This window comes from Carassius auratus, chromosome 9 (assembly GCF_003368295.1).
Source record: "Carassius auratus strain Wakin chromosome 9, ASM336829v1, whole genome shotgun sequence".
Classification (NCBI taxonomy): Eukaryota; Metazoa; Chordata; class Actinopteri; order Cypriniformes; family Cyprinidae; genus Carassius; species Carassius auratus.
Window position 1 is genome coordinate 17,801,488 of NC_039251.1, and position 132,348 is coordinate 17,933,835.

General features: G+C 36.4%; 3 protein-coding genes across 4 annotated transcripts in view; 1 reads left to right on the plus strand and 2 right to left on the minus strand.

Moving 5' to 3' along the window:
- Window positions 1-2,792: 2,792 nt before the first annotated feature.
- Window positions 2,793-3,713, minus strand: LOC113108050 (taste receptor type 2 member 60-like). Its single transcript, XM_026270876.1, has one exon. The coding sequence runs from the start codon at window positions 3,711-3,713 to the stop codon at window positions 2,793-2,795; it is 921 nt and encodes a 306-aa protein (XP_026126661.1).
- Window positions 3,714-6,946: 3,233 nt separating this feature from the next.
- On the minus strand, window positions 6,947-70,137 carry LOC113108567 (contactin-associated protein-like 5). Its single transcript, XM_026271770.1, has 24 exons — window positions 69,870-70,137; window positions 52,225-52,335; window positions 50,781-50,974; window positions 42,499-42,646; window positions 38,918-39,121; window positions 38,510-38,694; window positions 36,568-36,711; window positions 34,833-35,106; window positions 32,486-32,629; window positions 30,436-30,607; window positions 26,025-26,131; window positions 25,520-25,639; window positions 24,272-24,472; window positions 21,204-21,360; window positions 20,267-20,394; window positions 15,908-16,078; window positions 14,919-15,137; window positions 14,544-14,783; window positions 12,055-12,279; window positions 10,358-10,491; window positions 10,052-10,136; window positions 9,328-9,531; window positions 8,513-8,587; window positions 6,947-7,909 (listed from the first exon to the last, which is right to left on the minus strand). The coding sequence occupies exons 1-24, from the start codon at window positions 69,949-69,951 to the stop codon at window positions 7,713-7,715; spliced, it is 3,921 nt and encodes a 1,306-aa protein (XP_026127555.1). The 5' UTR covers window positions 69,952-70,137; the 3' UTR covers window positions 6,947-7,712.
- Window positions 70,138-116,260: 46,123 nt separating this feature from the next.
- LOC113108568 (SH3 domain-binding protein 4-like) overlaps window positions 116,261-132,348 on the plus strand; it is a 17,337-nt gene continuing 1,249 nt past the window's right edge. The window contains exons 1-4 of one of the 2 annotated variants that reach the window (XM_026271771.1): window positions 116,261-116,348; window positions 121,508-121,719; window positions 121,802-124,155; window positions 131,776-131,964. In XM_026271771.1, coding sequence (XP_026127556.1) covers window positions 121,599-121,719; window positions 121,802-124,155; window positions 131,776-131,964 — 2,664 coding nt within the window. In that variant the 5' untranslated portion in view covers window positions 116,261-116,348; window positions 121,508-121,598. Of the gene's footprint in view, window positions 116,349-119,434; window positions 120,363-121,507; window positions 121,720-121,801; window positions 124,156-131,775; window positions 131,965-132,348 lie in introns of those variants that run through there. The other variant, XM_026271772.1, reaches the window with a different exon arrangement.

Genomic DNA, 132,348 nt, shown 5'->3' on the forward strand with positions numbered 1-132,348 from the left:
TCTGTGCTTTTTTAAACATCTGTATGAAATTAAAACTCATCCCTTCTATTTTCTGAATGCATATCTTGTTGTGAACAAGCCATCGGTGCATACATGAAAAAATCCAAACACTGCTGATCTAGCATGGATTGAGCTAAACTATCCACGTCTCCCCTTGATCTCATTCAGAGTTAATTATCTGATGTGGTTGTTCATTGCTTAGTAGCCACTGACTCATGTTAAATTAGATAAAGATATTCTTCAGGAGAGAGAACAGTAATCATTGGGATCACTGACAGTTTTACTGTGGAGTGCTTGGCTGCACTACATTATTGGTCTCAAAGGACAGATCGTGATAAAGCCAAATGTGCTCTTCAGCTGTTTCATATCAGGTATGCACATCCTTATTTTTTTCATAAAATATTATCCATTTCAACAAGTTCACTGTTCAGCAACATTTTATGTAAATATAGATTTATTTTATTTTATATGTACCAGTAACCAACAGTGAAAAGCAGCTAAGAGCCTTTCATATTCCTTTAAAACTTCAAGCAATATAGAGCATGCAGACTGAATGAGAGACTGCAGTGTTTCCTGTTCATGAAGTTATATTTGACATTTAAATGATTTACTGAGTGTTAGCACCCAGAGGGAATAATTACAGAGTTTTATTGGATTGTCAATGGGAAGGGATAAGGCAGATAATGAGATAAAAAGCCAAAATTGTCCTTCAAGCTACAGTATTTATTAAATAACCAGAGGTTTATAAGATGGAGACATCTTTCATCAGCCATCACTGCATAATTAACTTCAAATATAGAGAGAAATGTTGGTCACCCTGGCACTAATTTAACTGAGAAGTTCAAATGTTAGACAATTTTTAGAGAAGGTACAGTTCCTGAATTTGAAAAAATGGGGTCACTCACTGTGTGTGTTCCTTTGAAATATAAAACAAAAACGAAAGCACAAGGATTTATGAATAGGCTATCCTAAAATGCTTTTGGATTTTTAATTGCTTTTTTTGTGATGAAAGAATATTAGCTTATGGGAAATTATTCAATAATCTGAAGCCATCAACCTTAAAAACACAAAACAACGTGCCCAGTCAAGTGGCAAAGAATACATTTCAAATAAGAACACGAAAAGTTCAAGTTTATTTTTCTTCATTCAATGGCACGTTCAAATCTGCAGCAGCCTAGTCTGTGGTAAAACAATCAAATATTGTGTGTTATATAATGTCAGTCACAACTGCCTATCACACACGGAATAGACCTAAAACCAAATTAATAGACTCAGCATGAGTGCACAGATAAAGTTGTGGCTGCACACTATTGTGACAAACTCCTGGGGAAATTGGTGAAGCATACTTAACAAGGTACAGTACAGAAGAATGAATAATGTTCCACTGCACAATAATTTGAATATAAATCTTCACACATGACGATTTGTTTGAAATAGCTTGGAAAAGAGACTTGAACATTTCATCATGCTATAGTACACCACGAATCTATACACACATGCAGTATTATGGAGCATTATAATGGTTAATTTAACCCTAAATTGTCTGCATCAGTTTAAAGAAAGATATTCAGCTGACTGTATTTTATTCACTGACTGAAATATCATGTGCTGCTCGGCAAAACGTGCTATACACACCCCCATCCCAGTTAATGAGGCATACAGCAGGTGTAGTGAAGGCAAATTCTCCCCACTCTGAAGGGAAAGGCATGGATTTGACTATACATTTCAATAAAATCATATGGTTCGATTAAATCCAGAGGTTGTCATGTGCAGGATTTGCTACACAGTTAATGTACCATAAAGGAGATTTTTTCAGATGCAAATAAAGCGACGTCAGCCCTTTATTGACAGTCCTGGCCAATCAGAGCAATGCACAGTATTATTTGCCAAAATAGGACAATGTAAACATAAGCCATGATTTTGACACACCGCATACTGTACATTGCCTGGATTTGTGTACTATTTTGTTCACAGTTTGGCTTGCTGTTCAATAAAAATGTTTCAAATTTCATTAAATTGAAATCAAATGAGGTTACTTACATTTACAAAATTGGATTTATTGGTAGCACTTTAGTATAGGGACCAATTCTCACTTTTAACTAGTTGCTCATTAGCATGCATACTAACAACAATTGTCTGTTTCTTACTACATATATAGCATATATTCATCATGGCCATATTCTACATCACTAATCCTAATACCTAACTTAACATCCACCTTAATAACTATTAATTAACAGCCAATTAAGAGTTTCCTGAGGCAAAAGTCATAATTAATGGTTTGTTAATAGTGAGAACTGGACCTTAAAATAAAATGTGACCAATTTTTCTAAACTGTGTAAATATGTGTTTTACAAGAAAACACTATATCAGTCTTTCTAACTTAAAATTTCCTGCTTAATTCGATGGAGTATCTGAGTGAAAATTGTTTCAGTGTAATATTACAATTATTAAGGCTCATGGTTATAGCTGTTGGTTGCAGTTACTCTTGACATTAATTTACACAGCTTATTGATAAATTGTAGATTTGTAATTCAAAGCAGAGGAATATATGGGAATATTATAGCAAAACTTCACATGTAGCACAAAACTCAGTTACAGACGTTTAAACAAAACATGTTTCAGCATTCCCCGGTCTTCCCTTAAAAATATTTTTGTTAATTTCCATACATTTCCCATTTCAATTTTACTAACATGTGAAAATATAGGTTAGAGCCTACAAGTTCTAAACATACGTTTGCTTAAATCAGATATAATGAAACTGCATAATAAATGGTGAGATTCCTAAGATCTTATTTGTGTCTCTTTAGTTTGTTAATGACACTTACAATTCCATGGCGAAACACAGACTGGGAGAATCCAAAACACAGTAAATTTCCCAAACTGGACATTGAGCAGAATGTCATTGTGACAAATCTATTGGGATCAACCATTTCGAAGAGGTCCGTTATGTAGAGGAAAGCAACTGCAATAGTCCACAGGCTGCTGGGCAGAAACAGGGCTGCCTGTACCATGCCTGTTACTGTGACCCGCATCTGGCTCTTCTGCTGGGGTTGGGAAAAAGATTCACTGCTCTGGCCCATCTTTTTCATATGTTTGCGCAGATAAACAAAGGTTTTGCCCCAAGAGAATAATAACGTGAACAGCGGACAGGTGCAATATAGCAAATATGTAAAATTAGCCACATGAAATAAATACAAGTCTGTCTCTAAGCTTTCAACTAGTGTTTTGTTTAGTTCAGGTGAAGTGAAATTGCTTGGGACAGGCCCAAGCAAAGAATATGTTACTGCTCCCATAGACAAAGAAATTAGAAGCACTATTTGATTCAGACCGAAGCTGATGTATAGTATGGCATTCATATTCCTCTTAATCCAGATAAAGATGGGATGTTGCTGAGGAACAATTGAAATGTAGTAGAAAATGCTGATCCAGGCATTGCATGAGAAGTTGGCGCAGAAAAACTGATAAATCAAAGCTCTGGTTAGCGTTTGAAGCCAGAAAGGTGCATCAAAAAGCAACATAACAATGGTCAGCACAGTCACCAGTTGTTGAAACGTTGAATTGAATAACACAACAATTAACAAGAAGCGCAGTGGATTGCGAGGCATTACTCCAGCGACTGGTCTCATTAGACAAAAAGAGAAGACGATGTTGAAAAAGGTTGCTGTGAGGCAAAGGGGACTGGAGAGCAAAGCATATAGCCATGGCTCCATCTTCACTGCCTCAAATCAGTTCCTGCAAATGTCCTGCTGTTCCTGATACACCCTGGCTTTTATTACAACAAATAAATTATATAAGGTCAAAGTAAAATAGGTTGGTAAATTAAATGTTGCTTGACGGCCAACCATAAACAAATGACACACATTCTTACATGGATTAAAACAGAACTATCCACATGCTCATCTTCAAGTGTTACGTAATCAGTACAACTGCAATCATTATTTGAATAATATTCTGAAACAATACTTTATTTATAAACAGCTTTACCTTATTGACTGTAAACCTATAGATTCTAGAGTTTTATGCTTCTACTTTCTTAAGACTCAATTCTTAAAGGAATAGTTCACCCTAAAATGGAAATTTGATGAAAACGTACTCACGCTCAGGCCATCCAGGATGAGTTGTTTCTTCATCAGAACATATTTGTAAAACTTTGGCAGTACATCACTTGCTCGGCAGCGGATGCTGAATGGGTGCCGCCAGTCCAAACAACTGATAAAAGCATGACAATAATCCACACAACGAACACCTTGTGATGTGAAAAGCTGCGTGTTTGTAATAATAATAATAATAATAATAATAATAATAATGATAATAATAATAATAATAATAATAATAATAATAATAATAATAATAATAATAATAATAATAATAAATACACTAGACAAAGGGGAATTGAACAAGTCTCTAAGTATGAAATACTAGCTCAGTATACTTATGATCTCTGCTTGGTGGACAACAACAAAAACATAGACTTTATTGAAAAAAGGAACCCAAGCAATATACTGTATACTGAAAGCCAAGCCACCCACAATATTGCAGCATAGTGGTGAGCTTTACACAAGTAAGCACTTCATTATTAATATTATTGTCATTTTATTTTATTTTTTATTTTTTTCATAGACTGTAATACCTTGGGAATGACCATGCTCATCACTAAAACCTTAAGACAATTTTCATCATTACTCATTGTTCAGTTTTGCATATGGATGATGCAGCTGGGCTCTTTTATCAAAATGCTTAATTAGCCATTAACCAAGATTATGCAAACCTTTTTGTGATATTTGCATTGGTAATGATGCTGTATATTGTTTTTGAGTGTCATCTTCATACAGTATGTAAAAGACAATTGCATTTGGTTGAATAAAAGGTCTATGCACGCACAACAATTCAAATTACTCCTGGAAAAAAAATGGCAAATCTTTTTCATAAACTATTTAATTTATTCTGTGAAAAAAGGAGAAACACATATTATCGTTCCTTATGTGAATGAAGGAAATTAATAAATCAGTTAAAGCAATTATATTGTGACAGCAACTGTAATGTGAAATGAGAGTAAATTACTTTACAGGCTAGAGGTTTTAAAGACATGTTACTGTGCTATAAAGATAAAGTGCACACAGTCATTGTCACATTAACTGTCCCATGTAATGCTATTAACCTTGCTTCTATACTGTAAATGTACAGTACAGAAAGCTTTTGAAAAAAAATCGACTTACTCAAAAATGTCGCACAATAATGAAAAAAATCTCTTTTTTTTATTAAACATGTATTTACAATATAGCTGTACATTTACATTCATACAAAACAGCCCCTAAAATAATTAATATCAATAGAGGTACAAAATAGTTTGAGAGAGAAATATATCAAAGGACACTTCCGTTTCCAAAGAGAAAGAGAAAGATCTGTCAGTCCAGTCCTACATAAAACAACTACTGTATCTCTGTGTTCGCTGGGGAAAAGAATGAGAGATCATCTCGGAAAATAATAAATAATACAATGCCACTTACTGTACGAAGATTATCTTGTGTATTGGAGTAAAGAACAGTTAACAGTTTTTGTGTTCATTTGATAGACTTTCAAGGAAGTGTTTTTTTTTTTTTTTTAAACCACAGGTATTAATGTATATGCATGACAAAATCCTTGGTAGCTCTTTATTTTAGAGTCCTGTTCCACATGTAGATGCTATGTAGTTTTTTATAGTAATTACAATAACTGGGTAAGAACTACAGTAGCTACTAACCCTGGACCTACCCCTAAACATAACCTTAATTCATGTAGTTACATTTTATTACCCAGTACTACCTTAGGTAAGTACATTGCAAGTACACATACTGTAAAATAAAGTGCAACCAAATCTTTTGTTCAGAGTCAATACTGATTTTGTATTACAGGCAAATATTAAATGACTACCTGCTACAGTTATGACCTACAGTACTCAGAACTGTCTGTGAAGATTTTCGGTTATCCAGCTCATTGAAGGATGTCTAGTGTTATTCTTGCCATTAAGATGCTGTGAACTGATGGTGGAGATTCAGTGGCATTCACCATTTTAGACAGAGACGACGAAGACACCTGATATTATCATCCGTCTCGGGGGATCTGATCTCTGATCTTGATGATGATTGGATTTCAAAGGAACGGCCTCTGATTTCTAGTGGAATGTGCAATGTATTTTAGTCAAACTTTACATGCAATTCTGTGTCACTGCATGTTATTTTTGAGCCTCCAGAAACAGAAGATAATAGCAGATGTTAACGGATTGTCAAACTGTCTCAGGGAGGGGGGGACAGCCTATGACACCAGCGTAACTGTTTCTGTGATCGGGATTCACACCGTTAGTGTAACACGGCAAGGTTAAACAGCGGGAAATTTCCATCATCCGTTTACAACTCGTGTCAAAATAGACACATATCCAGGTAACTAGAACAACACAGTCAATCTACACCCACACTACTGTTCAAAAGATTGGGGTCGGTAAGAATTTTTTTTCTAATATATATATATATATAGATTTTTTTCTTCTATGCTCACAAAGGCTGCATTTATTTGATCAGAAATACAGCAAAAAACTGTATTGTAATAAAATGTTACTTTTTATTATTTTAATATATTTTATATTTATTTTTTTATTTTTTTATTTTTTTCTTTGATGGCAAAGCTGAATTTTCAGATGCCATTACTTCACAGCCAGTCTTCAGTGTCTCATGATATTTCATAAAAAATGCTGATTTGCTGCTCAGGAAACAATTATATTACAATCAATGTTAAAAAAAGTCATGCTTCTTAATATGTTTGTGGAAACTGTTATTCTTTGATAAATAAAAGATAATAAACAGCATTTATTTAAAAAAAAAAAAAAAAAAAAACTAATATCTTTACTGTTACTTTTGATCAATTTAATGCACCCTTCAGGAATAAAAGCATTCATTAAAAAAAAAAAAAATTCTTACTGACCTCTTAAAATGTGTTCATTATCAATATGGCAGATATTTCACATAACACAGACAGGTAATGTTACATTAGGAAGCATCATGTTCAACTCTACAATATTTCTGCTAATGTTTTTAATCAAGTCACTTTACTGAATGAGTTTGGTCTCTGTTAGCAGCTTCTTTGTGAAACTAAAATCATTTAAACTTGTCCTGCATGTTTACACATCGACAAATTGTATTCTTAACTATGAGGCAGAGTAACGTAAAATTATAAATCAAGTTGGGACAGACTACTGTCCTCGACCTGAAGCATTATATTATTTAAATAATGTACCAGGTACTTCCTCTCACAATGTTGCCACTTTGAAGATGTTTCTGGTAACCTAGAAAAATTCACAGGCTTAAAATATGTGGGTTTAGTTTCCTTTGTTAACAGAATAATTAACACTTCAGAGTCTGCATCTGCATTCATGCAATAAAGATGACACTCTCCATTTCAGTTACTATCCAGAGGGCATATTACTGAATTAATACAAATACCTCCTAACACACCACTCACATCCCATAAATAACCTAATGTTGATTAATCCAACACTTGGGGCAAGCACTGTGAAAACTACAAGCTACTACTTACACAGATCAGAAGATCCCACTGTTCCCAAAGCGAGGAAATATCCAACTAACTGTCCTTACCGGATAGTAAGGGCCTCATGACATGTTTGCTGAAGGAGACACGGGAGGAACTGATAGCTGAACCGAAAGCTACAAGACTGTCCATCAGATGTAGTACTCTTGCATGCTGTCTCTCATGGAGTTGTGAAGGTGAAACTCTGCCCTGTAAGCAGCTTCAAGGCTACGTTGGTGTTCCTTTTCTTGGAGTCTTGCAGTTCTTTGAGCTTGACGATGTTGGTAAAGGAAACGAGTCATCACTGCTAGCACACAGAGGGTACTGAAGACCGCAGCTGTCACCACACCTGCGAATCAGAACGGACACTCAACTTAAAAGGTGTTTTGAATTGGAAATGGGGCCGTTCACAGAGAGCGTTCTTGCATTTATAAAAAGCACAAAAGCGCAAACCAAAATCTGACAAGGCAATTTTTTAAAAGGTTGAAGTCTTATTTAGCTAAAAAAAACTAAAACCTGATTCAGGTTTGCATCGATTACAATTCAGAAAGTGATCAAAATGGTTGCATCTTGTGTGAAAGACATATATTCAAAACAGGTTCAGCTTGACAGGATTTGAAAATAAAATGAAATAAAAAATTAAATGCCAATGAATGCAACACTCCCACAGTCTCACATCTCACAACTATATTTCTCATTTAATGGAAAATTTATGCTGCCAACAAATAACTAACAGTGAACAATCCCTTGTGACAGTTTCAATGGAGATTTTATTACCATGAGTTACTGCGCACAACAAATTACCAATACAAAGTCATTACCCATTTCTGAAATAAAGAGAGCAAAAAGGAAAGATGAACATAAACAATATGTGTGATAGTGAAAGCTCATTTCATACTTCACTGACTGTTACAAATGAAACAATGAAGCAGACTGAGGTGGTAAAACAAACCTCCGATTACAGCTGAATCAGGCTGGCTGTCGTCTTCGTGATGCTCGTTATCTTTTCCCACCTCCTCTCCATGATCTACAGAGAGGTGACACATGCATCACACAGATCTAACACGGGTTAAACTGTAAAGAGATGTATGGGCAAGATGCACATTTTAAGAGTCCAACCCTTTTGTTTTTCACAATGCTGATTATACTTCCCTTTCACTGCATTATGTTTTCTGTTTTATGTTCATCATTCAAAAGTGAAAAGTAAATTTTGTTTCTAAATCTATTAATTTCAGTTACAAGGTAGATTAGTGCTATGGTTGATTGGCAACTCTAGGTAAAATGTTTAGAAAATTCAACATAGATCTCCTCATTCCCATAAAAACTTGGACCATGCTCACAGTAACTATTACTTAAGTGTATGTTTTATAAATTGCATCTATTTTTCTCATAACTAATCCAGCCACAGGGCGTCTTTATTATGCCTACAATAACTATAAAGCCACAAGAGCCATTCAAAACAGAAAAAAAGCACACCAGGTGATTTGTCATTTCATTAAAGCAGACCTGTGACCCACTGTTTTCACAATTACTGTGGAGAATTATAAGGCAACTGGGATATGTTTCCGACCAAACACATATTGTGATGTCCCTTCTTTTAAAATCAATATTTAAATGTTGGATACGATATGTCTGACAACATTCAATCCTAACAATATTCCTTAAATTGTACAACTGTGAATTGCTATGCAAATAATGCACTCAAAGGCTAAAGCTTTGTATTCTTAAACGGCTTAATTATTTTTGCATTAATTTAAAAGAACTCACCAAGACGAGATACAGAGGTTGAAAGGTCAGCTAATGCTCCACAGTTTGATTCCAGTAAATGTCCTCGTATGCTGACTAGAGAGCTACCTCGGTTCAATAACGCCGCTTTCAGTGGAGCAACGTGGTTGTACTGGACAGATGAGAAGCAGCCAATGAAGCCTTTAGACCCAGCATGAGCTACCTCATCATCCATGACATCACTTCCTGTTTGGAAAAAGAAAAGCACGTATGTCAAAGATTGTTTTTGTCATACATATTAATAGTAAATACTCATCAAAAGCACTGTGTACAGCTATTGTGAGCATTCATATCAAAAGTTACAATTACAGACAGGCAGGAACCCAAAAAGTTTCACTAGTTTCAAACCCCTGAATATATTTCAGACACAAGCACAATCCTGCTCTTGCACCGTTAATACATGTGCTTCGTGACTGCTAGACACTTTGAGAGACTGAAAAAAAGATAAAAGGTTTCAAACAGTCAGCCTTCATTGGTGAATCACCCTTGTCTAATGTCAGGAAAGGGGAAATTTCAGACCCATCAAGCATCATGACAGGTTCTGAAAAGTCATGGCTCTATGTAGCTGGGAAAACTTCAGGAGCAAAACAACATAAAGGTGAGTATGAGTGTAGATATTTTGAATCCATATTACAGATAATGCTTCCTTTGCCACTTTTCTCCCCTTAAAGGAGGCTTTTTAAACAAGAACAATTATATTCATTACCTGTTACTTTTCCCAAGGTCAGTGACTTCATAGAGTTAAATGCTGCATCATATGAAAGGGTGTACTTCTTATTTTCATGGTCAACCTAAGAAAATCAAGAGCAATTGAATGAATACATGAGAAACTGCATAGAATGCGATGCAATTCTAATAAGCTATTATGCGAATTGTATAAGGCTATACAGTAATCGATGTACTAAAAAGGCTGTTTCTCAGAACTATCTGTACTGCTGTGATTATCTATCTCGTGTTTCAAACAAATCCAGTGTAAGCACGCATGTTTCATGTATGTATTGAAATATAACACCTGAACAAACACGTCCTTTCCCTCCCGCTGGATGTGAACTCTATGCAGCCGTCCATCTGCCAGGCTGCTCAAGATGGGGACGAACACATCCGGTCTCTTCTCCTTATGCAGTTTGTACCAGATTTGTAAACTCCCTGAGAGGAACAGATCAATGCATTAACATATTTGGCAAAAGTTCCTTATAGCTGTAGTCAGGGATGAATGATTTTTTGGGGAGCATGTTGTAAATCATTGTAAAAATCAATTATATTATCCATGTGGTACTTGGATGAGTCATGCAAAAATTAAAACCATGTAACTCCAGTCATGGTGAATTATGTATGTTCCAATATAATTTGGGAGTCATTCTGTAGCATTATTACGGAGCACAGCAGATGGACTTCACAGCTCCAGCTCCCAAGAAGAGTCTTGGATAAGTCTATGAGACAACATATTTATATATAGACTATGTAGGACCTTAGCAGCTGCTCTAAAAAAATTATAAATATTAATTCCCTGGCAGCCTCTAGCCTTAACTCTGTATTGAATCTGTCAATACACATTTATTTGTCCCTCCTACACACATATAGTGCCGATAAAGGGTCAGCGTGTAGGTCGTGCTGAAATTCCCCCACAAAGTTGTTAGAGTTATATTTGAGACATCTCTTAACACGTCTTGTCAGTATTTCTAAAAAGCATTGTGTGATTAGATTTAGCTCAACAAGAATGTGGGTGGTGCTATTATGTAGGAATGAGTGTTGCATAATAAAAATCCATATTTTGGTAAGCTGGGTGAAGGCATGATTGATCTTTAAAGCACAGCTCTTTACTCAGTCTTGTGTTTCAAACATGTAAGATTTTCTTGGAACACAAACCTTACAGTGCAAGGTGCATGCTGCTCGTTTTGATGCGATAAAAATAAATGGTAACCAAAAATGACAAAAATTATCAGCAGTCAACATGTTTTATGTACTATATTCTGATGTAAATATATATATATATATATATATATATATATATATATATATATATATATATATATATATATATATATATATATATAAAATATATATTTTATTGATTTAATTTGCTAATATATAGCATTATATATATATATATATATATATATTCTAATTTATATTTATTTCACTTTTAGTATTTTGTCATTATGGATCTTGACACATTTTGGTTGCCATTCACTTTTAAAAGCATAGAAAACATAAGAATATTGCCCTTACAACTCCACAATATCATATGGGTTTAGAATGACATGAGTATGATTACATTTCATTTTTGAGTAAACTGTTCTTTTAAGAGTTTTAACGCAAGCCCGCAGAACAGCATGAAATTAACAGCTTTGGTTATATAACAACGCCTCATCTAGTTTGGACTGTTAATGTTTTGCTAGTTAATTGTGATTTATTACGATTCTAGCACATCTAGTGATCTACAAGGCTGTAAAACTGACAGTTTAAGAACCAAATGAGCAGGATTAATCAGTGGCCGTGTGGCCTAAATCTCATTAGAGAAGAGCACAATCAGAGAACTATAACTTTTTATGTTTCTTTAAATTTAATCTCGCAGTACAGTATTCCAGATAATAGGGGATGTAGGTAATTCATTTAGTGCTGCAATATCCCTATTATAGACATATAAACCTTTCATAAACTACTGTCATCCAGCATTGAAAATGATAAACGTTTGCACAGCCGTCTCACCGTTCCGAGCTAAGATGATGGCCACATACTGCTGGCTGAGGGTGTTGACTGTGAGCAGCATGGCAGGACTCTGTGTGGTCTGGAAACTCAGTGCCAGGTTGTCTCTGGTCTTGCTGTACTGAGAAGGGACAGACAGCAGTGCGGCCGACCGGTTCTGTATGACAGAGAACGGCTCCTGAAAAATGTAGGTGACTGAAGCCCCTCTTTCAAAGGACATGGACACCTCTGTGGACATAAAAAGACCAGATGGACATTCATCAGGTTTACCTGATTTCCAAGAGTTTTGTTTAAACACTTTGAATTTTGTGACTCTTGACCATGCATACAGTACATTTATATCAATTGATTCTACAAGCAACGGCCATACATAATTTAGTAAACAACATTCTAAATACAATTCTACATACATTTCTAAATCTTAAAAAATGATATAGCTGAACAGCTGCACAAGTGTTAGTCTATACATTTTATGCCCATCTGTACAAAAGGGGACAAATCTTTAGAACAATTTGTACTGTAATGTAAACAGTAACAATGTAAAATATACTAAATGAATTCTGAATAGTAGAGAGATTTCACTCTTGTTTTGTAAAGATATTTTACAAAATAATTGATTTTTATAATTCTACCTGGGTGACACTTAAGTATAGGGACCAAATCACACTATCAACTACTTGCTTATTAGCATGCCTTTTAATAAAATATTGGCTGTTTTTAGTACTTATGAAGAACATATTCTGCATCCCTAATCCTACCCAATGCCTAAACTAAATAACAACCTTTCTAACTATTAATAAGCAGCAAATTAGTAGTTACTGAGACAAAACTCATTGTTAATGGTTTGTTAATAGTGAGAATTAGACCTTATAATAAAGTGTGACTGCTACCTGTTGTTAGTGTTAAGTGTTTTTGTTGGGTGCCAATCTTTGGTGGTGTTATGAAAGAATGACTTGATTGCAGACATGTAAGTAAGTGTTTTGGTAGTTTTAGTGCATTTTGAATGTGAGATGTACTGATGTGCCAAGTGGATTAGATGAACTGTGAAAGAGTTTTGAGAAGTATTGAGAAATGTGTCCTGGTGCTCAGTTCAATCCTTTTTTTTATGTTAAACGTTTTGAGTTAGAAGTTTTATCCTATAAGTTTGCCGGCTGGTCAACAAGTCAACAAGAAAAATAACTTGTAAGACATTTTCCGCAAATGTGAAACATTTTGAAGTGAAACAGGAAAAAGACAGACAGACAGACAGACAGAGAGATAGACAGAGAACATACGGCGATGACAGACAGAAAGAACACACAGAGAAGATTAAAAATCGAGATATTAAACATTCCCAGTATCATAATGCGTCTATGACTATTGCAGCAAAAATCAGAACAAGTACTTTGGCATTAATTACATTTTCTTCTGTCTGTATTTGAATAATGTGCATCATCAATGGCAGGTTCTATTAGATACAGACTATCAGACAGACAGACAGACAGACCCAGGCAAGAGAACAGAACAGTCAGACTTTCTCATCTCATCCCCAGTGCCTTTGATCAGCACAGCTCATCAGATCAAACTAAAGAAAGGCAGCTTAATGCACATCTGACTTTCTGATGTCTTCATGAATACAAATGTGTAGATTTTCCCTTCTTGTTTACGGACAGATTATATAACACTATATTTCTGAAAAAAAAAAAAAAAAAAAAGTCTGCCAGTATGGCATAACTTTCATTAACAAGATGCTAGAAAAAACACCCACACAAGGAAAGTGCAAATTCAAACATAGCAAGGTTAAGATAAGTCATTAATACTTGGTTGTTCTGTCATAATGGAAGGGCAGCTTTTGTAAACTAAAGAAACTTATGCAAAAAAAGATTCCGTACATCAAGATGTTCAAAAATCCCACTCAACACATACGCCTCCGAGACTTCTGCGCCTCCAGTGCTCATACAGGCAACATCAAAGCTCTCCAATCCAGCACCAGAGAGCCTTTGATAGAGCAGAGTTATTCAAAGACTGGCAGCGCTTGCCCACTGACATATGGCTAACTTATTTTTAAGGTACATTATGCAAATATATAGACGTCACTTAGTCATCCATGAATTCATGTCACATATTACATGGCAGTTTCATCAGGTCCAAGACAAAGATGATGCTGTTGGAAGCATTCATTATTGCTTAATAACTGTCTGCAAAATAATTATATTTTACATTTAGGATTTTTATTGTTATACTGAATCTGTTATTAAAAAGATAATGCATTTTACATTCAAATTATTTATTCATTATATTTTGTTTATTTTGTATTCATCTATAAAGTAAAACATGGATTCTTTCATGGATTCTCTCAAATTAAACATCGTACTAGTTATTATGAATAGTCTTTTTAAGTGCTTTCTTTTATTGCTTTTTTTTTCTTTTATTATTTGTTTTTGTGTGTGTGTATTACTTGGATTAAACAGTTATAAAAGGTTTAATTTATTTATACAAATTTGGAATATTACCTTCTGTGCAAGAGGGTCCCCCGTAAGCAGAATTAGTGCAGTCGCACATGTAACCGCTGCTTTTCTCAATGCATTTCCCCCGATTGTGGCAGAGCCCAGCTGAGCTGCTGCAGTGACCAGCGCACCCTGAACTCACTCCTGGTGTCACTTTGGCTCGTTCCTCCAAGTCAAAATTCACTCCATTGGTGTTAAATGCTCGAATGCATCCAAGAAAGCCTCTTTGTCTTGTGGTTGTGCCTCCTGAGAGATAAGAGAGGAAATTATGGGGGGGGGGGGGTTAATTAGAAATACTATTCAAAAGCAGATGCATACTATTCAACTGAATAAACAACTCCTCTCTCTCTCTGCGGTGCCCTTTCAAAAGGTTTATTTTACCAACAAACAGCTGGCTTCCAAGCTGAAGGCGAAGGTGTCCATCAGGTGGGGTTTCTATGATCCGCAGGGGCAGCTGGTCGACCTGCAGGCATGCTTCTTTCACATTGCGCTCGGCTCGAACCCAATGCCACTGCCTGTCGTTCAGTGGCACAGGAGATTTGACGGTCAGGACAACTGGCCCGTCGCCCACATTAAAGGAGAAAGTCACAGCTGAGGGAGCTGGGTAAACAGGAACAAAGAGGAGAGAAGTCTAAATAAGTGAAAACTAACACTTCTAAATGTGCTAGATAGATAAACAATAGTGTTCATTCATTAGTTTTTTTTTCAAGGAAAATATTTATTTTATTCAACAAGGATGTATTGAGTTGACAGTAAAGACTTTTATTATATACAGAATGATACTGTTTCAAATAAATGCTTTTTTTTTTTTTTAATTCAAATAATCCTGGAAAAAGTTGTTTCATGGTTTCCACAGAGAAATTAAGCAGCTCAACTATTTTTAATAATAAATGTTTCTGGAGCAGAAAATTTGCATATTAGAAAGATTTCTAAAGAATAATGTGACACTGAAGATTGGAGTAATGACTGCAGAAAATTCAGATTTGCCTATACAGAATTATATAATATTTAAAGTATATAAATATAGAAAACAGTTATTTCCAAATGTATCTTACCAATCTCACACCTTTGAAGAGTAGTGAATATATCAATGTTTAACAATCTAAGTTGAATAAAATAACAATTATTTTATATGTTTAGAATAAACATGAACAATGAACAATAGTACAGTGAAAAATCAAAATGATAAATTACACTAAATGCATACATTTTTTCATTGTTAATTCATTATATTGCATAAACTAATTGTTAAGAAAAATATATTTTTTGTAAGTTTAATCTATTTCTTCTATAAACATTATTTGTTATACTGCTCAATTAGAAATCTAACATAGGCCCTTTACAGATGTTACAGATGTGCTGGGACTCACAGCTCAGCTCAACCCGGATAAAGTCTCGAATGCCCATGTTTTCCACAAAGACCCCAGAGGGGGAAGCAGTCTTGAAGTAGAAGGAGACATCAAGGGAAAGCTCTACCTGGAGAGCTGGGAACTGCAGATATGAAGCCGCTTGGTAAAAAGATACAGCATTCCACAGGAACTCTAACAGAGAAGAAGAAAGACAAATGTCATTTATTTGACAGTTTACATATTCCTTTTATAGACTGAATTATCTGCTTCTGTCTGCTTGTTTTCTTCTCTCTAGGCTCTACCAAAATGTTTTTTGCCAGCTGAAAACTCCTGGTGCTCAGCTGAAAACTCCCAGCTGTGAGAGCGCAGCGTTTTTTTTTTTTTTTTGTTGAGATGCTGTGATATGGTATATCCACTGAAATAATGGCAAATACAAAGATAATTAAATGTTTCTCCAAACATTATTTTCTATAGCAATATTATGGTAATCCAGCAATTCAATCTGTTAAAGACATAAATACTCAGAGACAAGCAATATTAACTTCAATAGTAACTCAATAGCTGTTCTGTTTCATCCCTCTTGACCACCAGAGGAGGTGTTTAAGCACTAGTTTAAGCCAGCTCGAAAGGTCGAAATAATATATCAAAAAAAGTCACGTGGTGACGTAGACTGAGCCTCGAGTATAATAGATACACTAGCTCATCCTTTGGTCTCTTTCTCTTTCTCGTTTGTCTGTGATAGGTCATTTTTCAATCGATTTTCGCGCTGTTAAGTGAAGCTTATCACACAGGCAGATGAAGAGGGTTCTAAGAGAATGGATGACGAACCTTACAGTTTCTCTTCTCCATCTCGCACCGACTTTGACGTGCATCTGACTCACTTTTTTAGGATCACTTCAATATGGTGAATGTTGCTGCGCAATCTTCCCCACAGGAGAATAGAGTTTTACCAGCCACAGGTTGATCTAGTGGTGATTTGATTCATTCTGGACTAATTCCATCCTCCGTGGATAATACCTTAACTCTGCTCCAGATGGCGGTTGCTCGTTTAGGACTGGATAACTCATCAGTGCAGCCAGCCCAGTCCAATGTCTTTTTTAGGCAACCTTCAGCTGGGTCTAACTTTGCTATGCCACCATGGAAGGATTTCGTTGCAGAATTTCAACCAATTTTCTCCCAAAAAAGAGCAACCTGTCGCTGCCCTTGTGGCCCTGTGAGACAATGTGCATTGCCCCAGTACTCGCTACTCAAAAATGCATATGAGTCTATCGCATATATAACTCATGCGGAAAACACAATATGTCAATTACTCTTCGCCACAACTTGTACACTTGAATCTGCAAATGGGGACCCCTTGGTTTCACAACTCCATCAAACTGCACTCCTGGCTATGGGCCACATACCTCGTGAACTGGGGTAGTCTTACAACAACGCTTCTGACAGCTCGCCGACATGTGTGGCTTGCCCAGGTGAAACTAACAGATGGTTGTAAAAAAACACTATGAGACCTCCCAATTGTTCCTGGTCATCTGTTTTGACCCAATATTCTGGAAAAGAGGTTAAAATTCTCTGAGGTCACTCATCAGTTGAATCAGGTTCAGTGCGCTCTTGTTTTCAAGGTGCCGGACATTCAGGCTCGACATAGTTTTGCACCAGTGGGGCCAAGTCAGTTACTTCATCATTTCAAAGAGGGATGGTGGTTTTTTCCAATTCTAGACTGGAGACATCTAAAAATGTTCTTGAAAACTCTTCCCTTTCATTTGTTATGTGCAGCAGATGTTCTTCGTTCAGTAAGCAATGAAGATTGTTCCACAAGCATCGATGTGAAAGATGCATACATTCATGGTCTGACTGCTCATCACCACAGTCTTTTTTTTTTTTAATTCAGTTTCAAGAACCAGACCTACCGTTCAGCCTGTCTTTGGCCCCTTGAGTTTTCACTAGGTGCATGACTGCAGTTCTACATACGCTGTGGTCCAGAGGAATGTGAATCCTGCCTTACCTGCTGTGTTCATCCACAAAACAAGCTGCCCGCAACACCAATCTACTTTTGTTTGTGGCCGGTGGTCTCCAGTTTGGTCAAGGGGCCACATCTATCTCCTGGAATTGCATGCAGTTTTCCTAGCCCTGCAGCATTTCTTGCCAGTTATTTCAGGCTGTGATGTCCTTATTTGGTCCGACAACACCTTGACAAATTTTCACCTAAACAGTCAAGGTCTCTGCAACCTACCCACAAGATACTTACTTGGTCTCTTCCTAGACTAGCATCATTGGTGGTGGTTCACCTCCCGGGATCGAGAAATCAGATCTTCTGCACCCAGGGCAATGGAGGCTTCCAACAATTTGTCAAAGCAGAAGTGGATGTTTTCGCAACAGAGGTGAGTTCGCTTGTGGTTTGCAAGAACAGAGCTTTGTCTCACGAGTGGCCAAACTGTCTGCTTTATGTCTTTCCTCCTCTTCCACTTTTGTGGGACACTTTACACAGGATATCTATGTGCAACCAAAGAGTGTTACTGCTAGCACCTTGTGAGCCTGCCATTTTTCGTACCATAATTAGGACAAGAACTGCATCCACACATCAGCTCTATGCAGCTCTTTGGATGATTTTCTTGTTGTGGTGCGAGGAGCATGGTTTAGAACCTGTACACTGTGAAGTTCCTGGAGTTCTCAGCTTTTTACAACATCTTTTGGATTCAGTCAAAGCAGCCTCCAAGCTGAAATGTTTAGGTTGTGGCCATTCCTGCACATTATGTTCAGGTTAATGGTTCTTCTCTTGGTTCTCATAATCTCTTGTGCAGTTTTTATAGGGGCCAGGATGGCTGAGACCAGATTTTCCTGCATGGGATTTGCAACTTGATTTTGTCTGTCTGACACAATTTGCCTTTGCAGAAAGCTGACCTAAAATGGATATCTTTAAACACTGTTTTTTGTTGTTGTTGCTGTCAGTTGCATCTGCTAAGCATGTTAGTGAGTTATGTATGCATTGGTTGCCAGATGATTCTGGTGTTGTGCTCAGAACAAATTCTTCTTTTCTACATAAAGTTCTGCTTCCGCTGTTTATAAATCAATTTAGCAGCTTTTCAGTCAGCACCACAGTCAGATTATTTAGGGGATCACCCTTAGTGTCCTGTGCTAGCCCGGAAGGGACATGTGACTGCTACAGTACCATCCATTTAGGAGCAAAGATCAGCTTTTTGTTTGTTATGGGGGTTCAAGGAAAGGGACCACTGTTTCAAAGCAGAGATTGTCAAATTTGATTGTTGAGGTTCTCTTTGTGGCATACAAGAAGCCCTGAAAACCTTTGCCAGAGGCTATCTCTTGTCATTCCACTAGGGTTGTGTCTACAACTTGAGCTGCTTTCAGAGAAGTCTCTATGGCAGATATTTACGCTGCTGCTACTTTGGCTTCCCCATGTACTTTTGCCTGCTTCTACAAGCTCAACGTTCCTGCACCTCATGCTGTCAGTTCAGCAGTTCTTCAGGAGCAACCTTGAACTTTTTTTCAGGCGAGTGGCATTCCTCATGACTGTATTGGTAGGAGTCATCCACTAGTGCTTAAGCACCACCTCTGGTGGTCAGGAGGAACGAAACAGAATACTAGTTACATATGCAACTGTAGTTCTGTGAATTCCGGATGACCGCCAGAGTTAGCTGTCACTCGGAATGCGCAAGAAAGGCATATTGAGACCGAAGGCTGAGCTAGTGTGCCTACGGAACCACTAAACTTTATTGGTATATTATCTCTACCTATTGAGCTGGTGCTGCGATAATCTACTAGTGCTTAAGCACCGCTCTCTGGCAGTCATCCGGAATTCACGGAACAACAGTTACATATGTTACTAGCGTTCAGTCGTTGTACAAACACGGTGGTCCGTATTAGTTCTGCCCCTCATCCACTGTGATTGGTTAGCTGACTAGAAAGTGTTAGTGATGAACGCAGCGTATTCCTGAAAGTTGAACTTTCTTCAACTCTCTGTGCAGAGAAAAGGACGTTCAGCATGCTCTTGGTGTTTTAAGAAATGCAGCGCTCCCATGTAGAACTAGGGCTGCAACAGCTAATCAATAAAATCGATTATTATCGATAATGAAAATAATCAACAACGATTCTCATTATCAATTGTTTTAAGGACATTGGGCAGAATGTGGAATGGTTTGTTTTTTTCAGTATAATTTAAATATAGAAAATAGGGGTTTTCATCTGATTAATGGATTAATCGACAAAAATTATCAGCCAACTAATCGATTATCAAAATAATCCTTAGTTGCATCCCTATTTAGAACAACTGAAAAAATACACTAGCCGCAGGGGAAAACATGGCCTTAGTTTCTTTTGAATCCATCCGTCATGTATGACAACAGCAGAAAAGATCAGTTCACGTACTGTCACCAGAGCACTGCAGGGGTCCCACGACATACATAGCTTCAGAGCCCAGTCTGTAAGTATCACCGACCACAATCTCCCGCACTGGCAAGTGCTCCTTATATGAGAGGACACCAGTGTCATTCTCCCTGTAAACAACAGATGAATAAGGAAACAAAACATAGCTTTATTTTAAACAAAAATGTATATATTAGATATATTTTATATAGCAAGGATGCATGAAATTGATCAAACATGTCAGTAAAGGTTTACATTTTCAAAATAAATAAATAAATAATAGAAAAAAAAAATATTTCAAATAATGGTGCTCTTTTAAAAATACCATTCAAAGCTAATAATAAGAAATGTTTCTTGATCACCAAATCAGCATATGATTAACAAAGGATTATGTGACACTGAAGACTAGTAATAACTGAAGATTCAGCTTTAAAATTATATTTTAAAAGATATTTAAACTTAAAATAGTTATCTCAATAAAATGAATGCAGCTTAGGAAAGCTTAAAAGGCTTCTCTTTTAAAAAAAAGAAAAACTTTCTTCAAACACATACTATACACACACACACACACACACACACACACAATAGATACAATTTTATATACAATACAGATACAATTTTAAATACATATCATATATTGTAGATTATTAACATACTTTACTGACTGTAGTGACCCTACAATAAGTCTTAATAAAAAATATGTAGTGTATGAAAAATGATGTGCTTTAACAGCTGTTATGGATCAGGTATAAATTATGCATAAAACTAGTCTAGGCTTATATAAAAGGTGTTTACTGTGTTTCATCTGGTTTTGAGCCTTGTCTGTGCACATAATTGCACAACTTGTGTGCAATTATCAGTGAATTAGGCCCAGTGTTAGTAAAAGTAAGGTCCATCTCAGTAATCTAATAGACGTCATGAAGTGCATTTGCCTTGTTACCATGACACTCTGTCTGCATCACAGTTGCAGAAGTAGTTCATGTCAGCACAGTTCTCTTCCAGACCGCATGAACACTGCTGCACCCCTGGCTGAATTCCTCCCCAGTAGGTCCTCTTCTCTCCTCTGCGGTCCACCCACCAGGACAAAGGGGAGCTGTCTGTAACGCCAGACTTATTAATGTTAATGCAAATGAAACACACAGATTCCATTTAAGACCTTTACAAATCAATTATTTACAGTAGATATCATAATAGATTTTCTTGCCTATTGTTGTTAATAGACACAATTTTACAATTAAATTACAGTTAAGAAACACTAAAAAGTTACATATTGAATTGAACATGAAATTTTGAAGTTGAAAAACTGAAATAGTATTTTCTTGAAAAAACATACAATTATCAAATATTATAAAAAAAAATATTATATATCATCAAGACTTATGTTAAACATTTTACTTACATGGGAAATGTGTAAAAATTTCAGTAATTTCAAATGGACACACATTCGTTAAGTGTAAGGAAACACACTGACTAATATACAGTAGATGGAGATATATATATATATATATATATATATATATATATATATATATATATATATATATATATACATCAGATTAAATATCTATTTCACTTCTCCATGACTGTAATTACTTGATCAGTGATGACAGCAACTACCTGGGAAATATGATACTTTTGATTTGTGTGAAAGAGAAGAATTTGCATGAGTATAGACCTTGACAGATCTTTAAACTGACAGCTTAATTAAGCACACTAAATCAAAACACTTGTGATAAGGTGTGTTAATAATTACTTCCAATAAATCTGCAATGCATATTAATGCCAAGTGGAATTTAATCTGGGCAGTAATTATGGATTTAGACTGGGATGACTGCCAGACTGTTTTTATTTTTTTATTCTCTGCTAGCTGATGAACTACAAGAAGTTTACAACTTAAATTAAAACTACATTTGGCATTCCTCTTGTAAATTTGATTTACATCTGATTAAATCATTTATATTGTTTATAAAAACCTGCCTCCTGACTTTGAGCGAGTGAGAGACATTACACTTTGTGATGCCATAATATTTGTTCACTCTCACCTCTAAATTGAAAGGAAAGCACTTTGACAAACTAGACAACAGCCTCAAAATAATTTAACACAAACTGATCTGTGTAAATGATGTGATGTAAATGTAAATTTGTTGTGTTAAACAACAATTTATTTTTTACTATTATTGTAAGAAGAAGAAGAAGAAGAAGAAGAAGAAAACTGATAAAAATCTTGAAAATCAATATTGTTTGGATTTGGTGAGAAATATGTTTACATGGCATGCTCAATTCATATAATTATAATATTAATAATAATAATTGATAACTCCTTGTTTTAAAAGGGTCACATGATTTTGCTAAAAAAATAACATGATTTTGTGTATTTGGTGTTATGAAATGTGTTTATGTGGATTAAGTTTAAAAAAACATAATTTTCCACATACTGTATTGTATCTATTGTTTCTCCTCTATGCCCTAAATTTTTACAAATCTCAACATTCTGAAAAAGCAAGTTATGCTCTGATTGGCCAGCTATCCATTGCATTGTAATTGGCTGAATACCTCAAGCGTGTGACGGAAATGTTACGCCCCTTACTATACTGTGATGCTGTGTCCCGGTGTTACGAGACAAAACCAATAAAACCCATAATAAATTAGGCATTTGATGCATCTAGTAGGGACATAATTACAGTTTACAATGACTTATACTATGTCTTTTTACGTGTTGTGTTGCATCGTGCCCCGTAAACATAAAACCATGTCTGAATTTGTGATCTGAGAAATGACAAACAACAAGCGCTACTCGACACTGCTCAAAACTCATGTTTTAATCATCAGTGGCAAATTACTGACAGACTGTGAGTCAAACCAGCTGGCATTGTAAACAGTTCTCAGTAAAATGCGCTGCAAACATCTGAACATTTCGATTGAACTGTTCTGAAACAATGTTGCAAATACAACTTAATCACTGATTTCTAGTTGTGTCCTCTTGTGGAAGACCAAACAAAGTAGTTTTGCTTTCACAACAAAACACATAATACTACATCGAGAATCAAAGTTACGCCTTCTTTCTTTGCATAAACATTTGGGTGGGGTTATGCAAATATTTCCACATAGTGACATAGATATGTAGCAGCGTATTTACATGAGGCGTTTTAGGAGGGGCATGGACGAGTCTTAACTTTAATAAAGAATATCTCTTTGAGTTTAAGACTATAGTCTTGGCAACTTCAGGGATCTTATCTATACACAAACAGTTTGTAACACTCCAAAGAGAAAGGAAAACTTGAAATCGCAACATGTGACCCCTTTAACTAAAGTGATCAAGACATTTGCCTATATTACCTGACTTATAACTAAGGTAACACATTTTAATAGCAAGAGGGACAGAGAGAAACCAGTGTTTCAAAAAGCAATACAAATAATTATGCTATTCTTTGAAGCCAGCTGGACCAGAAGAGAGAGACAGAGAGAGAACCCCATACCCCCCCACCCCACACACACATTTTTTATGATACAATAGGTAGGGGATAATAATCTTGTTTATAGTCTGCAGTGACATGATATCTGCCTCAGGAGAACAGAGCTACATCAATTTTTCATAAACTGAGGAAAACTGCACATGACTCCCCCCAAGAGCTGCCAAAACTGAAATAACAGCTTTTGAAAACCTCTCTCTCTTCCTTCCTGCAGACACTGGGTGACCATTATGACCTTTCTCACATACGTTATGGTAAGATGCTAATGAACCGAATATTTTTGCATGGTAAAATTGTCTAGTAACGCACTTCAGAAAAGTGTTTGTCTACATTTACTGTCATGATGCTTGACAGACCGAAATGTCTGCATGTAAAATTTTCAGATTTATGCTGATTTCATATATTTCATTGTTCATCATAATTCAGAAGTACTAATATTATTTAGTACTTAATAAACAGTAACATGTTAATCTAGCATGGACTGATCTTTCAGCATTGATCCATCCCTAAGCTCTGAGAGACTAAGGCCAGTACTTACCCCAGGGGTTAAACAGCCGTGACCTTCTGCAGTGGTAGGCGATTCTCTGCTCACAGTGTTCTGACAGAGACACCAGGGCCTTCAGCTGTTCAGATGAGGCACTATAATTAAACCATCCCACATATGGCTTCTGCAGTGTAGAGCCTCGTACTCTGACTGCATTTGAGCTGTTGTGACGAACCACTGTCCACACTTTGCTTCCTGAAACATTTGATGCTCTGTATTATTTCAACATTCCAGGACACGTAAAAGGTACAAAACAAATGTGTGTCTTTTTTACCATTTAATAAGAATAAGAATAAGAAAAATTCTAGTGAAACATATGGACAGACAGATGAAGTAAATAAATCACGGAGTTGCAGACCAAGACAACATTCTCAGTGAGCAAGACAAAGAGATGACAGTGCTGTGCCCTGGGCTGCCCCAGAGAAAACTGCCACCCAAAGTAACTGTCTATAATGTCTATTCAAGCATTTACCAAAGCTCAAAGCTTATGGTTTCACAATTATTATTATTATTATTTTTTTTTTATTCCCTAATAAATTAAGTTACTGGCTATTCAGAACTTCTACAACCCAAAACAAAAATAGCAGAAGTTAACTATTTTTTGCTGCTTATTCAAAATCACTCATTAGCTTTAAATATATGAATTGTTTTAATCTGATTCTGAATTATTAAATTGCTTTTAGTCAATCATTATTTGTGGAAACAATAAAAATAAAATAAAATAGAAACAAAAACAATTATTGGTGACTTCTCTTATAAAAACCATGTTTGTTGTAATTCCCAACCATTGCTCACTCCAAAATGAATGTTTAATGGCAAACACAAGGTTAGCAGATATACTGTTAGTTCATAATGGGTTTCGCTTTTTCTCCACAAAAGTCACCGTACTGAATTCAGCATTTTTAAAGTCTATTCCTACACTGACACGCATTCAATTCGAACACAGGACACGTCATTTTATACTTGCGGCAGGATTTTGAACAACCTCTGAAGTCATAGTCATTGAATACAACTCATTTGTATTTTAAAGTCATACCACTTCTTGTCCAGTGTGTGATCCTCTTTACAGTTAGTTTTGTTAATGTTGGAGGCTCACGGTTGGAGGGCATAAGCTATAAATATATAACGCTAATTCCAGACCCTGTAAATAAATGACTTTTGAACTGAGTAAAACACATATGAAAGATATAACAGTTTGATCCAATCTAACATTTGAGCTAGGGGAAGAAAGAAATAACCGACCTGTAATATTACAGTAGACCTGAATAGGATCAAGAGGGCCACTTCCATCAGGATCTATCGAGAAATATCCAGAAGTGCTTCCAGCAAGCCTGTAGTGTTCACATGAAGCTTCATATATGGCTAAGAATTCAAAAAGAGAATACAACATTTCATTAAGTTACCTGAATATTTCACAAACAACATCAAGGACACTGTTTGGAGTTTCTGGATAAAACAGTGCTGTCTAGATGTCTATATTGTAGCAAACATTATGAAAAGATGATTCCTTTGAGCAAAAAACACAGATCTGCAAATCAAGGATTAAAGCTTCCTTAAAATCTGATTGAGTATTTCATAATGCAGGCACTGTACAGTATGTCATGTTAGTTTTGCGCCGTGTGCATGTTTTTAAAGCTTTTCAAACTCAAATTCAAATAACCCTAAGGGAATTTTGACAGTGAACAATACATAATAAAAATGAACAGTAAGTGTGTCTAAAATGTAGGAATCCATTGCGCAGACCTACAGTTATGGCACGTAGCTCCACTGTATCCTGTACCAGTGCAATCACAAGAGAAAGACGACCACGTCTGGGAACACCGGCTGCCATGCTCACAGAAATTATACAGACACCTGTCATATAAAAAGAGATAGGTAAACATTTAGTTCAATTACACAGTAAAAAATGAGAACAAACCAAGTGTGACAAAGGATTAGAAATGTGCTTTGAAACAAAATATAAGCAGTCAGCATTTATTTTTAACAGGCTCATTTTGAATGAAAGTCCTAAGACGACAGAGAACTGACTACATGTCCATCTCAAGTCAAAATCAATTTTCTGCGACTGAATGAGTATGTCAGCATACAATTAAGTTGTCTGTTGCTGGCATTGAAATAGACCTTAATGTGGCCTCACTGCTCAGACAGCACCAAACAGTCTGTTAAATCAAGAGAATCGTTGTGCTTTTGACAGAATATTTTATACCAAGTGGAGCTGGATCTAATTTAGAAAGGGTAAATGAATATGTGAATTTGTGCGAGGGGAGTATCAGAGACGGTGGATGTGACTGTCGCTTGCCTGCAGAAAATTAATTTCCTTTTCAATAATTTATTTGCTTTTCTATGAAAAGCACAAAGTCATGATGGTCCATAACCTCTAACAAAGGGAATCTTTTACAAATGAAAGAACAAAATCAACTAAAGCTAAAAGCTTACACAAAAGAGGTATTCAGTATAGTCCTGGATGTCATGAAATGCAATTTTAACACTGTGTAAAGAATACACGAATGTACTGTACATGATCAAAATTTCAAATTTAGAACATGATTCAGCAAATTTCAGCTCATTTCATCCATCTGTTTTCCTCAGTAACAGAGTTAGATGAGCCTTTGTTTTCTTCAGAGTAGGGAAGTCTTGCCTGTCGATAATACAGACATACAAAAATTGATATGCTTGCTGGAGACGTGTTGATTAATAGCGCATTAATTTGTCTGCTTAACTTTCACAATTACCAGCCTTTTAGGCCTGCATATATTATTTCACAGAGCTCAGTTTGCACGCCTAGTCCCTGAAGAGCCCACTTTATGAGGCCTCCACGTACTGTCCAATAAAGCCATTCAAACAGCCATTAACCACTACAGGCAGAGTCAACTGCAGGCCGGATACTGTTTCAGGTGATGATTTCATTACCTCTCTGCTATTTCTAGTCATGCTTGGAAAAAAGTTTTGCTGGACCATAAAATTATGGCGACCAATGTGCAGAACTGCTCTGCTGCAATAAACTGCCCTGTGAAATTTTACTGAGAGATTTCCGGTAAGGGGACATTGTCAAAAGTAAAAGTCAATGACCTGAAAATTTGTTGTAAGGTTGGTGACGTGGAAAAAAGCAGGACACACCGTGTGTGTTTTTAGTGAGTGATGGACAGCTGATCTCCATTCGTGATTTTAACTGGTCACATAAGTCCCATTAAATCACAAAACAGTCACTCTAATACTTCAGTAACATTAAACATTTATAACAGCATTAATATTATTAGCAATATAAATCCAGAATGGTGATATAGAGACATCAATTAAAGGAGAACTTACACATACATCAGAATTTAAGGGAATTATAACTTAATTATGATATGAAAACGAATAACCTTATCATCAAGGAGACACGCAGCAATATTGAAGAAGTTACTTTGGGGTTTTCAAACAGATGCTTAGACATGATGATACTCTTGTATTTAGGCAAGTATATAGTACCATTCAATAACCCTTACCATTAAAAGTTTATGGAATTATTATAAATATTATATTATTTGGCTATTCTTTTAAATTTCTAAAGAATAGTGATTAAAAAAAGTTTTAGGGTTTTATAAATGACATTTAAAATATATTCATATAGAAAACTGTTACTTTAACTTGTAATCATTCACAAATAAATGCAGACTTGGTGAACATAAGAATAAATAAAAATAAACATTTAAAAATAAAATCATAATAATAATAATTCTTACCAACCCCAAATTTTGAGCGGTAAAGTAGTTTCACACATGAAAATATTACTTACTATATCAGTAAAATTATAGAATACTATTTATACAGTGTAAAAAATTAAGTGATATTATAAAATCACTTAATTTTTCATGGGAACTATTTTACTCTACTGACAACAGTTTTAAACCTCAGATACACTGTCAAAATTAATGAGGTTAATGGGTTAATATATTTATGTGTGTATGTGTGTGTGTACATATTCATTAAACTCTCAATTTGACAGCATATCTGAGATTAAAAATTGCTGTCAGTAGAATAAAATAATTCCCATGATATCAGGTGAAAATCCCTGAAATAAACCACATTACTAAGACAATACACCGAGGTGTTATGTGGGGGATATTATTAACAACTGAAATAGAATTATAAGTTTTAACATTAATACTTTAATTAATAATTCATCTACACTGTTTTTATATGAAAGCCAAACTAGTTCTGATAAGCTCATGTACTGTAGCTCATTTAGAGATACCTCACCTGAAACTGTTTTTCTCATGTCACCACCTTCAGACAAAATAAGGACTACATCATTAAAATAAATAAATGGATGTCTTTCACTGAGGCTTCATTAAGTTTGAAAATGTAAGTGCCAGACCAAAAAAATAAAAAATATTCTCCATGGAGAAGCTCTCTTTGACAATATCCAAAACCCAAAAGAGGGCAAAGCACTGCAGGGGTCAGCTATTTTGGCACTTGATTATCAGAGACGCAGTCTGAGGCTGCATACAGAGGGGACAGAGACGGAGGAAAGGTTCAGTCTAGCAGCCGGGAGCATTCACCCTCTGGCAGGCTCACAAAAACTGTCACATAGCTCACAGCGGAGGCCCTCAGACTATGACAGCTGCTCATGAATGATTTAGACTTGCCACTGATGGAGGGGTCTTGTCATGTTCATACAAGTTCACTATTAATAAAACCCCGCTGTACAGACAAGCCAGTGGGACATGTCCCTGCCGCCAAATAAAAACACATTGAGAGACTGAATAGAAGCCAGTACGGTGAGCCGGTTAAAGTGGAGCAATTACGGTACTCCTGAATAATGCAGAAATATGCTTAAGGTGAGAATATTGTTCCCAGGTTAGAACTGAATAATGTCTGAATTAAAGAATAGTTTCAGGCTTGTTTTTTCCAGAGTATGAAGAACTGCAATTTGAATGTAAGGAAGTAGAATTAAAATGAACTGAAATTCAAAGACATGCATATACAGTATGACATTTAAATACCAACTGCAGAAATGTGTATTTAATTGATATATTTTATCATATTTAATAAATTCATTTTTGTGCCCACGGTGGAAGAACTTTTAATTTCCAAGAATGCATTACCTGTGTGGAAATTCTATAGAATTCAATTCATTAAATTCCTTATCCTTTCAGACCAATTCAAGTTCAGTTGTGTGTTGTGAGCATTTAGATATTTAGGTGAACTATTCTTTTAATCTGATTTTAATAATGACTTAGGTTTTAAGGCTTTAGGAGTTAATATATAAAGTTTTCTGTAAAATCTTTTAGGATAATTATGTGGAATATTATAATATAGATAATACTATCTGACACTACATTTCAGAAGTTGGGGTATATGATTTTTTTTTTTTTTTTTTTTATACCTTTATTCAGGAAGGACACATACTGTAAACTGATTAAAAAAATGACAAAAATGTAAATACATACTTTCCATTCTTTAAAGAATTCCACCAAAACTAACTGATAATTAACACTGATAATTTATTATAAATACATTTAAAAAATACAGTACGCTATAATGGAAATGTATTTAAAACTATTTTAAATTGTAACAGTATTACTGTTTTTTTTTTTCTGTTTTTTTTTTTTTGTTTTGTTTTTTTTTATGAAATAAATGCAGACTTGGTGAGCATAAGAGATCTCTTTCAAAAACCCAAACTTTTGAACTATAGTGTACATCCTCTTAGTCTCAAACAGATCTCCAACTGAGGATATCATTACCCATTGTTGCTGCCATTTATCTTGTTTACTCCAAAGAAAGTAAATAAGGAGACAAGAGTAGAAATCTCTCTTCCTTAAAGCAGGACCACTGTAGACCTGGGGGACAGCAGGGGTCATGCAGCTCTGGGTCGATGAGGCTTCTGATTCCAGTACGCAGTAATGAGAAGAAGTGCAAAACACAGCACTGAGCTTGTTAGCTGGACACAAACCTAAATGAAAGTACAAATGAACTTCCCCCAGTTCTAATTAGGGCTCTGCCACTAGTCCAACTCAACCAGCATGACCTGGGCCTTAATGACAAAGAACAGCTCTGACATGTTCAAGTTTCATGAATAAAATGAAAACCAGTGTATATTTTGTGGTAGACAAATATAAAACAGCAACAGATATATTTAGCAGGCATATGTTCGACTCTGAGGAAAACCTCACCTGTCACGAATGCCACATAAGTCAAACTGTAGCTGATTGTAGCTTCCTAGATGACCTTGCTGGACTGACAGAAGATCAACAGGTTGGTTGTTGACAAGGATGAGCCGGACGCAGCCTTGAAAGGCCATTGTGGGATTCAAGCAGCTGGAGTCGTTCTGGGATATAGGACATCCTGAAAGAATTGATGAAAATATACCTGACTGTAGGCATGGATGTTAGAAGCAGTAAATAAATTTTAAAAAAGTGCTTCAAAAATGAAACTAACACACACACACACACACACACACACACCAAAAAGTAATTTATATTTTTCCAATTTTACTTTGAAGGCATCCACACATCATCATGTTCTATGGCTTGACTGACATTGACCTGTCAGTCAAAATCAACAAAATACTAGTTTTAAAAAAACATAGAAATATTGCTATTTGATTTATGTTGCATTTAATATTTTCTACATAACATAAATGGGTAACACTTTATAATAACTGCATGCTATTAATCATTGGTTAAGCATTAGGAAACAGTTAATTCATAATTTATAAAGCATTAATAGACATTTATAAGCAGTTTATAAATACAGATATAAATGCTTTATACCTGATTTAAAAGCATATCTATAATGTATTTAATAATTGTTTTTTCATACTTTATTAATGATCAACTTATCATTTCTAAATTAAGTATAGCATTATTTACACACCAGTTATTAAGGAGTTGTCAGTGGTTCATAAGATCACTTAGAAATTGTAAGTAAATGATTAATAAACTATTTAAATGTGCATTCATCTTTTTATTCAGACATATAGTAATAGTTAATTATAGTTTTAATAAATGGTTTATTAACATGTATTTCTACTGTAATTCAGGGTTAATTCAGGTAGTTATAAAACATAAGTAGTTGTTAGTTAACTATTTTTGTGAGCTCATCTAAAGTGAGGACTATTTATGCCTTGTAAAGCTTTTACAAATGAGATCTAAAGGCTGTTAATATTTCTATGTTCTGTATCACTGTGTGGTGTTTGTTTCCATTTTTTGTTTAGAAGATAACTGAGCCTTTAAATATCCTTTATAAATGCTTTACAAGGCATAACTAGACTCACTTTAGATGAGCTCACATAAATAGTTAACTGACCACTACTAAATGCTTTATAACTACCTGAATTTACTACATTTCTTGTGATCTTATGAATCACTAGCAACTCCTAAATAACTGGTTTGTAAATAATGCTATACTTCATTGAGAAATGATAAATTGATCATGAATAAAGTATGAAAATACAATTATTAAACACATTCTAGATATGCTTTTAAATCAAGAATAAAGCATTTATATCTGTATTTATAAACTGCTTATTACTGTCTATTAATGCTTTATAAATTATGAATTATCTGTTTACTAATGCTTAATTAATGATTAATAGTGTGCAGTTATTATAAAGTGTTACCCATAAAGGTTATATATAATAACTTATTTGTTACTGTTAACCAAAAGTAAAAGTATGTAAAAAGTAAAAAAAAAAAAAAAAATACAAGTAATACCACATAAATATCACATAATAAAAAAAAAATTAACTTAAAATTAACTAGTTTAAATAAAAATATAAAAAAAGAAAATGAAAAGAAATTAATTAATTAATAAAATGATGTAATAGAAATATTAAAAAAACGGCAAAAACCAATATACAGTAAGGGGCAAAAGCTCATAACAAGATTACTAAAACCTAAAACCAAAATTAAAACCAAAACTGAAAGTATAAAAATAAAAGCCAATTCAAAATATTGATAAACACTATGATTGTATATAAGTACTTTATATTCTTATATGCTGCTTTATATGTTTTGTTTTTAGTTTAATTTAAATGTCACCTTTGTGATCATTCACACACACGCACATGCACACGCACGCACGCACACACACACACACACACACACATATTTTTAGTAGCAACTGAACAATAGAATGGCATACTCAAAGTTTTGAATGCAAATAGCTAATCTATTACCCCAACTGTAACTGTAATGATCAAAATATTTGTTCACAGTATACCTCCAAAGTAGTGTTTGTTTTTGGGTTCCAGGTAGCTCTTCAACTGGATGGTGGATGCGGGCTCACTGTCCAGGGTCATGATGATCTGCAGACCTCTAGCATTGAGACTGACTGAATGCCACAAACCATCATTCACCCTCTGACCTGTCAATCGAAAATGACATATATTGTTTAATAAAAACTGAGACCATATGAACATCAAATGCCTTTTAATGCAACATGCAACATTATATGGTCATATGTAACCATATTACAATGTCAAACAAACCACACACATACTGTAAAGTCATCCAAGACAACAATCAATATGTGAACCAACAACTCTCGCACAAAACAAAGCCATAATGAAACAGAAAATTCAATATTTATTTTCAAAATTAAGTGCCAAAAACAAATCTCTTGGCAAAAAACTGCCCCCCTTCCAACCCTGTCCCCAATGTGAAAATTCTGTTTGAGGTTTGATTTAATTAATTCTGGCCATTACATGTGAAGGGCACCCAAGCTGTGTGTGGCCGCCGTGTGTCTACAGTCTCCCATGTGCTAGCCATCTGTTTGTCATTTGAGCTCAAGCGCTTTACTTCTTCTATTCCGGTAATTACAACACTCTCTATTTCAGCCAACACTTCTATGGCGTGAGTTAGACCAAAAACAATTGGTTTCAGGTAGGATAAAACAGCCGCTCTAACACAGACTGGACCTGCACAACAGATGGAGAGCACCCTCTTCCACGTGTCGATTGTTGTCGAACATCAGGTTTCCTCACTAGACTGAAACACACAACTGTCGGTCTCAGACACTAATCTTGTTTAGACCAGCATGTTTCCTTTCATCTATTGTCCAGAATGCTGAACAAAAAATAAAAATGACGTTATTGCCTTTGTGGGTAAGGAGATAAGTTGTAAGTAGTGACTTTTATACAAATCCCTTTGTTTTGCTCAGACATCTCATCGGTGAGAAGAGGACCAGAGAAAAAGCATGCAATCCTGTGCTGTGTAAGTAATAGGAAGTCTTTGCAATGCCAGGCTGGCTGAATTGAAAAAGAGAGACATTTAGACTCCTGATCGCTACGTGCACGTAATTGCTGAAACTGAGCAGCATTTCCAATTAGACTCCTTCAAAGCAGTAATTTCAGTGGCTAGAGTGTGTCATGCCTGGATAAAAGTGACAGCTCTACCATTTGATCACAATTGCATTTCTGTGTCACTTGCTGAAGCTTTATACCTTTTACAATTTGCCTGGTGCATGTTAAATTGTTGAGCTAAAGAATGAATGTTAAAAGACTATGCTATATCAATTACATGATTTACCAAACAAAAGTGACTGGGTTTGTTGACTACTACTACTGGTTTTTACATACGCTGGCATTTAAAGAACAAAGTCTAGTTGTGCAATTATACTCTCCTTACTTGAAAAAATGGGCTGCCTGGGCTTAGCTAGTTTAAACTGGTCTCCAAGTCTGGCCAAGCAGGAGTTTTTTTATTTTTCTGAAGTAAAAACACTTCTAAAACCAACCAACAGACCAGCCATCTCATTGCAAAACTAATATAGTAACAGCGTTGGAGAAATTATACAGCAGTGGCCAATTAATTTTTTATTTTTTTTACAGTTTCAGTTGTTTTTGTTGAGTTTGCCATTACGATACCCATAAAATGAATTATTGCCGGAACTGAATTATTAATTATTAAATGGAATCATGTTTTGGAGACTAAACAGGATCAGTATTTTCAGATCTGTCAGGTGCTCTAATAATTTTGGCCGCCACTTTACATGGAATGAATGGAATAACAAATATAGATATTGCACTGCATGCTAGCTTGCTTAGCTATACTTCTGACCACTGGTTGTGAAATGTAGTTCTCATCTCATCAGTAAACCCGTTTCTGTGATTAGTTGTAAATCTCCATCACGTGCGTTCAGATGGCGCAGTATTTAATACACAAGCTACACAATATCACATTCATAATCGAATACGCTAATGGACGCGATATTGCGTAACTTGTAAGTGAACTACAGCTCTGTGTATTAAATGCCACTCTGTCTGTAGACACGTGATGGAGATTTATTACTTATCACAGAACCTGCTTCACTGAAGAAATGTGCATGAAAATCACATGCAATTTATCGTGCAGCCCTGCACTGAAACTTGCTGCTAATGAAGCACTAGTGACCATGGCTAACTATGTCTTGGACACTGACCAAAAACCAGCAAACTAACTTAAGTGCCTTTAAAATACCTTTTCAGCAGAGTTAGTCCACCAAGAACCCCCAATGCACGTACTTAAACAACATATTTGAGATAAGCTGCATTTAAAGTCAAGCTGTAGAAGAGCAGAAAGGGTCTCCTCACCAGCTGACACTTCTGACATCTTCAGCGCTGATGTCTGGTGTGTGAGATGGAGACGCCCACTGCTGATCTGCAAAATCAGATAACGGGGCTCCTGACCAGAGATCAGTGGACTGGACAGCAGCAGGCCATCAGGGTTCCAGGTGCGAAACTGCAGGCGCACCGAAAAGCCCTCCAGGATCTGTGCAGGTGCTGGCAGTGACAGAAAGCTGCTGCTGGAGCTCTGAAATGTGGCGGCCACCAGCTGTGGTTCCGAGCAGGAAAAGGTCACGTTGCCCTGTGAGAGAAGGAAGAACACCAAAGCATCGGTTTACATGGAAGAAGGGAATAACCAAATGGCAATGCAGAATCATTACAATATCTACTGTTGCTGATCAGACACAAGGTAATCAGTAAATTTATGCCAATGTCAGATGTCATTGCTGAGGCCAAAACCATGGTTTTAAAGACAGTAAAATATATATTCACAATATATATTCACTGCTCACAATATAGAAATTAAAAAATCATTTAAAAATCTTGTTTAAAACATATACTACATTCCTAGAACATCACTACTTCTAATGAAATGTATTCCATTTTTTTTTACCCTAAAAGTGTATTTTTCTGTAATTATCAAGTAAAAATAAATAAAATGTTGCTTTTCATCTTGAATACATCTTAGTGTACACATCTTAACTAATCATTTGCATTTTTCATGAAATAACGTGAATTATTCATTCACAAATAACAATGCGTATCATGATATGTATTTCCCTATCTTCCACTGCTCATTCAACTGCGTTTTTTACTATTCATATATTCAGCAAAATAAAGTTTTTAAATGTTTTCGTTTTTGTAACTATGCACTTTAAAAATAATTTTAATACAGATATTAGAACATGCTCATCATAGAAAAGGTGCACTTAAGTCATTGTAAATATACAGTTGAAAACCTTCCTAAAAATAAGTGCCAGGTCATTGCTGAAATGTGAAAAATGAAATGCAACTGAGAAACCTGGTAACACCAGAGATTATGTCAAAGAAAAAAAGAGGAAAAGAGAAAACAAGCTGAAGGGTTACAAGAGAATTGGAGAGGTTGAGAGGCAGACAGGCTAAACCCACAAAGGCAGCAGGCGGTCTGGATAAATGTCACCAGCGCAGCTCCATGGAGAGCAACAGAAGCGCAGAGAGCACATCCGCAGGACAGAAGCTCACGTAGGCGTGAAAAGGTTACTGCAGTGTGAGGTGAACACCTCATTGATCCCTGTGCCACAGGGCTGTTCAGACACCAGACTTCTGAACTGAGGCCTCAGCAGACCTTCTCCAACCTGACAGCCCTAAGCTGTGTAACGTGCACATGTGCTTGTATTTTACACAGCTAGATGAATACCAGTCATCCCTTCTTGGAAGTGATGGAGTCGTGGTTGTCTTGTCATTTTGATTTAGGGAAATAGACATAGATATAGGGAAATAGTGTGATGTTATCATTTCTAACAAGCAGCTTTTTAGCGGGAAGAGGAAACTGAGATGTCACAGAAAATCATGATTTGTAAAATTGCTGAGAAAAGAAGCTGGAAATAAGCTAATGTGTGAAACCTTTAAAGATTCCTGCTGATACTGAAGTGGCAGAAGTAATATGTCTGGACTCTAGACATATCAGAATACATACAGCACTACTGAAGCAATACATTTTGATTAAGAGGATCACAACATCACTCTTTTAGAACCCATGTCTCATTATAAACCAAACGCTTACCACACTGTATATCTGAGGTTTTCTCCGTTTGGCCAAGTCGATGACGTTCACTCCATTGTAGTAGAGGTTCTCCATGCAACCATGAAAGTTGCGTCGAATGAAGGTTCCTGGTTTACCTGGCAGTGGGATCCCACCAAAGCTTAGCTGTTTTAGAGAATGAATAAAACACATATCTAATTTCAAAACATATAATCATGGATAAATATCAAATGTGCTTGCTTTCCATTTCTACCTTTATTCTAAAATGAACAGATGGATTAACGCCATTACATTTATTGTACGTATATCCAAAATTTGATATATAAAGAGAAATGTTATATATTTCTCAAAGGCTGCCAAAGAATAAACCATTGTCTTTAGACTAGTTTAGAACTCTGCTGTGGTAAACAAAATGCCTGAAGTCTTTGGTATTTTGAGCTGTCTTACATGATTTCCTTCAGGTCATGCCACAACATTTCAGTGGGTTTAAGGTCAGGGCATGACTTGGCTTTTCCAAATATGAAACTCAGTTGTAGATTCTGTGAAGGATCATTGTTATGCTGTTTGAGCCTCTTTCTGTTAAGCGCCATTAATCTCATGTATGGGTAATCTGACATGGTTGTAAAAAATGTATGGATACCGTCCAGAATTAATTTTTCCATCAGTTTCACTGCTGTGCTGCTCAGCTGCGGGGTAGTGTTTTGAATGTTTAGGATGAGGTTTTCTTTGTTGGAACATTTATTGATCTTTTTTTTGTTTGTTATTTTTGGCAAAACTGTTCCATTGTTTACTACAAAGCATATCAGTCCACAATACTCTCTCTAAAAAGACACTGGGAACATCCATTCCAGTGATGTGCCTTTACAGAAGGCACTAGTAAGTTCCTATTCAAAACCAGTAGGATCATAGGGGCTTACGTTTAAAAATAAATATATAACAGAACAAGACGATCAAGTAATTAGGAAGCATGACAAGGCAACTGCAGTGTCCTTGCTGCTGTGGGAAATAAAGGTCAGTCTGTGGCCAGGCGGTCATCGTCTCAGTGGCAGCCAAGCTATGTCATGCCATTCCCGGATCTGGAGGACACCTTGTACTACTCATACTTAGAACAGTGGTGTCTCACATAGGTGAGGTGAATTGCTGCCTTTATAGTGCTATTAACTTCAGGTGCACCTCATCAGCTGTGCTCCAGTTAGCCTTTGACTTCTATTGTAAGTCTGGCTCTGGGAAAGCCACTGGAGAGCTGGAGAATCTGTGATAAAGGGGAGGCAGATACTCCATCACAGTGGATTTATGAACTCGCAATGTTCCCCTTGATGATCAATAATGTATTTTCTTATGGTTTTGAAATCTAGCGCCTCATGGGTATTTAAAAATCAGTTTCCTAGGCCCCCTGAAAACCAAAACTGTGTGATGAAAAGAATACTGTAATACATAAAATCTTTTTTCCTGTGCTAGTTACATTATTACCTCAAACACCTGATTTTTTTTTTTTCCTGTTGGTTGGAGCATCTTACCTTTTTTGCTCTCTTCAAAAAGCTTAGCAAATTAGTTCAATTACTCATTCAGTTACTTGTTCAAATAATTAATTTTGATTGGACAGTGGGAATTGATTATATTCAATTTCAAATCAAATATTCGGGGTAAGTAAGATAAAAAAAATTATAATAATACTATTATTTAGCAAGGATGTATAACATTTATCGAAAGAGACAGAATTCTTTCATAACATTATAAATGTATATTCTATATCAAATAAATACTGTTCTTTTAAATGTTTCATTCATCAAATATAAAAAATAATAAATAGTGTATGTAACTGTTTTAAATGCTGGCAGAAAAAAAAGTTTTTTATGAGCATTAAATCAGCATATCACAATTTCTGAAGGATCATGTGACACTTTTTTTTATATTTTTTTTTTTTTACAGACTATTTAAAAGCAGTTAACAATTAGAGACTGACCTCATAGTCGACCTCTAGCGAGTCTCCATCACCCTTGGTCCTGAAGTGTTGAGTGTGTCTGTCCAAGGTGAAGTTGACCTGCTTGTTAAAGCGTTCGATCAGAACAGAGTGCCAGTGCAGATCATCCAGGAGACTTCCTAGAGTGACCACCATGCGAGCACTGCTAGATCTCACCCTGCTGTCATCTGCCAATTACAAAAAGTTTCTCATGAGTCATGTGCTACTAACACGGTATATTTTCTTTAGAATATTCATGAACATATTATTTACTAATGCACTCCTATGCATTCCATCAATAGTCTGTAGTCAGTCAATGGTCTCTACTCCAAAGTAACTATGGTTAAATATTGAATACTTGAATACTTCAACCCTTTGAAGTCGCTAGCTTTGCCCAGTACTGTAACTCACCCAGGTTTAGATGCAAGGCCAGCCTGCCACGATGAAGCTCCAGAGTGATATAATCTCCTCGCTGGCCTTCTCCATGCAGTAAAACACCTTCTGCCTGTCGACTCTTAAATCGCAGCGATATAACATCTTTCACCGTGCTCATAGACTTCTGGTTGAATCGGTAGAGCAAAGAGCTTCTGCCATCAAAATCAGCCACATACGATCCTATTGACACATGAGATTTTGTATGAGACACCCACTGAAAATATTTACATTTCACTCAAAATTTAAATAACATAACAGTATGTAAAACAATGGATTAATTAGAGAGTCATTTCACATTAAATGTTATTGTAACAAAAATCAAGATGAAAATGAGATTGTCTAAAATTTTAAAGCTGTGGTTATATATAATAGTCATCATATATCAGGCGATTTTGAAGTTAAAAAGATAAACTGGACATTATACACAAAATGAATGAGGATACCACACTATTAGATTTTTACAACAACAAAAATACAATACAACAAACTTGAATACAGCAAACTCACGCAGGAGTTGCTAGGAGATGCATGACATTTAAGAACAATATGTATTCTAAAATTGGCTCAAAATACCATACATGTTTGATACATATAATAGACAGAATCATAGTCTAAAGCAAAAATCTGTGCCCATCACACACTTCACAGTTTCCTGAGAAATCTGTCAACTCTGATAAAAAAAAAAAAAACACAGACTCTCAGCGACTAGTCTCGACTTGTCCAGACTGCAAATTGGTGCAAAAATCCATCTAGAAGTTGTGTAGCATATTTCAGCTTTCAACTGGAGTGCTAATTGAGCTACTTAGATAATGTGAGGCTATCATAAAATGAAGATAATCTCTGAAGATATTAGTACAGTTCTTAAAGGAGAACCTTTTTCTATTGAGGGTTTAATCGAACAAGTTAATGGGGCTCAACGGCTCGCAGCACAGATGATGAACTCAGCGAATCAAGCGTTTCACTAATGTTTAAATCTAGTGTCTGAATGACATTACAGCATGAAATCAGCTGCTGCCCAAAATCTTCTGTTCTGTATTAGATACTGGAAAACAGAAGTGTTGGTAATTTTCACATGACTTATTCAGTCAAATAAAAAAAATAAAGGGTCCAATTCTCACTATTATAAAACCATTAACTACAACTTCTGCCTCAGTTAACTCCTAATTTGTTTCTTATAATAGTTAGTAGGGTTGTTAAATTTAGGTAATGGGTAGAATTAAGGATGTAGAATATAATCATGCAGAATATGTGCTTTATGAGTACTAATAAACAGCCTACATGTTAATGATAGGCATGCTAATAAGCAGCTAGCTAATAGCGAGAATCTGTCCCTATATTAGAGTATTACCATACGAAGTATAAAGGTCACCAGCTCTTTTCTGGAGGTTCAGCTTCCTAAAGTAAAAGAGAAGAATTCACATTTTCTCCTTTTACAAGACTCAAAAAGTTAATGAGGTTTGTCTTTAGGGGTCAAAATTTGGCTTTTGACCTGAAAGCGTCTACTTTATCCCAATTACCCACTTGAGCAATGCAGCCAATGCGAACCAGTGTCCCAAGGCTTAGTTTAATCATTTTTCTTTGTCCATGAAAACAGTCTAAATATTCTTAGGATCAGAACACAAAATCTCATGCAGGTAAGAACAGATGTTTTGCAGAAATCTCTTTATCAGTGCTCCGGTTCATTACTGTATAATGGCACTCAAAATGATGTAAAACCCTACAGCCTACAGAAAAATGAACGGAAGAATGAATAAAAAAAATAGATAGAAAATGAATGCCTCCTTTTTTGGATTAGTGAAGCAAAGCAGAAGAGCCTGCATATACTCCAGCATTGAATATAATGACCTATTTCTGATAATAATAAGCAACTGCTCCATTTGGTCAAATAAGGATACTGTGAGCTATGAGGGACGTGGTCTGGGCACAGCAATCCTGCCGCCGTGATAATGACACTTATCTAGTATTGCACCATTCTCAGGTTCAGCTTGAGTTCACAACTGTCACAGCAGTTGGCTGATTAGCATTAGTATTTTGCCTATTATGTGATATGCAGCTCATGTTAATCTGAGCGGTTAGGTGCAATCACTGCACTACCAGTGAGCACTAGCCGTCAAATCATGTATAATTAAAAGATCATTTATGCTCTTCTTTCAAGGTTATACTCAGCACTCAAGATCTAGTGTATATTGGCCTCTATGGTTCAGATTTGTCATGGGATTTGCATGTGAATTCTTTAAGTGTCTGTGGTTGATTAGCACAGACAGCTGAACTGAGACTCTTCATGCAGCATTTCTCAGCAAAGCACACATTAATTTGAGTTTAATACATGGATCATGCCACAGAATAATGAAGGCGTTGACTGTAGGACCTTTTTATAAATGCCTGGGTAATTCAATAATTGATCCATTTTAAGGATCTCGGTATCATTAAAGGGACATCTTTTTATTTATCTAGCTAAAACAGACTGATAAGTGTCTGATATTTGGACGTCTTTGTTCAGTTTTCTAAAAGTATCATCAAAGAAAGAGAAATAATGACCTTCATTTAAAGGAAAACGTTGTGAAACTGCCGCTGTCATGCAATGAATTATCTGTGTCACCTTAATTCAGCACCTGGAAAAAATACTGTGTGACTAGAAAAGGACAAAGGACAGAGGGCATGTGAAGATCTGCAGCAAGAATTATGGGTAATGTTATCACCTTATAGAATGTGTCACACCTGTTTTATTGTCCCGTTACCAAGAAATGTGCTGTGTGAACTGCTATCGGATCTAGGATGCTTCAGTAATCCTTCTTATGCAACTCTTTTCTTTTCTTTTTACAGCTCTCATGGAATGATAGAATATATTAACTGGCTCATATGGAAATCTGCACTGTAAATAGGATTTTTCAAACGTAAAAATAAAACATAGATGATCAAACTTTATTTTAAGGTCTCACTATTAACTAACTATTACCTTTTCCCTCAATAAACTCTTAGTTACTGCTTATTAACAGTTAATAAGGTAGTTGTTGAGTTTAGGTATTGGGTAGCTTAAGGTAAAGTATGGTCATGCAGATTAAGGTTTTAATATTTTCAGTTTTTTTTATTTAAATTATTATAAAAATGTATTCATCTGAAAGCTGAATCTTTACTTAATATCCTAATGATTTTTTGCATGAAAGAAAAATCGATAATTTCGACCCATACAATGTTTTTTTTTGGCTATTTGCTTAAAATATTCCCCAGCGACTGACTGGTTTTGTGGTCCAGGGTCACATTATGTGCTTTATAAGTGTCAATACACAACCAATATGCTAGTAATACGCATGCTAATAAGCAACTAGTTAATAGTGAGAATAAGTCTCTATACTAAAGTGTTACCAAATTTACTAGCAATTTCAAAAATCCACACCCCCTTTTTTGTGTACATCTGAACTACAAATGTAAGGCTAAATCACAGAAATACTGCTTATCACAAAAAAATAATGCAAGACATGTAACTGTTATGTCTCAGAAAGTAAAAAGCCTGCTAGTAATTTGTATTATTGCTTTAAACATGAAATACTCTGACTTACGGTAAGCACAGCCGTATACAGCCACCCTGAGTCCCACCCGACCACTGGGGCTCCACTCCAGAGGAACGAAGCGGAGGAACCGGGTTCTGATAGACTGGCTGAGTTTGTGGTGGACCACACTGTCTGGATTCACATTACCCACGATCCTCTGTCAACAGACAAAAGTTTTTCATTTTCATCAGTATGGTACAGTATACTTTGTTGTCCCAGTAGTTTTCTGAAGCATTAGAGGCAGAAATATGTTTGTGTGTGTGTGTGTGTGTGTGTGTCTGTGTGTGTGAGTATTAGATTCAGTATTTCAGGTCATATGTGATTAATAAAGGTAATAGTGCTAATTAGTATAAAAATAATGCTTTTTAAAACAAAAATTTTGTTTTTTAATTATCAGTCCTTTTATTTTTCATTTTGATTCTTACTAGAGAAAAAAAAACACAAAACAGGGGTTTAAAACAAACAAACAACAACAATAAAATTTCCTGTTTTAACCCATATTATTGGAAATGGCCTTATAATATTTTATGACATGCTGGTTTATCAGAAATGTTTCACAGACTAAATGCTATTTATAAATACGCCAACCTAGTTGAATGCAAAGAACAGTATTTGTTTTGAAGGTCGCAACAGTTTATGTAAATGTCAACTCTTTTTCATCTGCTAGAACTCATAATTTGACAGTAATTTGCATCTGAGTCACTTCACAGTTGAGACTTGCATGGAACATGAGAAGCGATGACCGAAACACCACATGGATATGGATGAATCACAAAAAGAAAACGTCAACTTTTTCAAAGACAGACTATTCCATGTCCCTTTGAGATAAATAACATTAACATTATCATCACCTCCCCTGGTGAGCCACTCGCAGCCAACAAATGCTGTTATGATGCAAGCAAAAACAACATGACATTAGTGACTTTCAAGGCCTGTTTTGTTTTGCTTGCAGACACACTTGGAAGAAGAAATACTGTGCTAGCCAAAAGTATTAAGGATAGCACATTTGTAGATAAGCAAGCTCAGTGCATTGGAGTTAGTGGAAGATCTGCTTTAAAGATTCCATTCTTAAAGGAACAGTCCAGCCAAAAATGAAAAGTCTGTCTTTATGACTTTCTTCTGTGCACACAAATATATTTTGAAGAACATTTCATATATTTTGTATTTGCTTCCATTGTAAAATGCATTTTTGTAAAATGCAATGCTTTTCAAAAATGATCAAAATGTTCATTTTGTGGGGATGAATTGTGATTTATACAAAAAAAAAGTTGTTTTAATCCCAATTATGCATTTTAAATCTTTTTTTTTTTTTTTGCCACTGATTTGTTGCCAAACATTTCTATACTTCATTATATTTTCTCTCCTTTTCCAAAGAGGTTTAGGTGTTTTTTTTTCCATTGTTAAACACATCAATATCAACATGAGCACATTTGTCATTACATCACCAACACTCTCTTTTGAGCACTCAGTGACGACTACATCCTGTCCCTGACTGCTTCTTCCTCTCTCTTTTTCCTCCTCTGAGAGTGAAAAAAAGAAAACAACAAAACATACATCCAATTACCTATCCGCTCACCTCAGCCTAAGGGCACAGCGGAGCTCCCATCGGATCCGGGGAGATGCCCCGGTTACAGGCTGCCCACGTAAACAGCTCCTCTCTACACTTCATTAACTCTATTTCTGTATCGACTCCTGCTAGACCTCCTCCTCCTTCATTAAAGCCCCCATGCACTGCTGGCGTTATCATGGACTCTCCATGGACCGTTTCATCAGCCCTGTTACGTCTGCAACTCTTACATCCTCCTGTGATTCACCAATCCTCGCTTCCCTGAAACCAGTGTGATTTCACATCAGAAAGAAGAACCAACACAAGATGAGCTCAACTGGGGTGGGTTTTGTATTTGTTATCTGACAGGAAAATGCTTGTCGGTGCTTGCTATTTCTCTAATAAAAGACCGGAGACAGTTCATTCAAATAGCAAACCAGGGTTATTACAGTATTGTTAAAATAAAATAAATAAAAAAATGTAGATGAAAAACTTAAAGTAAATGAAAATTAAAATTTTTACTTTGCTATTTTAGCAATTTATATATATATATACTATATATATAATATACTATTATATATATAATAGTTCTAAAATCAATGTTTTACAACTTTTTATCAACTGAAAGCAGTTTCTGAGCTGCCCAAGTGTTGAATAGAGCTTCCACTGACCTACACTAAGCACAGATAACATTCTGTCCCCAGAGAAGCAAGGGCCTGTGAGTGTCAGAAATAGACAGCACCTCAGGGCCTCTGTGACCATGTTTAAACGAGAGCTAAGACAGCAAAACTGTCCCCAGACAATAGACAAGGAGTCTCTTCCTTCCTTCCCTCTCTCTCTCTGTCTCCAATGTGCATTGCCTGCACAAGGAAACATCATAAATGATTAATTTACAGTCGTTCGGTGAAGCAGAAAAAGGATAAAATATATAAAGCATCCGAAGGCATGGCAAGTTACAATTTCATCACTGTCTGAGAGCTGTAGGGCTGTTGCTAGCATGTGTACTGTGAGCCAAGTGAGAACACATGGACAATCTGATTTTTAGCACACTTCTTCAGCGATTCTGATTTTGGCCCGCTATGGCTGAACGAGTCGCAGACGTTAACATCAATTATACTTTATGGGACCCAAATGGGCTGCCAGGTTCATGCTTTAAGCGAGCTAATCTAACGAAACCTTGGGCCCTCCTATCGATTGCCTACGGGGCTGCTCAAGCCTCCATGTAATGTGAGACCTCAGAGGTATGGATGAGAGATGGAGGCAGAGAAATAGGGACATAGAAAGAAATGAGTTGATTTAGCTACCCATTATCAATGACATATGAATAAAGATGAACTGAAAAGCAAAAATGACTGTTATTTAGGGCTGTCAATCAACTAAAAATAAAATCTAAATAATTAAATTAAATGCTGATTAATTAAACACATTTTCACTATTATTAGCATATCTTTGTTGAGAAAGAAATTTTGTCTGAAAAGAAAGAAAGAAAGTTGTCTGAAATTATCATAATAAGACATTATTTTATTGCCGCATACAAAAGCATCGATCAAATATTACAAGCGACTTTAAAAGTCAGTATATTGTTTGTATTACAGAATTTACATATGGAGGGGGGGATGATTAAGAGCAAATTTTTCAGACTTTTTTTTATAAATATAATGCACTCGCTTATAAGAATAGCTTATAAAAGAATAGTTCAATAGTTTGTTTTATGCAGCTTTTGATATTTCAGTGCAATAAAACTAACAAGTTCAAAAGCAGAACTGTGTCAATAATAAAAGCTCAATGAGTTCAAAGACTTCATAGTCTTCCACTTTTGAACCTTATTCAAGCACAACAACAGTTTTGCTGTCGTAAGGTGAAACCTTTGTGGTATTGATCCTATGATTTGCTTGAAAGTACTGCCAGGATTTCACAAAATCTGCCCTCTTGAGCAGAGTACATCCTTTAAAAAATAAATAAATAAATCCTGTGTTATCAGTGTTATCAGTTTAAAAAAGGTTGTTGTGTGTCCCTCCAGATTAAGGACTGTTTTACTACATATTCTGTAAAAAAATTCACATAATTAAAGATAAATAACTAATAATAATAACTAGAACTTGAGCATTAAGCGCCAGTTTTACTAACAGCTTACGCAAGCGCAAACCATCTTTTGGCGTAAAAATAGTACTGTCAGGATTTACTGAAGACGAGCAGTGAAGAATCGGCTCTGAAAGGCGTGGACAGTTATTTTTGCACCTGACCTTATTAAATATGCATTTGTAAGAGTTTCCCTTTCAGATGCACAATTTATTGGAGGAGATTATTCAAATGAATCACACATCGTGATTTACTAACATCAAATTACTTGTCTGCGCCATTATTTAACGGCCCAAAAAAGCATGTCTTAAAAATGTTTGCCCTTAATATGGCTGCAATTGTTGTTGCTAGGGAGGCATCACATAGAGGGAGAGATTTTTTCCACATTTATTTGGAATGCTAGAAGAACATGTTATATGAACATATTTTGCCGTGCTATTTTTAATTTGCTTCAGGAAATAAACTTGGAATTCTCAACTAGGAGTCACACAAAACCAGGTCTATCAGAACTTCCTGCAACCCTTTATTTTTTTGGCCTCCAGTTCTTTTCAGTGTACTGTGGTTTCTTTATTTCTTTATTTTTTTACTTGCGACTACACTAATTTGTGCTGCGCTTGGTAGGCTATATTGTGTTGGTTAATGTGTAAATGAGATGTTGCATCTGTGTTCTTTAATTTGCACAGTGTTAGTAAATCACCCACAGAAATATCCACACTCATCTGCACAGTTTTGAAATTGCCCTCTCGCACTAATTTGCCCTGTTTAGTAAAACTGGACCTATGATTATAACATTTGATTCTTGTGACATTTCATTCGAAGCACTGAGGAAAGCCATATTGTTTTCACAATAGTTCAAAATGTATGTGTAGTAAAAATAGGTTCAGTGCTAACACTTAACTTACACCGACTTCAGCTAGGCTCCATATTAACACGTTACAGTATTCACATTGCTCCACTCATGCTCACAGTGTGAATACTGTAACGTGTTAATATGACCACCAAAATAAAAGCATTGTGTGTTGTGTGAAGCAGCCTTTATACATTCATGGTGAGAATGCAAGCTTGACATTTCTTATGTTAGACAAAAAGGGAGAAAATAAAAGGAAAAGAGAACAAAAGAAAAAGGCACAAAGAAAAAAAAGAAGAAATGTTGTGAAAAAAGAGAAAGGGAAAGAAAAAGAAAAAAGAAAAAAGAAAGAGCTGCTTGAAAGCAAAATGATCAGTCATAGAGGGGTAACCTGGATGTCATGACTACATAACAATCCGTTTTAACATCTGTCATGTTGTTAACATTTTCCGGTTTGATCCCCGTGTTTCTAGAGATCAGATCCTCCCTGTTATCTGGCTACTCTTCTCACGTCCCAGAGACACTAGCACAATTCTCTCACACACAGACTATATCTGAAAAGAAAATGACAAAGGACGGCATGAACACAGCTCAACAGCTCGAAGCCCCACAGGCTATAAGACGAAAGAAATGACCGTGGTGAGGCCCCCACAAAGCTTCGGCAGTCAGCAATTTTCCGTCAACGTAGGCGAATCCAGGAGATGACCGCAATACAAGATGAAGACAAAGAATGAAATGTGTCAGGGAAACTCCAGCAAGATACATGTCAACAGCTATTTCAGCTTTTGAAGTGCTAGTCTGTCTTCAATTCACCAGGGCCACTATATTAAGACGTTTCGTGACATGAGCTGATCGGATCGCAAACTTTTAACCAAAAATCAGCAGCATAAAATTCACTGTTACTTGCTGGTTGTCACTTAAAAATAATAAATGTGTTTTTTTTAAAAAAACATGCTTGTTTCTTCCTCTCTATTTCCTCTGTCTCACAGCACCATTACACATCAACACACTCAGCAACAGCAGCAGTGCAGACTGGAGAGAGCAATTATCTGCCACTTTGGGAAGCCCATTCACACCTTCCTACAGGAAGACCTTCTCTGACATACTGCGGAGGCAAACAAGCTCTGCGGATGGACTGTCCTCTTTGGCCAAAACATTTGCCAGCTTTCCTCAGCAGATACAGATGCAACACTCATTAAAACAAAGCACCCTCTTGACAACAAATTTAGAGTGTTTTTTCGGCATATTCTTTTTTATTGACAAGCCATTCTTTTCATTTAGCAGACACCTTCTTTTCCAAACCTTTTAATCTTAACACTGTGAACGTGACACTCTTATGAAGCAGGGAGGCCTTCTAATACTCTTTTATTTTTTACTGTTAGCTTGTCACAGCTTGAAAAAAAGTTAGTCAGTAGAGAAAGAAAGAAAAAGCAGAGGATTCATACATGCAGTTTTACATTTACATTACATTTATACATTTTATCCAAAGCGGCTTACATTGCATTTCAAATATGGATTCAAGAATGCTAATACAGGAGCGCAGAGGATCTGATGACTGAAAACATTTGTTCGCTCTGCCTTTAAATGTTGCCTAATGTACCATCTTTGCATAATAGGTTTTCACAATAATGCCAAAAACTGTGGGAATATTATGTCATCACACTTGAGAAAAAAATGAAGCTGAGGCAGCTGGAATATCAAACAGTCTTTTTTTGTGGTTTTAAAAGAAGTCTCTTCTTCTAAAATGGCACTGGTGTTGCATATGTTTGATCTAAAATATACTATAACACTGTTTATACATTATGAAATAATAGCAAAGCTATTTTCAAATAAAAGCATAATAATATTATTTGAAATAATAGCAAAGCTTTTCAGCAGCCACTACAGAATTCATAAAATGCTAATAAGCTGCTCAAGAAACATTTCCTACTATTATTAATGTTGACATCTGTTGCGCTGCTTAACATTTTTTGTGGATACTGTGATACTGTTTTTTGATGAATAGAAAGTTCAAAAGAAGAGCATTTATTTAATTTGGTTTGAAAATATGTAGATTTTACTTAATATATAAGATTGAGACCTAATCATAAATGCTGGTGTTGCAACTCACTACTACAAGGATGTCTAAACATAAATAATCTTAATTACAATTGTTCAAAATGTCTGTATTTTTCCAATACCTTGCATGGGAATATATATGACATTTATATTACATTGTGGGAATTTCTTTTCTATGATGAATCGATGTATCCTTATGTAAAAGGGCAAGGATCAATCTTCTAAACCTGGTGAAAGACACTTTCTTGTAAACAGAATATAAATAAATCCAATCGACTGGTACCTAGTAGAAGCATTTATAAACAGATTACTAAATCAATCCTTTATGCATTGCAGCACAGCATGAATGACAGTGAATATAAACCATTTCTTATTGTATATCGTGTCAAACATTCAGAGCTTTATAATGAGCCTATTGTGTAGCAAATACAAGTGCTGGTGGAATATTAATAAAACTGAGAGACTCCTGACATTATTCATGTTCAAAAAGAAAAAAGAAAAACTATGAGTTCAACTAAACCAAGCAAATCAGACCTGAAAAATGCAGAGATTATTACTGCATTGCTTCACACTGCTGAACGTGTTACCTTTACACTTCTGATCAACTTTATTCTACATTTCCACCACATTACAAGCTAATTACATCTTACTCAACTGTAATCTTCTCCTTTCATTAAACACACTTTGAAAATGTCATTATATCTTTAATAAAGCGACGGTCTCATCGCTTGAACATAATTACAAAGCAGCGATATGGGACGATGAAAATTCCGTCATTTGCACACATTATAAGTGTAGAGGCCAAGCCTCAGGACAAAGACAATATAATGCGTTGGTGGCTCAGCATCAAGCTCTCTTCAAACACCTGCGATGATTGAGAGGCTGTGGCAGGTGCAACATCATTAGAACGATCTATTTCAGGAATCTCAGGAACTGCTAGCAGCAATTTGTATATTAGTAACTGAATTTAGAGTTCGGTTAATGGGATCAGAACTTTTCAGCGCATGGAAATAAGCTGCACTAAAGATGTTGAAAACAAGACAATCATTTTCCCCTGCAGCGGCATAGTCGAGGCGTAATCAATTAAATCAGTAAATATTCAGCCACAAAAGAAGACTGTCAAAAGGATAATTACCTTACAGTACTTTCATATGCTCTTTGGAAATTGAATCCAAACAGGGCGATCAGAACTCCGACACAAAGCAAAAGGCTCTTGTATCACCCCTAAAGGGGTTTATTTTGAACTAATGATGGGTGAATGTACTTTATCCCACTTATTACTTTCCAAATAAATAAATAAATTGACATGAAATACTGATTTGAGCTGAAATGACCCAATTATGCGAGAAGAAAGAGAATGCAGCATGATACCATAAGCATTTAAATAGCACATTGTAGGAAATTGGTTGTCAGGAACAATGGTGAAATATACAGTTTAATGATCATTACACAAAAAATATTCACCGGCAGAATGCCATGACTAACCAATCAGAATTGAGAATTCCAGTGCACCAACCGTTAAACTGTATAATTTTTTCCATTGCCCCAGACAATCGATTTTCTGTCACTGGTTTGCTGTATCTCATAACACTCTACAGTCTATTTCCTCTCACATAATACAATAATTTAGACTAAAACCAATATTTCATTTGCATTTCTTTATTTATAAGATAAGCAGCCATGTAATGATTGGAATAATGCACAGACAATTATTTTTTCAAAATGAGCCGAGTGAAATGGTACCAAAATACGCACACCTACCCCAACATTGTCCTCCAACATGTACTGCTTCCACATCCGTCCAGTGTCACTATACAGGAGCATGTAGGCGCTGACCCAATCCATGCTGCCGTGACGGCCTTGTGTGGCCACCGCTGTCACCTCCATGCGGTCCTGGAGGTCAACTTGTAGCCAGGGCGACCGGTCCGTCGACTCTGGGCTCCAGCCACCTCCTCCTAGAGAACCCATAAGACCTCTGTCAACGTTTATCAAAATATTATTCGATTCTGAGTGCCATACAATGTCCTTGCTGAAAAGCAAGATGTATGGGAGAAGAAATTGGCTCTGGCTTTTATTCGCACAACTATACGAAACTATAAAAACTGCATTTTAATTTGGCTTTCAGTTGGTTTTGCATTCAGAGTGTGAGCTGCTGTCAATCAGTAGACAGCTTCCACTCCAAAACAAGCCAAGAAGCGTCGACCTATTGACCTTACTTAACATGTACAGCATTCACTTTGGATCAGAGAGGGCTGCCAGCACATGTGCTCCATATAAAGATGCGTTTCTGCCTCCACAATCCTCAAGCTCACTGTATGGAGAAATTGGTCTGACTCAGGCAGAGAGTTTCATTACTCAAGCACTGCGGACACCACGGGAGCAGATCAGAGCAGAATTTTAAACTGGGGACCTCTGACTTGAAAGAAGCAGCATTTACACAGACCCCCTGGAGAGAGGAATCATTTAGTTTGTTACAGATGCAGGCGGTAGAGGTTGGTCACATCTATAAAAAACTCATGCACAGATAGGGCAAGAGTGAAAGTTCAATAATGTCTCAAACATGCAATTTTCTGGAGTTATGGTTTTCTTTCTTGTCATTTTGGGCATGAATTAAATTCACATGAATGCAGTAAATATTTAATGATTTGAATCTTGTAAGTTTATCTTTGCCCCATGATTTATTTATATGGTTTTAAACAAAACGTATAGACACAGGGTTTATATTGATGATTATGAATTATTATAAAAATAATCTTGATGCATTACCTTGATAATATTGGATCAAAAATTATTAAAAGATTAAATATAGTTTAATTGCATATAATATTGTATAACAGTTGTATATATATATATATATATATATATATATATATATATATATATATATATATATATATATATATATATATATATATATATATATATGTAAAACATCAACACGCATGCTACTGTTAAAGAGTTATGTTTCTTTTATTCTCTTTTAGTCTTTTATTCTCACCAGCATTTTTATATCAAAGAATAATTAACCCAAATGCATTAATAAATAGTGAGTATAGCACTTACACTAAAGGCAAGGAATGGTTCCTGTACTCAAAGGTTCTTAAAAAAACACTAAGAAGGCTTTAATTTCCCAAGCGTAATTTACATTGTCTTCTTAATTGACACATATGAGTGAATTAACATGCAAATGAGAACTTAAACTTACCATCTTTTTTGTTTAATTTGGCAAAGTACGCAGCCCAACTGTCTGAGAAATGTGAAGAACTCTGAAAGGAGGCTGCAGGCAGAAGAGATGCCAGAGATCCATCACAGCTGTCTGGATAACACAACAAATATAAAACAGACACATATTAGTTCATGTGAAAATAAACCCCTCTACTTACAGATTTTCTTCAGATCAATCCTTTTCCGTTCAGATAATCTTTCATCAGACAGGTGAGATGGATCACTTCACAAATGCTGATACTTTCAAATAATCCTGAGATCGTGGAACTGTGTGCCAAATCCATCTTTATGCACCCCTTTTGTTCATATCCAATGCAACATTTTGAGAGTTTTAATAATTAAGTGTACTTTCTCCTTAATAAATTCAGAAATTGCAACATCGAAAACCTGTAGATTTGAAGGACAACCTGAAAAAATACAAATAAAAAATCAACAGATCCAAGCTGAAATAAGTAATTAAACAAATGCACACATAAAGGCTTGACATTGACATGTTTTAGAGCTTGTATAATCTTTGTAATTATACACACAAAAAAAAAAAAAAAAAAAAAAAAAAAAAAGATGGCTTCATGGTCAGAAGCTTAAAAATGAGATGGAGAGAAAAACAGGTTTCTGGGTCAAGAAAGCAACTGCTGAAGGTTATCTCTATGGTAACAGCAAAATATACCTCTGTTCTTTGGTAAAAGTGTCATAATTAGGGTTAAAACTCAGTAGGGGTCTTGACTTTACTGTTTGAAGGAAAAGGTTATGTGCTATATTATTATGTAAAGTTCACAGATGAGACAATAAATCACCTATTTATATACTGTGAAACAAATTCTATTTTACACAATTCATCACAAATACACATTAATCTAGAAATTTCCCAAAAACATTTAGTAAAAAATCTTACCCATAAAAGTCCACTTTAAATAAAATTTGTCGCTGTTTGTCCCACATGAAGTGTCCTCAATAAGACCTCCAATAGCTTCAGGGCATAATTACTTTAAAACCTACTATTAAACACCACACCACAAAGACAACCGCATGTTTAAAATCAGTTAAAATCTGAATGAATTGAATTAGCATGTCGCCAAAATCTTCTTGAACCTTCTCTTGGGTGTCTGCTAGAGATGCTCAGTTTTCATTAGAGCTCCCCAAATGATGTGAATTACTTTGCATTGCAAGCAAAGGCCTTGAGGCAGGAAGAAAGAGATATGAAAGGGTAAGTGTATATCAATAATTACACATGGGATATCTCGGTCAGCTCCCTACCAGTGTTACATTCCACAAAGACATTTCCATTTAAAAAAAAAATTCTGACGTACTTTATGCTTGCCGTCCAATGTTACAAGCCAGAATCAAAAGCTTAAAAGGGCACTTAAATAAATTGATAGTTATGAACATCATGAAATTATAGTCATCAGTTGTTGTAAGTTCATAGGGGCTGATCTATACATTCTGTATTTGAATGATATGACAAATTTCCATCACAGAAAGCATTCAAGAAAAATGCTGTATGCTCCAGATAACCCCTCCTTTTAAATTTAGTTGACATATGTTCAGCTATTAGCCTCCTGCTAAGCGCTAACCACTTCTGACCTTCATACATATGTGAAGTCACTGCAGTGTCTGAATCTTTTTGTCATCATTTTAAATTCAAGCTCTCTTGACCTTTGCAGATTCGCAGTGATGAGACCAACAAAAGATGACAACAAAACCACTTTCATGAAGGCTGCCATGAAACGTTAATAATTAGGAAATTCATAATTAGACCCTTCAAATCAGAATTTGCATGAATTCCTCAGATGAAAATAATGAATGTTTTTGAGTAAATTTGCCAGATGATGCTGGCACGACACTGACATTTAACAGGAGAAAAATTAATCTGGCATTTATTAGAAATATAGCTATTATAATATCTGTACACAGGAAGCAATAAAGGTGCATTCAGTTATAATTTGGTGCTATTTAAAAAGGTTTGACACATTAAGAAATAATGTTTTCTATTGTGAAGAGTGAACAGAAGGGTGTACACTCACATGAGAAAGACTTATAACAGTTTTCTATAAGAAGGGTTTTAATTTTGTATGGTGCAGGTCACCCCCCTCGATGTGTTTCGGCATGTTAAAATGCAGTGAGCTGTTGTGTTTTACTAAACATCAGAGAATATTTCACACCTCTGCTCTTAACTGTATTGAATGTTTAATTGTACTTAAAAACTGTGGTTGCAGATAATATATTAATGAAATAAACAGCCACTTAAGTATACCTGAAGAGAATAAACACTCCCATACACCTTTTAAAAGCCAAATGAAAACTTTAACTTACTTCAAATGTACTTAAATACATTTAAATGTAATTAGTAATCTTTTGTATGCTTCAAAGAAGCACTTATATTCAAGGTGTTTTTACTTAATTCCACTTAAGTATATTATTTCTATAATATGTACTCTTTTTAAAAGTATGCTTAAAGGGTTTACCCAAAATGAAAATTGTGTCATTAATTCTGTCATCACTCACACTCGTGTTGTTGTTCATTTTCAGAACACAAATTAAGATATTTTTAATGAAATTCGACAGCAACGCAACTGAAATGTTCCAAGGCCCAGAAATATAGTAAGGACATTGTTAAAATTGTCCAGGTGACATCAGTTGAATAACAGTAATTTTACGAACCTACAAGGATACTTTTGTGTGTGCAAAGAAAATTACTTTTTTAATAAAAAATTCTTCTCCTTCACGTCCCCATCCACCACCATTCATGAGAGAACCATGATGCATGCATATGCATTCTTCTGCTTGTAAACAATGCGCAGCATGTTCAACATGTTTTACGTCAACAGCAACACATGCATGAGTCAAATTGTTGGTCAGTGTACTATAAAAAGATCCTCTGAGTAATTAATGAAAATAAAAGAATTTGGGTGCACCATCCCTTTAAATCGTAGCCCTACTTCTTTTTCCATAGGGGTCTGCAGATACAGTAGTGTTTGTGTCATTTGATGATGCAAAGAACAAAAAATGAATCAATGGAACACACTTAATCTAATGCTTTACCAGAGGAGACAAAAATGGGTGTAAACATCGATATGGCATAAACAAAATGGAAAGATTTGATGACAAAAAATACCTGCGTAGTAATGCCAAAGTTGCTTCTTTTTTTTACTTGACATGTAAGGGGATTCATTACCGTGTTGAGAGCGCTCTCCAAAACTCACTAGTATCAGAATCATTTACATAAAACTCAGAGACCCTCGTGCTGATCCATGTCGATCTGGAATCTACTGATGAAAGCAAAAGACTCAAAAGTGCACAAACTTACGAGATCTTTCAGAAAAAGCCTGTGGCAGCGCCGGCTCTCCCTGTGTGCTCGTTGAGCTGCGTTTAGGATTACTGTGCCTCCAGCGTGGAGTGGCAGATTACGAGTACAGTGATCTGAGCATGTCAGCACTCACAGGCCACTGATCCGGGTAAGGCTGGGGAGCGGATCTGCTTGGACTCCGACTCTCTCCCCATTGTTCCACGTCTCCACGCCAGTGCACAGCAAGAAACTCTAATCTGCTGTAGAGCAAGCGAGGACACAGTGAAAACTGGCCGCCAAGCGATTACAATAATCACTGCATTCCAGCCATCTGCGAGTTGAGAATTTAGGGAATTTAGGGAGCCCATTCGGTTTTAACGGTGTCCACAACAGGCTGGAGGGAGCTGAATAACGTTTCCAGCTCAATGAAGAAACAGGGCTTGAGTGCAGATGAGGTAAAATATCCTTGCTGCAAAAACCCCGTGTGTGACCTGACTTGACTGCACTCATATCATGTATATGAACAGATGCCTGTAATACCGCTTTAACAGCCAAATGAAGAGGATCAAACTGTTTTCATACATCTGAGTGTCTTATTCTTCTGGTGTGTCTATTACATATCAGCCGTAATACATCAGAGCTCCTCAGGGATTATGCTGATCACACTGTCACACGCTCTAACAGCGCCATTCAAGCCCTTTATGATTTAACCCATTCATTCTTCCTGACTATGATCTCTATCCCTCTCATTTCTATCTACATCATAATTAAAAAGTCTCATTAGCTGTGAGAAATGTAATTCATATTACACCACCACACTTTGTTTGAGCATGCGTTCAAATAAGGTAATTTTACACGCTTCCAAAGAAAACAAAACACCCTAATTCGTATAACCAAACCCAAACGGTAGTACAGTAAGTCAAATCAGTGAATCAGTTTGTGTATCTGTTTATTTCCTCAAACCGTACAAATGTACTTGTTCAATAGAATGACTCAGACTTTCTAAGTTAACATACGAGAGAGACAGAGAAGAAAGATCACCAGTGAGGTGAGTGCTCTATCGTAGATTGTTTTTAGAAAGATCTCTTTGTGTTTTTTTTTTTTTTGTTTTTGACTTCTGAATGCAAACAGACATGAATACATTAAATAAACCACCAGAACGGCAGCAAAGGTGTTTAGACGCTGTGTGCAATATGGGCAAAATCTGTATGCTAATCCTGGTTTACTCCAAGAATTTTCCATTTTACACATGTGTGCATGTTCTTGAATGCTTGTGTGTTTATGTTAAGACCGAAAAAAAAAAAAAACACATTTCACGTGATCATGGTACAAGTGAATTGCACACAGTGTAATTCAAACCAAGCTCTTTCAGTTAGTAGTTTTGCTTAGATTTACATGTTAGCTGGTAATTCAGTGTCTCTCATGAACTTTGCTCTCATTTCTCTTATCATAGAATAACCAAATTTCATTTAGATCAAGTGGCTTTTGTTTTTGTTCTGCAGTCTGTGTCGTAGTGTTAGCAAAAGATTGATTGTCAAAAACAGGCCCTCAATAAAAATATCTATTTGGTATCAATGTAATTGTATTATCCTGCTCTCAATGATAAGCATAAATAGCTTTCTCACTCTTACACTTGCTGGGAAATGAAAGCTCTCAATATCTAATTCTATCAGCATTGGTCTAGAGCGAGCCATCCATCTTTAACATCACTGACTCACACAGATGCTGGCTGCATTAATTATATTGCACAATTGTCAGCAGATTAACGAGGACACTTGTGGTTACCAGCATGTCATAAAGTGTCTGACTGCATCTAAATGTCCTTTGACCTTTAAATGGATATAAGAGGTCAGTGCAAAATGCTAAGGCTAAAAATGCAAGTTTGTTGAGGCTTTAAAAACTTATGTAACCTATGGTTCCCAATAATACTGAATATTTCTAGTGTAGCCTACATCTAAGACTTAGACTGCTGTCAGGTGAGCTGGTTAGTGAAAGCTACACTGACAGACTATCTGAGCTCAGTGTTTTTTCTACAATCTCAGCAGGTTCAAATGTAGGTTGAACAACACAAAGCTATCAGCTCCAGTACTGTCTCAGAGCCAATGCTATGACTGAGATTATATGAGCCAAATCTACCTATACTATCAAACAGCAGAAGAAGAAAAGAAAAGAAAAGAAAAGAAAAGAAAAGAAAAGAAAAGAAAAGAAAAGAAAAGAAAAGAAAAGAAAAGAAAAGAAAAGAAAAGAAAAAAAGCACATTAGAAGAGTGGACTGTTGAAAAATACAGAACAGATCAGCTAAATCTTTTACAAACCAATTTGCTTATTACTAGTAGCTACTGCAGTTTAATGATTTAGGGTCAATAAGATTTACTTATTTTTAAGAAATGTATATTTTTCTTTAGCAAGTACGGGCAAGTATGGATTAATTTGATCAAACGTGACAGTTAAATCATAATGTTACAAAAGATGTCTCATTTAAATAAATACTGTTCTTTTAAACGTTATTTTCATCAAAGAATCCTGAAAACGTAATAAAAAATAAGCAGCACAATGTTTTAACAATAATAAGAAATTTCCACCAAACAACACATCAGAATGATTTCTGAAGGATCATGTGACACTGAAGACTGGAGTAATGATGCTGATAATTGAGCTTTCCAACACAGACATACATTACATTTTTAAATATATTAAAATAGAAAACAATATTTTGAAATTATAGTAAAAGAAGCATAAGAGACTTCCTGCAAAAATATTTTCAAAATCTTAAACTTTTGAACAGTGGTGTACATTTTTCAAGTGTAGTCGAAATGAACTGTCAAATATAACTGAGATCCCATTATATAGTCATATACATAAATAATGAACATCGCAAAAAAACAGCAAGTAGAATCATATAAAATACAGGAGGTATATCAGCATATTGCAAAGATAATTCAAAATGAATGTTGCAATAGCTTGGAAATTTTGTCCATAAAATGCAGGGAAAAGTAAGTTTGCATTTTGAGAAACAGTGTGTGTGTGTGTGTGTGTGCGCGCGCGCATTATACAAGTAAAAGAGTACCACTGCAGGAATATCTTTATAAGGATCAATTTTATATGCACACACACACACACACACACATCAGCACATATATATATGCACATATATTATTAGCAGACTTTCCAAAGTGACCAGGGAAGAACTCCACTGCTGGTGTCAGCAAATAGTTTTGGCGCCACCAACAAGGTGGATTATGCAGTGGCTTGGGAACTGTGACCAAAATCTCATTGGTTAGTCAGATTTATTTGATTTATTTATAATTTTTTATTGGATGTAACCAGTTATTCTAGAAGTGATAAGGCCTTAAGGGGCCTTATGTTTTGGACACTTTCGTGCTGGTTTTGGCATGGCTACACAGTTTGAGATGGTCTACCTGCAGCGATAGCCAGCCTAACCAGCCAGGGCCAGTAATAGACATTGTCTTACTCCAGTAACAGCTTGTGCAAGCTTGTGCCAGAAAGAGAACAGTGTTGCCCATCTAAAACAGGTCCAAACTGCTCTAAGATGTTTTTGTTTTCAGCAGTAGTGAGGAGACTGTCATTAGCCGTGTGTGTGGTCACGCTTTGAAAACGTGAGTAATGTCCTAAAGCAATAGCTCTGCATGCACGCAGGATTTGCTGGCCCAGCACTTAGCATGAGAATACTGTTCCAAAGACAAACCATATGAGAACTTGACCTTCTCATGCAGATTGAGAAAGAATTCTTTCTGTGACAGATATGCATCATGAAGCCAAATAGGAACATCACTCAATGCCTTGATACATTATTCTCTCCAATGATTTAAGTAGAAAGTGTACCCAGGCCTATGAAACATTAACCCTTATTTCAAAGTCAATGATAACTGCTATCCATTATGCTCTTCAGCTTTTTCCTTTAATCTTCCTTTTAATATACAGCTAAAAGAAAAAAAAATCATATCAGCAAGACACTGACACAGCCCAGCCCAAAGAGCTCAGTGCACTGCATATTATGTGAGAAGCCCTGGCAGCCAGTCATACAGACATCTCCACTTAAAATAAAAGAGGTTCATGCTAATTCTGCGCATATTTGCCAGAAAACTAGAGGGACCCCATTGCCAAGACAACTGCTAAATTGATCGAGAGAAGGTCACCCACCAGGAAACCTAGCCAAGTTAATTTTTAGCATCACCCAAGCTGTTGATGAGACTCAAGCAAAGGATGTAAAACAGCATGTTACACCCTGAGTGCACCACTGCTCATAATTAAAGGCAGCCAGACCGACCCAGTATTTTACACATGAGAGGATTTTTTTTACATACATGGATAGGTTGAATGCTCTCCAAACCCCCCTGTAGATTACAATATATTACAAAAATATAAGTAAAAGCTTTTTAACATCTTTTTTTTTTTTTTTGCTATATTTCATCTGTAATTGGATATAAAGTGAACTTCATAAGACAATGAATAATTGTTCTCTATGGAATGTGCCCAGGGGCATCATGCACCTACAGTTTTTTGAAGGGGCTCCGGTGACAGATCTGGCACTTCTGCCTGAGACTATGAGTCATGATAGTCTAGGACTGTAATTCTAAAGTGTGCATGGGGGTTGGATTCCAATCCTGATATAACATACATTTTTATAATGAACTGAACTTGACTGCTAGTGATCGTCCTGCATTTTCATCTAGTAATGCATAGAAACCCAACCCCAAATGAATAGAACTATTTTACCTTCTGGTAACACTTTATTTTACCCTGTCCTTGTTACATGTACTTACTATTATTATAACAATAAATTATGCATAATTTCATGCAAGTAACCCTAAGCCAAACCGCAATCCTAACCTTATCCATTTATTGAGTACATGTAGCTGATTAATAATACTCAGTACAGTACTTAAATGTATAATTACACTGTAACAATGACATGACACCTTAAAATTAAGTAACCTAAACTTTTATCGTAATACTTACTGCAACTTCTTCAGATTGAATTATATACTTCTGAACTATAAACTTAATTAAGAACATACTGTACATTACCAAATTGATTGGTTCTATTCCAGATTTAAAGAACATGCATCAGTTTATAAAGAGCATAAGGTCCCGCACCAGTTCAGTCTTTGACATACTCAGTAGCTTATAAAAACAAATGAAATTAAGCCCTTAGCATTTGACATCGCAAGGCTAAACTGTACCAGTGCACCTTATCTCTGCATTTGGAAACACATTTTGTAAATTAGAGAGCATTCTCTGTAGTCTTTAATGTACCTCACCTGCAGCACAGATTCCCAAGTGAGAGTGTGACATTTAAATTGATATATAATTCATATTTCAATATTTAAATGCTAAAAATATTCAGTTATCTTGTCAGATTATGTTACGTTTTGTAACATTTTGGATAGATTCCCCCAGCTACCCACACACACAACCTCTGCATGAATCACATAAGCTAAATTACAAGTTTTGGCTTCAAAACTGCAAAATTCACCAAAAGACAGCATCTTTGGGTCACTATTAATTTTGCACCTACAATAATTGAAATCCATTTGGATCAAAAATCTGTGGGGGTGCATCCGTTTGAATAGGCCTGATGCCTCTGAATATGCCTGGCCTTACTGTGAAAATCTCAATATAATTCTTTACTAAATGAAATGTCTTCGATTGGACTGTGTCTGCTTGCCAGATGGCCCATATTTTTTGTTGTTGTAGATGAACATAATGTCCAACATTGCTAAAAAGATTAAAACATGTTATTTTTGTAACTTGAATAGATTTTGATGAATGTTTCTTGTCATTTTCCCCACTTTCCACGGCTGTGAGACATGTTTCGTGTCGGCTACTCTTCCAGCTATCCTTTTTCAGCATTATTGGTCAGCATTTCCTCCTAATAGCTTTTGAACAGCTGTTATTTTGTGGCCTCTGCATGCGCGGTGCTGTACGGGAGATTGGCATCACTCGGTCCCTAATTAGGCAGCCTGCACTTCACCAAAACAAACATTGCTCTACAAAGAGATCCGACTCAATAATGCCAACAAATTGCTTTCTGTCTCCCGGCAAAAAGACTTCTGCTTCTCACCTCTACCTGTGCCAGAACAAAATCAGATGTCTCAGGTAGGTGTGCTGTGTCTGGAATCTAAGACAAAAGATGATTAGAAATCATAACTGTTATAATGCAGAGCATGATGAAAAAGTATGCTGAAAAGATGGATTTTTGAAATGTAGCTGATGGAGTTGGCAAATAAGATTAAATGAGTATACTGACATGCTTCTAAAGATGCGCTGAAGAGAAATGAATGGAACGAGGATGCTTGCAACACAGAAAGATCAAGTAGCTCAAGGATACGGGGCAGATTTCAATATGGTCTTCTGATATGAAGCATGAACCATTTTTGATGGCAAGATCAGACTTTTTCTTCAATAAACACTGAGCATGAAAAACTAGCAATGAAAATAACAGCTAGACGGTAACATCAAGCATCATAGCGCAAGGAAGAAAAGAAAAGATACAGAGCAGCATGTAGAAGAGACATGAACCACTGACCAAAGATCATGACACTAAATATCTGTAGTAAAAATTTTGCCAATGTCATACAATGCCAACCCGACCATTTTTGAAGAAGTGGTTGATCGACCTATATATCATATTTTTATTTGAATGTTATTTAGACAGTGTTGGTCAATAGCTAAGTGACCTAATTCCACATCTGCCACCGATTCCTACAGTTTTTAGTTTTTTAGTGAGTCTTGACAACAGTCCCAGGGCTAGAACATCGTTAACCTGTTATGTTGGACAGAGTGAGGAAATGCCTGAGGTTATTGTCCTGTGAGCTTCTGGTTAATATTACAGCAGGGGAAACGTGTCAGCTGTTACAGGACAATGACAGTTGGGCCGCTTCCATCCCATCAGCCCAGATGGTGGGGCACACGCTTTGCCCCCCAGCTGGCTCATGGAAATGTCACAAGAATGGCCAGCATTTGGTTCATGATGGTATAAAAAATGCAAGAAAGTATGTTTTACTTTTGCTGATGCTTTGCTTTCAATCTCTGTGTTTCAGTGAGAAACCTCAAGGGACATGCTAATGTTACCATATCACAGTTGAAGAACTTCAGAGTAACATACTGTGGATTCCAGGATGGAGTGAGGGGTTGGTTTAACAGGGAGACGTTAAATAATTTGGAATGGGACACGGGGTGCTCTTCTTTTTAAAAAAAGTTCCAAAGTTTCAAAAGATGTTTTGGTAATCTTAACACAAAGGAGAACGTTCTTTGATGTGGTGTTAGGATAAAACAATCTTTTAGTTATTTTTTTAACACCCTCAACAGGTTCATGAAGTAAAACTGGCAAAAAAAAAAAAAAAGAAAGACTATATTTTGAAAATCATCCCACTGGGCATTTGGTGCAGTAAATAGATCAAGAGAGAGCAGCACTGAAGCGGCATGTGCTAAATACTTTAGATATTGCATAAGCATAAAACAACACCATCTCGCCCTCCAAACACCCACATGGAGTTACAACACACATATTTATATCACACTTCAAAACAATCACTTAAAGTGAATACCGGTATACTAATATACAATTAAATTACATTAACTGTTGTTCAAAAATGTGAGGTATGTTTTTTGTATGAATACTTATATTCTGCAACAATAAAAGGCATTTATTAAAATTCAAAAGGTTTCTACTTAAATGCTGTTCTTTTGAAATTTCTATATATCCTAGAGTCCTGAAAAAAGGTATTATGGTTTTCACATACACAAGGCAATACAAATGTTTTAAACATAGGAAAGGTTTCTGAAGCACCAAATCAGTCAATATGATTAATTTCTGAAGGACCATGTGGTACTTAAGACTGGAGTAATGACTGCTGAAAATTCAGCTTTGCGTCACAGAAAGAAATTATATTTACGGTAGTATATAAAATATTTATCAAGACATCAAAGACATAAAAAACGTATACTGTTGTTGTGCTTCCATGTATATATTGGTTTGCATACCTTGAATGATTCAAACACACAAATATAATTGTAAAACATGCATTCAGTTGGACTAAAATGTAATGGAAAGGAACATGGGTGCACCAGTTTAAGCTTTAAGAAAGAACATCATTAAAACTGGTATGTGGTTGGGGAAAAACAACCCTATTTTTGGGATTTTTGGGAGTTTAAAATATTCAGGGGAAAGCTTCAGGATTAACATTCAGATGGAGCCACTCTTGTATTACATTTCTGTTCTATTCTTCCTGTGCTGCAGAGACACTACAATAAATAAAATAATAATTATAATAAAAAATCTAATGAAATACTATTTAACTTTACTCTGACAAGTTATAGTACATACTCATGTCTACATGTCTTATCTGCATATGAATTATATTTTAATTGGAGAGGAATATTGAATGCATATGAAGGAAGGTTGATTGCATGCATTATCATTGCTGATATAATCCAAGAACATTTACTAGAGAGGAGACTGCATGAAGATTTGAGATACATAATTAATACTGAGAGCTCACTAGAGACAAATAATGGATGAAAGAATAGAGAATGCAAGATGTAAAGCAATGCAATCCACCATTTAATGTGCATTCCTCATAAATTATTTTTTTTTAAATAAATGAAACTAGACCAGCAACAGTGTCATCCTGCCAATAGCTCGATTAAAGCATGTGTACAAAAGCCTCATTCATTTATGACTGATCATTTTCCAGATTCTATCATCAAAAGGTATCAAATGAAAGCTAACAAGTAATGAAAGGCCACACTGGTGTTCTAGTTCCTTGTTTGTGCTCATCTCAAATTGACAATTCACACAATTTTCAAAGCATCACTCTAAAAGTGTTTATATCATATTAAAGTTATTTCAAACTTTACATTTAAGTAAGATTTGTCCTCAATTAATTCAAATTGATTAAAAAAATACACTGTAAAAAATAAGTGTAATTTTAACTGTAAAATTTTGTAAAAACGCTACGGAAAAAAACTGATAATAGGTTAACAGTAAGTTCCCGTACTATATACAGGGAAAAACTGTAAAAGATCTTACAAAGCATTTAATGTAAATTTACAGTAAAATTCTGTTAATGATACAGCTTTTAGAAGTAAAAAAAGAACAAATCAATGTATAATTTACAGTCTAAAACTGTAAACTGATATTCCCAGAATTCCCTGCGTGACACTCCACGTTTGAAAGTATTTTGTTTAAATAATCATGTTTTTAAATAGTTCTTGTTATCAGTTATGTACATTTGAGCTTTATGTTACATCTTCTGTTGCTTAATGAAAGTTTTTTGCATTATTTAAGTATCACGTGTGTTACCATGATGGTGTTTTGTGTTTCCATAAATGTGCACCTTCTATATGTTAATATATACTTCTGCTTGTGGTGAAGCTACTTGTGATGAGCTTTGATACTTCATGTGGCTTTCTTTTATACAGTACCATCTTTATTATTATGGTGGTTGTCAGTATTTTCAAGGTACAAAACAGATTTAATTTTGTGTGTTGTTGAATTTACTGGTTTATATTCACATTTTCTTGTTTGTAAATTACAGCTTTATATTGTAAAATTAACAGTTTTTGATGTAAATGTGTTTACAGTTTTCTGTATTTTTACAAAATTATTCTGGCAACCACAGCTGCCAAAAAGTTTTTGTAAAAACAACAAGAAATTTTTTACAGTGTATATAAAATAACATCTGACCTTCTTGGCATGCATTCAAATTTATTTAAACATATTGTTTAGATTACTAAAGCAGTAAACATTTGAGAGAAAAAAAACAAAGTTTTTGTCTATAATGAGCCATACTTTAAAAACAACATGAGAGCAGGCTCTGATCAAACTCCCGAGAAACTATCTGTTATATATTTATGCGTGTTTACACTGAGGGAAGAAGAGGTAGAGGAACAGCATGATGGATTATTACACAGAGAACAAAAGTAGAGCCATATGTGTGCTAGCAACTGCAACTGAATTGTAATATCTGCAAGAGCAATTCATTCTTGTACCAAAAAAGCCACGCGTATTGAAAAGATTCATGATCCAAAAATGTTGCTCTTCTAATCATAACAAATGAGTGAATGAGACAGCATACATTTTACAATGACTCTTATATAACTGGCCACAAGCCGCCTAAGAGGTCATAGCTCCACCGGATACAGCTTACTGTATCTCAGATCAGTGATAGATAACAGATGCATGATCTATAATAAGGCGGTTTTGGCGTTGGAGAACAAATAAGGCTTTTGTCATTGTCTAAGATCAGAAAATAATTGCAGACAGAGCACGTGTCTGTCAATGTCAGCATTTCAGGACAAATCCAGGTTAATGAAATTGTGTCTTCATAAGACTGTAAACAGAATATCCACAGAATCTGCTGACTATCCACTAACCTGCAGTACAAAAAATCTGTCAGACCTAGTTTGTCAGCATCAGTAATTCAGCAAAATCTGTTTCATTCTGTTCCGTGTATCTCCCTCTGCAGATGTGAGGCAGGGGATGCAGTGATTTAGGCTGAATAAAGCCTTGATTAATCAATATTTTCATGCTCTGACGCCCACACAGCATAAATCAGCATGGAGATGAAGTCAAGTTAACAATATGGACAACACTGTCAATGCTCTTCTGCGCCTCTAGCCTTTCAAGGTGATTTATATTATGCACCATAGTCTTAATGGCATTCTCTCCGTTTTCCCTTTTATCACTTTCCAAGGTGTTTCAGTGCCAAATATAAATTTTCCATGTACATTAAAACATTTTGGTTGTCCATTAATATTTGAAAGAAAATATGAATTGGTCATGTCTCATCATCTACTGTATCAATAGTGCCAAACTAGTGCCATTATACTGCAGACAGGGGGAAAAAATTGTCTAAAGACTCCCTCCCTCTGGATGCCCACAGGAAATCTGGTCAGCTCCACAGGAGAGCTCCCTTAAAAAGCCTCCCGCGTTTGACCTCATAAGAAAGTTGAAATAAATGACTCTATCATGCTAATGCCCGACAAGGCTCCGCTCTCCCCCACTGAGAGGAGAGTTGTATTTAGAATGTTAAATCAGTCCTCCTGTACCACAACAGCACTCTGACATGCGTTCAAACTGAATAAATATTGGTGTCCTGTTTGGGTCAATGCACACATTTTGCACTTCAAACTTAAAGTTAAACTTCAAAGAAAAACTTTTAGCTTCAGGCAGTTATAGATGGATTGATTGACAAAGCAGTATGATTCAGTCTACATTCCATCTTACAAAAACATCAGCATACAAATTTATCTCTCTGCATTAATTTTCAAATTTTCCTTTTTTTTCAGATTTAATTTACAAATTTGTGAACAATTGATCTATGCATATAATTGTATATATATATATATATATATATATATATATATATATATATATATATATATATATATATATATATATATATATATATATATATATATATGTGTGTGTGTGTGTGTGTGTGTGTGTGTGTGTGTGTGTGTGTGTGTGTGTGTGTGTGTTTACATAAATCTGTAATCAAAATGCCATAACTAGATCTTCTTTATGGTGATGTATGGCAGAATTCTCCAGTCACTGAGTGCCTTTAAACTCCGCCCCTTCGGCCTCCATCCAATCAACAACTGATGAATAGAACCAAGTCACCAGCTTTAATTTTTTTCTCTTTCAATCATCTATTTCACTTGATAATCAAAATACTGAAAAAGAAATCTGTCTCTAATGAATTGAGACTTATTGAGAAATATTATAGACTTCAGCCCAGAATATGTCTTTAAAAGTGAATTGATTCTTTGATAGAATGTATAGTGTAGCTAGATAAAGAAGTCAAAATCTTAAAAATACAGGCGCTTGACATCTATGGCTCCAAAGAACATCCATGGAACCTTTCCATGGCACAAAATGTTCTTCACACAATGTTCTTTAAGAACAGTTTACTGAACTGACTGGGAATATTTTTAGTGTATATAAGATTTATATTGCATTACAGTGAAAAGGGGAAAAGGTATGCCACATTAAGATTTTTTAAGACCCTTTCTGGAAAGGATCTTTTGGGAACCAAGAAATGATTATAAGCCACCAATCAAAGATTCTTCATCGTCCACTTATTTTTAAGAGCGTAAAAGCCAATACATGGCAGCCAGTGCTGCAATGTCAATGTCTGGTTTCGCTGTCCTTGTAGGGGTTATTTGACTATTCTTCTCACTAACTGTCCAGGTGGTGTGAAATTCAGCACAGTGTGTTCTAGAGATGCTGAGATATCTTAAACATGCATGAAGGTCACTCACAAATTCAGAAACACGCTCTCTGGTAAATCAACAATTCGCTATGACTTGGATCAATCATTCTACATCTCTATTTTTTTTATTTTTAAAGTAAAGTGTGCTGGACATTTTTAATACAATCAAGTTAACAGACGATCTCAGAAAACACTGAGCCCCTGGGTCCTGACTCACTGTTTGCCCTACCCAGTGGAAACAAGGCTTTCATCTTGTGTCATGTTGGGACCCTCCACTGTCCCAGTGGTCACAGTAAAAGGGATGTAGTTGTTCTTCCAGGGACACCAGATCTGAAAGGACATCCCCTTGTTATCCCTCTTTGAGAGCAGAGCCAGAGGCTCCTGAGAGAGGCAGCAGCAACCATTATCTCTGTTACCTGACACAGATGACAAGGGCATGATGGATCTCCAGCTTTATTCTGGTACCCCTGTGGTAAATATGAGAATATCTTTTTACATGTCTTCATTGAGGATTCACTTCATCTGGTCCCGATCCACAAAGCACATCTCATGCAGAGCACAACCATCAACGACTAAGGAAGTTTTTGTTTCCTATCATGCAACAATTCAAACTTACTCTGAAAACATAAAAATGAATGTCCAATGAAACCTACAGAAACCTACAGATACTATCCACTGCTTAGTGTTTCTCATCTCAATAATACAGAAAATGCAGAGGAAAATGTACTATGATCCCCTGATTCACACAATTATAGCTGAGAAGTCACCAACTAAGAATGCTTTAGACACACAAGCTTAATACAGAGAAATGACAATCAATGGCAGTAGTGAAAAGATAATGAAGTATGTTGGGATGATGACAGAAATTAAAAGCTTAAATCAGACTTTTTGGCACAAATAACTTTATAGAGACAACATTAAAATAACATTGAGGAGACCATAGAGAGGGCACCACCATCAGTTTAACTGATTAGAAATGTGTTACAGATCATGAGACCACCACTCTCTTTAAAACTATTTTAAGGTTAGAAAGAATAATTTCATGGAAGGTATATATTTTAATGCAAGATCATGTCATTGCATATGAATGTTAAATTACAGGAAAACAATGTCATTTGAATCAGCAGGTTCTCTCTCTCTTTTACAATATTATTATTATTTATTTTTTTACATTTATTTAATGACACACATTAAAATAACCAGAAATATTTCTGAGCAAATGGGGAATATTGTAACACTTTTTGATGAACTTTTACCTGAAACACAAACATAAAAAATAAAGAAATAAATAACAATGTGACAGTATATGAGCATTTGTGTTAAACACACTCAATTAGACTACACTTTTTTCTAAGATTTACATTCTTATACGTTTACGATTTTACTTGCACTTTGTGATTTAAAACGTTTCCTATAAAATGGTTACAATAAAATTAGGCTAATAATGGGGAGTGACATAATTTTGAACAAGTAACTTAATTTCCTTCCGTTATAATGTTACAAACAGTCCAGCATTCCTGTGCATATTTTTAACAACTTTTAGTGTACATGCAATTATTTTAGACAGTTAAGTGATAAGTAGTCTAGAAGCCTAGATCTATAAACTGTTTTGTATTGGACACTTGTGCGACTATTATATTAAAGTTTAAAGACACACTCTCTCTCTCACACACACACACACACACACACACACACACAGTATGTTACAACATCGCCTGTCTCCTCTACACATTTAGTCGAAAAAGCATATTAGCCTCAATAACTGCTTATTAAGCCTCAATTTCCGTGATACAGCGATTGAATATGAAATGTTAAATCTCTCACACCTGCTCCACTATCATTCAGCAAATGCTTGTGAGAAGTCGCATCGTGATACCCGATATGTACCAGTCATTTATTGTACATTGATACGGGCTCATCAGATCCAGTAAAAGTTTACATTAGCAGGAATCGTCTTTAAATCCCCTGCACTCTTTCAATTACTAAACTGATTTAAGAGTGTTTAGAATCAGTTTGAAACCAACGGATCTAATAAAAGCGCATCTAAAGAAAACACAAGTCAACTTTTAATACAACGTTAAACGACACTGCAGGTACTTACAGTGACTGGCGCACAATGCCGAGTTGAGAACGGAGAGCAGCGTCAAACTGACAACAAAAGCCCGTGACTTTGGCAACTGCATGTTGTCCAGGTTTCCCGATGTCAGTATATCCTAAATGCGAATGAAAATAAATGTATTTCCAATACGATTCGCGCGTCTCTCTGTTCTCGTGAGTATTTCAGTGGCTCGTGCTTCTCTATCCTGACACCAGCAAGCAGCAGAAAGAAGCTCTTAAAGACACCCACAGCTCCCCAAACGCCGTCATCGTCCGCCCATAACACGCATACACTTACACACCGCACTCCCTCCTTTACCACGCGTCCCTCATTTTCCAAAACAAACACTGGTTAGGCTCCAAATGCATCAGAAGCCAGTCCCATATGACATATAAATTTGTTTTGGAGGAATAGAGGCGAACGATGTGGAAAACTGTATGTGGCATATTCATCAGGGCATAGTGATTTCATCAGTGGATTGTGAGCCGACACGCTTTCAGCACCATGGACAGCTCCACCAGGACGCTGCCTGTTGAAGACGTTTAAGAACATGGTAGCTAGTTTCCAGCTGGTCCAAGATGGTCAAAGCTGGTCATTAGTTGGTGCCATTAGCTGGCTGACAAGCAATCATGTTCCCGCTTGAACATCTTAAGCTGATATTAAACAGCTGGTTGAGATAGTACAAAGGACCACCTAACAACATGGCTATTCACATTTGGACTTATTTATTCAGCAGATGCTTTTATCCAATTAATATCTTAGACCAGCTATAAACAATGTTCCAAGTTCCAACACAATGTTACAAACTTAAAGGAACATTCCACTTTTTTTGAAAATAAAAAAACATTTTCGAATACATTCAGCCGATCTCCGGGTTTAGCGGTAGCACTTTTAGCTTAGCTAAGCAGAGATCATTAAATCTGATTAGACCATTAGCATCTCGCTCAAAAATTACCAAAGAGTTTCTATATTGTTCCTATTTAAAACTTGATTCTTCTGTAGTTACACCGTGAACTAAGTCTGACAGAAAAAAAGTTGGGATTTTCTAGGCCCATATGGCTAGGAACTATACTCTCATTCCGGTGTAATAATCAAGGAACTCTGATGCCATTCAATGGGTGCAGCAGGCACAATAATATTATGCAACACCTGTAAATATTCCCAGCTAGGTAACTTCCAAAAAGCCTATTTTCAGGCGTTGTGTAATATCATTTATCTGTTTAATAACATTTTTGAGTGAGATGCTAACGGCCTAATCAGATTCAATGATCTATGCTAAGCTAAGCTAAAAGTGCTACTGCCAGACATGGAGATCGGATAAATGGTTCTGAAAAAAGTAAACTCAACTGTTTAACTCTAGGGGAGTTTCAAAGAAAGTGGAGTGTTCCTTTAAAGAATTCTAATTGAAACAGAAAACCAAACAACGAGTTAATTAAGCTTAGTTAATGTACCATTACTTTCCAGTTGACATTTTTCCAGGTGGTTTATAAAGCATAGAAGGAAAGACTGCTAAAGGCTGTGTGCTGGACATTTTAATGTTTTAAATACAGTTAATATTTAATGACCTTTCTCAGTTGTCTGTGTAATTATAGGAATGGTCATCGTAACAATCTGTCAAACACAAACCCTGATTTCAAGTATGGAAGGACAGTTTTTTACTTAAACTGAGATGAAGTTGGCCATCAGCATCACTGACCACTCATAACTCTAAATAGAGATGGATGTTCTGCATTTTTTCCCCAAACTGTTTGCTGTCCTGTGCTCCTATCTCTTCAGTTAGTGTAGGTGGACCATTTATTTATTAATATTTTTAACTTAAGCTGGTGGTTGTAAACACTTTTGGGTCTCATCCATCTTACTTTACTAGACAGCTGGTGACACCCATAGGCTTGAAATGGGATGACAACACCTGGCCACTGACTGAGTAAACTGCTGCTCCATTTCCCTTAGTGAGGACAAAATGATTTACATGGAAATAATGAACAGAAAGTGGTGAAACAATATTTGAATTACATTCAAATCCAGTGTATCAATACATAAAAGCTTTTGTTTAGTACCTGTTTGGTGTCTGCTAAATGCATACATGTAAATTAAATCACTTCCACATCAACTTTCTAATATTTATTTCATTTTTAGTCCCACCTGCTCAAATCATGCTAACTGCATCATTGGCCAGACCAACAGCAGGTGGGTTAAACAACATTAAACTAACCCATTGACCGAGAGTAAATCACCACAGGTGTGCAAGACTCTTGTTCAATACAGTGTCATCTCATATACCTAGGCTCATACTCATGAGAAAAAACAATGTGGACAGCTTGATGAAAACACAAAGGCATTGCAATGGAAGTTAAAAGCTGGTGGTAGACAGTTGGATGATAAGTGTTTGTGCAACAGTCAGATGGCTTAATGTTGTGGTCAGGACTCATCTCCCACTGGGAAGAGTGATAAGCATGTTATCGTATAAGAGAGTATAAACAGGCTTCACAAGGGAAAGAATGCAGTGACAATGACATTAATATTTAAAGTTTGACCCTCTCAGTTCAGATGTCCATTTTCTCATGGGTCAAAATATGAAAGATCTGCAATGTAAAGCATTCAGGAAGAACTGAAGACACCAGCACTTCAATATCTCCTTATCAATTATTTATTAACCAAACACTATGCTGGATGATATCAGATAATGAGTATAGAATGTATTACTCATGAAGCGGTTTAAGCAAATGCATGACCACTAATGTTTTTTTCCCTTGCAGTTTGCAATGAATTGATCTTATTCATGAGCTGTAACGTTGTTGTTGTTTTTTTTGTTGTTTTTTTTTTAATATTTGCACTACTTCATGTTACATGGATCAATACTAAATGCTTTGTCAAGCATCAATTGTGTGCAATAAATATGCTTGTGGTCTAATTAGTGCAAAAAGATTCACGATCTCACTACCACAAAGATGCTAGAATTACGCACTTTATATCTGATCACCATATGAGGACTTTTCAAACGTGCATGCTAGTTCCTGTTTCCTTCTGCAGTGTTTGTGATGGAAATGGATTTTCAATGTGACAAGAGTTTCTAGAGAATGCATTGCTGAAGTTATTGTGTAATAGACTGTCCAATTATAGAATCATTATACACTATTTAATTAATATTTAATAAAAATAACCTATGTGCAAAACCACTTTAGCAAGTATCTGTTTTATTGAGCTTCAATGTATTTATTCATGTGCATTATATACATACATACATATATATATATATATATATATATATATATATATATATATATATATATATATATATATATATATATATATATATATATATATATATATATATATATATATATATATAAATGATTCATGTGCCATGCCTTCTACTGACGGCACTATTTCCACCATCTGCATAAATGCATTCAGTTCTCATTTATCTAGCAGCTCAATAGACTTTCCCTTAAGGTCTTACCCTGAGCCTTTTCTTGTCGGATGTCAAGTTATGAGCCTGTACTGAATTGCTATTAAATTACAAGGCCATTTTTGACACTTTCTTTCAGCAATACAAATCCGATTCTGGTTAAACATCGCCTTTCCTAAAGATGGAGAACTATGAAAAATGTATTATTTATTGTAAAGTCTCAAAGGTTGCAGGATGTTAAATATTTCAAGATCCCTTATATCGCTCTCAGAAACAGATACAATCTCACCACAATGAAGAATATGACTGCTTAAGGTTGTATGCTGATCCTATCCAATGTCCAATGATCTTGAGCTCTTGGGTACTTTCCATATGGTTTTTATTCCTGGAAATACAAAATTCAGAGGTTGAGATTCTGGTTTGATAGATGTCATTCAAATGAAGTGAAGTGAAGTGAAGTGACATTCAGCCAAGTATGGTGACCCATACTCAGAATTTGTGCTCTGCATTTAACCCATCCGAAATGCACACACACAGAGCAGTGAACACACACACACATTGTGAGCACACACCCGGAGCAGTGGGCAGCCATTTATACTGCGGCACCCGGGGAGCAGTTGGGGGTTCAATGCCTTGCTCAAGGGCACCTAAGTCGTGGTATTGAAGGTGGAGAGAGAGCTGTTCATGCACTACCCCCACCCACAATTCTGTCCGGCCCGATACTAGAACTCACAACCTTTCGATTGGGAGTCCGACTCTCTAATCATTAGGCCACGACTTCCCCTCAAAGGCCACGACTTCCCCTCTTAGGCCACGACTTCCCCTCGACTTACACCTTTTTTTCCCCACGACTTACACCTCATGGTGTACTATGGCTCAGAATTATACATTAAAAACCATATTTTTCTGCACGAAACAGAATAAATTCTACAGTGTCAACTATATATACATTTACCGATCATCCAGAGCACTTAGCGACATTGTCAAATCAACATTTGATTCATATGCTCTTTTATTTGTCGACGTCAAAAAAGTCAAACTCTGAGGTGTTGAGTTACCACTAAACCACAAAGTTCTTACTGTAAACAGATATGTAGTGAAATGGAAAAATCCTCTCTGGGAACCGTTGCAAGGGACGGATTTTGTCTGCTCTGGTCTCCTTCATTCTCGGCACAATGTCAGACATGAGCTGCTTCATTACTCACGCCTCTCCAGACGAGTCTTCACCTTCACTGGCCCTGTCAGTACTGCGTCAGGTATGTGTGAGCCTCTGAACTACAGACATTACTCCAAACAGAACATTTCCTTCCAGCTGTCTGTGTCTATCTGCTTTTAAAGAGTGAGCATTTGTAATTGAGTCTTTAAGGCCTTAGAATCTGTTTTATGTAGAAATTTACATGTAAAATAATTTGTTCTTAAATAAATAAATAAAAATTGGTATCTTTATATTTCCACCGTTAGAGGACCTAAAGTTAGATACATTTATTTTAGTCACCATGATCTGAAACATCCCACACACCTTAAAAAGTGTCCTCTCCTGCTTATATACAATTGGGGAATACATAAAGCGAAATTTCTTAAAGAGGCAAACAGACACAGGAAGTGCTCGTAATACCAAGTTTCAGGCAATGTTCTAGTACAAGCTAGAAAGGGAAGGAATAAATAAAGTGAAAGATTTGTAATTTTTTTTTTAGGATGAAGTCAAGTAGAGTTTTCAGCTGTCTCTGCAAAATCGTCAGGGATTCATCATTCCGGATAGGGGTTGCTGTGGCTGTTCTAAATGCAAGCATTAATATCTTGAACTTGATGCGAACCACAACTGGTAGCCAGTGCAAGGAGATAAAGAGAGGTGTAATATGGGCTCTTTTTTGGTCTCATTAAAGACCAGTCTTTCCACTGCATTCTGAATCATTTGTAAAGTCTGATTGTGCTTGATGGAAGTCCAGCCTGAAGAGCATTGCAGTAGTCCAGCCTAGAAATTACAAGGGTTGTGCAGCATCCTGTGCAGCATCTTGTCCTGGACAAGAAGTTGTGCAGCATGCTCCGTTAGAAAGGACCTGATCTTTCTGATGTTGTGCAATGCAAACATGCAAGATCGAAGAGTCTTTGCAATGTGGTCTTTGAAGGTCTACTGGTCATCAAAGTTTACACCAAAATTTCTAACCGAAGTTGACGGGGTAACTGTAGTAGAGCCTATCTGGATGGTAAAAGCATACTGCAGAGTTGGAGCCGCAGGGAAGACAAGAAGCTCAGTCTTTGCCAGGTTGAGCTGTAGGTGGTGTTCTTTCACCCTTGCAGAGATGTCTGCCAGGCAGCCTGAAGTCCATACAGCCACCATTGGATCATCTGTTGAAATGAAAGATAGAGCTGTGTGTCATTGGCACAGCAATGGTAGGAGAAACCATGTACCTGTATGATGTGACACAATAATGTAGTGTATATAGAGAAGAGGAGGGGTCCAAGAACTGATCCCTGAGGAACCCCACTGACCAGTTAATGTGCTTTGGAAATAAAATGAAAGCTTAAAGTATGAAAATAAAGCAAATTCTAAATAGTAATAAATACTATTTAATAATACTAAAACACTGATTTAAACATTTAAGCCAAACCATTTCTAAATGTTTTAAGTTATTATTATTATTATTATTATCACTGTTGTTGTTGTTGTTGAATTTAATGTAGTATTGCAGCCATATTTCCATATGTTACTGATAAAAAAAACAACAACAGATCTTTTGCCTGTAATTACCTTCATCACAAGTCACCTGCAGGCTCTTGTGCACTAGATTGTAGTCCATCTGGTACTGTGCGTTTGTTGCACTAATGGACATATATTCACACTATACACTAAACAAACTGAATCCATTAGGAGAGGATGAGTTTGTTGACTAATGTAATCCACTCATTCTTCACTTGTGGCTCTAGGTTAAAAAAGAGAAGAGAAATCAAACTCTCACTGGCAAAATTCAGGCAAGGACTCATCAGTTTGATTTATAGCAACTCTGGTGACACCCATCATTTCTGTAATAGCAGTTACTGACAGATAGCATCACACGAGACGGCCGGTGTCACGGTGAGAAAGAAGCAATGCTCAAACAATGCTGAAATACATTTGCTATTTCAGAGTGGAGACACACATTTGTTACAGGCTGACACAAAATATTATGAATGGTCACGCTGGAGATTGTGGCGTTCTCTGGGTTTTCAGAGATACTCACTGATACCTCTGGTGGAAAGTTCACTTGAATTTGTGAATTATCAGGAACATTTTTGTAGTCATTTTATTTAAAACTGATTTCCCCTCATTAAAATGTCATTTCCATACAGTATATGCAACCACCACATTTATAAAACAGCTTTTTTCTTATCTTAAGTAAGCGTTATATTAATACTACTTCTGAACATACTGTTTATTTCTTTTTCTAGATTTTTACCAAAACAAAAGCACCTTTAACCACAGAATATAAGATGTCATTTTTTGCCCTCCTGAACAATAAACAACAAACATTAAACTAAAAGTGACAGAAAACTCGGAATCATCAATGCTATGCTATGGTAATGAAACCACAGCAAGAAAAAATCATTCAGATTGGCTTTTCAAATAGTTAATACTAATTTAGTGTCTATTCAAGTCTATTTTTCATGTATGAGTCATTATTTTCAGTCATCTATAATCATCATCATTATTTAAAGAGTTTCGTGCTATTTAATATCATTGCAGAAATAAGTGATTAGTTGGAATAAGCTAACAAAAGAGATGTCTTTGATTTGTCTCTTTCCCTCCCGCTGTCCTCACATTAAAGAAAATAATAAATCTTTGTCTACCCCAACAAAAGAAAGACTCCATGGAAACCTGGCATCCACAATCATCACTGTCTTATTGCTTTTCTAATGTAATTATATCTTAAGAAAAGAATGACCCTGGCTAATTTGTGCTGACTAATGCTGCCATTAAATGACAAATCTACCACAAAGTTTAGATGAAATTAAACATCCACATTACACTGCAGGAAAAGTAAATGATATGGTAATTGAGCAATAGCACAAATATGACATGAGAAAGAATGCCGTTAGATTAAATATCATCATGACTGTTATACAGCCACAGTGAGGCCAGTAATCAGGCAAAATATTTAACGAAATAACCAGTTACTTAGTCTAATTTTGATCTACAAATAGTCTCTGTTAACTATCACACTTCTTGAGTAACACTGCAGCCGTATTTCATTTCTGGATGAAATGAAACAGTTCAGTAAATGATGTATTTCATGACATATTCCACGGTGTTGAAAATACAGTACTGTCATTTTACTCATCCTCATATTGTTCCAAACCTGTATGATTTTTCTAGATTTTATATATATCCATTTAAAGGTTATTGTGTGGCAAGAGTTCCAGAACAAATTTTAAAATAAAGGCTATATGCTTTTTTTCCAAAGAAAAATAACAGCATGGGAGTTTTGGACCAACAATGACTGAATTTTGGGGTTAACTACTCCCTCAAGTAAGAGAGGAATCACTGATAGCTGTGAAAATGAAGAAAAAAAGGAAAAAGAGGAAAATAAAAACTGGGTTGAGTAAAAAAAAAAAAAGTCTCTAAAAAATACAGTAGGCTAATGGGCATAACTGCAGACGTACTGTAGGCTAGCTACATTAAAACACTGTTTTAGTGATCTTCATTCTTTAATTCTTGAATACAGAGAATAATCCCTGCATATAGAGAATAGTTCATACAAGTCTACTGTTTAAAGGTAGGCCTAAGTGATTTCACCCTACATTTTCCCTCTTAAAACATGCACTCAACATAATGCCACCGTCCAAATACTATGAAAGCCAAACACTCAAGGTAAGCATGTAATCACTATGCTGATATTCGGAAAACACCACCAGTTCAACAAACAAGAAACCAGTGGAAACGTTAACATACTGTTAACAGTTCGAACAAGAAGTTAACATTGAGTCACTTACATTTTGGACATAATACTGGCACTTACTTTTAAGGCTTTTGTTCTGCCAACGAAAAACGAAAGCAAAAGATCATAATCCAATCAATGGCGTTTGTTCGGTGACGTTCTAGAATGAATCAGTGTTTTTGAACGAATCGGTTGAATGCAATGAAATGCAATGGCTTTTTCATAATAAACAAACGACAGTCGCCGGTGTAACGGTGTAACCTGCATAAATATTACTGAACATTTTCACTTAAGTGAGCGTTTGATACTGCAAAAGATGTAAAACAAACAAAAAACGGTCTCAGGACTTCTAATATTATCTGAAAATTTGAAATAGACAATTAAACTGTACCATCTTCATAATTTTTTTTCTTTTATGTTTTCTTTTTTTCTTTTATGTTTTCTTTATTCCTCTGGCTAATTTTTATTTTACTTGTAATCTTGTTTACTGATGCATTTGACCCTGTAAAGACTGAAAAAAAGTAGCCCATGGTATTTTTAACTTAATAGTTTATTCAATCTTTATATATATATATATATATATATATATATATATATATATATATATATATATATATATATAAAATACAAGAATATAGGCATGACGAAGCTATATCGTCGTCATTTGGAAGGGCAAACAGAGTAGTTTCTCTTTCACAGTGAAACACACGGTGTCTATAAGACATTGCGGCAGCAGAAACAACAATACTACAACGAGAATAAAAGGTATGCCTTCTTGCTTTGCATGAAAATATGGGTGACGTTATGTAAAAACTTCCCACATTTTGACATAGATATGTGGGGACATGTTAGAACAAGCCCTTTTAGGGAGGCGTGGATGAGTGTTAACTTTTACAAAGAATATCTCTTTGGATTTGAGTTTTTAGTATTTGCAACTTCACAGAACTTCTTTATTCACCAAGAGCTTGTAACACTCCAAAGAGAAAGGAAAATTTGATATGACCCCTTTAATAGCCAGCATGTCTTTTTATTCGAATGAATTTGATTAAATAAGAACCTGACATACTGTAAGAGGACACAGATATGAAAATAACTTTCATAATATTAATAAGACGGGGTAGATGTTGGAATTTTTCCCTTTTTTTAACTCAAAGTTATTTCAGGGTTTTGATCTCTCAACTTTGAGAAAACATCCTGTTTATTATATTATAATTAATATTTAATATTACATTTAAACTGACTTTAGCCTAGACATGTTGCATAGTAATTGTATTATTTATGAACATCAAAGCATATGTTTGTGTATTTTGTGTTACTCCATAATGGTGTTCTATTTGAGGGCATTAGTGTACGTATAGGGCCCAAACATAACCTCAAGCCCAGGGACCCTCGTACCCCCTAAGTCCTGCCCTGGTTCTGCTGTATGTTCACAAATAGCAAAACACACAGTTTTACAAATGAGGATGTCCTCAAAGGAAGGTTTTAGGTGATTTTCTGTCATGATACTACTGTTGGGGAAATGAAGACACAACAAAGATGCAAGCAAGACAGAAGGATGGAGACCCATGGTGGAGCCGATGAAGGGAGGAGCTATGGTGGAGGAAGGGCTGTCGCTGTGAAGCCGGAGCAACAGAGGACCAAGGTAGAGCCGGAGGGAAGGAGGAGCATGACAGAGGGACAGAGGGATGCCAGATGAGTGAAATCCCAAGGCGGCAGATGGTCGACAACAGACCAAGGCAAAGCCAGAGGGACGAGGCAACAAGGTGGAGCTGGTGGACTGAAGGGCCATGGTGGAGAGAAGGGAACTAGGAGCCATGGGGGAGTTGGGTCGAAGGGCCAAGGTGGAGTCCAGGATTCAGAGGCTAGAGGCTGAGACAAGGGATCCTCCAACCACGATGCCGATGGAGACTGGCAGACCTACGGCGATCAAACCAAACAGGTGGTGGAATGAACATGAGCAGAGGGGCTGTCAGGAAGCAATGGTGGTGGAGCTGAAGCAGCAGAGATGATAGAGATGAGAGGAGAAAGCAGACAGAATAAATCCGGACAGGTAGACGGTGTAGCCGGCCTTCGCACCTGGTCTGACATAGATTGAGGCTCTGGCTCCAAGGCGATCCTCAGCTCTGTCGCTCTCTGGTGATGGTTCATTGGTCGCAGCAGGATTTGACTCTCTATCATCAGTGGGCTCAGGCTTTTTTGATGGTGGGCTGGGCTCTGGTTCTGGCTGTGTTCTGGATCGAGAGTAGATGCTCTCCAGATACAGCATGATTGCTTTCCTCCAGCACAGTCTGGTGGTGACTGGGAGGTCGACAGGATGATGGAAATCTGCCCCAATCCAGAACAGTAAGTTCAGTGTAGTGATATCAAAAGCTGTTACAGTGGCGAACTGGCTGAACTCAACAGCCTACTCCACAGGACTACAGACAGGTGAGGTGAAAAGAGCAGCGATATCCATGGATAAGGAAAAACAAAAACACCTTCAAAAAATACAATAAAACATAAGGGAAACACTTTGCATTACTTTATGTGTTGATCCAGTAATCCATCATGATACTCCGGTTAGGGAGTCGAAGGCACGGCAAAGATTAGAACAACAAATCTTTTTAATGGTAATCCACACAAAGAAGAGGGTCTAACACAGTGGGTAACATCAACAATACTGGACAAAGGAAGACAGGACAGACTATAGATTAAATAAAGGAGCAAATGAAGATAATTAATGAAACAGACCTGAACAAAAAGACACAATCAAGTATGAGGCAAACTAGGTCACACAGAGCACATGACGGATGAAAACAGAACATAAGTCCAATGGGGTGTGACAACAACCTTTTATGAGTCAAAGTACTGTTCATTTCACTATTCTCATCTCTCACAGAAGTTGAGTTGGGGGCGGGGGGACAGGTGGGCCGCCAGCTGTTCCGGCAGTACACAGCCATCACCCAGAAGAGCCAGATGGAAAATCTAAACACCTCAGAGAAAGGGCTCCCCTTTGAACGTGAAGGGCTCTCAGTGTCGGCAATGTGACAAATGGCTTTATTTATATGCAAAAACTGAAAAGAAATCTATTGGATCAGTTTTAAATGAATACTGAGGAAGAGACCAGCGCAAGAGCCAACCATAGGATCATACAGGATGTTCGTGTTTCATTAGTGTTCTCAGACTTCATTCTCCTCTGAGAAAGATCAGCAAGGTGTCACTCTGTATTAATTACAGTCAGACATGACTATGAAGTCATAAGTGACAGTCACTTTCATGTGTGCTTGCAAAAGGATGCACTGCATCCATGTGTTTTTGAGATTATTAAACTATTAAGTCTAATTGAAAAACACATAAACAAAAATTGTCATTATCCAAAAGAGCAGCAGAAGCAGCAGCGGAATTTATTATTGTTTTGTATGACCTGGAGGTTGTATTATAAAATTATCTTGCTTCCCACAACCCACAGTTCACCAGCCTCTTAATCAGGATCTGCAACATGATTAATATGATTGAACTTCCGCCTCTGGGTCTCACAGGCCTTGTGCGAATGATTTCTTATCTAATTACCACGATTATCTTGACAGTCCAGAGAGTGAACACATAATAATAATAAAAAAACATATTCATTCTAAAAGAAAAATTCTAAAGTTATTCAGAATTCAACACCAGCCAACAAATGAGCCAGTAATTGTTATCTCTCTGAATCCTGCATGACTCTTCACTCAGACTTGATTGGGTGAAATAGATTTGTGATGGAAAATGCAAGGCAATTACAGTTTACAATTAACAAAATAATCATTATACAGTACATTAATCAGAATCATTGCTCATTAGCCGCATTTTTGCCCAGAAAAGAAATGACTAAGATCCTCTCCATACTTCATAATTTGTCTTTAGCTTCAAGACCCACCAGCAACCATATTCATAAATGCCATTTAAACATTACCATTCATCCTTGGGCTCCATTTCCAGTTGGGGAAAGAAAAGCAGTGCAGGATTACTGACAGGGCATGTGACTTCGGCACAGTGTCCCATTAACATCCACTGTTGTTAGCATAGCCTTTAACTAACACTGGAAATTATGTTTTGGTCTGACCCTGAGAATAATGTTGATTTTACCACTCACTGAATCAGAATCAGAATCAGAGTTAGCTTTATTGCCAGGTATGTTTACACATACGAGGAAGTTGTTTTCATGAGAAGCTTCCACAGTGCAACAGAATGACAGCAACAGAACAAAAAAACACATAATAAAAGAATAAAAAAATACAAATAAGTAGGTTAGGAATAACAATGTACAAATTGACAATTGTATGTACAGGTATATTACAACAGGCAGTTTTTATGTACATTACAATTATATTATGTGCAAATTTGAAGTGTAGACTAAGTATGTGTGTTAAATAAATAAGTGTATGTGTGTAAAAATAGTGTGGTGTGTTCCACAGTTATTATCAACACAGCCAGGGGGAAGAAACTGTTCCTGTGTCTGGTCGTTCTGGTGCTCAGTGCTCTGTAGCATTGACCAGATGGCAACAGTTCAAAGAGGGAGTGTGCTGGATGTGAGGGGTCCAGAGTGATTTTGCCAGCCCTTTTGCTCACTCTGGATAAGTACCGTTCTTGAATAGAAGGGAGGGTTGTACCAATGATTCGCTCGGCAGTCTGGACTACCCTCTGTAGTCTTCTGAGGTCAGATTTGGTAACTGAGCTGAACCAGACAGTTTCTGAAGTGCAGAGGATGGATTCGATGATGGTGGAGTAGAACTGTTTCAGCAGCTCCTGTGGCAGGTTAAACTTCCTCAGCTGGCGAAGGAAGTACAACCTCTGCTGGGCCTTTTTCACAATGGAGTCAATGTGAATGTCCCACTTCAGGTCCTGAGAGATAGTGGTGCCCACGAACCTGAATGACTCCACTGCTGTTCATGACGGTGAGTGGGGGGAGTGCAGGGGGGTTTCTCCTGAAGTCCACTGTAATATTGTTCAATGATCAAAGAGGAAGGAGACCGGAATCGGCGTTCTGAGGCTCGTGGGTATTTATTGTACAACTTAAAAGAAAACAGAAAATAAAGTCGCGCCACATGCGCACCCGTTTAAACGTCTTTTCCTCTCTGTTTAACTCCCATCTGCTTTGAGGCTTCCCCAGTTCGTCTCCGCTCGGATTCCCCACGAGTCCTCAGCTCTCTCGCTCTTCTCTGGATGTTGTGTGGTTTAAGTACCGGTTCCCCACGCCAATCACTGCAATGAGACCCAGCTGTTAACAGTTTCTCACCTGAACCACTTACCACCGCTCGTCTCTTCATTCGCTCTCCCGTTGCAGACTTCGCTAAACCACCCCTCTGCCGCTGTACTTAGTCTCTCTCAAGTCCAATGTCCAATGTCGAGTAAAAGCGAGCCGTGCCTAACCGATCAGGCAACTCGTCAATTCGCGGCATTGGATAAGCATCAAATTTAGATACTGCATTCACCCTGCGATAGTCTACACAAAACCGCTTTAGGTACCAAAACTATCGGGCTCGCCCAATCACTGTGTGACTCCTCGATTACTCCCATCCCCAGCATGGCCTCTAATTCAGTCTTAACTACTTTTTTCTTGTGTTCAGGTAACCTATATGGCCGGCTGCGAATTACGACACCCGGCTCTGTCTCAATGTGGTGCTGAATCAGGTCAGTCCGACCAGGTAGGGGCAAAACCACGTCCGCAAATTCTACCTGCAAACGTGCAATGTCAGTGAGCTGTGAGGGCGAGAGGTGATCTCCCCCTAGGGCCAGTGCGAGGGATTTCTTTTTAGTAACCGCCTCCGGCCCGAGATCCTCCTCCCCACTCACTGCCGTCGCTAGCAGCACTGACTCCTCCCCGCTCCATTTTTTAAGGAGGTTGAGGTGGTAGATTTGCCGTGAGTCGCCTCTATCTGTTCGTACTACCTCATAATTGAGATCTCCTACCTGCCGTGTGACCTCAAAGGGTCCTTGCCACTTGGCTAATAATTTGGAGCTAGAGGTTGGCAGTAATATGAGCACTTTATCTCCCGGTGCAAATTTTCGCAGCTTAGTCCCCCGGTTATACAGCTGGCTTTGTCGGTCCTGGGCCTGAAGCAAATTCTCCATAGATAGCCGCCCCAGTGTATGGAGTTTTGCTCGCAGGTCCAGGACGTATTGAATTTCACTTTTGCTATCCGAGCGTCCGTCCTCCCAAGTTTCTTTCAGGATGTCCAACACCCCCCGGGGCTGACGTCCGTAAAGAAGCTCGAAGGGGGAAAACCCCGTGAAGGCTTGGGGGACCTCGCGCACAGCGAATAAGAGGGGTTCTAGCCAACGGTCCCAATTTTTCGCGTCTTCTTGTACGAACTTCTGGATCATGGTTTTCAATATGCGATTAAACCGTTCGACCAGGCCGTCCGTTTGTGGGTGATAGACGCTGGTACGCACCGCTTTAATGCCCAACAATCCGTACAATTCGCTTAATGTGCGTGACATAAACGCGGTGCCCTGGTCCATGAGAATCTCCTTTGGGATTCCCACGCGGGAGATTAAGCGAAACAGGGCGTCCGCCACACTCTTCGCCGCGATGTTGCGGAGCACCACTGCTTCAGGATATCGTGTCGCGTAATCCACTAAGACCAACGCGAAACGATGTCCCCGTGCCGATCGTTCTAACGGCCCGATGAGGTCCATACCAATTTGTTTGAAGGGGACCTGCACTAGCGGAATAGGGCGCAGTGGCGCTTTTGGGGTGGCCGGTGGGTTTACCAGCTGACATTCCCGACAAGACGCGCACCACCTGCGCACGTTCTCGTGAATGCCCGGCCAAAAGAATCGGGTCGTTAGACGATTTAGTGTCGCCGTTACTCCTAAGTGCCCTGCCATAGGATTACAGTGAGCCGTCTGGAAAAGCATTTCCCGACGGCTCCGAGGTACTAACAATTGGGTTGTATCTTCTTTTGTCTGAGCGTCGCGGGTCACTCGATACAACCAATCCTTGATAATGGCAAAATACGGATGGGCTAACGGGCGCTCAGGATGGAGGACCTGCCCATCGATAGAACGGACCTGCTCGAATGCATGTTTGAGTGTCTCGTCTTGGGATTGTTCCAGGGGAAAATCATCGCGACTGGAAAGGTTTAGCCTTGCCATGCCGCTCGGATCCCCTGAGACAACCCCGCTAGGTCCTGGTACAGATTCTCCCACCTGAGCGCTCGCCCTGCCCCCAGGCCAGTTCTTCCCCCCGACGGCACCCACTGTTAAACACCCCAATAACTGCTGAAACGCTGGCCAATTAGTTCCCAAGATTAGCGGATGCCGGAGGCGCGGACTAACGGCCACCTCCACATTATGCTTTTGGCCCCTAAATTTAATGGCTATGGCCTTTACAGGGTATTCCACTATATCCCCGTGCATACACCTTACCTTAACCATGCGGCCCGTATCCAATGCCCCGGATTGTATCAGGCTTTGATGGATGGAGGTTTGGTTACAACCTGAATCCACCAAAGCCTGATAGGTACCCCCCTTAATACTCACGGGTATTTGGTACAGCCCGGCTTGATCGGGGGCGGCCTGCGGGTCGTCCGGAATCCGGACCAGCGTCCCCACCTCCATGACCGGGCACCTATCCACAAAGTGCCCCGGATCCCCGCAACACCAGCAGGCCGGCCCAGGCCTCCCCGCCGCCCTAGTGGCCGGAAGTGGGTCGGGGAATTGGCGTGGGGAAGCAGCAGGGTGCTCCTCCGTCCCCCTTCATTGAGGCGCGGCCATTCCGCGCTCAGGGCCTCGTGCCCCGGCTGTGGGCTCCATCCTCCAGCGGGGGCCAGACCTCGGTGGCCCCACCCAACGGGACCTAGGGAGAGGGACAGATTTTGGGGTGGGGGGGAGGGGGAGACAGGGGAAGAGAGAGAGAGAGAGACAGCAGGAAGGGGCTCGCCGACCCCGGAACACGCCGCCAGCTGGTCTTCCGCCAGTTGGATGGCCAGATCCAACGACTCCGGGCGGTGGCACTGGACCCACTGGGCGGTCTTCTTTGGAAGGCGGGAGATGAACTGCTCCAGCACCACCGCGTTGATGATGGACTCTGCGTCGCTGCCTCCAGCCAACAGCCACTTGCGGCACGAGTCCCGGAGCTGCTGTGCCAATACAAAGGGCCGGCCTGCTTCGCTCAGCTCCAGCGACCGGAAGCTCTAGGTTGTTGAGAGTGCACCAGACAGCAAGCTCTTTAACCTAAAGTTATTTTTAACCCCAAGAGAGCAACAATTTATCCTTTCATCGAAAGGCCGATATCCTGGCAGCACCTCTCAGACCACTATCAGCCAATCTGGATGTGGTAACCGTAAAATGCCGCTAGCTGGATTCGTCAAGAGACATTTGCTGAGTCTTGTGTCTGTTGTGGGCAACTGTAATGGATAAAGTACCTCCAGCAATTTTGGGAATGAAACCACACAAGTAAAGGCTGCAGGAAAAACTGAGACTTTATAGACCTGAACAATGTGATGTGAAATGACTCTTATCTCGACCTGATGGGAGACATAAATCATGCTGCTGACAGCTATTTGAATGCAGTGATTGTGCTTTGAGTATAAAGCATTGTGTACCAGAGCAGTAGGTGTTTCTGCTGCACTATTGAGCTTTGATAACTACATTAACTGCATGTCACTAAATGGTACTGGCAGATGCTTCAATAACAGTTTAATAAAGCTAAACGGTGCCAACTCATTGCATTCCAAACATTATAATTCATTCTTACTTCTGTCTGCATTTGTTACATAAACTAACAAAAATGAATAAACAAAACAAAATCTATACTTTAATCACAAAGTCAACTATAGTTTAACCTTGAAATAAAAAAAAGTATGTAATAAATCACACATTTTACAGACGTTAACTTATTCAATCCAGAAGTAAGTATATGTAGGTTGTGCGTATAAATGTCTTGTACACTCTTAAAAATACTGTAAACGTTCTAAACTTTCTTCAACTAAAAATGTTTATTTTATAAATTGTTTATGTGAAATGTTTTTTGTGGGAATTCAACATGTTTTTTCTATGGCATTACTTTTAACTCCCCAGACTTTCAATCTTAAAATATTAAAATCCATTATAAGACATTTCTTGTTACTTTTTAATCATTAGAATTAAAGAGTAAACAACATATTTATAGAGTAACCAAATTATTTTATGTAATTCCCATCATCATTTTGATATACTGTATTTATACTGAATTCTATGTACTGTATCCAATGTTGAACATTGTTAATATGTTATGTTAAAAAATAGTATGTGTGTATATATATACGTTTATAAGCATGTTTTGAAGAAAGTTGAAGTTGAAGAAACACCCAAATCGTTCTAAATGCTACAGTACCCACTATAAATACTACAACAGATTTGCCCGTTAAAAACTGTGATGAGAACCCACTTCATTAAGCATCTTGATATTTTCCAAGTCTGCTGAGTGGATTTTTAAGTGCATCCAGATGCAGAATTGTGAAAGGGAATGACTGCATTCTGCCTTTAATTACCAGCATTAGCATTTGTAAACCAAATCATCTCTCCAAGAATGCCATAATGAGTTCATGGCAACTTATCAGCCACTTTTAGTTTAATTCAGCTCTGCACTCATCAAATTTTATATTTATATCATCACTTACTAAATTTCTATTGAACATGCACTCTTTAGGTCAGTAGATGTCATTGTCCAATGTCTCCTAAGGCAATGTCCTGTCTAAAGGAGTCTTCAAACCTCCCTAGATCATTGGCAGAGGAAATATAATTAATATTCATTGCTCCTGTCCACAATGACAGAGCTGGGATTCAAAATGCTATAGCAGCAGCACCAAAGCCTGAACTTACACACAGAATTGATTCCCCTTATTACCTCTGCATAAAATCACACACTCTCTCTGGCTTACTCTACGTGTTTACAGTGTATTAGATGTGGGTATTTATTTATTTATTTATTTTTTAGTATAAAGGCCAAGGTCTATTTTATGTTTCATGCTTTAATCGATTCGTTTTTTCGTAGTTCTGTAAGAGGTCATTCCACATCTTTGAAATTCTTTTCAAGTTTATATGTGGATATTTATTAAATAATTCTTCACACCTCTGCCTGAGAAAACAGTTTCTGTTTTTCAATATTATACAATGTATATTATTATTATGTTTCAAATATGGAAGTTCTAATTGGCTTGTTGCACAAGTGTATTATTCAAATGAGCGCTGAGTGGGAGAAAGCTGTTACTGACATGCACAAACGTGTAATCTTTAATTGCTGTAACTGTGAGACTGTTAGTGATGCTAAAGCAAACAAATGCCCTCAAACAATTAGCAATGTTATCATATACTTCCACATGATGATTGTGCACATATGTTTACAAACAGTAAGTTAATTCTGGGCTCTCAAGGGCATTTTTTAACTAGAAAGTTTCTAGTTTTAGCTTTAGCTTTATCAGTGTTGATGTATCTTTACTGAAATGATTGATTCAAGGGCAATGGTTGAATGAAACATTATAAGGGTTTAAAATAAATAAAATGTACAGATGCCCTTTATCTCTACATAGCGTATTTGCATGCTACAGCTGTTCTTGTAAAGAAACAGTATAAGCATTCATTGGTTCTTGTCCAGCTCTTATTCAGAATTAGACTAGAGGCACTTTAAATAGCATTTTGTGAGTACATTTTGACTGATTTCATAATACAATTTATGTTTAAAGACAACATCTTGAAGCTCTAAATTGTAAACTTGCCGCACAACCATCTAAGTAACTACCAGTGAACAATTTTATCTGAGTAAAGTAAATTACTTTTTACTGCAACTTCCTGCTTCCAGCTTATACTTTCTCCACACTGCTTTAAGTTTTAAAGAAAAACACATGTGATGAAAAAAAAATAATAATCTCATATCAAGAGTGAATCAGGTAGGCATAAAAATATCACACTCTGTCCACAAATTATGAGATGCAATAAAAATTATTTTTTCTATGTAGTTTTTGTCCTAACCACCCACAACAGCGACACATGATTCTATCTTAGAATGCTGTTTCTAAATGCCTTACTATCATACTACTCTTACAATTTCTGCAGTATCCAGTATGTATGCTGTGCATCATGTGCAAATTTTCTGTACGCATCAAATACCCGGATGACCTACTATATTTACCAGAATCTGCTAAATATAATCAAGTACAGAAGCTGTGTTCGGAATGACATAGGCCTACTAGCACACAACTCCTACTATATTGCAGTATGCTGCGTGTATACTGAGAATAGTAAGAGAATGTTATGTATGCATGGAATGCCCGGGTTGCCTGCTATTTGCTGAAATTTGATGTATGCATCTGAAGACACTGCATGGGATACTGTTTCCCAGAATGCAACGCGCTCCAAGTAATGTTTCATCTTCAAACGTGTGAATGAACTGGAGGCGGGGAATGGTAATTATAAAACACTTTTATACTGTACATACATGTTACTGTAAACTACAAACTATACTAAATATATAAATACAATATTGTAAGTAGGACATAAATTGTACTTTAATCTCTACAGCATGTTTCCGATCAAGTCAAATGACGTCACCTTTATCTCTATAGTGCTTTATACAGTACAGATTATTTTAAAGATATTGAATAATAAAAAGATAGAAGTAATATAATATATAAATAATTTGTTGACAGAGACTATTTACAATAAAGCCGAATACCAATGCCTGGCTGTGATAAACAGCACTGCAAAAGCTCCATTCATCTGTAATATTAGTAGTGCAGTGGATAAAACACTTGTGATTAATGATTTTGACCCAAGTCCAAGACCACCCTTTGCCAAAACTTCGGTAGCACTTTATTTTACAGTCCTGTTCCTCATGTACATACTATGTACTTATTATAGTATTTACAATAACTATGTAATAACTAGGTACTAACCCTGAACCTAACCCTACCACATGTAGTTACCTTGTATTACCAGAACTTTCTTAGATAAATACACTATAAGTACATGTTAGTACACGTACTGTAAAATAATGTGCAACCAAAACTTCTTATAGGCTACTCCTTTTCCCACCACATATCAGATCAGAAAGGCATTTATTTTCAATAAAAATAAAGGAAATATTTGAAAATTGGAAATAAAACATGGTGGTTAGCAGTATAGGTGTAGGGAGGCTGCATTCGTTTAATAATAATTTTAAGTATGATAATTTAAACATGCTATGTTATTGCATACAGGTTTATAATGTACTACAGTACTGAAATATAAATATCTACCACCTAACTACTATTTACACAATTATTATTAGTTCTGCTCAGTATGTAAAGTCCATTAATCATGAAACATAAACGACCAAATTTTGCTACAAGTTTGATTTCAACATATAATCATCGCTGTTAATAGTGTTCATTGTCTGTTTGATTACGTCATTAACTGAATTTTACCATACATTTCTGCTGTATGTACATCAGTGTGACATCCTCACCATAATCTGCTACTAAATATATTGTAGAAACTTGATTTTCTGTAAAGCTGCTTTGCAACAATGTGTATTGCCAAAAGGGCTATACAAATAAACTTGATTTGAATTGAATGTTCACTTTCTGATGCTGTGTTTGAATTTTCATGCCACATTATTTGAAATTAGTGCAGGCCGAACATTTTTCTCTCACGGGACAGATGTGGCCCGCAGGCTGCCTATTGAGGAACCATACATTTTATCAGTGAAAAGACAGGTGTGTTTAATGTGTCTATGCCTAATCGCTTGAGACCAATCTTTTGAATGTATCCATTGACTGATTTCACAAAACATTTTACAACTGTTCTGAGTTTAACTGACTCAATGATCTAATCAAATATATAAACTGTTCACTGAAGGGGAAAAAAAATGTTCCACTTGAGTGCTCATACACTAAAAAGAAAATCCATATGCTCACCTCAATCGACCATTATACACAATACCCACATTATTCACATTAAAATATTACAGTACCAGAATCTCAAGTCATTAATTTCTCAGTCCTGAATGAGTGTTTGACACAAAATGTCAGGTGACCAGTTTCTGTATTGCAGCACTGTTTCAATAAAACAGTGTTGGCCTTCAACGTTTATTTTGTGGAGTGGTTTGAGCTCTGCACATCAATGAGGGTTCATGATCTTTTTTAATTCTCAGATCACAGATGGGTGTCATGACAGACCACTGTCACACAAACACCACAACAGAGGAGCTGTCAGTCAAACGCAGACACAGCCTGTGACATCTGAGGCCAGCACTGACAGATGGTCAATAAAGCTCTAATACGACCTGTCATGCTACATGACAAGAGCAGCGAATATGATGCTGGCAGATTTTGTTTCCTAAAGGGCTCATATCATGAGGAATCAAATCTTCCTTGATCTGTTGAGATAAAAGAGTTGAGTGTATTATGAAAACATGTTGTAACTTTCAGAACTTGAAGACATTTCTTCCCAGTGAAAAAAAAAAAAAAAAAAAACATCAACTTCCACAAACAGACATTTGAACACATGCCCTGATGAATGCCCAAATTTACATGCTAGTCTATTCGGCATTCAGAAACAAAAAAGATGAAAAGAGATGTTATTTAAAAACAACAGAAATAAAGATAAGTGTTCATTTATGTTCCACCAAAAACTGTGTGTATGCTTAGAATTTTTTTGCATTCTTTGTGAGCAAATGTAATGTTTCTGTGGGGAACTCAGGGAAGCGCAAAAGGGGAACGCAAAGTTTCACAAGTGAAGTTCATGGAGGAATGCAAAATTTTGTGAGCAAATGCAAAGTTTCTCAAGCTAATTTAAACAACTTTGAAATACAAATTTATCTCATATTTTATTTACCATTCTTTTTACCATTTTCACCATGTCACTTTAGGGGATCTATGTATTAAATGGTGCTAAAGTCATGATCACAATAAACTTTGAGCATGAAAAAAATATACAGACCTTGTAGCTGCCATACTATAATGTCACCCTCTGCAGCATGTTTTTATTCAATATCCAAAATGTGAACATACCGTATGCAATCTAGTCCAGTTAAATGCAACACTACTGCAATCCTGCAGATTTAAAGTTTGCATTCTTGAAATTCAGGTAAGAGATCATGCTGTGACAGATCAATCTTTTATTGGTTACACGTCCTCACATGATATGATTTGGCAGGGCAGAGATCATCAAACTTGAAATTTGCATGACCTTGCAATTCCTATGTTCTGCTTTCACATGATTATGAATAGAAGTCAGTTGAACAAAAAGTGTACTGTCACCAGCTGTTAACAAACACATTTTTTAATCCAACAAATGAAATTGTACTTTTGGTCAAATATCACTGGATTTTTTCTTTATAATTTTAAAGGCATGACCTTATCAACAAGTCAATCACCAGAACGTGCGAGTGCTTATAAATTAAATTAGTCACATATACAAAACGAGATGAGAGACAGCTTGTTATTGCTTTAGCTCTGTTACAAACACTCAGCTGCTGTCTGCCGAACATACAGAACCTGAGCATAGTAAATGTAGGCAGGATTACATACAAATCTGCCTATACAGTGCACTGTACAGTATGCAGGAACATAAAACACACAAAGGCACATCTGAAATGTGAATTCCTCACTGTTGATGAAAAGCCACTGATGGTCACCTTCCTTCCCACAAGGACAATGAGAGATCTAAGTGCTTCTTTGATGATCTCATTGCAACTGTTTGGCACCTCATCTGTTTCAAGGACAGCAAAAAGAAAAAGAGAGATAGATTCAGAGTTTTGGTATCTTCAATTGAATTCAGATTTGAAACATTCCACTAATCTTCTTCTCTGATGTATTGCACAGTTGGCTCCCATTCACCAGGAGATTTGTCATAATACCCAGCCAGAGCCGGATTTATTTCCATCTTGTCGGCGCCCTTTTGTCTTGATCTTACACAACATCCCTTCATTAACATAACTGATCCTCACAGGGGGCGTTTTCCATACACGACTGAATGTCTTATTACTCACGAGCAGTTTAAACTGGAAGACTAGTTCAGAGAAAAGCCTGAGACTATCCAAATTGTCTTTATAATCAATCGACTCATAATTATGTTCAAAACAGTGAAACAATAGGGATAATGGTTTAATATTATGCACAAAACATTGACTTTATGCTAATTATGTTTTTAAATGAAACTAATGATTTCAGAGGAACGTAATGTGTCACATTTGGTAATACAAAAACAGACCGAATTTATTTTTAATTAGACCTAAATTCTAATCCCAGAAAAATTGGAATTGGTGGTTCACCAGAGCATCTGTGTATCAGTAAAGCTGTATTCTTTATTAATAAGTTGTGAGATTATTGCATGGTGGCATAAAAAATGCTGAGAGTCCAGGACAGCTCATAAACATGTAAGTGCCTGCCAAAGGATCCTAAATATCCCCTGACTACTCCCATATCAGAAGCAGCAACTAATGTCTCACAGTCTAGAGCACAATGTGCAGATGTAAGCAGGTTTGGGTTTTTACTAGCCAAGTGGAGAATCTGACACTTCCATCCCAGAGGAGCAGAATCATTTAGATGAGAACTGTTTAATGGGCAGATTTTACACAGCTTGGTGTTTTTTGTTCATTATCCTTAAATCTGAATAAATACATCTAGAATTGAATGTGACTTACTGTATTTAAAGCATTGCTTTCATTTCAGAACAGAAAAAAAGAAATCTTGATATCCAATGTCAATATTTAGGTTCAGAGACACCAGCCATGTTCAAAATCGCTTGCAGTCTATTTGGTTTGAAACCTACATGTGACTGTGATGTATAGTATATAGTATGAATATGGGTAGTATAGATGAAATTCATTTGTATAATATCTGCCACTGTTATCATGGGCTTCAGCTTTTTGTGTTTCAGAAGAGAAAGATCATTTTCTGTTTTACTGTCATTAACATGCTAAATGGAAAACTGTTACGAAAGGCAATTTCTTTTCAAAGAAATTTCTCTTCTTAACTGGCTGAAGAATTTTATTCAAACCATTTATTATCTATTTTCATCCGAGCTGAACTCGGTTGCCCTTTCACTGTTTCAGGATGCAGAGGCACATTTTATGCAAGGCACTTTGATAAAAATATACTGCTTAGAGCATATATTTACAGGAATGTCAATGTCAATGTATTTTCTTGCATATAGTCTAAAAGAAGTTTTTTCTGACCTAATTGCTAAATGTCAGATATATAAAAGCATGGCATACTCTAAAGGTATTACTTATAGACAACACAATACCAGAAATACTTCTAAGGCACTTTAAACTATTTTCAAATGGTAGAATTATGGCATATAGGAGAAATTGTTGATGGCATAAAATGCAGAATTTTAAAATCATATTAAATTAAAGACTAGCACAGATGGATGATTATTAATATTAATATTGTTGACAAAATGTACAGTATTATATTTAATAATACATTTGAATTGTAATCATGATATAGTGATTCGCTGTAATATAGTTTCTGTCTTACACTGGAAACACAACAGTAAACAGACAGAAACTTCTGATTAAATGACACTGATGAAAATGATGAAAAAGAGATTCTGTGCAGAGCATCAGAAGTGTAGAAGTACCTTGGCAGAAGAAGACTGAATACACAGTGAGTCATGGCCAAGCAGGGGGATTAATTATTCACTAGAGCAATGCTTCAATGGTTTATTAAATTAAATATTGTCCAATGTTCCAGAGTGTTCCAGTAATCACCACCGCTTCTGATCAATACCTCAACCAAATCATTCTCATTCGTTAGAGAAAATAGCCATTCTTCTGTCGAAGTGCCCTGAAAAAGAGCTGAGTTTTAGGTGAAGTAAATCATTGGTTGTGTGTTGAAAAGTGCTCAAAAATAACCCTTACTACTAATTCGATTTCCACTTATTATTGTTATTGTACATTCTCGAATATTCCTTTTAGGTTAAAAGTTCTCCATTATTCCCCAAATGTGCTAATGGCACAGTAAGTCAAGAATGCATATGAACTTGTAAAACCTTTACAAAAATAATTGTTGGCATACAAAACATTGTGCTAAAAATAAATGAGATGATACCTCAGTACTGGCAAAATGCCTGAGGGAAACCTTGAATTGCCTGAAGTTTACAATAGAATTACAATTCAGATTTTTCCCTACTTGTTAGATTCCACCACAGAGCTCATTTGCATTTAAAAATGTGACCTTGTAGCAATAGTTGAAATGTGAAAGCCTTTGAAAAACAGCACAGAAATGTAAGATTGATTAGAAAATATAATCAACACCACCAGTTCAGTCTGAAATAAGATACAAATTGACATGTCATAATAAACAAATGCAAGACAGAAAATATTTCCTTGGGAAAAGGGGGACTAATGACACAGAAAGAAAGAGGAGGAAATAAGAAGCCATATAGCAAAATTCTTTCATAGTTTAGTTTTTTAAAGTTAAGATATTTCCTAAACAATAATATGCATTATCCAGAATAACCAGTTGAACAGTAACAAAGGAAGTCAAGAGACTACAGTAGTTCCCTTGTGAAATTCATATTTTTTATACAATTTTATTTAAGTTTAACTTCAGTTTTAATGATTTCTGATCCAATACCTTGTAGTACTTCCGCCCAATAATGTGTCTTAACTATAAAAATCAGTTTTTAATCAAAGTAAACACAATACAGTAAGTGTTCACTACCCAGTATCTTCAACAACTCCAACAACTGTCACTGCCAAGGACATCATGCCCTCTTCTTTAGTAAGTGTCATCTCCTAAATAAAAGCCCTGACCACCTTCCCATAACACTTTCACTCTTCTGTTTCCGACCACAGAGTTCAATTAACAGAGAATTTCACGATCCTTCGCTTGGCTTGTCAGGCCTGCAGCGGAGTGACTCTGAATGGCTTTGAGAGGCCACAGAAGGATCAATAAGTCACAGACACCTTTCTCAACAGAGCTGTCAGCCCCACTAGATGCTTTTAAAGCAACAAAACATACTCCAGCAGTGTGTGGAGTGATTTAGCTTGAGCTTATTAATTCAAGAAAATGTGACATTCGATTTGCCCTTTCCTGAATATGCACTCCCAACACAGAACTGTGGAAATTTAGACAATATTCTAAATCAGTTGCACATGTGTTTAAGGTTCATTGAAAGCTAAAGTGTGAAAGGAATAGCTCATCCAAAAATTAAAATGTACTCCCCACTCAGGTCATCCAAGTTGTAGATGAGTTTGCTTTTCCCCTGGAACAGATTTAGAGAAATTTAGCATTATATTACTTGCTCACCAATGTCCAGACAGCTGATAAAAGCATCACAATAATTGATCAGCACAACTCCAGTCCACCATTCTGTGAAATGAATAGCTTTATGTTGGTAATAAACAAATTCAAAGAGCTGCCCTCGACTAAAGATTTTTGTGGTCGACTAGTAACCCTTCATTTTAAACGATTAGTTGACTAATCGCACATTTATTAATAAACCATATAAATCAGAATAATAAATCTTTAATTGCCTACATAGCTTAACAAGTGCTTCAGTGCACACATAAAGCTTGCCACAGCGCACTGGTAGAAGTAATGATTATTAATGTGTCTATATATATTAATAATATAATCTAAACATATAGTGCTTTCTTTGTTTTTGGCATAAGAGATGGCATTCAAGTTCACAGAGACTGAAACACATCCTGTTTGCTTACATCATTTTACAAAAGCGCAACGTTTTGTTGTAATGAACTGCATGACTTCGCCACTCCATCTGGAATTTTTTTTTTTTTTTTTTCTGTGACTAATCAACTAATAACATTTAGGTTTACCAAACACTGTTTACAAGTGAAATTGGTCCAAAATAGTTATGCTGGTAGATTTTGATGGGAGAGGACAAAAAGGGATGGACTTTTTTACTGGAGTAAGGGTTATTCTGACGCCACCCATTCACTGCAGAGGATCCATTGGTGTAATGTTGTAATGAAGTATTCCTTTAAGTAAACATTCAGATTCAACTCTTATTATTTTTAAGTGTGTAAACATCAGTTAGATTCAAAATCAATTCTGTCTTGAAACTGTTTTTAAACCGATAGTTCACATTTAAATTGAAAATACTGTCATCATTTACTTATCCTAAATTTGTTTTCAAACCAATACAGTTTCCTTTCTTCTGTGGAACACAGAACACAAAAAAATTGTGTATACAATGTACTGATTTTCATTACAGTATATATAAAATATCTTACCCCCCCCCCCAACATACCCCCCCCCCCCCCCCCCCAAAAAAAAAAAGAAGAAAGAGGATGAATAAATGACAAACTAGTTACTCACTGCACACCCTTATTTGCATTTTCACACAGTGCCGGTTCTTCCTGTCTCCAGAGAGCTGAGCTTGGTCTCAGAGCCTACCTCGGTGAGCCTCATTAATAAAGCCAGCAACTGCAGGCTTTGCTCTAGACCTGCTGCTGCTAAGAGCAAGATATGATGGACATTTTGTCAACAGAATCCAAAGACAGATTAAATGAGAAACTGGATAATTGTGGTATTCAGTCTGAGCCCATCTGTTCATATATAAGATTAATTGACCCTAATTAACTTCCCACACACTTTGTGAAGGTATGACAGGTAGCTGATTGACACTGTTCACTTAAAAGAAGCACACATCATTAACTGTGTTATACAGTGTTGGCTTGGCTCTAGAAAGGAGGCGAAACATCTTACATTTTAAAAGGAGATCTCACACCAAATACCGTCCTGCTTTATATTTTCCTGAGGGCAAGTGTGGTAGAGATTTAATTCGTTTGATCCTGCTTTAAAGTGAGTATAAACTGCTGTAACCGTAGGGGGCAAAGTGCTGCCTAGCAGGTCTATCATCACTAAAGCTGCTGATACTGGACATGTCAAGCATTATAGGGCACATCAAACATGCTGACACTCACCTGAGGTGTCTATCCTATTCTATAAAAATTACGATACATTCATGATTATTTTTACTTTCAATTTACTAAACAGTGACAAATAAAACCTTTTTTTTTTGTCATGAATTTATTTTCATTTATCTGTTGAAAGGATTTGATGCCATTTATCATTTGAAAAGCTTAGTTTGTAACACTGAATTCAACAAGTTTGATGAAAAGATTTTAAAGAGCATAACTTGACCTTGAGCACTTCAGAAAAGCAACGAAAGGACTGAAACTCAAAAGGTGCCCCTACATCAATGTAGAGGTGGTTGAACTCTGAGGTCCTGTAATTAACTTTGTCTTGCTTTGTGAGGTCACCCCGCTTAGAGTGACTGTACAACGCACTGCACAAATTTCACCATTAATTTAGTAATATGTGCTCAACACATATTGTAAGGGCTCAAAGTGTCTTGTCTTGGCATATGCACCCCCCTGGGCAAAACAACAGCCCGTTAAGCTCCTCTGTGCTTGTGCATGGAATATAAATGCTTTTTTTTCTGCCCTGAGGCTTGAAGTCACCCTGGAAGAAATTTGTGTAAGCAAAGGTTAGCCAAGAGGGGGTAAAATCGCCAGATGTCTCTCTGTCACTGGCATATTCTTGTTTTTACATTTTCTTGTTTATTTATTCATAAAGAATTTAAATATATATCATTTAGCTGAGAACAACTTTCTCAATCTCAATCAGTTTAATGCCGGATTCGCACAAAGATTATTCTTGAAAGATGGAGCAGTTCCCTCTTTGTCTGGAGAAGGCGTTGTTTATGGACCACAAAAGGTAAGTGTATTTTATTATTTAAGTTGGTGCGTTTAACAGTTTCTGTAACTTATTACACATAGGCCAATGCTGTTTAGCTTTGTTAACTAGATGTTAGGGCTTTACTAAAAAACTAATGCGATTTTCATGCGCATCTCGTCAGTAAAGTCGTTCTGTGATTAGAATTTCAGATCAGGATTGCCAGGTTTTCAAAACAAATCCTGCCCACTTGCTTCGCGAAACATGAACACATGTTATATTGCACACTGTAAACACAATCAAAGCTTCAAAAAAATAAAAAAAAAAAACACGAAAAACGTGAACTTTAACTATTTTACCAAATGAATGGGGATTCATGCAATTTTTATTTATTTTTTGGTACTGACCTGAGTAAGATATTTCACATAAAAGATGCTAACATATAGTCCACAAGAGAAAATAATATTTGAATTTATAGAAATGACACTATTCAAAATTTTACATAAATTTGATTCTTAATACTGTTTCATTACCTTTATTATCCACAACATTTTATTTTATATTTTTGATAGTTTTTCATGAATCCCTTATTTGTTCTTCCCTTGCTGAATCCTACAGGTTCCACAGATTCTTTGGTTTTCCAGCATCTTTTGCATATTTAAACCCTTTCCAAAAAATAACTGTATGAATTTGAGATCCATCTTTTTACTCTGAGGACAACTGAGTGCTCAGTTACATGCAACTATTACAAAAATTTATATTTTGCAGATACTGCAATGTTTTTGTAAAATTTTGACCAGAACTGTATATTTATTTATCAATGTATGCCTAAATATGTTTAGAAGTTTATACCTCTGAGGTTCAGTTGCAGAAAGGAGTGGGTTTCACAGCAGATGAAAAAAAACTTACAGGACATTTCAAAACATGCAGAGATGCATTCTACATCCACCAGTCCTTCCAAATTAGGTAATTAAGCAAGACTGGTCTTAAAGAGTATGCTAATCTATTCTTTGTTTTTAGAAAAAATCACCCAGCAGCATAAAATGGTGTTGTGAGGTGCTGAAAAATGCACCGGTCAAAGACGTCATTATAGTTTGTGCTTACATAGAAAAATAAAATAAAAAAATCACTGCAGTGAAACTCCGAAAATGAAATCTGGCCTCAAGGTATTATTTCTTTGAATGTTATTTATTTGTAGATTTCTGAATAATCATGAAGTAAACTGCTAACGGATATCTTTAGCAGGAGCAGAATTTGATTTAAATAGTGCAGCAGTCTGTTCTTAGATTACTGCCAGGCCTCAGAAAGTGTGTGTAGCTGTATACTGCAGACTGCTAACAGAGAAACTGCAGGTTGTTCTCTTGTGTCCATTTAAGCACTGGGAGGTGAGAGTACTGCTGTGTTCTCTGCTCCGAATGGATAGCAACAGCTGTGATTATGGATGGCCCATAGAAACACTGAACGTGGTAGTCCTCCCTGGACCATCTCCCAGCTGCAGTACACATCTGCTTGCTGCCTTGATGATGGGGAACACAGGGAGAAGTTTGGGCAAAACAAAGACTGAGCTGTCTCTTGTGAGTTTACAGCGTGTTCAGTGGACTGGCTTTCATATTTTCCTTGCTATTTTCACATGCTGATGTAAAGTACAGATGTTGCTGGTCACCAAAACATCTGTGACAGCAGAAAACAGTATGCTGCTAAATTGCCGCAAACAGGAGAACATGCCAAGAAACCAATCATTAACTCAATTTATCAAGTTCACGCATGGAAAAATTTCAGTACTTCCGTAGCAGTAAGCCATCTTTAAACATCATCACACTTCAAAGGAAGCCATCATACAGATCAGACTAATTCAGCCAACAGTATAAGCATCAGTACACATACAACACTCTGATAATAGCAACATTAGGATACATGAGATAGTCCATTAGCAGATGAGAGGGTCTCCAGTGCTATTACTGCTCATTTTACTCAGCACAGTAATACCTCAAATGTCTGTTCAGATCCACAGGATAATGAGATGTAACATTTGAAAGCATGCCATCGGAAAGACAGCGCTAATGTTATGGTTAATTACCATATTTAGTTCTGCGTAAAAGGAAATGGAGGAAAATGACCTTTAGGAGATGAATCAATCAATTTGTGTGGCTGTTGCCTCATATCCACATTGAGAAACGCAAGAGCATTTGTGATGTGTGCTGTGGTGTTACCCAAAATAACGTAATGTAGAGTAATTAATTCTTCATAATGCAGACCACATAGAGAGGTCAGCGAGGTGTTGCATTCGGAAGTCTCAATTCTGTTTCATATTAGCAGAATGAAATGGATTTGTTTGGCAAAAATGTTTGGTTTTTTCCCATGCAAAATTCTTTCAATTGAGGCTAATCTGTTTATCTTTTTTTTCTACTACTGACTACAGTAGCAATAGTAAAGCAAAAATCATATATGTTTTTCATTCTTCCCTGTTCATGTGTAGCTAACAAAAGTTTAATCTGAAGCAATAATATAATGCTTAACCCCATTTAAAGGTCAAACTGCATAAAGTGGTGACTGCTACTGACAACATTCATCATAGCGTAAATGGAAATGTAGATCGTGGATGTTCAGTGGTGTTTGCCAGCTTGAGCCAAATTTTCTGTGAAGTTTGCATTGGCAAGCCATTCCGAAATTCTAAAACAAACTCCAAGTGCAATTTGTGTATGATCCCTATATAATACTGTACAAATACCATAATACTATAATAAAACACAGATCAGCAATTAATACAGAAGAATGTTCTTCACTTGAATTTGCACAATCTGGGTCAAAGTTTTTAGTTGCCTCCTGTCACACATATTCTAGGCTGTGTAAAGTGTTTAGTGAGTTCCCTCAATACAAACCCCAGGACAATGTTCCTGGTTGCACCAAAAAAAAAAAAAAAACCTAATGCTGGTTATGAACAGTCCCTCAGGTTTGTACTCTTCTGCTTTTCTCATCATGAGCGACTTTCTTTAAATCAGTTCATTGGCTGAGTCCATAGAGAGGAGAGCGTGAAGAGTTCCAGCTGTGCCAAGAACATCTCTGTGTCACCACTGAGCACCACACAGCATCTGGACGACTAGATCCCCGATGATTAAAAAAAAAAAAAAAACATGTGCACAGAGAACAAGGACAAACTTCAACAACTAAAGAGAGAAAAAAAAAGAGGAAGAGTAATGACTTCTGAAAATTCCACCTGTGATTGCAGGAATAATTACAATTTAAAATATATTAACACAGAAAACAGTTATTTTAAATCAATGTTACTGTTTTTAATGTAGTTTGCATCAAATAAATGCCTTGGTGAGCCCAAGAGCATCTTTCAAAAATATATAAATAATTATAATAATAATTATTATTATTCCAAACCTTTGGCCGCAAGTGTAATTTAATTAAAATTTGTTTTTTCTGACCATCCACTGATATATTGTGCAACTTCATGCCTATAAAATGTGTAGACAGGCCATCAACTTTACTGCCAATTTCTTATGTTACCAATTAGCAGCACTCTTGTCAGTTTCTCATCTGCTCTTCTGTAATGCTGTTGCACACGAATAGGATACTGTAAGCAGAATCAGTTGTAAATCGTATTCCAGAGCCTTGGAAAGATGAATAACCGACAGCGTTTTGAAGCTCTTTAAATATGCACCGCACCTCTTCAGTGGGTCATGACTTCTGTGGTCTTGGCAGGCTGAGAGAGTCTGCAGCTAATGGATGAAAATAGAGGCAATATTCAAGGTAAATGTTAAAAAACCACTTAGTATCCATTCACTATGACTTTAAGCAAAACAAAACATTAAAATGTAAAAGAGTGAGTGTCAAGCTCAAAGTGTGGAAATGTCAGCAAGAGAGGCAGCCAAGAAACACCCAACCATGAGACTGGCAGACCCTGAGCCCATAAGGAAGGAAAAATGTCAGACGTTACTGGTGAAGGCATGTTTGCAGAAAGCTTCATCTAAGTGTCATCGATATTTCCCAATGGACTATTGAAAACAGTGAATGTAGGGCATGTCTATAGCTGAACTTGTCAGTTATAGGAGGCAGAGGTGTGAAACGTTGAATCGGGTCAACTGGAAGGCATGAAAACCCACTTCCAGAGCATGTGTTGTCCTTTCCGATTGCCCTATCAACATGTTTAATCCTATGCAGTGATGATCTATGTGCGGCATGGAGAAAAAGCAACAATAAATAGTGTTCAAACACAGCTGTGAAAGATCCAAGTGCCAGAGAGGACAGCTGCTCGTGCATCATTTATCCCAGTGGCACCTGAACCAAGAAACTGCTCTTGTCTCTCGTGCAGTAAGAGAATCACTTTGGGGCCTGTAGAAGCTGCCTCGTAATTGGTGAATCAGTTCTTGTCTTGCTTCACTCTGGATTTTGACAGACAAGGGCTTTTTTAGATTTATTTTTAGGGTATCACAGGCGATTTTTGAGCTTGAGGCTAAACCACTGAACCACTTTAAGTCAGGCAAACCAATCGAGGCACTTTTCCAAAGGTTCAAGACTAGACTAAAGATTGTTTTCATTGTCTGCAGATGCAGTATATTCTATATCTTACTGATATCACCATCACAGACCTTTAGCAAATGAGTGAACAATCAGGATTTTTCATCATTAAAAAAGTATTTGATGTGGAACTGTTCAGCAATAACATCCAGCGATGAACATTGTACATTGTACTACACTTACATTTACTACAACCATTATCTAAAACCACTACTGTTCAAAATGTGTTACTGAAACCAGTGTGATGTTGAACAATACAACACAAATCCACAAACCAATCAGTGACAGAAAAACAGGAAGGGGTGACATTAAACAGAAAGGTCACTTGGCACAACTGCATCAAAGTATGTGAGGAATATCCATTAATTTGAGCTCTGGCCATGATGGTTTGTTTTCTGGCTGCCTGGTTCAATTACACTCCGCACACAAGAATAGAAAGTGACAACCATCCATTATTGTTCTTTAATTACAAATCACAGCTACAACGAAGACATCTCAAGTGGTCAAAAGGCAGCAGAAACTCATTTAGACTGAGAAACAGAAAAAAAAAGGAAAGAAAGAATTTAGCTAATATATGAAGAAAATCACACTTTACAACAAGGTTCTATTATACAATTACGTAATAGCTCACCAAAAAATTAACATTCTGCCATAATTCAGTCATTTTCATTCCATTCTAAAAATGAATTAATTACTTTCTTCTGTTGGACATTTTTTAAATACATTCTTATATATTTTACAGATTTGGAATAAAACATCATCTTTGAATGAGTTATCCTTTTAATGCAATAATCAACAATGAAGTACTTTTACGTTTGTTGTTAATTTCTACAAATACTACCAGATTTCAGCATTTCTTTTCATACTTTTCTTATTGCTGCATCGTGTTTCATGACTTACCTATACATTTCTCGAAGGACTTAACACATTCACAAACACATACACACACTCTGATCAGATGGAAATGATACATGACTTTATCTCTGTCATCGCAGCATGAAGAAACCATGCTAGTTTGGAGTGAAATTACACTGACAGTTCATTGCACCATTTCAGTGAGATGGATTGTGCCTCTTGGGCTTAGTTTATTTTGGGTGAAGTGTTGTCAGACAAGTGGCCCAATACATTACGAGGCCATCACGTTATGACAACTGCATTCAGCAGCAGGAGCACACTGATGCGTTGAGACAGAACTCACCCGGACTACTGATATGCCATTTCTATTGATTCACTAATTTGGTCTGTTTGGTTGCTTAAAGACATCAGGTAATATCTACACTTTGAGTGACTCTATTCTCAGTGCATTTCATAACTCTGATGTTCACCTTCAGCCAACACCAAATATGTAGATAACAATTCAAAACCTTCCCGTTGTCATTAACATTGCATGATAGTTTTTTCCGCTCTAATCACTATATTATGTAGTCAGTGTTAATAAATCACCCGAGTAAATAATTACTTTTATCTATTAATGTATCTCTCTCTCTCTCTCTCTTTCTCTCACTCTTTACATATCATGTCATATCAAGTTTTATTTTATCACATATATTTATAAAAAGCTGGATACATAGCACTTGATGACAATTAATTGCTAACATCACACAAACACGTGTTAAAGTAGTAAGTGTGCACCACTTTAATGAGTTTTTAAAAGACAAGATGATAAGATATGTTGAAAATGTTGATGCCAATTTTGGAGATGAAAGTTTTTACATGGGAACCTGAAAAACGGAATAAAAAGTTCACAGCAGGAAGAATCTGAAGTGTGCAGTCTCAAGATTTACATTTCTAAGCATTTCACATTCATCTCTATTAGTTAAGTATACACAGCATCTTGGCAAAACCCTGAGTGAATATACGTAAAACAGAAGCAAAACCTAATTCATGTGTGTTCTTTGTGTACCATCAAAGTAGGCATTTAATGTGCTTAGTTTTGGCAAAATCACAAAGACAATGATACGTGTATAAGAATACAAACAATTCATGTAATCTATCTGGAAGCTTTAAGCTGGTTTTAGCCAAATCTCAATGAAACAATACTTGATATATAACAGCATTTAGCAGTCATATTCATTTACAGCTTTCCAAAAATGAGGTATCATGCATTCCAGGCACTATTGTGAATATTTAACGATGTTGTTCTATATGTCATGCAAGTTGGTAACATTTTACAATACCAGTACATGATTAATCATGTACTAATTCAAAAATTAAATAAGATTAGAACTTACTTCAACTATGACATGACATAATTCTTGTGAATAACATCCACCTTAACTACATATTTGTTAGTTAATGCATTAATTAACACTTTTCACACATGAATTAATGACTATCCATGTACTGTTAATGTAAAGTGTAAACATTATGTTGAAGGTGCATTCAATTTTCTAAATGACACACGTTGTGATGGATGTCTCCTTCTTACATTGTCCAATGTATGCATGCTGTAAAGTTCTTCTATGAACTGAAGTGAAGGCTCATAAATTCCCTTACTTCAGCCCCACACACTATTTCCAGAGCACTTAATCTCATATCTCTTTCAGACTGTCATCCTGGAATGGACAAAGACCACAAAGGAAGCCCAAATGAATGGTGTCAGGATGATTGGATTTGCTCAGTGGACCATGTGAACGGACCCAATGATTATCTATGTTTGAATTAAACAAATCCAGGTCATAATAGCTTTATTTTAAATCCCACTGCAAATGACTTTAATGGTCCTTCAGTTCAAATTGGAAATCCTTTAACGAGTGTTTCTTTTATTTTTGCCACAAGTTACTATGAAAAAAGAGTAAATGGTGTAGGTTTGCTTCATTGAGTTGTGTCGGTCTCATCTAATGTTCATTAGCAAAGATCTTACATGTTCCTTATCTGGAAATCATTTTAAAACATCCAAAAATGAGATATTAACATTATTAACAAACATTATTACATTTGATAGCCCAAGACATTAACATCTGTGCTCCCCCTTCTAAAAAAAGATATCAGTCAAATGATCTATGAAGGGTCATCAGCTCCAGCTCTGTAATATCATGGCTAATCCACTAACACTGCTGCAAAGCAAACATTCCCAGTAGTCTAAATAAATTAGAGATAAACTGTCCAATAGATAAACAGATAAACTGTCTGTAAATGCTTCGGTTATGTATGCTTCTCACTGTCCCTTGGTTATTTAGCTGTGTCCTCCATCTCAGCACTTCATTGGATGACAGATCTGCCAGGTGGTGGTGTTCTCTGGACAGACTTATATCTGCTGATTCATATTTCACTGACCTTAAATATTACACACTCGCTGACTGAGAATTAAACAGTTCTGGTTTATTAATAAACCCAATCCGCCATTCATAAAATGTTGTAATTACATATATTTCTTTATTATTAATTTTGATTATTTTTATGCAATATGTTCGGTAACTATACAGAATATTGCTCTGGTGCCAGTGCAGATGTCACGTATGTTTTTCTTACATTCCAAAATTGTTAATACCTCCATTAACTTCTAATAACAAATTCAAGCATTGTTTCATGCACAAGAAATTAAGTCATATGTCTGGCAAAGATAATAATCAGAGCTGAATGTGACTAGACATCTGTGAGAGGTGCCTTTGAGGTTTCTTTAAGCACTAGCTTTCCTTCTTGAAGAATGTTTTAACAACTGCTACAGTTAAACGAGAATAGAATAGAAGGCAAATTCATTAAAAAACAACAACAACAACAAAAACACATCTTATTCAGATGTAACTTGATATAAGACAAATAATAAATAAATTTCTGCATTTATTTGCACATTTTATGACTGAATATTAACAAAATGGAGAAAATGCAACTGGTGAATAAATTGAACAAGAATAAATTAAACTTAAATAAATTAAACTGGAGTGCACTACATTTTGAAAGCAAATGTTAATTTTAACGTTACTGGCAAGAAAACCATGAGACTCATTGTGATTAATTAGGCCTACTCTATTCTTTCATGTATTGACAACATTTAAACAACAAAACCTGCACTTCAACAGCATTACAATGTCTTTATCTCTGTCTTGGAAATGTTTGGGTAATAGACACCGTAAAGATGTTGTGTGTGTGTGTGTGTGTGTGTGTGTGTTGAACTGATGTAGAGCTAAAGCAGACTGACTCACCCCATGGGCCAAAACAATGGAGATAAAATAGATGGATTAGAAATGGTATGTGAATCTGTCATGGCTTCCCTGGGAATAGACTGAATGACTCGGCTGTCCTCTCTACATCTGACAACAGGTCAGACATGGCTGCCTCCTAGCTCCATTTTAGCTGACTTAACTCTTGCAGACACATTTTATCATCCGTCTCTGTTTATTCATGTATTTTCTGTTGCATATCTCCCTGCCAAACACATTCACACAGGATTTCTGGAAAAGGAGGAAAAAACTTAAGCCTCAAATAATGATTTTTCTTTCAAACAATAATGATTTCACAATATTAGGATTTCATTAAAACTTTTAAAATTTTAAAACACATTAATTTGAACAAATGTTAAAGGTGCAATGTGTAATATTTACAAAAATCTATTTACAGAAATGCAATTTCATATATATAACTAAGGTTTCAGAGGTGTATAAAGAACTTTCTTAATGAACTGTTATGTTTTTATTACCTTAGATTGAGCTATTTCTATCTAAATACAACGCGGGAGTCGCACCATGTTTGTACAGTACCCCTAAAGGGACAAACTGCTCTACAGAGCACGTTTCGTCACTTTGTTATTTTTGCGAATATAACACTGACACAATGATGAACAAGTACATTAACATTCGCAATAACATTGATTTATTGAATAATTAAGTAAATATAATTCCTTGATTTACCTTTGTAAAGAAAACTAAAAGTAAAGACATTTATAATGTTACAAAAGACTTCCATTATACAGTTTTATGTATGTCTAAATATAGGTATACCAAAAACTCACAAATTAAAACAGCAATAAGATATGCATTAGGATATGCATGAATATGAATATATGCATGAATAATCTCCAATTAGCACATTGAGACAATCAGTTTTTGTAAAATCAAATTATTTTTTCTACAAAATGTTGTAGGTATCAATTAGTGTAATTTTATGTAGAATACAGATTCATGTTGCCGCATTTATAAAAGGTCTGTCAAACCGGCTATTGTCAGTTGTCACACTTTTGGTGTAAACTATCAGTTTGAAGGCGATGTTGGTCGGTGTCAGTGAATACTGACACTTTGGTGGGTTTGATTTTGTCCCTCCAGCTGTCTGGTCTAAAAATAACCCCCATTTGCCCAGTAGAATGAATATGGGATTTTCATGCATCTGCTGCCTCTCATAACAATTAATCAAGGAGATCATGCCAGAGCTTTAAATGAATTCTCACTTCCTTAGAGAGTCAGAATGCTTTAACTAATTGTTAGGAAATGTGTGACTGAAAAATAGGCACAATCTCAGGGGTGAGAGCATTGTACACAGAATTCAGCCTGTTACTAATTTGCTGTCTTCCTGGATTTGAGAGAATTACCATCATATGAAATGAGAAGACCATTAAGAAATAAAACATCCCTTCACGAAGCAAACAAAGCCCTGTGCTACAAATAGGTTTCATTTTGTCAATATAATACTTAACGGAACAGATTGTCTTGCAAAAGAACATTTCCCATCTGGCTGTACAAATACGTCCTGAATCATGATCAGGGCAGCATTACTGACTGGACATCCTCCAGTACAGAGGTCCATTAACATCCATTCTTATTAACATCCTTGACTCAGACGCTACAAAGGACCAGCTGTAAGCTCCCGCTTCCTTGCTTTTGATGGATGGATATACATGTATGAGTGCATCAAATACCGTTTTCTACGTTAGTTTAGCTTATATATTTTTATTTCTTTATTTATTGAAAATAAATAATTATGTATAGAAAATAATGAGGTATGTTAAAAAAAAATTTAAATTATGTATGTTAAAGTTTGTTAACCTTTGCATTAACATAAAATGTCAATGATCACTGAAATTAATATATATTTCTGAATGCTACTGTTCATTATTTTAAATTAACTTAGGCCTAGTGGTTAGAGAGTTTGACTCCTAACCCTAGGGTTGTGAGTTTGAATCTTGGGCCGGCAATTCCACGACTGAGGTGCCCTTGAGCAAGGTATAAAACCTCCAACTGCTCCCCGGGCGCCGCAGCATAAATGGCTGCCCACTGCTCCAGGTGTGTGTTCACAGTGTGTGTGTGTGTTCACTGCTCTGTGTGTGCGCACTTTGGATGGGTTAAATGAAGAGCACGAATTCTGAGTATGGGTCACCATACTTGCCTGAATGTCACGTCACTTTTTTTTTTCATTTTCATTAATAAAGAAGCTTATATTTTGATATGTGTTTCTGATATAATAAGAGACTAATCGCAAAAGCCAAGAAACAGCAATTAATGCAGTATATGCAAACTTTAACCTGTATATTGATGAAACCCATTAGATATTGCAGAGGTTAATCAAATGATGAAAATGTTCACATTTTAGGCAACATTTTTAGGCTCTTTATTTAATTGATGATTCCATTAAAAGCGTTGAAATTTTTTTTATTTATATTTCAAATCTATTAACATATTCATTGACATTGCTTAGGACTTGCTGATTTTAAAGGGGGAGCCATAGCCTAATGGTTAGAGAGTCAGTCTCGCAATCGAAGGGTTGTGGGTTCGTGTCTTGGGCTGGCAGGAATTGTAGATGGGGGGAATGCATGTACAGTTCTCTCTCCACCTTCAATACCATGACTGAGGTGCCCTTGAGCAGAAAAAAAGCAGGGCACGAATTCTGAGTATGGGTCACCACTTCAGTCATGTCACGTCACTTACAGTATGTTTCACTTTTTAAGTTAAGAAAAGTAATTCTGAGTATTTCTTTATTGCACTTTGCACAATGCACATATCTTAATATTATGCCTAAAATGTGTTTTAATATCACTATTAATAAGGAGTGTATGATCTCTGTATAATATCATTCTTTAAATGCAAGATATTTAAAGTTTACCTGAAGTACAGTATACTTTCAAAAGTTCCACTTAAGAACTATCAGAAACACTTCAGTATATATTTAGTTGGACTTCAGCAGTACTTCCTCATAAGGCACAGAATCAGTATACCAATATACCGAAAGTACAATTGCAGTGCATTTTTTAAGCATATAAATATGTAAATGTATTTGTACTTAGCACTAAATAAATGATTTTCAAATACATTTTAGTATTTTATTTTCCACTAGTGACCATATGCAATATATATATATAAATATATATACTGTATATATATATATATATGTATATAAAGTAAAAGATAGTGTATGATAATGATAATATTACTTCATGCACATTTCATGAATAAATATCTATTGTTAATTGGAATAATAAAAAACTTCACAATGTAACATTGCACCAAAATACATCACATTTAATTTTATATATATTTATACATAATCATGTCCAAGATGTCATCCCTAAATATGAAGCCCTATCAGCTGGGAATGTGAAGGAAGTCTCATAAATTACTTACTAACATAGCTTTGGATAAATATATGAAGAAATGACACAACATTCCCAGATATTTCACTAGATATTTTATCTAGCTGGGCCTGTACTCTCCTGACAGAACAGTTTCACACCTTTAGCACTGCTCCTGGCTCACCTCAGTGCTACTTCATACGCAGTCTCTCTGCATCTGAGGACGTGGCCTCTGACTGCAAGTCTTCCACACTCAGAGTTTTTAGTAGTAAATACCTTGTCAATTTGACAGGCTGTACTTTACTGTTAATGCAGCATTGATTTATTTCAAATCCACTCTGCTGGAGTTAAAAGCCAAACCAACAAAAACAGCATCACCATCCAAAAATGAGATTTTAATTTTCATCAAAAGATATAAGGGGTGGATTGCAGTGCTTGTGTGGGAGGATTTATTGCCGAGCAGAAACAGGAATCAAGACTGTCATATTACATTCAACTGTTTAGCCGTAAAACTCACTTATGAAACCACAGGGATATCTTTATATCATTATATGCGCAAATCTTACTAATGCTTCCTGCCTGCACTTTCTGCTAAAGAAAGTGGTTTTTACAGTGCCTTTTGTAAAATGCATGAAGATCCCAGCCCCCTCATTCTTCCAGCACCTGAGTTATGATGTAAAACAGGTCTGGCGGTGAGCTTTATTACTCAGCTACTGAAAGCTGCAGATGAGAGCTAAATATCAAGCTGAGATCTCCAGCTCAGAGGAAGCAACATTTACCCAGACCCCCCCAGGGACAGGAATCATTCTGTTTGCTACAGACTCCTCACACAGCGGAGGTCAACGTCTAAAAATAAGCCAGGCTTGAGTTACAGTTGAGTTCAGTTCCGAGGAGAAATTACTGGGATATGGGGAGAAATTATAGGGCTTTGTGCAGCTGTGAGGCAAACAATAAATGATGCACTGTCAGCTCTGAATACCATTAAACATTTGAAGGTTTCATTAGAGACAGGTGATATAAGCAGCAGCTGTATCATCACTCAACATGCATCAGTATGTAAATCTAGGAGCTTTACAACAGTGATAAGCAAACAAGCAAAGCAAGACAGGGGTGTCTGTATGTAGTTGATACAGCAGCAGCGACAACACCACTCAAAGTTCGCTAGGTAAAGGATACATGTAGGTCTTTTAGTATTCCAGAGGTATCCAAATAAAATACTCTGTTAAACTTTATTGAACTAATATCCAGTGGCATTCCTACTGAACCAACAGCGCATAACAAATTACCCAACTGTTTAGTGATATTGATGGATTGACAAAGAACCTTTAACATCCTGCAACCTTTCCATTCCACAAAAGGTTCTTCATAGTGGAAAAAGTTTCAGTAGATTATTAAAATGTTCTTAAAAAATATTTTGGGAACTGTTTACGGAAAGGTTTCTTAGGGAACCAAAAGTTTTCTTCCATTGCATCATTGTGAAAATCCTCATTTGGACCTCATATTTTCTATAACTGTGTTCTCAATCTGAGTGCTGCTTTATAAAAAATAAATACATAATTTATATATTGTGTTAAATTGTTTGTTTGTTCAGTGATGTTATTTAATATAATTCTATTAACTGAATTATTTTCAAAAATATAATGTTCAGTTGTTTGTATGTAAAGCATTGCACTGCATTGCACTGAAAAAGAGGCTATTGCTGACCTTTTGATATCTTATCAAGACACAAGGCATATGAGATCTTCTAACCAGACGATTCTTCATATTCCCAAAATAGATTAAAATCAAAGGGTGATAGGGACTTTTCTGTGGTTGCTTCTGGTTTATGGAACCCTTTTCCAGTGCACAATAATAAATCATCCCCATCTGTGAAGATCTGATTAGATTGAACAGGACTTTATTGTGTATGTGTGGATGTATGTAATTGCTTATATTATATTCATTATGCTGGATAGCACTCTGGTCAATATATTTGACCAGATATTTTAAATATATATATTTTTTTAATTTTGATTTATGTCTTTTTATTAATATTTCTTTTTCAAAAGAGGAGTTAGAACTGAAATCATTACAATTCTTTAATTTTGCTACATTATCACACTGTAGTAAATATTCACAAAAACCAAACAGTTCTTATATAATCATACAAAAGTAGTTTAGGGTTTATGCAAAGTATGAACCCATAGTTTTTACTGTGCATTCATGTTACCAGTGAACTGGCCAGTTCATTGCTGACACCAAGTGAAAATAGAAGGAAGTGCACTTGTAAAGCATTTTCTTTGCATGTTCTTTCATTTCCCCCTCTGTATATGTGAAACAGGACAGCCGCTATGCCTGTTCCGCTTTTTAAGTTTCCTTTATACATCCAGCTGCTCACAGAAGCAGCATGTAATAATCAATCTCTATGTGTTCCTGTTGGAGCAGTTTGTCCACAGGTGTTTGTTCCAACTGAGCAGGACTCTTGATTTATCTAATTAACTGGTCCTTGTAGAATGAATCAGATGTTGCCGTTTATAGTTGCAGCAAACATCTGAGGACAATAGAGCCCCAGAGATGAACAACATTGGAGCAAGTGGGATTAGATTCATTTCTAGCAGCTGGTAAGGAAAATCACTTCCTTTCTAAGCCCATAGGAGAGGAAAGAAGAAGCATATGCAGTCTAATCCTGTGAGTATTACTGCCAACAGATATACATTAATGCATCAAATTAATAAGCTCTATGATTATTAAACCATGGACAGAACAAACCGTCAATCCTTTTTGACACTGAATAATAAAACCTAAATAGTAAAAAAATAAAAAAATAAATAAGTGGCAAGTGGCAACAGTAAAAGGTAATATTAATAGATATAAATAAAAATGTTGTTAGTAATTTCCGTACTGTCTCTGTAAATAGCTGATAAATGTTCAGGCAGGTCTCTGGTCTTCCTACTGGCAATTTGACTACTCATACAATTGCAGTGTATTCCACAAATGCATTTCAGCAGTTTACATTTTTAATCTTTCTTTCATTACTTTGACAAAATTCTCCTTTCAACAGATTTTATCAGAAAGGGAGCACATTTTTCTGAAGTCATGAATATGTTTCTGTTCCTGTGAATGTCAATTTTTTTTTTCTTTTTCTTCTGTCACCGTTGATATGCTTTTTAAGATTCTGGTTCAGGGTTCCAAATAATCTCTCAATCGCTGTTGTTCATCAAAAGGCTTTCTCTCACAGAGCACTTCTAAAGACACTCGTCAGGGGGTTTTAGAACCAAACCTGTATTTGACTTTTGATGACTTCAACGATCGCTCATTGAGATCAATATATTTCCACTTTAGAGAGAGAAATAAATATGGGTTGTTATCATGCTAGACCCAGTGGTTTATCACATCTGTGAAGCTTTTTTTATTTTCTATTCAACCCCCTTTTTGAAAGACTACGATAGCAATGATTTGAAATTTCATAATTTATATTCAATGAGCATTGATCTGTTTCCTTCTAGTCGGTCCTGCAAGGCGACACCAAGTGCTTGACAAGGTAAGAATGGGAAATAAAGACTTCACAAATAGTGTTTCAAATTATCAGAGCAGCTGCACAAAATCGTTGCTCTTTAATTATAAATGAGCTCATTAATTGATCTCTTAAAAAGAAAAAAGAAAAAGATAGAGTGTGTCTGTTTCAAGAGAGATGTCATTGCTCAGGACACCTTCAGCTCCCAAAGTTTTCAGGTTGTACTGGTTAAGTTTAATACTGCATAAAAATTGATTATTTGATTAAATTATTATTATTATAATTATAATAAATATTCATTAAATTATTTGATTACATATTGTTTACTGTTCTAAATTAGAGCCAGTATAAACTAATTGAATTCAGTAACAAGCATTTCAATAATAATAATAATAATACATGTGTCTGGTAATAATGATCAGAAAATAATTATTTTTTTGTTCAGTCAAAAATGACAAACTGATTAATTACAAAATAAAATAATGAAATGACTTTAAAAATTAAACATATATTTTTTTAAAATCATAATCAGCATTATTAACATTAGACACAAGATTTTACTTAAATTGGCCTACGAGAAATTAATTACAGGAAAAATGAGCTGCCCATTGTGGGAAATACATGCGATCAATTCCATGTGCTCTTTAAGATAAGATGTTCATATCATTCATTATAATAGCCTAGTATATAAAATAAAAGGCTTTTTCACAAAATAACTATAATTTGAATTTTTTAAATTTGTATTTTAATTTTATTTTTTTCCACACAACTATAAACAGCTTTAACAACAAACGCAAAAACTAGCTGGATTTGGATGACATCTTGTGGTCGTACCCTATTTTGTGCAACTTAATAGCTGTCTTAGACAAACATGTCCATAAAAGAAAACCTTGTCTGAAGGTGTCCGATACAGCCATGTTAAAAGGCTGTTTGCCTGCTCAAAATTTAGTGTAAATTATGCCTTTTCAGACCTATGCCACCTCTGAGCAGCATTAAACATAAATATGTCTGTGTAAAAATATGGCGCTGCAGAAGTCCTTCTGTGCAGCTGTACACTGCCATGTAAATTTGTAAATGAAATGTGTAATGTCTAAATGAAACAGTAATTTCCATAGACCATAAAAGCAATTATGCAATAACAAATAAAAATACAATATAGAATATTAATTGAAACGTTGTTCTTATAATAATAGGCCTAATAGATCCTTCATCTTAGCATTCAACTGTTAAGTGACAAACTAGGAATGAAGAAAAAACTGTTTATGATGGCTGTTGACATAAAGTGAATGTCTTGAATGTCTTGAAAGGCTTCTTTATATCAAACTACAAAAGGAAATTTGAAACTAGACCAGTTAGGGTAACGCCATATTTAAATTTGTACAGGAATTAAAATTTGTTTGGGAGCGATAGAAGTAGCCTACAGTGTGTCAAATTAATAGTAGCCTATAACTGTTATTACCAACATGCATGCTATTAATTGAGATCTGTTCTTTAACTGTAAGACTAGGCCTACATTTGCGGTAAAACGACATGGACACACAACCGCTTGGTTATAAGTTGAATGCCCACCAGGTGCCGCCAGATATTTATATTTAGTCGTAGTTCTTAGTGGCTCTAATTTTAATGTAGCAGCTTCTGAATGCCAGTATATCAAAAGTGCGGTCGAAATTTAGAAAGTTCGCAGAACTAGGGCACTACATGAGGCCGTCTTAAAATGAAATCAGACTATTAACTAATGAGTTTGATTTTCAGAGCTATTTAATCTAATGCAATATGTCATCCTCAAAAAAATTAACAACTACATTAGTATATACATTAACACAATAAATATTGGCGTATACATTATTATGCCACTTAAAAAGTTGTAAAGAGTATTATCGACGGTCCGTGTTTTTGTGAGGGACGCCTCCTGGCTGATGACGTCAGGCAGCTTCTCCTAATGTAAGTGAAGCACTTGAGAGCGAGTCGCGCGCATAACGATCCTCACTCAAGAAACTGACTGCATCTTCAGAAAAGTAAGTATTGGTGTTTATTTCGTCACCGGGCTTTTTCATCGATTATTGGAGTATTGCTGTACGCGTCGCTATCTTCCACTGAGTTGCCACTTTTTCTGACACTTCAGATTGAGTTTGACACTTGAATCTCGCATGAAATTGAGTTGTGGTGAGTGTAGCTATAGGTTTTCTGAATGTCTTCATCTGTTCCCTAGGTTTTCAACTTGTCTGAGGTTCACCCTCCCACCGTGGAAAGTCTTTTATCTTGGCTACTGTATAAAGAATCTGAACCTACTTGTTTCACAGTTTCAAACTTGCATTTAAGCCCTAAATCTGCACGAGCACTTTGCGCCTTATTTTAGACTGATCAATGTTACTGTAACGGATGCAGATTTCATTACTCTTACGAAAGGAAAATATATTTACCAATATATTTCTTAAAATATATTGTGATATATTGTAATATATTATTTTCCCTTTTTATTTTCTAATATTTTATATATTTGAATACATTTAATAATATATTGATGATACATATATTATATAATATATTGCAAAATATACAAATCATTGCCGCTTTCAATATATTGCAATATATTGGAAAAAATAAATATAAATAATAAATATAATAAGAATATATGCCTAATATATTACATGATATTTTCCAATATACTGCAATATATTTTTGTTTCATAAGGGTAGTATCAGGACTCAAACCTTCAGAAAACCTTGCATGTCAAACTACTAAGAAGCTTATCTTAAATAATACATACTAGCTCCGTAGAATTAGCTAATGTTTAATTAAACAACCTGAACATCATTTTCTTCCCCCATTTCTCCTCATAAGTCATCTACTTGCATATTTTGAGATAAGGAAGAATACAGTTAAACATGGTGTAGATCAGTGGCGTGCACAGACCTCCCAAGGGGCAGGAGCGAAATGGCGTTACAGGGCATAGTTGCGGGCCGGGGCCCGGGGGTTGGAGTCTGTATGTTTTTGAGATATCATGATTTTATCACGATTCTTTGTTATGTTGGTTTTTCTATTTTGCAAACTGTTTTAGCATCACAGCCAAACTAATTTCCCTATTATAAAGCCTTTCAAGGTAACAAAATATGAAAAAGTATGGCAGATATTTAGGCCAATGTGCAAAGGTAAAGAGATATATATATATATATATATATATATATATATATATATATATATATATATATATATATATATATAGATATAGATATATATATATATATATATATATATATATATATATATATATATAAAACTATACATTGATTCCTATTCCTATTATACAGTAACTGTATTAAAGTTTTTTTTACCAAGTGCCGAGTACCAAGTGATTTTTCTTTGTGTTAGGTATTTTATTAACATTAAAGGAATAATTCACCCAAAAATTAAAATAGAGTTTTATATATATATATATATATATATTTATACATTCATGTACTCATTCAAAAGTTGTTTTAAACCTGAATGAGTTTCCTCCATCTGCTAAACATACACTATTCAAAAACGGTATTTTGAAGAAGATGGAAAACCAAACAGTTGCTGGTCCACAGTGTCATCCATATTTATTTATTTTTTATCCTACTTTAAAAGTCAGTATGGACCAGCAACTATTGCTTCTCAATAGATTAGAATGTCAAGGAAAAGTTCATTTATTTCAGTAATTCAACTCAAATTGTGAAACTTGTGTATTAAATAAATTCAGTGCACACAGACTGAAGTAGTTTAAGTCTTTGGTTCTTTTAATTGTGATGATGTGATTTTTTCAACAATTCAAAGTCTCAACAAATTAGAATACTTCATAAGACCAATTTAAAAAAAATTATGAATTGTTGGCCTTCTGGAAAGTATGTTTATTTACTGCACATGTACTAAATACTTGGTAGGGGCTCCTTTTGCTTTAATGACTGACTCAATTCGGCGTGGCATGGAGGTGATCAGTTTGTGGCACTGTTGAGGTGGTATGGAAGACCAGGCTTCTTTGACAATGGCCTACAGCTCATCTGCACTTTTTGGTCTGTTGTTTCTCATTTTCCTCTTGACAATATCCCATAGATTCTCTGTGGGGTTCAGGTCTGGTGAGTTTGCTGTCAGCTGGTCAGTAGAAGGAAGCATGAAGTGCTCCAAGATTTCTTGGTAAACAGGTGCCTTGACTTTGGTTTTCAAAAAACACAATGGACCAACACCAGCAGATGACATTACACCCCAAATCATCACTGACAGTGGAAACTTAATACTGGACTTCAAGCAACTTGGGCTATTAGCTTCTCCACCCTTCCTCCAGAATCTATGACCTTGGTTTCCAAATGAAATACAAAACTTGCTCTCATCTGAAAAAAGGACTTTGGACCAATGGCAACAGTCCAGTTCTTCTTCTCCTTAGCCCAGGTAAGACGCCTCTGACGTTGTCTGTGATTCAGGAGTGGCCTAACAAGAGGAATACAACAACTGTAGCCAAATTCCTTGACACGTCTGTGTGTGGTGGCTCTTGATGCCTTGACAAAGCCTCAGTGCATTCCTTGTGAAGTTCTCTAAAATTCTTGAATCCAGTTGATTGACAATCCTCATAAGGCGGCAATTCTCTCGGTTGGTTTTGCATCTTTTTTCTTCCACACTTTTTCATTCCACTCAACTTTCTGTTAACATGCTTGGATACAGCACTCTGTGAACAGACAGCTTATTGGCAATACATTTTTGTAACTTACACTCCTTGTGAAGGGTGTCAATGATTGTCAGAGACCATTTTGAAGGCTGAGGAAACCTTTGCAGGTGTTTTGAGTTGATTAGATGATTGGCATGTCACAATATTCAAATTTTTTGAGAGGGTTTTTGTTAAATGTGAGCCAAAATCATCAAAATGAAAAGAACCATAGACTTAAACTACTTCAGTCTGTGTGCACTGAATTTATTTAATACATGAGTTTAACAATTTGAGTTGAATTACTGAAATAAATGAACATTTCCTCAACATTTTAATTTATTAAGAAGCACCTGTAAATTTAAATAACTAGTAAAGCTTTAAAGCAGATGCAAAAAAGAAATTAGTTTATGAATAAATGAAGTGTCCATTGAGAGTAACTCTACCGCTGTGATAACACCATAGACTGTATAAAAATTAACACTGATGTTAATGTATGTCGCATTATGCTTATAAGACATGTTAAGTCCTGAAATGTCTCTACTTAATGCCTAAATGTCTATGACATTAACAATTACTTTAGCAATATGCACAGAGATTCTCTTGGCCACACAGACCGGTGTGTCCGAACATACCCTGAAGGTGTTTGCTATAAAATTATGTTATATAAGTTTTGGGAAATCCAGCACATCCTTATTTCACAGGCATTTCCTCTGTATTTCTTAAACAAAAGGTGGAACAATCGGTCTTTCACAGAGCAGATCCTGCAGCCCTATAAACACACACACACCCATACACTCAATAACAAATAATTAAGTAAAATCTGTTTCAAGTCAGGCTGTACTCACAGCCATTTTAACATGCCATTTCCAGACACATTTTGTCCAGTTCTGAAGAAACAAATTTCTAAAATACTCCACAGATCTCCACAGATAATTTTCAATATCTCTCCTAATTATTTTCACCGTATAACATGACTGCTACCCATTTGCTGATAACTTGCTGATCATTTAAGCCCATATTTGCTCCTTATATGATGTATTTTTATTTGAACAGTCTTATAAAATTCAGCCTAAGTGGCAACCGGTGCTTGTGGAGATGTACTGGTTTTAAACATATTGAAGAGTCCAAACACATTTATTACCTTGTTGGAGTGATAATCTGCTGAATTACAATAATTAGTAGTTTAGTAGCTTCATAATATGTCAGACTGTTGTGTGAGAGACATTCCCAGTAGGCTACAGCTGGGCATTTTTTCTAAAGGCGCTTCACTGTGTGTGCTTTCTTCCCCAAGGTGGTAGTCATGGAAACCACTGATGTGTATTGCTGGAGAGCCTTTATAGTTCATGATCAGACTTAAGAGGATGCTGAGGTGCACTCAAACACTATCCTACTTTTGATTACTAAAAGCAAGCAACGTTTGATCCTTAAGCGTGCATGCTGCACAAGCAGCTCAGATGGAACTTCTATTTGTAAATCAATAATTCAATCACTTTGCACAATATTTGAAGCAATCATTGGTTATCATAAGTAATTGCTGAAAAATAAAACTAAATCAATAGAGGTAATAAATAACATAAAAAAGTAAAACCTAGCAACTTTGATTTCGGTCTATATAGGCAATTTACTGTATAAACCTTCATAGAAACCAAGCTCTTTTATTCTCTGTTAGTGTACAAGAGAATGTCACGAATACGGTAGACGCGTCTGGACAAGAACAAATATTTCTGCCCATATTAGATAACTTTAAGACATTTAGTGACAAAGTGTGAGCTCTATTAGGTTTAGGATTAGTAGAATGAGGCCACACAACTGAAATTTGCCTTATGCTCTACAATGGCTAATCTTACTGTGATTAAATTACTGATTAATACTGAATGAAAAAATTGTCACAGTCTATGGCGTGTAATCTTTGTTGATCTTCATGATCTTTGCTTCTTCTTCTTAATCAGAAAATGGTTATATAACAGTTAATTAACATTAGCAAAAAAACGTTTCGTTACGAATGTAACGCTGGTTCCACAAAGGAACGAGACACTGTGTCTATGACGCGTTATTCAGAGATGTCAATTTTTTTTTTTTGAAGAAGAAGAATTACACTTATGAGCATTCTTATAAAAGTCTTGCAGTTTCTTTAACTCTTTATTCATCTCTGGTGGTGTTACTGTGCAAGCAATATTAAATTTTGCACCTTATTTTAAGATTACAATTCTCATTATTGACCAACCATTAACTACAACTTTTGCCTCAAATTTGCAATTTTTTTATAGTCATTAAGGTAGTTGTTAATCTTAAGTATTAGGTTGGATTAGGGATGTAGAATATGGTCATGCTGAATATGTGCCTTATAAGTACTAATAAGCAGACAATATGTTAATAATAGGCATGCTAACAAGTAACTAGTTAATAGTGAAAATTGGTCCCTATATTAAAATGTTTGTAAAATGTTAAAGAATAAATTTGGTAGAAATTAACAAAGCAAATTTATAATGTTCTTTCACCTTTAATTTGTGACAGATATTATGGAAGGACATTGATTGCTCATACTGAAACAAACATGAGAAGAAAAACTTGAGACAAGAAGTGGAGTTCGGTAGCAATACACACCATGGCTGCCCATCGCATTCGATCAGCGAACAGCAACGCTGTGCTCCCTCGCTGCAGATCTGAGGGTGCTCTCATCGATCTCAGTCAAGGAGTGTCAGAGGCCACCCTTACAGATGTTAAAGGTTTCCTTTCTTATTTTTACCTCACAATCACAGTACTGTTAACTTATAATTTTACCCTCATTCACTTATTTTTTTCTCAAAGGGCCTTCACCTAGTGCCTTGCGACTGGATACTGCTGCTTCATTTGGAGCTGTCAGGGAAGTGATTGCCATTAAGGATTACTGTCCGTCCAGTTTTACCACACTCAAGTTCTCAAAGGGAGACTGTCTTTATGTTATAGACACATCAGGTGGAGAATGGTGGTATGCACACAACAACAAAGAGATGGGATACATCCCATCTGCTTACGTCCATCCGATCAATCATCGAGATTCCACGTTCAGTGACAGCGGCATAATTGACAGCCTAAGTGACATTTCTGAGGGAGTGAAAGAAATGGATAACTCTGTGGATTGGACGGGGTCTGCCAAACCCACAGAATCTGGAAATGACAATCCTTTTGTTAATAAACGGATGTCAACTAACCCTTTCCTAAATGGCACGCTGCAAGGCACCCCTGACCAAAACTACAGCCAGAGTTCAGCAAAGGCTTTGTGTTTTGGTAATATCTCACCTCCCATCTCAAGCACCAGCAGTGCTATTAATATTAATGATTTTGAAAGTGGGCTCTGTGACTCAAAAAGTATGGGCCCTGGCTCAGGAATTGGCCCAAATATTCGCAGAAACAAACCGTTTTTTGGCAGCAAGCGCTGCTACAGCATGTCGGAATTGTCTGTCCTACAGTCCCTGTCTGATGGGAATCAAGGTTCTTTGAGTTTTTTTGGTGGAATGAAGTCACCTAAACCTGAGCATTATCAAAGTAGAGAGGATTTCAAAACAGCATGGCTAAATCACCGTAAACTTACACGATCCTGCCACGACCTGGACTCCATTGGACAAAACCCAGGTTGGGGCCAAACCCAGCCAATAGAGACCAACATTGTGTGCAACCTGGACAGTTCTGGTGGTACCGTGGAGCTGCCAAATACCAGTATCAGTATACATATTCCTGAGGGTCACGTTGCACCAGATGAGACTCAACAGATATCACTGAAGGCCCTTCTGGACCCACCGTTGGAGCTTAACAATGATAGATGTACTACTGTAAGTCCAGTGGTAGAGGTAAAACTCAATAATATGGAAATCAAGACCCCAGTCACTTTAGAGATGAAGGTGTCTGTTGTGGTGAAAGTAGAGAGCCGCAAAAACACAGAGGTGGTGTGTGTGAGAAGCGACTTCAAGGAAGGTCCATATGTCCAGATTCCACATGTATGCATGTATGGAGACACAGTTCAAGTGACTCTGGACAATTTAGAGCCTTGCATGTATGTCTCTGTAGTTGCCCAAGCACAGACAGTGGCCCCATACAACACAGTCTGGGAACATGTCGTAAAAAAGGTCACTCTTGGGGTATATGGGCCAAAACACATCCACCCGTCTTTCAAGACTGTGGTGGCCATTTTTGGCCATGACTGTGCCCCAAAGACGTTGCTAGTTAGTGACGCAAAAAAGCATTCTCAGTCAACTCCACCTGTTGTCCTCCAACTCTGGGGGAAGCACCAGTTTGTCCTAACAAAACCTCAAGACCTTCAGGTTGGTGTGTATTCGAACATGTCCAATTTTGAAGTGAGGGCCAATGAACATGCAAGAATCGTGAGGGGATTTCAGATCAAACTTGGCAAAGTGGCCCGCCTCATCTACATGATTGCAGCACGCGATTCAAATGACATTTCAGACTTTACTTTGCGTATTCAGGTCAAGGATGATAAGGACTGTATCTTGGCCCAGTTTTGCGTTCAGACCCCAACCCCACCACCAAAAACAAGCACAAGTAGCTCCGTTCAACGGCGCTTCCTCAAGAAAAAGGAAATAAACAAAATCATACTGTCTCCTCTTGCAGCGACTGCAAAGTACCCTGTGTTTCAGGACAGACTAGTCAAAAACCTGAAATTTGCTAAGTTCCTGAAAACTGTTGTAAGGCAGTCCAAAAGTCTGTATTTGCTAGAGTATCTTAGAGGTGACATAGTGGCCCTTTTGAGTGAGGAAAAAATCAAACTTAAAGGACATTTATGGACCAAAGAGTGGTACTTCGGATACTACCATGGAAGAATTGGGTTGGTGCATGCAAAAAACATTCTAATCATGGGAAAAGTGAAACCTGTTAATTTCAAAGGGTCTGATCTTACAACTACAATCCTTTTAGAGCAGCTCCTAAAGCCCTGCATGTGCCTGACGTATATCTACGCATCTGTGCGGACAATACTGATGGAAAACGTGGCGAGTTGGAGAGTGTTTGCTGATGCATTGGGCTACGTCAATCTGCCTCTGGCACATTTCTGTCGGACAGAGGCAGAAAGTGAGCCTGAAAAAGTGGCTTCTGTTCTGGAGAGGCTCAAGGAAGACTGCAACGCAGCTGAGGGCAAGGAGAGGAAGTCTTTCCAGAAGGAACTCATGAAGGTAAGCTCTGACATGGAAGTAGATCTTTCAGCTAAACTTGGTTGTGCACTGGGAGCATCTTTATAGAAACCATTTTTAAAAGGTATATCAAATGTTATATTTATTTATTGGAGGTTTTCTTAAAATTGACAAGCCGATAATCATTTTCATGTAATGGCTGGCAACTGATCAATGGCCAATATTAAAATTGTATAATATTTTTTAAAATAAATTATTTATATTTGGTTATACATATTCACTCATTCATTATTTACAAGGCTTGCAACTGCAAAGAGAGACGAGAGAAGAGTGACGTTTTTGAAAGTTAACAAGTTAAAAGTCTGAAAGTCAACGGCAGAGATATATCCTACCTAAAATACAAAAAATGTCATTACTGAAAAAAAGAAAACATTTATAAAGCTGCATGCAATTTTGAGATATACATTTTTTTTTATGATTTTAAAAATGAAAGGTATCAAAAATTGAGATGACCTTTAATGTTTGACCTTAGATAGAATTTGACCTTGCTGGTGTGATTGGAGGATTTACTATCTTACAATCTTTTCAGTTTCGCAAATGAACAAATTTGCATGAATTAAACTATGAATAATATATAATTTATCTAGTTGATACCAAAACATGTCAAATAAATATTTCATAACGTTGTCACAAACACTTGAGACTCAAAGCAAAGACCAAGTGCACAACATTTAAAAGTGCCAACATATTTGCAGAACACCACCAGCTACCCACTTTAACATGCTATCCTGAATCAAAACAACAATATATTATCAATATAGCAATCTATCCTAAATAAGCTGACTGAAAAAAAACATTCAACTTCTCGTACAAAACCTTATTTCTCTCATGTGGTCTATATTACAATGATGGATAAGGTGCTAAGATTCAGGTTTGTCTGGTTGTCACCTGCCTCAACCACTCTGTGCCACTGTGTCAATAAAGCCTGATGTGAAAACTTTGTCAACGGGAACCTGAAAAAGGTTGCTTCCAAAGGAAATATCAAGTTTCATTTTACAAACACTTATATAAATCTTCTGTATGATGCATCAGTCATTCTGCAATAATCACCAAAAAAGAAACCTCTCTCTGTCACAGAGAACACACACTCAAAATTCACACTGAAGTGAAAATCGCATATTTAAATCATGCATACTGGTGCTTCTCATTGAATTACAATGTAATGAAAAAGTTCATTTATTTCAGTAATTCAACTCAAATTGTGAAACTTGTGTATTTAATTAAATGCACACAGACCGAAGTAGTTTAAAGGTACAATTTGTAAGATATTTGCAGTATAATATATCCAAAAACCACTAGGCTAGTGTTATTTATTTTGTCCAGCTGATTACTAAAAATATCTCTAATGTTTTCAACTACTTGTAAATCATGAGAAAATTCCCATTCTAAACAGTGACACGGGGCAGTGCAGTCGCCTGTCAATTACGTTAGTTATCTTTTGTTACCGCCTTTACTGACGTAGGAACCACATGACAACAGTGTCGTGGATAAATGTTGAAGTAGTGTCTAGCATCCAGCAAACCACTAGCTTGCTTCAAGCAGTTCCTTATTAACTTCTTCTTGCACGTTTTATGGTGGATTTATTGTGTTACTCGTTACTCGAGTTATTGTGTTACACGTTTTATTGTGTTACTTATTTTATGGAACATAATTACTGTTTACCGTCTGCCGCTGGTTCTGTCGACAAGGACAGCCCCCGTAAAGGTAAGCTTACGGCCAACCAAATGACCCAAGAAGAGTTTGGGACAAGAGGAGATAAAGAGCGAGGATCAATATCAGTGTTGCATTTTCTAGATGGAGAGAGCTTCGCAACCTTCAACTAGAAAGAGATACCGATCTCGTTTGTGTTTTACTCGACAGGTGAGTTGTTTTGATTCGTATCAGAAAACGTATGCTATTATAATTATCAACAAGATTAGTATTATGGGGTATGATATTACTATTATACATGCCAAACGCAGGCATCACGTCTCTAGACCCATGCGAGGACGCATCTGATTTATCTTTCCATCTGATTGATGGCCGCCAGTGGTTGGGTAGAAGACAACAAATCCCATCATTCCACGCTCCTTCTTAGCGTTATCAAACCACGCGATTGTTATTGTTTTGGTAGTAGAACAGTAAAAGAACAGTAAAAACATTTTTAGTGAATTGGCCTTCTGGAAAGTATTTTTATTTCCTGTACATTTACTCCTTTTGCTTTAATGAGAGCCTCAATTTGGCGTGGCATGGAGGTAATCAGTTTGTGGCACTGTTGAGGTGGTATGGAAGACCAGGTTTCTTTGATAGTGGCCTTCAGCTCATCTGCATTGTTTGGTTTCTTGTTTCTCATTTTCCTCTTGACAATACCCCATAGATTCTCTGTGGGGTTCAGGTCTGGTGAGTTTGCTGGCCAGTCAAGCACACCAACACCATGGTCATTAACCAACTTTTGGTGCTTTTGGCAGTGTGGCCAGGTGCCAAATCCTATAAAATGAAATCACAAAAAACACAAATGGACCAACACCAGCTGATGACATTACACCCCAAATCATCACTGACTGTGGAAACTTAACACTGGACTTTAAGCAACTTGGGCTATGAGCTTCTCCACCCTTCCTCCAGATTCTAGGACCTTGGTTTCCAAACAAAATACAAAACTTACTCTAATTTGAATAGAAGACTTTGGACCACTGGGCAACAGTCCAGTTCTTCTTCTTCTTAGCCCAGGTAAGACACCTCTGATGTTGTGTGTGATTCAGGAGTGGCTTAACAAGAGGAATACGACAACTGTAGCCAAATTCCTTGACACGTCTGTGTTTGGTGGCTCTTGATGCTTTGACCCCAGCCTCAGTTCATTCCTTGTGAGTTTCACTCAAATTCTTGAATCGATTGCGCTTGACGATCCTCATAAGGCTGCGGCTCTATCGGTTGGTTGTGCATCTTTTTTTTTCTCCACTTAACTTTCTGTTAACATGCTTGGATACAGCACTCTGTGAACAGCCAGCTTCTTTGGCAATGAATGTTTGTGGCTCCTTGTGAAAGGTGTCAATGATTGTCTTGAGGAGAACTGTCAGATCAGCAGTCGTCCCCATGATTGTGTAGCCTAGTGAACCAAACTGAGAGACCATTTTGAAGGCTCAGGAAACATTTGCAGGTGTTTTGAGTTGATTAGCTGATTGGCATGTCACCATATTCTAATTTGTTGAGATGTTGTGAATTGGTGGGCTTTTGATAAATGTGAGCCAAATCATCACAATTAAAAGAACCAAAGACTTATATATATGTCTTTGCTTCTTTTAATTGTGATGATTTGGCTCACATTTATCAAAAGCCCACCAATTCACAACATCTCAACACATATATATATATATATATATATATATATATATATATATATATATATATATATATATATATATGTCAGCATGCATCAACACAGACCATATGAACAAGTTTAGGTAATACAGGGGCACAGGACTAAAATAAAATGAGCTGAGACATCTGCTCGAAACACCTTATTATAGTGTGATTGAAATGATGATATTGAAAATATACATACATCATATAGACTTTGCCTTTGACCATTAAAGAGCATCATATCATTGAAGTGAAGCAGGCTAAATGAATGTTAGTGTCTGGTACACATGTTTGTGTTACACTGTATGAACTAAAATTAGGAAGGGTCATCTGTGACCGTCTCAAACTTGAAAATGCCGGAAGATGTGAACGTGTTGAAGGAGAATCTTAGTTGAGCAGATGTTTCCTTTTTAATTGTTAGAATCTACACAGAAGCATCAAATGTGGAACAAGAGACGCCCTAAATTACACAAACCCCCACACCTACAAATCCATTGCCAGGAGATAACAGACATGCATCTGCAATTCTCTTCACATCTGAATAAAGTACTTGCATTTTCTGAATAGAGAAGAATTATCATTTTAGAGCAATGGGTTCCCTCTGGAATTTCTAATGGGATTTTGATTTATGAATAAAATGAGGTATGTGGTTAACATTACATGAAGAGACCTTCCTGTTTTGTTCTACAAAATAAATTACACAGTCAAATGTGAATATTGAAACCCATTAGAAATTCCCTTAAGAATCCGTGGTGAATGAATCTTTTGGGCTGGCCTACAAATTGACATAATGACTGAACAGCATTAGAGAACTCTGTTATTCCATTTTTAATCAGTAAATGTGCCAGTGGTAATGCTTTCATGAGAAGGTTTTTTTTTTTCTTTGAGTTTTTGATTCCTCTGGATCCTCCCATTTCCTTTAACCTATTGTTAGAACAGAAGAGGAGGCCTGTATAAACCGCCAGTGATTTCTGACAATAGTTTATAAACAGAAGAAAATTGTCAGCTTATATAAAAGGAAATCACAAGGGGCAGGCAAGAGGGAAGATAATAAAGGATAAGTACTATCATAAAATCAGATGTTAAAGAAGAGGAATTCAACAGAAAAACATGTAAAGTAATTGTCTGCTCAATCTTGCTGTGATTATGTCTAGTGAGCTCAACAGTGTTGTGAATGTATGAGAACACTGACTAATTCACTAATTCAAGTTTTATCAATTCAAAGAGTTCCTGCACTAATTAACTGATTGGTAGATCATGCTAACAATACTAGTCAATTAGATTGCCAGGGAATTCACTGCAAGTTGTTTCGCATAAAAGTGTCAACCAAGTGCATGGGTAAATTAATGAATAACTTTAGAACTATGTTAAAATTGGCCAGAATGTTAATGTGAAGAAATACACTTTTCTGTTCCAATATCAGCCAGGTTCACTGGGTACATTGATGCAAAACAAGTAACAAAGAATCTGCACACCAAAAAAAAAAAAAGTTATGAAAAAAATTATTTAATTTTTTTTTTAAAGATAAATCATGAAGATGAGGCTTAAAGCACTGAGGTAGGTTCAGTGAACCGAAACATTTGCTTTTTTGAGCATCTGCATATGCTTTCTTTTTTGCATGTGCCAACGTGTAAATATTTTAGTAAAAAAAAAAAAAAGCCTCTTCTCAGATAATATTTATTTGTTTTATTTCAGTTTTTAGATTTCATTTGTAGATGTCTTGTTACTGATGCAAAATACTAATAGAGGTTTTGGAGGCATCTAAAGGAGCAATTATGAGAACAGAACAATGAAACCAGCTTTGGTATGTTTGTGGGCAAAATAGTAAAATGATCAAAGCATCATTAAAATAATTATTTGCTTTTCTCATTAAATTTCAAAATAACAGAAGCTAATTTCATACCCATTAAAAGATGAGCTGGAAGCTTCTACAGTAGTTCTGCTTGGTACACCTGACTTCATTTGAGGTTTAACAGTGGGTTCACAATCTGAGCAGACAGGGTGTAGATTTTAATTGGTATTCTTTTACAACCATGTCTCTGTAGGGTTTACTTAATAAGTTCCTGACTGTGACAGGGTTCAAGGGGTGAGACACCTTAGGAAACAGGTGCAGATGAAATACTTTATCTTTTTTTGGCTAATGCACACAATACGTGTTCACAGTGTGATACATTCACACACAATACATTTGTTTTTTACTTTTATCTAGACAGCAAGTGGAACAGTAAGTCATCCTGATCACCATTCTTTGAGCCTAATGTACAAGTCAGAGACATACCTTCCTGTTTATTTGTACTAGCTTTGTTGATAAGAGGGAAGAGGGAAGCCATCCAAGACTCCCGCTATCTCATTGCTCTGTTTGGAGCCAGACCTTTAACAGGTCTTCTGGGGCATCAGTGCCGTGTTCCTCCCCCTCTAAGCAGACTTCCTGTCATTCCAAACATTCCAAGCCAAGGAAATGGAATCAGAGATTAGTTGGTTCAGGGCATGAAGCTTTTAAAAACGTACTGATTTTGTGTGTATGTGAATTTAAACACATTTGAGTGTATGAAGAACACCTGCATTTTTTACTCATTTATATTTGAAAACTTAATTGTAGAAAGATTGATTTCTTTCTTTGTTGTATAAAGCAAGCACTAAGAAAGTAAATGTCACATGTCGTCATCATCAGATAAGAGTTTCAGACATTTTGTAGACCAGTGAACGTCATATATTCACAAGGTGCAGTGAATGTAAGTCCTTATTCAGTTTTTTAAATGTCACGCCAAACTCTTTTAGGAGAGAAAAGAAGGTCACATTAATAAGACAAAACACTTGCCAACTGAACGGCCGGATATTCCTCCCTAACATTTTCCTTGTCCAAGGGGCTCTGAGTCACTCTCATTATATTGTGCTCTCAGGAGGATGCCTGTTGGTTCCTGCGTATCACAATATTTATCAAAGCACCCGGCTTGATGACTTGAGCTCTGGATTGGTCTGGATTTCTGAGGCAGTGCTTAGAAAACCACTGATGCTATCTCAGTTTTGTAGTTTGTGTTGTTGTTTACTCTTGTTAAAGTTTACTAATTAGAACAGGCTTTACTTAGTAACCACCACTCAGACATCAAGCAGTTTCGGCCCAGAACCGGCCCACATCTGGCCCACGTGAAATCCATGTGGGCCAAATGTGGGCCAGATATGGGGAGAAACTGCTTGCTGTCCGGGCGAGAGGAGGGTGGGGGAGCACTTTTTAAAATTGAAGATTTGGTATGTGAGATTATGAAGGCAGATATCAACAATAGGACACAACTCACAAAGTACACATTTCCAAAGATTTGATTTGAAGGCTATTTGCATAGTTTCAGTGTCATATTTTGTGTAAATGCATTGTAGCTATGGATGCACATGTATTAAAATTATGCCTGAGGCTGATATACTGCTAATTATTTTTGTTATATCTGACAGTGGTAGCCAAAAACTTTATTATTTTTAATTACTTAATTATAAATAAAGCAGCATAAAAACTAAAAACAATAACTGAAAATGCTATAAGATAATTTAGGCACGATAATTTACAATATAAAAATGTGTATTCTTTTTTAAAATATATTAATTTAGACATTTAGTTATTGTTCATCTAAAAATGTGAAATTATGTTATTATTTACCCACCCTTATGTTATCCCATACCTGTATCATTTTCTTTTCATGTGCAACTCAAAAAGATAATAATAATAATTATTATTATTTATTTATTTATTTTATTTTTTTGGACACCACTGATTTTAATTGTGTATATATTAAAGCAGTTGAAACAATCTTCAAAATATCTTCTTTTAAGAAAGTAAGTCATACAAGTTTGGAAAAACATCAGGACGAGTAAATGACAGAATTGTATTTTTTGGGCCAAGTATCCCTTTACCAGTGTTATTAAATTCTATAGTAATAGACGATTCTGAATGTAAAAAACTAAAAAAGAAGAAAGAATCCACAATTAAATATCCATTAGCAGCAAAAAAATGTAATATTTTGTGCATCCCAAACTAAAACAAGTATTAGACATGGTTAGGCCTCTCTCTCTGAAGTCATATTTCTGAGTAGGAATTAATTACTAATCATTATCTATGATTTTTTTTTTTTTTAATGATATTACAAAACTGACATTTGGGATTTTAACATATTCAATTTGTTACTTCAAACACAGTGACATAAAGCAGAGTTATAATCTTTGCATATTGGCTTGGTGATGATAAACTCATGGTCTGACTGTATGTGTGTCATTCAGGCTCTTCTGAAGATGGACTGTCAGGGCCTGGTGGCACGGCTGGTCATGGACTTTGTGCTGTTGACTACAGCGGTGGAGCTGGCGGGTCGCTGGAGGGAGCTTGCTGAGAGACTGGCGAAAGTTTCCCGACAGCAGATGGAAGCGTATGAGGCTCCACACAGAGACAGCGGGGGACAACTGGACAGTGAGGTAAAACAAACACTGAAGGATATTGAAAGCATTGAAGGATATAGTTCACCGAAACTATAACAACATTCTCTCACCCTCATTCTTCCAAACCTGTATGACTTTATTTTTTTCAGTGGAACACAATAATTTTTTTAATGCAATTAAAGTGAATGATGTCTGAAACTGTCAGTCTGCCTAACATCTCATTTTATGCTTCACAGAAGAAATAATGTCATTTTGGTGAACTGTCCTGTGTTTTGTATGATCTGCTTATGCCCTACTAACATTTAGAGTTGGATTAGAGGTGGACCTTCATGCTTACTTTTTTAAAAACAATTTATATTTTATGTTTTTGTACGAATCACATCATACAAAAAAAAAAAAAAACTTAATTATGCCACCTTA

What these genes read in the sequence shown, in the direction of transcription:
- LOC113108050 (XM_026270876.1), bottom strand. Translation starts at nt 3,713, where the DNA reads ATGGAGCCATGGCTATATGCTTTGCTCTCCAGTCCCCTTTGCCTCACA.
- LOC113108567 (XM_026271770.1), bottom strand. Translation starts at nt 69,951, where the DNA reads ATGCAGTTGCCAAAGTCACGGGCTTTTGTTGTCAGTTTGACGCTGCTC. An exon ending in GGCCTTGCATCTAAACCTGG is followed by an intron (nt 38,695 to 38,917) that starts GTGAGTTACAGT and finishes TGTAATTGGCAG; the next exon opens with ATGACAGCAGGGTGAGATCT. An exon ending in ACGGCTGTTTAACCCCTGGG is followed by an intron (nt 21,361 to 24,271) that starts GTAAGTACTGGC and finishes CTGGCGTTACAG; the next exon opens with ACAGCTCCCCTTTGTCCTGG.